A 136,731-nucleotide genomic window follows, 5' to 3' on the forward strand; every position below is an offset into this window, starting at 1 on the left:
TTTTAGTGTGGTGGTAGTATTTATTGTGGTGGCAATGATGCTATTTTTATTTGTCTGTTATTCTAATGTATCTTGACTTTAATTTTAAACTAATCTTTTTGTTTTCTAATGTATCCAAATATGTAATTATTATACTTACCGACCTATTATTATCTAAAGATATTTGCTAAAGTTTGTTTTTTTGTCTCTATGCATTAAATTATTCATTAATTAAATTTTTTTTAACAAACCATATTATTTTTTAAAAAAAAAACCTGTTTAACCCAACTAGGCAAACGTGTTTTGTACGTGCTCCTGACCTAGTGTGTGTGTGTGTATATATATATATATATATATATATATATATATATATATAAATATAAATGACTCCAAGAGCTTCAACGTCGTACGATCATTTTAAAAAAAATGAATAAATACGAGATTAACATAAAAAAAAAAAATTTAATAATAAACTCTATTCTTTTTTAAAATAATTATATAATACTTATGCATTCCACGATTGCATATAAAATTACTCATAGTAAATATATAAGGACTCAGTTGTGTTCAAGATAAAAGAAACACATTAACATTTTGTGACTACTGGGTGGAGACACCGACAGCTCAACATACCTCTTTGCAATGGGAGATAGCAAGGAATGAGCGCCTTTCATATCTTGATTATTATATTGTTTGCGTCTTTGAGAGAGAGAGAGAGAGAGAGGGTTTTAATGTGAATATGTATTTTCTTGTGGGCGTTTTAATAAGGAGATCAGAATATGATCGGTGGCGGTAGAAAAATGTCCCCGTCCCATGTACATGTATATACGTGCGCGCTTTGCGTATCCAAATAGGGTACATGTTTTTGTTGCAACACGTTACACTTCCGTGGAACGTGGAATTGTATTCTCACATGACTGGTCTCCACAATTGACTAGCGAAAGAGTTTGAATCCACTCTTTTTTTTTTTTTTTTTTAATTTCATCAATGTATAAATTATGCGAGGGTTTAAACAGAAAATATTTCATATTGGATGATTAGATTAGCGACAAGATCTGTGATTTACATTTATCCATTTTGGAACTGAGGAATCGTGAGGATGTTGGAAGAATAGAATTTTTAATCAGATCATCTCAGTTTGATTTCTGTTGACTCACTTGTTGAAATACAAATCTAGCTCATTTTCCTAGTTGAAAACTTGAACCTCCTAGTTGGAGAGAGAGAGAGAGAGAGAGTGCTGCCCTGATTCTCCAGACTCACTAGTTGAAAACTTCCCTCCTCCTGATTCTTTTGGCTGAATCATTGACTCAGTATAGAAGCCATTTTTCTTGACTGTCTTGGATCACCGTTGGAAAGGAAAAAAAAATAAAAAATAGTGCTCTTTTTCTTCCCTCACCAACCCCATGGGCCCCGCGGACCAACTCTCATTCCCCACTTTTTGAACTTTCTTCATGGTTTGTCGTTGTGTTAGAAATATGTATACCCCTATCGACAAATCTTGTATTGGATGCAGTTGTTCCGGTTCTGTTCGTCCGAAATCATTATTGTTGATAGTGGAGTATGCCACAAAATCAAGAAAACACTCTCAAATTTTACAATCTAAATGTCGGGATTAAAAAGACCCACATTTCTAGAAAGAGAGATTTTCATTCTATTCAAGAAGACCATACCCTAAGAGGGAAAGGACGGTATAAATAGCCTATATAATTGTAACCCCGGCTGGCCAGCCATCAAAATCCATGAAGTGCCACTTCATAACCCCTTATGAGAAAGAGGAGTGCACATCACTATTTTGAATTTCGTACCATACCGGTCAGTATAGTCAAAATTTTTCGTACTGGCCACTGAACCGGTATAGGTACCCTACATGTTTCGTACTGGCCCAAATACCGGCTGTACTAGCCTCAATTTTAGCCTGTATTGACCTATATTTTGGCCTTCAAGTTTTTTTTTTCAAACTATAAGTTTATTTTTTGATCCCTAATTCAGACTAAGCTATTTATAATTTATATATATATATATGTATTTATATATAATTTATTCATATATAGACTATTATTTTAAAATATAATTTTTATATATATTTATATATATAATTTATTCATATATCGACTATCTTAAAATGGTATACGAAACTGTACTGATATCAAAATATTTCATTTCAATATCTTCACCGTTACAACTTTCGATATATTATTCAAAACATTAGTGCACGCTATGAGTCATGATATTCACGCCCACTTTTTACAGGTTGTTGTTCAATTTCAGGAATCAGGATATTGATTAATAAAAAATATGAAAAGAAAGTAGGTAAATCTTCAATTATGAATATGAGTCATGACATTCACGGGCTGTTGTACACGCCGTTATACGGACATGCCAAAAAAATTGTACTGTCGAAACAGGAATAAACAGTACAAATTTTTTGGCCTGTCCGTGTAAAGGTCGTGCACAAAGCATGGGGTGTCCATCATTTTTGTTAATATTATTCCAAAGCCAAGAGTTCAGCTAATAACTCCAGGAAATATCAATCGATTTGGAACAACAATTAGTGGAACTTGCACAATCATTTTCCCGTGTTTCACATGTAAAAGAAAAATAACCAACACAAAGATGCAACTTGCACAATTATTTTCACAAAGGTCGGTGAAGAAATCAAAGATTAACATGTGAAATAGATGCATCAGTGGCTAATTGTATGGAGTTCTCTGGAGACCTAGTTTGATGGAACATGAATTTCACCAAGGCGGCCCAAGATTGGGCAGTTGGCAGCATTGAATAGTTTTTTGGTCTTCTATACACCATGATACCGAGAACACAAGGTGCTGACACGATGTGGTGGATACCCACTGCTAAAGGTATATTCGTTGTCCGTTCTTTTTATATAACTCACATAACCACAGAACACTGAGTTCTCATGGAGAATGATTTTGCAAAATAAGACATCTCCCAAAGCGGCATTTTTTGTATGGGCAGTAACATTGGATAAGAACTTGACATTAGATAACAGATGGAAACAAAGAGTGATCATAGTAGAGTAGTGTTACATGGGTGGAAGGAAAAGTGGTGAAACTGTGGATCACTTGCTCTTGCATTGTGAGGTCGCTAGAACATTATGGAATGAAGTGTTCAACAGGTTAGATCTTGCATGGGTGATGCCTGCCATAGTAATTGAGCTCATAGCCAGTTGGACCAATCTATGAGGTCTCCCACAAATCTCAATGGTGTGGAAAATAGTTCCAATATGTATTCTGTGGTGCCTATGGAAGGAGTGAAATGACCGGACGTTTGAAGACAATTAGCGTTCATTAGAAGAACTTAGATTATTTTTTGTCAGCACTCTTTTCCTATGAGCCACAGCTGTAGATTTTCGTAGCCTCAATTTTCATGAATTTCTAGTTTCTATTTCCTCTTCCTAAATAGGTGTTACCTTTTGTATATCATCTTGTATACTTAGGCTATGCCTATTCATATCAATATAATCGTTTACTTAACAAAAAAAAATCAAGGATTAAATCTCTCTAGAAAGATGTTGCAATCATTATTTTTTTAATAAGCAATACAAAGATGCTGCAATCATGATACCTTTAATATTTGCGGCGGAAAGCACTGGTCATCTGATGCGCTGTGAGTTGGCACAAAAAATTGAACATTTTTAGGCACAGTTTGAAGGCCTAGGATCAAATGCACAGGGTGCAGAAGGCACTTCGAGTCTTCCCGATAGTACCCCCAAATCTATTCAAGAGGCATGAACTCTACAGCGTCTTCTGAATAGAATCTTCAATTGTACCTAAAAGTATTTACAGATCTGCCGAATATGTGTGTCAAGCTTTCTAGAGCAATAACATTAGAAACGGGAAATATTATGACATTGAAAGAAAGATTTCAAATACAAATCCTAGATGATATTTATCTCCGATTATAGAAGCCAGCTAGAAGATGCATAACCAGATAGATCACTCGCTAGAATTTGCAAGCCCAACCATGTTGAGCATATGGCGATCTTCCTTAAACCTTTCTAATACAGTACCTTTGACAGCATCATGCCTTCTCTGTGCACCTTTTGGGACAACCCTCCAGCATTCTATCACTTCTGGGCATATTTGACTGGTCTTCGAAAGGCAAGGACTACCAAATGTGGTACAGTTAAATGTATGCCCCTGATCGAAGGTTGCAGAGAGAAAGAGACCGAAGTGATTCACTTGTCCCCCAAAACCAATGCCATTTGGGATGTCCTCTGAACTGAAATTCACAGCACACTGCAGATACGTGGACACTCAAGACCTTAAGAGTATTATTTGATTAGGGAAACAACTAAATCCAAAGCAACTTCTGAGATACATTTGCTTTCTGTGTCACATGTAATGCAACTCATGTCGTCACCCAATCATTTAACACATTAAAGCACTCCTCCAACAATAATCATTTTGAAAGAAAAAAAAGGCCCAAAGAAACTTACCCACTGTATATTATTGTTTGCTCCAGTAGGCCTGAATGTGGATGCCTTTGGATATAACTGAAAAAGAAAAGACTTCATGTCTCCATAGAAATCACCATGCCTCTCCCAACGCTTAGAAGCATAACCTCCATATATGTGGCCCTCTTTATCCATAATAATCAACACAGTCGGGCCATCATCATTTCTGCAGTTCAATTGAAGAATTACCCTTTCAACTCCCACTTAAAAAATAGAGCAGCAACCAAGAAACTGAAACAAAAAGGGAACATTTAGCATTTGGATTTCCAACACACAGTAGAACGACATCAATATCTTTATTAATAAAGAGCTCTTTACTTGATGGATAGGTGTTGGCACTAACTTTGAGAACATCTCATGGGATAACAGTTGCTTCATTTAAGCATGCTTGGTGTTGAGAATCAGCCTGAATGTGAGGAAAGGCATGATAGCCTCCTTGCTGTTGATATAAAGGTTGATGATGTTTTCTTGGTATTTATAAAGCCATCACAACATGTTCCCATGACTTCTCAAATGGTTAACATCAAAATCAAACCTGAGTGTTGGTGCAGAACCCATGAATTCCCCACCCTCATTGTTTTTCTTCATGTAGTTTATATATATTTTTTGCTTGCTCAGTATACAGCACATGAGAAAGACCATGTTTGGAGCATATTTCTTCAATTATTGCAATTGTAATCGGACCAAAATTAGCATCATCATGTACAAGAGAAGACGTGATGCCAACCCTAAAGATAAAAGCAGCAGCAGCAACTGATCCTCACAAGCTAAGCAAGCAAAATTAAGAGAAAAGCTTGGCAGAGAGATGGCCAGCTGGTGAAGAATTTATGCTACATAGTTTATCCTTCTGAAAGAAGTATATAATGCACCTCAGACACCAAATTTTGGACTCAAAACAAAACTGACCTCAAGGAGTGAAAAACAAACTCAGCTCACAAGATATAGGAATATAATTTGGTATCGGCTAATCCAATAAGATAAATTTAATAAGATCACATAGTTATTGTCTAATTGAATGAGAAAAATATGTCACTCACGATATGTTGCCCAGGAATGTGTTGAAACTTTGGCCATTGTAAGCACTATGGTATAAAAGTTTCCATTCCTCCAGCTCTGGCTGCGAAAGGGCGCCTCCTATATGCCAAGCATATTCCTTCCTCAATAGCATCGTGTTAGGATCAACACTCTCCTGATGCAGTAGACAAGGAACTTGAGACCCCAGTTTCCCTACACCACAAAAGGGTGGAAAATAAGCTTTTCTGAGATTTCAAAAGAAAGGAGTCACGAGAGTTTAGTATATATTCTCCTACACTAATCCAGGATCTGAAATATACAGAACTATATATTATTAGATCTAACAATTTTAGCGACATATGCATTTGATTAACAATTGACAAAAGTGTTTTTTTTTTTTTTTTTGGGGGGGGGGGGGGGAGAGGATTTCTGCAAACATGGTTTTAGCAATTTGTAACGTGTTTCTCCAAAACAACAAACAACTCATTATTTTTGCTAAATCAAATTTAAGAAGTTCCGGCCCACCACTTGAATATACGGACTGTGCTATATAATGAAACAGTAGAACTAGAAGAAATGGAAATAAAAAAGATTAATGTCTAAAGATAAGCAGAAAACCTGGATCAGGTGGCATCAACAAACTTCCAAGGAACTTCCTGACAGATGGGAGAAGAGTACACCAATTTCTGAAATCTTCAAAAGACATACTCTTTTCAGCACTTCCATCAACATGCTTTGAAAACGTTGCAGCGTTAAGAAATATATCTGCAATGTCCTTATGTGAACTCGATCCAAGTTCAGTATCTTTCTCTGAGAATATAGTCTCAAACATTGCACTTAAAACAGATTTCAGATCAGACCTGTCCCAAAATGATACACATCAACACAGACCCAAAAACTGAAGTGCACAAAGCTGCCATCTAAAAGTTTCATAGCATTACGCCCCCATTTATCTAGTGCTTATATAAATGTATGGGAAAATTACATTTTGCATCCCCTATTTACCCCCTTTTTTCTCAATCCGCGCCAAATTAACACCCTAAACTACTAAGTTTTGATAGTTTGGCCGTCAGCTATTATTTAACTGTCAAGTACAAAGCAAATTTAATCTGAGTAAAGAAACTGAACCTAGAAGTACCAAACATGTAGAAAACTCTACCTCCCCAAAATGTCATCGCCTGAAACGTCTACTAAAAGGTAAATGAACTCTTCAATCTCATCTTTCGATCCTTTCTCATAAGTCGCCTACAATACACATTAAGCCATACAAGCCTCAATACATCCACAAACACAATGCAATATCCAATCACCGACGTTTACATGCTGTTAATTTGAGAGTAATTGGAACGGCAAGGGGCTGTATTAGAAGGTTGATTGCTAATGGAATCAATTTCACTTTGGTCTTGAGGTGGTCATTTGCAATTTACTTTGGTATAGATAATTAGATGACTAAGTTTCCGCACTTGAAAGAGAATGGAAATTCACAATTGTCCTTCAAGACTTCAAAATGGAACTTACTTTCGCAATAACGAGATCATGAAAGGTGAGGCGTTGATCCTTGCGTTGCTGGGAGACTAAATCGAACATTCGGTCACCCAGAGGATCACGATGTCCGAAATACGTCTGAGAGAGAATGAGCAACAAATTCAATCAGGAATGCTCGAGAGAAGGGAATAATTTGGAATCGAATCGAGGAAAGCGAAGGAGCAAGTGTAGAAGGCGGACCTTGAAAACAGAGGGAGAGATGAAATGGCCATTGCTCTGTGATTGGGCAGCCAGAGACAGGAACAAGGATCTGAGGTCTTCGAGTTCATTTTTGGTGAAAGCTCTACAATTAATCAACGAAATCAGTTAAAACTAGATAAATATATATGTATAAAATTATAAATATGTGTGGGGAGAGAGAGAGAGAGAGAGAGAGAGAGACCTGGAGGCAGTAGCGAAGCGGGGATCCGCAGTAGGTGACTGAGCATTGCCCATTGCTTGCTTTGATGATTGATCTGTGAACCGGTTTCCTATCTGTTTCTGGGATATATATAGAACTTTGTTTGGTTTCTTGTAGAGCTCTCTGATTTTGTCCTTTGTGTTTTGCGTTATTTCAAATGGACCCCAAACTTTTTTATATGTAGGTAGGGAAACTTGCAAAGAGTGCGCCCCACTCTTACCGCTGGGCGGTACTTTTTTTTTTTTTTTTTTTTTTTTTTACATTTTTTAAATATTTTTAAATATTTTTAAAAAATAAAAATATATATATAAATATATTTAAAATCATTTTCTTAATCACTAAGTAAAAATATAAATAAATAAATTTTTTGACCAGCGGTCAAATGAAACGGTCAAAATGAAGAGGTAAAGTAGTTTTTTCCAACTTGCAAATTATTTGTTTATTTATGTAATACCCGGTCCAAACCCAAGAAGAGAGACTCGGCCCACTGTCGGTATTTTTTTAAAAAATAAAAAAGGGAAAGGGTGTGCAGCGCACCGTTTTTCGACCGAAAACGACTTTTCACTTTTCACTTTTCTCCTTGAACTTTTACCGAACTCGACACACTCCCTCTCTCTCTCCCATCTGCCTCCCCTCTACGTCCCTCTCCTAGTTTGTTGGCGCTAGTAAACCCTCCGCCAATCACTCTCGCGTTCTCTCTCTCTCTCTCTCTCTAACTCTCTGTCGATCTCTCTGTTTTCGATATTATTTCCTTGGGTGACCAACTAAGGCCGTCGGAGCCAGCATGCTGCCATGCCACCAAGGTATGTCTTGGATTTTCTCCCTCTTTCCGTCCGATTCTGGCTCACCCTATATGAATTGCTCTCTCTCTCCGTGTGGTCCCTTACCATCTCGAGCTTGGTTGTAACCTCGTTTTCAATGTTACAGGGCACCTCAAAGTTCCTAGACAGTTGGGGTGTAAATTTGAACCGAGTAATCATAAAACCGACCGGACCCGATTTCATGGTTTCCAATACCAGACCGAACCATCCTGGTGGAAAAAAAAATATAAAAATTAATATTATATATATATAAGTTTTATACAAAATTGATATTATACAAAATATTTTTTATATATAAGTTTTATATATAATATATAATTTTATATAAAATAATTTTATATTATAATTTATAAATTATAACATAAAATGTTAATCTTAAATATGAATATTTGTAATTTGTTTGATCATATGTTATTGATATAATTATATATAAGATAATGTTATTATAATTTATAAAATAAAATTTTAATCTTAAAGATGAAAATTTAATTTATCATATGCTTTAAACATAAAATATATATTTAAATTATTAATAGCATTTTATTTATAACTATACTAATTTATAACTAATACTAATATATTATATATAACTAAATAATCACGTATAAAATAATAATATAGTAATTGATATTTATAGTAATTGATATTTAATTAAATTGATATTTAATTACTATACTAGTAATTGATATTTAATTAAATTGATATTTAATTACTATACTAATACTATCACTAGAATACTATTAATAATATAGTTATAATAAATTAAACTTACTATAACAATTAACAAACTTACTATAGCTATAGTTATATTTATATTAATATAGTTATACTAAATCACTATAACTATATATAATATTAGTATTAGTATTAGTATTAATATAGTATATAGTATTATTATGATAGTATCACTATAATAGTACGATATATAGTTAGTATTATAATACACTATAGTATACTATATATTAATATCACTATATATATAATTTATATATATATATATAAAATATATACCATAATATATATTATGCACATAGAGCAAATTTTAGTCCCAAAGGCGAAACGTCGTCGTTTAATGGGACTATATATATTACGGTTACATCCCCCCGCGCTCGACCACCTCTGCTCTTACCTCTCGAGTCCCTGGGTCCCCGCAGCCGTCTCTCACGCCGTCAACAGCCCCTCGCCGTCGACACTGTTGGTCCGTTCTGTTCTCCTCCACTTCCAGTTGTTCCCGTGGTACAGAATCACAGATATCGTTTTCCCCTCTCTCGGCAAGCTAATCGGTATGCGAACATAGATATGCTTTCTAATTTTCAAAATCTTACATTTACATCATGAATCATTACAATGTTTCAATTCATTGCTAATTGATTCATTTCATTTAGGGTTTCTATCGAATTACAGATTTGAGATTTAGGGTTTTTTACAGATTTCGAAATCTGATTAGGGTTTATATTTTATAGTTTTTTTTTTTTTTTTTTTTTTTTTTTTTGTATAGCTCCCCATCAAGCTGAATCTGTATTTTATAATTGTGGAAGGTATAATTTTATATTTTATATTTTAGGATTTAGGGTTTATATATGTTGTATAGCTCCTCGTCGAGGATGAACATGTATAGTTCCCCATCCAGCTGAAAATAGCTTGATTTCTTTCCTTTTTGTTTTTGTGGGTAATTTTGTTTGTTTGTTCATATATATATATATATATATATATCTGTTAGTAGATTTGAACCTGATAAATTTTGTTGGGTTGCATGGATGTCACAGTGATTCTACTGGTTTGGTTTTCTTGTGTGTTCTTGAATCATTACAATATTTTGTTGCATTGTGTGTATTCTCTATTTGAATTGCTTTATGTGTGTATTCTGAGTGTATTCTTTTTGTGTGTATTCTTTATGATCTTTCTTGCATTGTGTGTATTATCTATTTGAATTTTCTGTTATTGCATTGTTGATTTTTCTTTCTCTATTAATCTTTATTCTGTGTATATTGATATAAGGAACCCAGAAGCGTTTTCTCTTGTGCTATGTAACGAGAGGCAGGGTACTTTGCCCTTTTGGCTTGTCGTTACAATTCATGTACTTGAGATTCCTTTATATCAATTTATTTGGTGTCCATTGAACACTAATAAAAAAAAGTCAGTTTTGGTTGATCCTTCTTTTTTTCGTGTATTTTTTGTGAACTGGTATCAATATGTGCATAACTGTATATTGTAAAAACTTTAATGAGCTTCTGATTTAGGATATATTTTGTTGTTACAGTTTTTTTTTTTTAAATCAGATTTTATATTTTTATAGCAGATTTTTCTATATCAGTTTTTTTGTTATAGCAGATTTTTTATGGCAGAATTTTTTTATGGTAGATGATTAAAACCGGAAAACCAGACCGGACCGGACCGGTTGCACCCCCACCTAGACGGTACCACCTCGCTCTCGAATTCGATGGATCCACCGCAATGAGTTTTGGGTAATGTAGCATCCAGCGTTAGCTGTGTAATCGCACTGTAATTTCGGTGAACTGTACGTTTGGTGCCTACTGGAAGTTGGGTTGTTTCTATTTGTATTCTGGAAATTTCTAGATTGAGTGATTTCATAGTTGGTTGGTGTTCGGAGGGTGCCCTATTTGTGAATCCGTGAGTGGATGGACGTAAATTGTGGGTTGGTGTCCCAATGTGGCGGGAGTAAGTTTGTAAATAGTAATATGCATTATGGTGAACTTTAAGCGAATCCAAGGAATTTGGGCTACTCTATTGGTGGAGTAGCGAGTTTTGGGCACTGGCCCGGGTCATTATAAACCCGAGGCACCATGTTGGATTACTTTGGTTGATGGGCTGTTTATGGGCTCATATTGAGCTATTGTCGGGTTTTAGAGTTTTATTACTTAGAATGGTGTTGTGTTGGTATGATATACTAATATATTGGTAGTATTTTCTGGATTAGGCTGGGACACTGCTACTGTTCAAGTTCAAATCTTAGATGGTATATTACAAAAGTTAGGTAAATAGTTGCTCCTATAGTAGATTTTGCCTTAAACTGAACGAGGTCGATTTTGTAAAAAACTTGCATATTTTGTTATGAAAACAGTCTCGATTATTTTCTACATTAGTCTCTGTATCTGAACATTTAAACATGACATTTTATCATTACTGGTGTAGACATGAGCAAATTTTTGTACCTTATTTCTCTACTGCATAAAATGTGAATATGAAGTTTGAAACTTTTATCTGATTATATGATATATACATATATATGCGCTCAGTAATCTGTTATGATATGATATTGCATGTGTCCTGAGGCATAGGATTATGTTCTGTGTTGGTTAGGAGCCTGCCACGGGTTATAATTGTAGACTCCTTATGTCTGACCTTGTCACGAGTGTAAAATTGTGGCCTCTAACCCAAGCCCATGGACTGTGGCCCGTGGTTACTGGGTACTAGGAAATGGTACGGTCTTTTGCGACTTTAGGGCTTGACTCTATGAAATTTGTGTTGACTGAACTCACACTGACATATTACCTCCGCTGTGGCCATCACAGGTCTGCTTCTTCTCTTTTGAGTTTCACATCTCTCTGTCTCTCTCTCGCCTTTTGTTTTGCTTAAGGTCGCATTTTCTTGAAGTGATTATTAATTGATTTGTAAAAATATATAGATTTGTAGGCAGCAGTAACTCGGATTCTAGGAAATGAAGCTGAAGGTTGTGGGCAAGAAACTTTATGATTACATTCGCTATGATCTCAAAGAAATCGCTTTCCCTTCATCGCTTCCAGATCCCCCCCATATTAAAAAACGGCGTAAACTCACCTGGCAGGAGCGATTCTTGGTATCTCGCTCTATGATTATTCTTCTTTGTTCCTCAAAAAAACAATTTGGTTCCCTTGTATTTGACCTTTTTCCAGGCAAGCGCATTGAAACAAATATCTGCATGTGTTTATGCCCCTATTTGGTTGTGCAGGTGTTGAAGGAAGCTTGTAGGCTTTATGCTGCGAGCTGGGTACGAGATATCGGTCCGGATCTTCGGCCAAATGATTATAAGAAGTACGAAGAGAGTGATGATAAGCCTGATGGAGCAAAAAGTAAGACAAAAGAAAAAGAACCATCAACGTTGGAAGATTTAGGTAATAATTTCATTAATTTCTTTCTCATGGTTTGATTTCAGAAAATTTTGAGGAAATTCTTGCAAACTTGTTATCTGTGGATGTAAAGTGGGCAGTTGTTCTTTGTGAACTCTGTATCGTTGTTCCCAAGGATTGAGGTTGTCTCCTTAGGACCTTATCCATGTCAAAAAAAAAAAAAAGCCCTGTAACTAAAAGCTTTTGGACTTTTAACCCTTAGAGATTGGCTTAAGTAGTAAAGGCCTTGATCTTGGTGGTATGCTCCCTCCAATTCTAATGTTCAAATCCTCTCGGGTGCAAATAATTTCCAAGAGCCATCAGACATCGGACCGGGGGAACTTTCCCTTGAATTACTTGAGGTTCATTTGCGGAAAACTCTTTGTTGAGGGTCTGTGACTCTGTGCACCCTTGGGGTTAGTTGGGACTTTGTTCTGAAACTCCTGGTGCCAATAAAAAAAAGATATAATGTCATTTCGATACTATTGGGACATTAGTTTGTTGTTCCTAAATACATGTATTCAAGTATACTTGCGAAGGAAATAAATTGATTGAAACCTAAAAAGCAAGCTTGCAACATCAGAACATATTCTTATCAGTTTTCATGATTAAATAGCAAAATGTTGGGTGGGACATGGTGAGCATATTTCTCTACTCTTGCTAATGGAGTAAGATTCTGTTCAGTTGTCTACCCAAACATTTGCTGCAAGTAGACACGGTATGGCAACATAACAATATATCTAATGCTGTTCTCTATAGTGTTCACAGACGACATTAAATATTGTGACATCCACATATTATGTACTTTTTTGCATCCTGTCTATGTTTCTTCTGGTCGCAGAAAATGTTGAAGGCATATGTAGGGGTACTGCCAAAAAAATGTTGGTTCAGTTTGTTCTGCTAGGATTAGCATAATCCAAGAAGAAACCCCTTTCCCCCTCTCTTTTTCTCTTCATCAAAGTTTCTGTTGTTCTTTAAATGGTTAGTTTTGGACACAGCTCTGGTAATAGATCTTCTTCAATCTGTAGTTATTGCGTTGAACCATGACTGTCGTTTATTGCTTGAAAAAATTAACAGCGGTGGCTGCCAGAGGGGGAATGGAGACATTAAGGCCTGCTTTGCAGCGTGTGTATATGACGAGAGCTTCTGCCTATAGAGATGCGCTCAAAAGTTTCATAGAAGGATATCAAGAAGGCATCCAACAGGTCATGGAGAAAAAAGAGGATTCTGAATCTCAACCAAAAAGCAATGCACCCAAAAATCCACCTTGACCTTTTGTAGGAGGGAATAAATCAGTTTTCTTCTATTCACACAACTGGTAGAGCTTTTTACTTCTCAGATTGTAGGAAACAACTAGCATGATCCACTCCATTCAGAGGTTTTATCTCATTGTAAAGCAAAACTTGGAAAAAAAAACTATCAATATACTGGAAAATTTTCTGTATAGTCGATTCCTTCATAAGAAACTACTTAATCGAGTGGCAGTGCTGAGACTTAGGCCTTGATTGTGTAAATTTATATTCAGCTATTTTTTTTTCAAATATCATTCAAATATAAAATATTTTTTTTTAATTTTCAATTTTCAATTTTTTCATCTAATAATTATCGTAAATTTTACTGCCTGATCTCGAAGGTGACTGGTTCCGTACTTTCTTTATGCATCATACCGTCAAGTATTTTTGCTCTTGTTTTTGCTAGCCAATGATATGGTTAGGCATGATCTTTATTGTACAAAAAACATATAGCATAAAAGACCCAAGTGAATGACTCTTTACACTTGTATAGGAAGAGTACAAGCCAATCAATGCCTACCAGCTAAAGTTCCTTGGGCCCTGGGGGCAGCTCGGGTGCAGAATGATCTCATCAAAACTCTCTACCGCTCAAAGAAGGAGACAGAAGGAAATCGACTTTATAAATTGAATAAATATAGTTATAAGTTATATTAAAAGTATTTATTTTAGATATGACATTATCTAGATTATACATCGTCTCAAGTGAGTGTTAAAAATAATCAATTAGAAGTAATTATTCAATAAGTGTAAAATGTGTATTGCCATCATGACTTCTCTATAACATTACGATATTTTTATCACAATGTAAATGATAATACAGATGCAATGGTCATTTTTTTTAGTGAGAACTAAATTTATTTATTTTTATTCATTCCTTCTTCCCTTTAGATTTATTGGTCAGTACTTGTGTGAAAAAATATATATTTTATAATATTTTATTCGGTTTGATGTGAAAGTACCCAAAAATTGAAAATAATTATTTAAAAAATACAAAATGGACGAGACTCTTTATCCATTTAATTTCCTTTTTCTGGAGGTTTTTTATTTATTTATTTATTTTTTATTTCTTCATACTCCATAGTGTCCGGGACCTTCGAAAAGAAGGAAGAAAGAGCGACGCGTAAATAAAGAGATCTCAGAAGACACACGAGTTTACAGGGGGAAAAAGCGACGCCGTGTTTTCACGAATCGAATTACGGACAGCTTCGTGGTCTCCGCTACATGCCGATTTTGCTGAGCCTTGAATCTGTGAGTTCCGTTTCCCGCATTTTTCCTTCAATTTCATGCATCTTCGTCACTAGGTTCTGTTTGGTTGGTGAGGAAATTTCGGAAATCAACCGTCGTACAAAGTCTTCGTGTATCAGATTAAAGCGAAAGCATTAGTATGTCTGTATTTGTTTATATTCCCGCCTCTTTTACTCTGGATTCTCTACAACGACGCAGGGCGAAAAGGTGAGGGTTGCTTGAGGAAGCTTTTTTTTACACCCAAAGCTTTACTTTTCTTTCATGGTCTTTATGGAAATTGATTTAAAAAAAAAAAAAAGCCTTACGTTTGAATATTATTGAATTTCTTACTGAAAAATCTGATAAGCTTCGAAATTTTATAGAGTTGGTTTTTGTGGCTTTTCTGCTTCTCGAAAATGGATAACGCTTTTAACTTTCGTCCGGTGATCTGTTATAAAATTGTTCCTCATTTTTTTTTTTTTTTTTTTTTTTTTGTGCTGCAGATTCCATAAAATGTGTAGCGAGATATCGACAAATGTGTAATGCAAGTTAATTGTGTGACAGGTTATGTGAGAGCTGACTGTAATGATGTCGCGGCCCTGGGTATTGGTTTGTCTGCTCCTGTTAATTGTATTTACATCACAGTTTGAGTGGAAGCAACAATACGGGAATGAACTGGAAGCAAGTCCAAACGCTTCCCAGAAACAGCGTTATATATCTGACAGGGAGGAATCAGTGAAAGAAAAAGTGAGTTTGAAATAAATGGGTTATTTTACTTTCGGTCCATTGCCTGAATGTTTGATTTGTTTGTCCACATAAATTTTCATTTTTTCTCTGGAAAAATGTATTTTAGACTTTGGTCTGTAATATTAACTTGTGCCAGTGGACTTTTTTGCTACTTTTGTGTAACCGTAAGATTTGGAAATGGACGAGAATTTTTCAACCCTAAAATGTTCTCTATATGGGGAATAGAGAAAAAAAACCTCCCCTCCCAGTTCTATGTTGTTGGGATTATTTTTTTTTTTTAAATGGTAAATAGAGCAACATGCTACACAAGTAACTGCCATTTTTCATGTAGCCGGTATTATTATGATTAATCTTATGTTTACTTAGCAAACAGACATTAAGTTTTTTGAATTGGTATTATCTTGGGCTTCGGTCATTAGTTGTAATGAGGACTGTTTTCATGATCTGTTTGTATCCCTCACTAGTGCTTAATGGTACTTAGGCAGGCATTTTTTGTGTATACTTCATCTGTACTTGGGCTATGCTTATTCCTATCACTAAAGTGTTACTTTTACTTGAGGATAACTTGAGAATTAGGGTTCAAAACCTTCTTGTAGTTGAACTTCTGTCTGGTTTGGACCTTTTACAAATTAGTTTCATTGTTGGTGATTTAGAAGTGAAGCGGGAACTTCAATTCACGAATCAGTCTTCATTAGATAGATATTTTACATGATAATATCAATTTTTAGATGCAACAGAAAGATAGCACAGAAGGCATCTACACGTTGTTGAGGCATCTAACGATAGGGAGGATTTAGTATGGATTCACTGTCCACAACACCATTGCTAGCTGAGGGAGCCTGAATTTATTCAAGGTGTACGTGAGTCCAAAACAATTAAGTCAGACTTGGGTGTGGCCTGGTCTAGACAAGGTTCAGCCTTGGTAGTATTTTCTTGGTAGAGGCAATTTGTTGGCTTTTTGCATGATTTCAAACGTTTCATCTGTCCTGCTAGGGAACTCTTGAAAAGTTCCTATGCAAACATTGACCTTAGTTATCGTATTATTTTATCATTCATCCCCTTTGCTGTAGTTGTTGACCCCACCACTAGCCAGTCAAAAGGAAAAGAATTTTGAAGATTTCTAATCACCTCTTTACCCTTGTCTTCTACCTTTGTTTTCTAAGGAGTCTTTCATTTATTTGGTGACAGCTTCATCCATTTCATTCATGCACTATGGCTTCTCGTTATCAACTGAAAGACATCTAGTCAGCATCATTTTTTTAGAAGTTCCAAATCAGAAAAGATATGTACAAGACCTTTCTTAGATTTATCTACATGCAGAGAATATGAATATGAAAGAAAGGAATTTCCATTTTGTACATGCCCGCAATGTCTAGTCAGCATCATGGCTTCCCTAAAAGTCTCAAACCCTCCAAATGATGCCCCCAAATGCTAATTCAGTCCCTTAGATCTTCTGGATCCACTTTGGATGTTAATTCTGTATTCTTTCCTGTCATCTACTATCAGTCCTGCTTTGAATTATCTAAATTACTTTGGATATAGTTGCCCGTTGTATCCAGTGCCATTTATTATCACTGCCAATTAAACTTGTCTACTTTACACAAGATCTGTATGCTTGTCCTCCTTTAGCTATTTAACCAAATATAGTACAGTGTATCTGGTGTGTGATATGGTATAGTTTGATTAAAATAATAGAATAAGCAAAAATGGCATATCATAAGAGGATGAGCCAGATTCGATCAGTGAAGTTTTCCGAACTCCTCATGCAATTTTAAATTTTTTTTTGTTATTTGGTAAAATGCCAAATGCTATTGTTATTCCACATTCTCTCTACTCAAATAATAGGGCCCCCTATTATATGTCATAACTTTTGCGAAAACTTTTCTAACTTGAAGTGTGCACACACAAAGGGCCTGCCTTAGTGAGGGTTCCAAGTCATCAAAAAAATGAATCGCAGTTCCTGTAATTGTCTCTTGGAAAGTTCTATCTCAAGATTTCTGATTGTATGAAATTTTCTTTTTCTACAATGCAACCATGTCCTATACTTTCACATTGCCTTGTTGTTTGTTTGCTTCACATCATATATTATCAGATGGTTACCTGCTTCATTTTTTAGATTTTCCATATGTTAATCTGGGTGTCTTCGGTATTTAGTTTAACTAAATTGCTAGGGTTGGAAGTTCAAGCTTGATTGTCCAGATGGCAAAATTTCATCTTAGATTACATATTAGGCGTCTTTTTTTTTTGGCTAACAATTTTACTGCAGATTATACTCTCTCAAGAGAAGAATATTCAGAAACTTAACGAGCTTGTGCGGAGTCTTCGAGAGCAATTGGTACAGTGCAAGGGTGAAAGTGAGGTGGTCAATGGCACAGTGACCCCTTTGACTGAACTTCTAACTGAGCTTGAGCGTCATCCAATCTTGGAGGATTAGTTATGGTTTTGGACATGTTGAATCAATATTCTAATATCCTGTAAGTAGGAAATCTAATTTCCTTCGTAAGCTATCTTGATCCTTACAAGGTTCTATCAACATTGTTACAGTTGACTTGCAATTCATAACATTAATTCCACCTTCTATGCTGTCAATGCTTCATGTATCACGAAAGTTTTTATGCTATATCCTTTACTCCATTTTTTTTATTGTATGTAGCAATGCCCAATCTTGAAGTAATGGCATGATGGGACATCTTGATGGCATAGATGAGTAGATACTTCAGTTTTGGAAGTGACTGAGAAGTTTTGGTGAGTTGGAGTGGTCATGTGAAGGCAACCAAGATGTTTCAATTGCAGCTCTTATTATTGAACAATTATCTTTAGAAGTTCTTCGAAGTCGTCTGTGAAGATGAAATTGTTTTATTGGGGTTAAATAAACAACTCGTATTTAGCAGATGAGAAATGCTATATCTACATAGAGATTTTACAAAAATAAATTCACAAATTGGCATAGTTTCATATGATACGTTAGATATGCTTTATAATAAAAGTATTTTTATAATCTAATATATCATATCAATCAAGTCAAGTCAATTTTTTAATTTATTTTTGTTTGATTTTTTTTGTGGTTAAAAGCATTTCTCGTAACAGATATAATTTGAAAAAATTTGAAAAATCAGTTGAGGCAAAATTTTCTTTTCCTAATCTGTTCATCTCCTTTCGGCCACCCTTCTTACCCAACTTCCCTTAATTATTCAAGATATATTAATAGGAAAAGTCTTCTTGCAAGTGAATTCATGCATGAAATTGCTCATTGATACTGACATGTAAGGCATCCGTTTAATAAAATGGTACGAATTAAAGATGAAAATAATTTTTATGAGACAAGATTTTTTTCTTCTTTCAAAATTTTTATTCTTTTATTTTTCTTTTCAATAAAAAAAATTATATCAACGTCACTACGCAGTTCAGTACATCAAACCGTTCGTAACTATCAAGGCTCCTTCCAACCGATCTCGTTTAGAGGCAATTTGGGGCACCGATCCAGAAAGGAATTAAGCAAAACGGAATTAATAAAATTGACCAGTACTTGGACTCACTTTTCAATGGGTCCCAAATGCTATGCCATGGGATTATTATAGAATATAGCTTGTTGAAAATATGGGCCGCGAGCCACTCTGTCGGCAGAAAATAACTTGTTTCGGCTGGACCCAAAAAACCATTAATTAAAATAAACAATATATCGACAATATAGAAAGAGGAGTCTGGGTTGGCTCTATATTCGGATTACAATAGTTATTGACCAAACTTTTAATAAAGATAAACATATAAAGTCCAACATATAAACAATATTTATAAATATCCCAATATAATTTTTACACAACATTAAATGTTCAATAAATTTTATGATGCTCACTTCATATGTCTCTCTCATTTTAGCTCCTAAATTTCTATTAAAAAAAACTTTAGAAAATCTCTATCTGCATATCTCTATGCGGCTTAAAAAACCTCCATTTGAGAGTTTCTAATGCCTTGCTTGTTTTCGTAGATGAGATGAGATGAGTTGAGTTGAGATTAAAATTAAAAGTTAAATAAAATATTGTTAGAATATATTTTTTTAATATTAATTTTGTTTTGATATTTAAAAAAGTTAAATAATTTATTTTATTTTATGTGAGAATTTAAAAAAATTATAATAATTAAATAAGATAAATTGAGATAAATTATAAAAACAGACGAGACGGTATCAATAAGAGAAAAAACTAAAAAATATAGGCATAAATATTTCAAAGGAAAATTTGTTAAAACATTGGAAATCTCAATGTTCTTGTAGGAAAGCATTTCAATTCCCTGAGAGGTTCTTGGTGGGGTTTGGTTGGCACATAAAATGAACGAGTTAATGAAGTTTGAATGCTTCTCTGCAATGAAATTAAAAGGAACAGAACTTTCACCTTCTCTCTTTCTCTGTCCAGATAATATATATATGGAGGCTAATCAATCTGTACTGTAGGTGTGTAAATGCTTCGCATCTCATTTCAATGTGGAGGAGGTTGAGAATTGAATTCAAGTTTCATGAATAGAGTATAAAAAAATAAAAAAAATTATAGCATACACCCGACTTGATTTACACACAAATAAATCTTTTAACCACAAAAATATCTCATAAAAATAAATTTATAAACTGATATGACTTGATATAGTACGTTAGATTGTAAAGTTATTTTTATTGTAAAATTTATCTAACATATTATATAAAATTATTTTAGTTTGTAAATTTAATTTTATGAGATCTCTTTGTACCTCTAATACTTCTATTACATGTTAAAAAAATACACTTATTTTACGCATATAACCCTTTTTTTTTCTTTTATATGTACATATAAATGCAAGAATTAAATACGATCATACATCTATGAGCTACTAGATTCCTTTTTACTTTGTTCTTGCTCAGATTAAATAAATTCAGTTTTAACAACCTGATGTTGGGTTCTGCTGCAATGCTGTGTTTGGTAGCTGTTTTGAGAGTAATTGTATCAACTTCCTTGCGGCGTCACACTTATTCTGTCTCTATAGTTTCCCTAATGCCTCGATCTACTTCTACAATCACTTTCACTTTCAAGTATTTGCTACACATTTTTGGTCAATTTAATGCCCAGAAATTAAGTTACAAAAAACGGTGACATTATCTCAATTCCATAAAGAGTAATGTTATACACTATACTCTTATCTTATTTTGATCACATTAATTGGTATGTGGTACAATTATCACTATTAGATGATAAAGAAGTATGTAATAAATGATCATTTAATGGTGATAAATATGTCACATCATACTTAGTAGGATGAAAGTGAGATAGTAATATAATGTATAAAATTTTCTTTTTTTTTTAATACGAGTTGAATTCTTGTTTATCATGAAATTAGGTTTTATGTCTGCAATCAAATTATTTATCATTTTCAGAGCTACGATATGTTTATTTATTCAAAGCTACGATAGATTTTATTCAAAACTATGATATGTTTATTTATTTTTACGAATACGGGTCATGATAATTATGAATTATGTCTACAATTGATTTGTTTATTACCTTCTTGTATTAAAAAAAAAAACTGAGATTCAATGCATTTTCATAAATTTTTGTTCACTGATCATCATTAGTTACTAGCTAATAAAAATTAAATTCACCTACTATATCTTCATACTAAATCATATCACATTTATATAAAATAAAGTTCGAGTCATTCACTATGAACAGATGGAAGTTAAAGAAAACGTTCAAAGATCGGACGGTTGGAAAAAAGTACCGATCGGTTTTGTCCCAAGTTGTTGGGATGTTGATCCAAACTTCATTCATCCTATTTAATTATGCATATATCTTTCGTACTAAAGGACTATGATTTTGTCAATCTGTCTGATGATATACTTCCCCATAATGATGAGTCCGATGCCCTGCCAATTTATAAGTAGGTTTTGTTAAAAAAAAAATGTGCCGAATTTTCGAATTTTGATAATTAATTATAAAGATCTCATCTGTTTTGTGGGTGAAATATTAAGGAGGGACACAAATTTTCTGCCACCTACCTACGTATCCGGTTTGCAGGCCGTAAAGAACGTTTGTGAACATGAGTGGGGTTACTATGCCGTCTCATTTATTGTTAGACGTAATGTTTAGTAGTTTTTTTTTCATATTTTTTAATATATTTAAATATTTTTAAAAAATAAAAAAATATACCAATATACTTAAAATCACTTACTTAATTTCTAAGTAAAAAAAAAAAATTTAACCAGTAGTCAAATGGAGCGATAAGAGTGGGGCAATATAGTAGTTTTATCCTTGTGAACATATATAATTCTCAAGCATTAAAGACTCTAACACGCCATTTATACATTTTATTATATATATATATATATATATATAATAAAATTGAATTTATATGTAATGATCACATCAACGGACTATAATTTAATTTTGAGATAAGGTCGAAAATCAAACTAAGAGATAAAGTCAAGAAGAGATATGACACTAGACAAGTGGACTCAGACTCCTAAAATGAAGTGGACTCAGACTCTTAAAAGGAAATAGACTCAGACTCCTAAAAGAAAAAGATTTCATAAGATAATTACTCTAAAGAAATAGACATCTATATCTATGAGGAGATCCCTCACAAAACAGACAAACTAGAGCTTCATACCCCCAAACTCTACCACACATAGCGATTTCAAATGATATTCTCTAAATTCTTCCATTGTATTGTGCGATATATGAGGCCATGAGAGATTGTAAAAACCACTCATTATAGTGGAATCGCCCCAAACAATCCGTAAACATAGACTTTATGTCAAATTACGTAAATCTTTGTCTCTCTTTATTTATTTATATTTACTTATTTGCTATTTATTTCATAGATGAATGCGAAGAACACCGCATCAACGTCCAAATCACTATTGTGGGTTGAGAATAATTCTTTCCTCCATTACAGCCTGTTATGCGAATTTAAGCATTAACATACATATATGTGTGTGTGTAAGTTAGAATTGAACGATGGTGCATAACATAAAGTTATGATAATTCTTCATATGTTTATTTTGATAATTTGGATTATAAAGTACACAATTCTTGATAATTTGAGAATATATATTAAAGTATAGTTTCTTGCAAAATTCTTGAATTTACCATCTTTGACCACGTCGATTCGTGTTATACATTTTAAAAATAAAAAGAAATATTTTGTCCATCCCATATAAAACCGTTCGAATAAAAAGAAAAATCATTTAATTGGATCACATTAATCGCCTTGTCAAGAATGCAAATCTTTTAATATTATTCATGTTTCGCCCATGATGCATTATTATTTAGTCGTATTTAAGTACTGATTGTTTGCACTATTATTTATAATATTTATTTTATATATATTTATATTGGATGGTGTCATTTTCATTGGCAACTAATTAATGAGTACGTAATATATTGCATGCATCCCAATCCAATGTACTGTGGTTATAAATTTATAGTATATTCACAATAGAGGCATTCAGCAGGCAGGCAGGCAGGCAGCGGCCATGAGGCTGGAACCCTTTTAAGCCAACAGACAGTACTATTGGCTTTTAAAAACATTGCAATACAAATGCATACATTAAATGCATTTTCTAATATAATAATAACATTACACCAATTTTTCAAATTATTATTAATAATCGTGCGGGGCATTACACACCTACTTTCATATGTAAACTGAATGAAAAAAAAGAAAAAGAAAAAAAAGAAGAGCTTTGTCACATTAATGATGTACTAAAAGGGAGTAACTTCAAAAGAGAATTGGGAGTTGGGATCGAAGACATGCATTCAGGGAAGGGAATTTATTTTCACTGCTTTTATGCATCAGGTGCATTTACACACGTCTTATCAGAGGATTCAATGGACAAATTGGAGGCGTTAAATTCAGAATTAATTGAGGCTTCGTAGCCTGCCATTTTATTGAATATATGTGTATGGTAATTAGTACGTGCTGATCATAATTCCTTTTTTTTTTTTTTTTTCGAACAAAACAAAAACAAAATAAAAGGATTTTATGCATTATAAATATTTGATAAATAATAGTTACAGTTACGAAAGTGTGTAAATATTGTATAATTATTTTAAAAAAATAAATATATATAATTCATATGAAAAGAAAATTAATTTTTTAATAATAAATCATACTTTTTTTTAAAACGATTGCATGACACTTACGTACTCTACAAAATATTACTCTAAATATTTATAACAAATCTACAATCTAACAGCATTTTTCTTTTTCTTTTTTTGCAAACTGGAAAAAAAATATTATTTTGCCCACTCATAATTAAAGCCTAACTGTTCATGTAATTCCCTAAATTAAAAGTTTTAGAAATTTTAACGAAGGAAATTGTAAAAACACTATATTTAACACAAGATTGTGAGGATTGTCAATGGGATTATTCATCGCATGGGAGGGTAGTAGTCGTGTGCGTGGTTTATGATGGTTCTAATGATTTCTAATCTTAATATTGAGAGATAATTTAATTTAAAACATGAGAAATGTTTTAATCACAAAAAGATCTCTCAAAAGTAAACTTATAAATTGACGTAGTTTGATGTAATATGTTAGATTGTAAAACTATTAGATCTAACGTAACATATGGAATCATGTGAATTTATAAATTTATTTTAATGAGACCTCTTTATAGCTATAATACTTGATCTCTTAAAATATAAGCTCGGCATAGGCATGTGATGCATCATTAATACACCAAGTTGTGCTTTAAATGTAGAACTAATTGGATCCCATGAGCGGAATAATAGAGGAGGATGGGAAATTTTAAAATCTCCAAGTCCAACATCGACTGTCTATTACAAATTACTTTTCTTTATAATTCAAGCTTTGTTTTGTTTTAACCCCGATTAAGACTTAAAATTATGATTCACGTAGATAGCGAGATTATTACATGCATGGTGTTGTACGTAACATGATTCAGGTTGAGCTCAAACTTGGCATGATTTGTAGGCAAATCAGCTTAGGCCAATGCAAGTTGTGGAACATGGAAGTACTTCGATTGCCTAGTCCTCCATGCCACAGATAAATCCACGAGTAAAGCATTTCCAGAGCTCATGAAAAGAATCGACCAGATCAGCCTAGAGTCATCGACGGCACTAGAAAAAGTGAAGACCTTATTTTCATTTGGATTTATAAATCATGACATGTGCAGAAGATCATTAGCAACTAATTATTGCTGTGAGTAATTGTATTATTCACCACTCGGAGTGTTGGTTTTAATTTACATTGGATCAAGGAAGTTTGAGAATTGCTAGCCACCTGAAAGATCCTGAAAATCTGGGTCAACGCCATCAAAATAAGGGGTTGAAGCTACCAAGAAGAAGAAGGAAAAAAAAAAAGAAAAAATGGAAAGGAAAGAGGTCCAAATTATTATTTTTCAACATCTTCTTTGTCAACCCAAGTTGGTAGATGTTATAAGATGGTGAATTTTACAGTATCGAATCTTGATGTTGGGTTATTAATATAAGATAATTTTTTTCATCAGTCACTATTCACACTCGCACTCCACATCTTATGAAGAAAAAAAAGAAAAAGAAAAGTTGTCGGGTGTGGAGGTGAATAGTGGCTGATATATAGCAAATCTCATTGATATATGTGTTATTCTATATCAAGCCTTTATATTGCACACTGTTTATATGACGTAATTTGAAATTCAAATGATAAGATTTGATTTGTAAAATCTAAATTTTAAAATTTATTTTTCAAATCAAATTATGTGGTGTAAACGGTAATTTGTGGTGTAGAGGCTTGATAATAGAATAACTCTGAAAATATTTGGAATTTTAAATAATAAAAAAAAGGCATTATAGTTATTGTTGTATTGTATAGATGGCTTATATTAATACGTACTTATCCAAGACTGACTTGAAATAAGATGCAGAATAATGAAGGAGCTCAACCTTTGGTGGCGCTCATAAAAGCCCCAACATTATCTATACCCACTAACCACTGAAGACAGCTTACTATTTATTAGCAATAACCAAACAACCAGTTGTTCATTAATTCATCAAATCTCGACAAAGACACTGCTTAGTTAGTGGGGAATTGATTCCCTTAGAAGGGTATTTTAATTCTACAACATTAAAAATGTCAATGTTGGTGTAAACCATAAACAAGAAAAAGAGCTAAATTTGACAGATAATTATTCTTATCATTATACGATATCAAAGGGGTGTAAGATAGGATCGGAGTAGTGTAAGACTAACTTATATGATATATATCAATCCGATCTGTATAATTTATTAAGCATTAATGATGTTCGGTAAATTTACTCAGATTGTTATATATATTGTGGAGTCTATTTCGCATATATCTTACTGCTTTCCTTTTTTATTTCCTTATTGTTAATTAAAAAAAAGAGTTCGTCTCTAAGACGTTTTTCTGTAGAGAATATTAGTAATAGTGAAGACCAAACTAGTTATAAAAGGAAATAATTTACTGGTAGAGTTCCAAATGCATTACTTTAGTTTATGATATCATATTTGATACGAGGATATCCCAGAATGTATCTAGTCATAGATATAAGTTTTTCTGATAAATGAATGATGATAATTTTTCTTAAAAAAAATATATTCACTCAGGTGACTATATATACTGTGGAGTCTATTTTCTCTCCCTTTTAAGCCTTAATATTTAGTCAAGAACTTTAGGAAATTCCTATCAAGCTAGACTATATTTATGTAATCTACAAACAAAAATGGAAAGGTGAATTTGCACCAGTTATTGAGTTACGTGGTACAAGCTGCTAAGATGACTGGAGGAAGTGAACTCAAATTGCTGCAGTTTGTAGTCTGAAAAGATGTTTGATTTTGTTTATAAAACTGAACTGGCAGCGTATAGTAAGCTGTAAACCATTATTAGAACATGGGTCCAATGATGCCAAGCAAATTAATATTTTTAGGCTTTGTGACAGAAACAATACCCGCGGATGTGAATGGGCGTTAATTTCTCGCCGCAGTATATTTATGCTAAATGAATATTGCGTATTTCACCCGGGATATAGCTTTTATCAGACGCAATTATTGTAAAATAAATGTTTTAGGTAATTATATAAAACTATATCTATAAATTGACATGATTTTATATTTTATAATGTGATAAATTAGATTGTAAAATTATTTTTATTGTAAAATAAATCTAACATATCATATAAAGTTATACCAATTTATAAATTTATTTTGGTGAAATTTCTTTATAATAGTATCACTTATTTCATATGAAATTTGATTATATTATGAGCAGTGTAAGAAATTTGTATTTTTTTAATAGATTTATAAGATAAGATGAGGTGAAAGTTGATAATTGAATAAAATATTTTTTAAATATAATTTTTATTTTAAATTTTTTTAAAAAAATTATTTATTATATATTATATAAAAATTTAAAATAATTATAATAATTAAATAAAATGAGATGAGATAACTGTACGAATAAACGAAGTCTTATGCCCAACTCTATTCTTGCTGAAATGCGGGAGAGGATCAACATCTGAGAGCATTGGCATTGACTTCATCAAAGTTATCTCTAAAATTTGATGAAAAGTACATAATTTCTATAAATCTAAAACTTCTCTAGTCATAACTCCACATTAAATTAACTATTGAATTCATCAAAATAATAATATAATATTATTTTTTTAATAAAATTATTTTTATTTTTTTTCATATTTTATAATTATACTAATCATATGTTGATTAATAATTTAATTTGATTCTTACATTATTATTATAAGACAGTTAGAGATTAAATGTGAATAAAAAAGACTTTTAGAAATTAAAAATGAATAAAAAATAAATTTAATAAATAAATAGTAAATTTTTAAATTTAAAGAAACTTATAAATTTATTATAACTTAAAATTTCATATTTATCTATTTGATTAATTTAATATAATTTTATTTTGATAAAATTCATCAAATTTTATATTTAATTAGATTTTTTGATAAAATCAATGCCCACTCTGAGCATTTCTGCTCCATCTGAACGTTTATCCATGAGGATTGGCAGGGCCCCAACCACCCTCTTTCATCTGGCGCATCTAGAAGTACATTTGGGTCAGGAAAAAGAAATGTTAGTGATGTTACATTTGATTTTGGGGGGTTTTCCTTTTTTATTTTATTTTAAATTGATTTCTGGTGTTTGCTATTAAATTTCTACGAACAGTAACATATAACCTGAGTTGATGTTCGATGTTCAACTTTATGTTTTGCGGTTACACTTTTTAATTTTGCATGGATATTCATTTAAATAGTTGTCCCCATTATTTTCTTAATATTTAATCTGTGTGTTTGGTAGCAACTTCAATTCAGTCTATTTAACATCTAAATATTTAATTATTAAATTATTAAATTTATCTTATTTCAAAACCTTCTTATACGTGTGACTCACAATTTTTTTTAATTTAATAAATTTTTATATACGAGACTCATAATCTTTTTCAACTTTTAAAAAATATACTAAATTTATTTTAACATCTAAATATACTTTAAACTCAATTTAAATAAATTCTACACAACTCTCTCAATTACTCAACTTATCACTATTCATAAATAATTAACTTCAGCTTAACCTCCTAACGCAGTTGAAGGTGGGGTTGGGTTTTAAAAGATGGGTTTAGGCTTTAAAAGCCGTTGGTTTTGCCTTCGCTGCATTCTCTGCTGCCTCACAACTCCTCGAAACACCGCCGACCCCAAAGCAATGAATGAAGGAAAGCCTCACTGCACTTTGTAATTGCAATATTTACTGCAATTTCCTTCTTCCTCCATTACTTCTTGTTGGGATTTTTCCTACAATTAATAAATTTCCTGGCCTCAATTACACCCTTCTTCTACCCAATACTTCAATTCAATTCAATTCAATTCAATTCAATTCCATCTCTCTCTCTCTCTCTCTCTCTCTAAAACCTCCGTCTCTCACCCACAATTAAATTAAGCTTTAAAGATAACCCTTCGCTCTCCCTTCACCTCCCTTATATATATTGGGTCTAGGAGTTCCATATTGACCAGCAGAAAAACCAGGTTGATTGGTGCCGGAGCTGGTCACGGTTCCTATCTAGCCTCCCTTCAGCCCTTCCTCTCTCTCCTATTCCTATCCCTATCACTCTATACTCAGCCTCAGCTGTAATTGGCCGAGCCCTTAGGATTGGCACAATAGTTCCATTAGTTCTTCAACCTTGAGGTATACCAAGTGACCACCTTCTTGTAACACCCCTGTTCTTTGAAATTCATTTTCAAGTTACGTGCTTTGTGTGTGCAATTATTTTCCATGAAACTGCTTCCTTTTTCGTTGTTGAATCAGCTTTGTTTCTTTTTGGTGCTTTTTTGTAGGCAGGGTGAGGAATATTTTCAGAAAGTAGACGCAGAAAGATGAGTCGCAGAAGTGGAAGCGGTCCAAAGCTGGAATTGAAGCTGAACCTGTCACCACCTAGACCCAACCCACGAGTGGAGTCGCCGAGCCGCTCGGCCACGGTGTCGCCGACATCCCCACCTAGCTCGTGCGTGTCATCGGAGCTCAACCAGGATGAGTCTCTCCGATACCCCAACAGCCCTGAGGCGACGTCCATGGTGCTAGTGGGTTGTCCACGATGCCTCATGTACGTGATGCTGTCGGAGGGCGATCCCAAATGCCCCAAGTGCAAGAGCACCGTTTTGCTGGACTTTCTTCAGGACACCAGCAGCTCCAACATGAAGACAGGAAAGAGTTAAAAGGGCTACGGCCTCACTAAATTCCCATAAAAGGGACTAGGACTTCTAGTTTAGCCTTCTCTAGTCCAAGGTCTTTTGTTTTCAACTCTCTTTTTGTCGTTGAGGAGGCAGCGCTATCTGCGCTCCATTTTTAGCTCCATCCCATACCAATATTTGAGGAAGATTATTCCTAATCCTGGTATTATAAAAAAGGTGGGATCTGGAGACTCTCCTTATAAAAGTGGAGCGCGAATATCACTACCTTTTTTTCATTATTTTCTTAGCTTAATTCTAGAGAATAGGAACATGGGCAATCAGGGGCCTATGTCCTAGTGCTACGAGTGAGTGTCTCCGTTTCAGCTTTCTTTTTGGGTTCAGCAGAAGACGATGTAAACGAGTTTAGCTTTAGCTGCCCAAATTTTTCTTTTTCAAAATATTAGGTAATATTTATCTTTCTCCTTTCATTCCCCATGTGTTTTTTTTTTCTTTGTCATTACTATCTTTTTAATTATTATTAGGGGTTTGATATTATAATAAACAGATATTTATTAAAAAATAAATACGATGAATATCATCCTTAAAAAAAAAAAAAATTCCACGTCCAAATTGTTAGGCGGTGAAAGTGAAAGATCAGTGAGTTGCCCTCGAGGGTAAACTCTTGAGGTGCAGTGGATTTTCTGGTACATCAAGGAGTTGAAAGCAGGTAGCAAAGTAGAACGATGTGTGTTTGGGGCCACCTTGACAATTGTCCCTAAATCCAGACAACCCTGTGTTGCTACTTGCATATCTTCAGAGCACTGGCCCCCGTGGGGTCATTTGCAGGGCCCCATTCAAATGAACCATCTCGTCCGTCCAAGAGAAGATCAGAAGGCTAGGATGCAAACATCAAGCCAATCGGTATATCAACGAGTTAGGTTCAGTACAAGTCAGTTGACCAACAATATCAGTCCCCAGTCCAGTGTTAGTTATCATTGTCTAGTAAATGATACGGCCAGAATGAGATCTAATACGGAATGGAGACGAATTTGAGATTTACCACTTGTCATCCTCCTCATAAGGATGAAAAACAGCTTAAAATCTCCACTCTTATTCTGAGGAGCATCGTGATAGTGAGAGATGCTTGCTGCGAAAGTGAAAGAAGAGGGAAGAAAGTAGGCAAAATTTCCCAATTAAGGCATCAAGTCAAGAGTTTCAGTTAAAAGCAATCTAGAAAGTGGCGACTAATCAACTTGTTTATATAACATTCTAACACCATTAAAATCGAAACGTGTGTGCTAAAAGAAGTGAATTTTACAGACAGGTGAAAGGAAATTAATAGGAAGGGAAGGTAATTAAGCAAATCAAGCAAGAAGAGTTGGGTTGGGGTAGTTCGAGCATTGAAAAAAGATAGATAGAGAGACCATTAAAACCAAATAAATGCACGAGTAATTGATACAGTTGAGAATTATGAGGATGTTACGTCAGATGATAAATACAAATTTAATTCCCCACTAAATGCTATTTTTCTGTTGGCCATCCACTATTTTTGGTAACCTCTTTAGCCTCTTCCCATGTTCGTTCTGCATATTCAATTGTCCTTCTCTGTTTTTTCCTTTTTCCCCCAACGCTTTCCTTAATTCAAACACATGCACCTCCCTCCTCCCTCTCTCTCTCATAGATAGTGTAAAACTTTACATTAAAATCTAAAATGCATGGGAACCTACATGCTGATGACCTTGGCCTACTCTATGTACATAAAATTTAAGACAAGATTTCTAAAAACAAAACAACAAAAATGTAATTTTTACTCGTATAATAATACGTGTTGACGTGTCAGTTATTAATATGTTGGAGATTGTAAAATTTCAAATTTAAATTTAAAAATAAAACTGATATGATATAATGGAAATTGTACGTAACATTATAAGTACGTATACCACTAGCCTACATGAGAGACTGGTGGATTGTTCCATTAATGCTTGCGTGGTACTGAAATATGCTTGACAAGTATCAAATGAAAAGAATTCGGCTATTTCCACATGAGAGAGACAGAGAGAGAGGTCCCACAATTGCATTAGTTGGATGTCAGACATGAGAATAGCTGAAGACAACTACTGGGTGGCTCTTAGCGATGGGGTTGAAAGAAGAATCATTAATGATAGAATTCAGTCATCGTCCGAAGTAACAAACTCAGGATCAACTTTCGAAAGGTCAGTTATCCAAGGAACTGTTCAATATAGGTTCTAACTTCTAACCAAAAATAATGGATATACAGATCAAAGGAAAGCATATGTTCATCGTGTGATGTTGATGTGCGAGACTTCTTATCAATTAGTTTTAGCACATGACGTTGGAATATGGGTTAAGGATCAAGATTGAGAACAGAAATTTCGTTCTTCTAAAGCAATGAACAAAAAACATACCTTATATGTAGCCTTAAACTGGACTTGAAATTGAATGCTTAACCGACCAACAGAAGCATTGGATCTCAAATAATAGTGCAATGGCAACGCTGATGAGAAAAGGACCTGTAACTAAGATCAATGACAGTTTTGGGTGGTTAAAAGGCATATTGGATGGTGGTTTAAATTCTTATTTGAAAATTAAGAAAAAACAACCACCGTACCTTCCTGCAACTGAAAAGAAGTCGCACCATATTCTCCTTAATTAAAATAACATCACTTGTTGCTTGAGGATGCTACATACAAGACTTTTCAATAAATGTGAAAAAAAAAAATCAGAACCTAAATTCAAAGACTAGCATAATTTAGGAGCACCTCCATTAATGGCATGGTTTAAATGACATAAATCCTGATATGATGACATTCAGTACATGACAACTCAGGTTGACTCGAAGTACCTATTCTAGAAAGAGTAGTGATAAACATACAACACTTTATACAACACTTTTTACAACACATTATAAAAATAAGAGTATTTTTGTAAAATGATGTTAGTTTTATAAGGTATTTTACAAAAATACCCCTCCTTTTAAACATTGTTGTATAAAGTGTTGTGTGTTTATCATTTTCCTTCTAGAAATTAATACTTCATTCATAGGAAAATTTGTTGCCAACAAAAACGGAGGAGGGATTGGAGGAGAGGAAGATTTTATGAGCAAATTACAGTCTAGCACTTCTACACCTACAATATTGTAGAATATCTGATACAGGCAGTAAAAATGATCAATTTTTGCAATCTTATAGCCGTAATATTTAAACAATAAAATTTTTATCCACTTTCTCATAAAAACAATAAAAGCCGTAATAAAATTTTTATCAACTTTCTCATAAAAACAGTTACTGTGAATGCAACAGTTTCTACTGAAAAGCTGTGAGTAAAACTTAAGGAATTATTTTCTAAATAATGGAGTTCTTAAGATAATTAGAAAAAAGTATGTTCTATAGTGTCGTTTCTTCCTTGTTTCTGAAGGGAGTGTGGTGGTGCTCATATTTATCAACATTTCTTAACAAAAGGATTTTATGAAATATGCCATACCTAGAGTTGCACAGCAATCCACATTACTGAAATCAATTCACTATCTCAACACAAGAACAACTTGAAAATTGATCCATACTCATCTATAGTTGTACATAATCAAGGCACACATACCCTGTGAAGCTGGAAATTCTCTCGAAACCAGGTGTGTGCATGTGTCACTAGAACATCACACATAGGCGATGCTCTTGTATATGTCCCGTGTACCTGAGCTCTTTACCTATTCTTTTGACTAATAAAAATCTTGTTAACCGATAAAAAAAAGGCACGTGTGCATGCATTAGTCAATTTTAACATTCAAACCATTAGACAAAGGCTTTGTATTTCCCTACTGTTTCTGCTACATATTTTCTTTCAGGTTTGCAGAAGATGTAGATGGAGATCTATAGATTGGGTCGAACAGATCCATGTGGAGCTCAGTTAATTTTGCTTTTAGAAAATAAAACTAACAATTTCAGGACAGGCTAAAACTGTTTCTGCTCAAGAATTTGGCCTCTGAGTCAAATCAAAGTTATTAGGTATGTGGAGCCCTTGACCACATGACAGCTCTCTTCTTTGAAGAAGGTGAGCAGAAATCTTAAGAAGGGGCCCTAGTGGAAACACACAGAGCAATGACTCCATGCCTTCTTTGTGGTGCATGCAATACACACCTCATTAAATAGATTCATATCAGAGAAATTATCATTTGTAGACACGTATCCTATTGAAATATTGGCATGTTGGACCGTTGAGGCAAAGGCATGTGTCCACCAAAGTAAGTCACTTTTGGTTAACTTTAAATGTGCCCAAATTTATGAGATGGGGTATGCATTTTTTTTTAATCAAAAAGCTCAATTCTCTCTTACAAGACTGTTCTATCGGTCATGATTATTTTGCATGCAGGCAAATAATCAAAATATATTATAAACATCATTAATCCAATAAGTTTCCAAGGCAAGCATTTATCTACATCCCAGAACTAGAGCCAAAAAGGACATCTATGATGAACTAGAATTATCTCTGACAAAACTTTGAGGTCTCAACATCCTACCCCTCTCTCTCTCTATCTCTCTCTCTCTCACACACACACACGCAGGCACATTAGAAAGACATCGATTTCAAAGTTCAAACCCAACATTTATAACTAGTAAACATCTTTGGCTGCATACAATTCCTTCCCCTAATCAGCTTCATGCATCAGTACGTTGTGCCAATCTCTCACTCCCACACGTGTACAAACACAAACATCTCAAATGGCACAGTAGACGTATACCATGCCAAACAGCAAACACATATGTGATGAGTTAACAGAATTAGGTTCCAGGTTAACTGTTCTTATCTATGATAATGTCAACAAAGGTTAAGGTACATGTTCTTGCAGCAAAATTATTTACAGCAACCATATATCATGCAACAACAACCAAACAATTTTTTTTTCCTTTAATTTTTTTTTTTTGGGGGGGGGGGGTGTTAGGAAGCAAACTCCAGGCACATCTCTTGGAACTTCTTCAGAACAAATTATCAAAGCAAAGTGCAAAATTGTCATTGACAAGACTGAACAATAAGGCTCAGACATACACATACTCGTCTATGTATGCAACAGAAAATTTGCATGAACAGTTATGAAGCTCTACTCATCTGATCTGCCACACTAAAAGAAGCCTCCGAAAATCAGGACCAAATGAAGCCTTCAAGGACCAAAAAAATTCCCAAGTGTTTGTCCTTCCAAAGTTTTGTATTGCTACTCAAATTCTAACATACAGCTAGCATTATATGCATCTTTTGAAAAAGAAAACTACATCAAAGTCATATGAGTTCCAACATGTCAGTACAGGACATTAGGACTATAATCATTTGGAACATATTCTGGAAATTTACCTGTTTAAACCCCTAATTGAAGGATCTGCTAGAAATATCGCGCGTGAACCCCAAAATTGTTATTAAATGCAGATAGATCTCAGGGTCTACAAGGACAAAAATTAACTCAGCATTATTAACTGATAAAACCATTCAAGAGTTGTCTTTATCCATTTCTCCCCATCCACTGCTGCTTCTGATATACTTGTCTACAATACCAAATTCTTTATTCTGAGCAACCCGCCTGGCATAGTTCTCAACGGAAATAGGGCCCTTTTTCATGCTCCTGTAGTAGATGATTCCCCAAGGCCATAAGCGAGCAGAACCAAAGTATGCCTCTATGGATGGATGCCTTTCATTTTCTTCTGGGACTTCAAGGCCATAATGCTTCAGAACCATGTGCAACTCTTCTGAGGATATGCTACAGCCCTTCTGGGAATTGGCAAACGTTTTTGAATCTGGTTTCTCGATTAGAGCCAGCATATGCTCCATTTCTGATGCACCAGAATTTTGAAATTCCACCATCTCTCCCAAACTCTCGGGAGCTGAACACCCAGCAGTAAGAGCACCTTTATCCGACAGCAATGCGCTAGGATTTGTTGCTTCATATGATGATCCAGACACAATATGGTTGCCATTGTCATCCCTCTCCAAGGGATGGTCCTTTTCCAAGTCATCTTCCACTTTAGAGGATGATGGTACATTTTCATTATCCATCATCATCATTTTCTTGTCAAGTTTAGAATTCTCCAAACAAGCAATACTGTCTATTGGTTTTCCCTGTTTAACTGAAATGTCCATGGATTCAGGAGTAGAATTACAAATAGAGCCTTTCAGATTCAACAGCATCTTATTTGGAGAGGATGGTGACAGAGCCAAGGATGTTGGAGAGCTTGAGCTCGACCTAGAATTGCTACTTCTAGAACCATAATTGTGTGATCTTGAACTGGACTTTGAATTAGAAGACAAGGAATTTTCTCTAGGAGATGCAGATCTACATCTAATTGACTTTGGCACAGAGTTCGATGGTTGGAAAGTTGAGTGTGATCTGGATGTGGTATATTCAGAATGGTGAGAAGATAAAATTGACCTCTGCGCATTCTTTGGATTGCTTTCTGTTGGACTTCCAATTTCCCTCCTTCTCTTCTTTCTTCCACGGTCCCTTCTATGCTCCCTATCACTTTCCTCTGTTACAGGGGAGCTTCCACTTTTTATCAACCTCCGATTGTATCTTGAACCAGATGCTCTCCTACTATTCGTGGGTTGCCTTGCTGACATATTATCCCTACTCGAGTGCAGCTTTCCCCTTGATTTGGATCCAAATCTATCCAGCTCTACTTTGCCTCTGCCACTTTTATTGACGTCATCATCCTGCCTACGATCTAACCTAGTGGACTTTCTTCCTGAGGCACGTTCTTTGGGACAATTACGCATTTTGTGACCAAAATCCCCACAATTATAGCAAGTCTGGCGAGGTTTAGAATCATTAGTATAGTTCAAAGCGGCAGCACCAATCTGCTCCTTCTCTAAATTATCACAACAACTCCTCAAGACAGGAGACCCACCTGCATATTCAATCTTTGGGTTCTCACTTTTGCCTTTTCTGTCACAGCCATAATAAGGTTCATACCAGTCAAGTCCTATTCCATTTTCAACCCCATCATCATTTGAGGGATCAAAAGCTTGCCCATCCCATCTATCGTTGTCCACTTGGTTGGCTATGACACTACCACCTTCATCGTGCAAAGATTTGCATTCTTCCTCAATATTTTTTGTGTTGTCTTGATGGTAGCCTGTCTCATCATCAAGCATGTCAGCAGAATTATGCCTTCTACCATCAGTAACTTGTTGTCCAATGCCCAGTTTTTTCTCTCTCCAAACATTTGGACCAATTTCTACACTAGCATAATCTCCTCTTGCAGCATTCCTTCTATGTTGTGACTCGTGTGATCTAGCACCTCTTCCAAATCTTTGAAATGGTCGAGGCTGTTTATTAGACCATGTAAGAGTCAATGGCTCACCACAGATGTTCCTGCCCTGTAGTGCTCTCAAAGCTTTCTCTGCATCCAAACGGAAGTCAAATACTACAAACCCAAATCCATCTTTCTTAAGCTGTACACTACAGCGCCCAAACCTTCGGAAAACATTTTCAAGTTCATCTCTCCGAGTATCAGCTGATAGATTACCAATATACAAAGACATCTGCAAAATAATATTTGTACCAAAGTTAATTCTCGACAGGAAATATAATCTTGTGTAATTCCAATGATCTATTTGGAAAAATATGCATTTGGCATGAGGATAGAACAAGTTCATGGCAAAGGGAATAAATTAGCCATTCATCTACATCAATTTCATACTATCCTTAAACTCGAAAATACAAAACACATCGCGCTCAACCAATCAATGGTATAACTTAGTCTCGTTTGGTTACATAGATGAGATGAGATGAAAGTTGAATAACATATTAATAGAATATTTTTTTTTAATATTTTTTTTGTTTTGGGATTTGAAGAAGTTGAATTTTTTATTGTATTTCGTATGTGAGCTTGATAAAGTTGTAATAATTAGATGAGATGAAATGAGATGATTTGTGTAACCAAACCATTAGTTGATTTTGTTTTCTGTCAATAAACACGAACCCATGACCATCAGTATAGATGTTCCAACAGTAAATGCGAAGATGAAAATGGATTGACAACCTTTTTTTTTTTTTTTGGGGGGGGGGGGGGGGCGGGGGGAATAGAAAAATAATGACGCGGTGTATATAATAACATATACACCCTAGGGAAAATGCTAAGCGTCCCGCTCTCCGCTCCCACTAGGAGCTACCGCTAGTATTTATTTTTTTTTATTTTTTTTATTTTTACTTTATGATTAAAGAATTATTCTTTAATGATGTTGTGAATTTTTTTTAAAATGTATATATTTAAAAGTGTTAAAAAAATACATGTAAAAATAAAAAAAAAAAATCAAAATAACTAGCAGGAAAATGATACTCTCACCACTGATTCTTACAGCTTGGTGTTACTGCTGAAATTTTTATAATTTTTTTTATTTAGTAATTAAGGAAGTATTTTTTAATAATATTAGGATTTTTTTATTTTTTTTAAAAAATATTTATAAGTATAAAAAAATACATTTAAAAAAAGATAACAAAAATAAGAAGAAAATTATACTAACGGTACCGCTGGGAGCGGTGGACTTAGCACGATCCATACACCCTAGTGCTAATTGTCAGAAACTGAAAAACCTGAGCAAAAGTATTAAAACCCATTTCCTATACTTATCGTTTCCTCGGATTTCTAAACAAACATGCGGAATTAAAATGTACCGTACAAACAGAAATCCCATCGAACACCTTATGTGCATAAAGTTCTGCTTATAAAAATGAAATGCACGAAGTAATACTTACATCGATTGCCGCAAGCACAAGCTGCGAATCGGTCTGACTTCGTCGCTCCGGTTGAAGAAAAAAACACACAATTGAAGATAAAACTATGGAATGTACATCTGGGTTCGTTAAGAAATAGAATAGTATAGACGCCTAGTTTGGGTTCTTAAGGTCTCTGCAAAAGACTGTTCTTGGGCTTTTGAGTTCTCAATCCGGTGCGTTCCTTTTCTTCGTACCCGCAAGTTTGCTTCGGTGACTCAAACCCCATCATTGGGTACGAGGATTTTAATTGAAAGACAGTTCTGCATTGCCATTGGTTGTGGACGCAACGTCCGTTTGACGGTTTGAGATCATTTTTTTTGCTGACGGCATGTCAGTTTAGCTTCGTAACCTTGGGGACGAAGTTATCAAATGGACGTGGCAGACGTTGAGCGGCGTACGCACTGGTTAGGTGGTGGAATGTACGGGGGATAATTTGAACCTTTACCCAATTGGTCAGCGTCGTCAGTGTGGGGGCTTTGACAATGGTAGGGTGAATCAAATATACACGTTACTGTGAATGATTTTTTTTTTTTTAAATGCAATTTTTAAATCTTTAATTATTAAAAAAATAAAAAATATATATAAATTTATTAATAATCACTTTCTTAATTATAAAAAAAATTTAAAATATATGAATCATACTAATATTTTTTCTTATAAATTGATAATATGTCCAATGTATTTGATCCACTTACGTCGGTTAAATACACCGATCTATATAACATGACTTTTTTTAATTTTAAGAGAAAAAACAATAGTAAATAGTAGATGGGCTTCCACTAGATTCTAAAGTGCCCTCAATTGTTTACAAATTTTAGCCATTTAACTGTTTCTTCGATTTAAAAACAAAAATAATATACGGAAAATTAACCAACAACGTGTATCTCTATTCTATTTTTGACAATAAAATTATAATTAAAAAAATATTAATAATACAGGTATAATTTTTTTCACAACTATATTTTAAATTAATAATATTTTTATAAAATAATTTATAAAAGTAATAATATTATTGTATTATAACTTTACATAAATATATCTAAATTGAAATATAATTATATAAAAGATTATACGTCTATCATTATTTTTGAGAAAAATTAGAAGACTACACTACAATCTGAAGTGTAATTATGGAAATTACCAAAAGAATATTCTGCAACCAAAATCGATATACACTAGACACCTTGACCCACTTCGCCCATTGAACATCAAGTTATGCCTTAATTGCAATATCTATCAAATACATATGGATTAAGAAAAAAATTTAGATTAACATCTTTCCTTAGATCTGATATCTTCGTTCATAAGAATTGATGTGATACGTTCTAAAACTTTTAAGTGAATTTTTATTAAAATGATGGATATAAAAAAAAAAAAAAAATCATTTACAATACATCACATCAAAAAAAAAATTTGTAATAAAATAGTAGCATTTTATACCCAAAAAGCTCTAATAATCATAGTTTTTTTTTTTTTTTTGGATAGAAAGATTGATACGTGAAAGTCGGTACTTTTTGTTTTTTTCATAATGGGCGGGCCATTTAACAGTGGAATGGGCTAATAAACAGTGGGCCGAAGTGGATAAGTTATAAAAGTTTGGAAAATTAAAGAGGGGTCCACTTTATTCTAAAGCCTTGTTTAATTTTATAATTCTTCGCAACTGATTTAATTCATTATAATTTTATTAAATTTACCAATCAATTAAAATAAATTAATTAATTTTTTTTTAATATAAAAAAATTATTTTTAATAATATTTTATTTAATTTTTAATCTTAATCACAACTCATTCCACCGTAAAAATAATCCTTACCATAACCCAATGTCTCCTTGACCTATCTATCCCCATTAAGCTCATGGTTTTCCTCTTTATTCCCACCTTTACCTTGGTCGCCCTTTCTTTCTTCAGATTCTCCTCCCCTCGCTAGACCCTCTTGACGACTCCCCCTCTCCCCTCGATAAAACCTCACCCCCTACTTTGATCAGATCCTAACAAACCGACCGGAGATTAACCATTCGCAAGTCATCCATGACGCTAGGCTCAGGAGGATCCAGTGTCGTGGGTGAGCCCTTGAACCGTCATCGTTTTCTTCCATAATTTTACCTGATCCAATTCTTTGGTTGAATATATTGAGATTTCAGCTACTGGGTTTGATATATTTTTTGTTGTTTATGGATTTTATGATGGAGAATTCTTGATGGGTGTTCGTATACGAGTCGTATGTCTCCGTACGTTGCTTTAATTTGTTGTATTTGTGTGTAATTTGTCACCATTGCATGATGAATATCTGCGAGGTATTTTGTATTTTTCTACCTCTTTTTCCGTTGTTTGGACCAATTATTGAATTTTGCATATATACGCTTTTGAGCTGGTTCGCTTCCGCTGAAGTTAGTCCAGATTTCCTGTTCCTTGTTTTTGTAGTTGTTCCTAATTCTATTTAGTTCTGAGTTTTTGTATGATTCTGGTGTCTGATTTTGACACGGGCTTTGTTTTTGGTTGATTTGATGTAGAATGTACTCTGTGAACAAACGATTCGTGTTTACTCTTTTTTTATGTCTGATATGAACAGAATAATAATGTTTGAGTGTCTATTGCCAACCATTCTAGGCTCTAGTGGGATTTTTTTGCAGTGTTTTTCTGCTTTATATGTTTCCAAAGAGTCCAATTAAAGACTATAAGCATAGGATTAAAGCTGTTTATGTGCGAGAAACTCGTCTTTACCATTTTGACCTCGCTTTATGATTGCGAGAGATGCTATAATATATAATTATATATATATATATATATATATATAGTAATGCTATATTATAGACTAATATATATATAGAGTAATTGCACCCAAAACATCCATATTGGGTGACCATGAAGGTCTCTGTCAGCCTTGGTTAAAAGTTTGCAGTTTGTCCATATATCTATGTATTTTTTGTAAGTTAGATTGGCGAGAAAATGTCAATTTTAGTGTCTTGCTGTAATACCCTATACGATAAGGATAAGAGTAGGTGGTGTATGAGATCCCACGTTGCTTGAGAATGAGAAGTTCTTGCTCTTTATAAGGTTTCAATGGAGCTCCAATTGTATCATTGACTAATCATTTTGGAGTATAGGCCATGTGGTTTGAGCCTTCAATTCGGGCGTTACGAATGGTATTAGAGCCTATTCCAACCAGAAATGTGGGACTTGAGCTATGCCTGCTATAACGAACAGGCCCGACTAGGACGTCGGGAGTTTAAGGGGAATAGAAGGCCCAAACCACATGGATTATACTCCAAAAGGACTAGTTAATGATACAATTGGAGTCCCATTAGAACTTTATAAAGAGCAAGAACTTCTTCTTCCCAAGTAATGTGGGATTCCATACACCATCTACTCTTATCCTTATCGTATAGGATATCACAATCTACTCCCCTTAAATTCTGAAGTCCTCGTCGGGCCTGTCCATTGTAGATGGCACGGCTCAAGTCTCACATTTCTGGTTGAGACTGGCTCTGATGCCATTTGTAACGCCCCAATGGAAGGCCCAAACCACATGGCCTATACTCCAAAAAGACTAGTCAATGTTACAATTGGAGCCTCATTGGAATCTTATAAAGAGCAAGAATTTCTCATTTTCAAGCAATGTGAGATTTCATACACCACCTACTCTTATCCTTATCGTATGGGGTATTACACTTGCTTAGCAGTGATAACAAATCAGGACCAATATCAAGTTTTGTGAGAACTTGTTGTGGATAAGGTAGTGCTAGAATCAGCTTTTTACCAATACAAGGCTTTAATATTTAACATTCCTTGGTCCTTGTATTAATAGTTCCTAACTAGGTGTAATCACATGTATACTTGTGTACTTGGGCTATGCCTATTTCAATATCAATAAAATATCTTCTTATTTATAAAAAAAATATTTAAAATTCCTTGGGCTGTTTTCTGGAGTCTTTTTTTTTTTATAAGTAAAAATATTATATATATCAAAAGGAGAAACCAAGTATACTGAATGTATACAAGAAAACACCCTGCCCAAAATGACCAAACAAATCCCTAATGACCCAAAAAGCCCATAAAAAAAAAATCCAAAATACACTAGACCCGACCCCAACCCTTGTTTCCCGTAGAACTAAAACTCTACCCGAACATCAACCCCAACACCTTGATTCTAGTCTTCACAATTCCCTTCCTTTAGACTTCCCTCCAGTTGAGCTACCACCTTTAGTGTCATAGTTGATTGTCGAAAAAAGAAGTAACTCCTTGCTTTTCTTGAAACTTGATTTGGTTTCAAGTGCACGGCTTGCCTTGATCGCAGTAATTAGTTCTTTAAATTGGTCTTCACATCATTCGTGTGAAATTCCCTACAAACTGCTGAATCTCGTTAACTTTAGGCAAAATCCAATCTGCGATTGGGGAAAAGAGACTAGGGGAGCCACAATATCCCCAAACACAGCATCCAACTGCACTCTTGACTCTAGACATTCCTCTACACAAGGCACTAACGCCAAACCCATTGGTTCTCCAGTAGCTCCATTGGTTCTCTCCAATGGTATCGAGGTTCCCATTGGAGATTCTGGGATGACAGCAACTGACGGGGGAGCCATAGTTTCTTCGGGGACCAAGGGTGTAATACCGACTATCGGTCTATCCTATGTTACACGAGGCGAATGACATTCCATTACTGATGTCTCTTCGCCAATACCCAATGTAGACCCAGCTTCAAATAACCCTGATTTCCTTTTGACCCGTCGTACTCTCCTGGATCTGGTTATAGGGACAAGGCCTAATCCGATCTTCCGTTTTCCTTTTTCTGAGTTTAAAGGATTCGGGCCTATCTTGTTTCTTACCACCCTGTTGCCTCCAACTGAAAGCCAATCTATTTTTGTAGACAAGAAAGTTATCGCTGCCTTCAACTCAACAAGTTGGGTTTCCATCTCCTTTAGAGAATTGTGCATCTCGACAAGTAGGTCCTGAGGTGTGATTTGCAGACCCCCCACATTCTAAACCCCCAAAGCATGACCCGTCTTTAGAGCTGCCGCCTAGGATTGCCTCGCCAACGAGGATGTACTTGGGTCTTTATGCACCTTCAAGTTCTCCCTCTCTGCCGCACCACCTACATGTCTGCTATGCGACTCCTTGACAGAGTCATGGGCTGCAGCACCTTGTCCTTCTAAGCCGTCACTCCCTTTCTTGTCGAAGGAAAAATGACACAGCACCTCCCCCATCCTTCTCCAACCACTGCCCCCTTTTCAGGAATGAAAATAAAATTCCTCCTCCCACCACCACCATACTCCTCCATTGCCATATAACGTCCTCGAACATTCGAGCAACGATGCGCCATGAAGCTGTGTCGACCTTCCCGGACAGTGGAGAAAAAATCTTGTTTCTTATCCTTAGTACACACTTCCATGGCCTTGGCCAGCCACTGTACTGTTGTTGAACCCAGAACCAACTTAGATATCACCCTTTGACTCCTTTCGGTAATGCCCAACAAGCTCCCCTCCTTCACTAGTGTAAAGGTTTTAGATTCTATGACCAACTCCATAGAAGAACCCATACTGACCCACTCCCCTTCTTCAACAACCATTTGTCATCTCAAAGAAACCCGATCAGAATTCCGTTGGGCTAACTTTGACAACTGCAAGCACTGCAGAGTCATCTTGGACTCTAGGTCGTGCTCATTGCAAGCACTGTAGAGTTGTTTTGGACTCCAGTTGCAGTACTGAGATCGTGCTCATAGGACTTGCCGGAGCCTTCTGAGTCAACGGCATGACCAACGGAACCTTCGGGAGGATCGCCGGAGTACTCTGAGAGACAATACAACAAGATCTAGGTCTCCGAAGGTTGGACCGACGCCGGACTGCCCTCAGCGAAGTTGCCAAGGTTCGTCGACTTTATTTGTGACAATGGTGTGGTGTCTCTCGCCGGTAAGGGTGGGTGGCGGCAGATCTGGTTCTTTAGGGTATTCATGCTTCATGGTGGTTTCTCTCTCCTCAAGACCGACATCGGACGACCCTCAGCAAAGTTGTCGGGGCCCGTCAGCTTTGTCTATGACATCTGTGAGAGGTCACTCACCGGCAAGGGTGACGACGGTTTCCTTAGGGTTCTCTCGGTTGTGTATTGCTTTAAAATCTATTTGAGATTGTTGTTTTCTGGGGGCTTAGTGGCATCAATAATGGAAAGTGTGATTAACTGAAATGGCCACTTTCTGAAGTACGTTGCTCTCTTTTCAAAAGACATGAATATGTGATTGTACCTTCTTGACACTATTTGCCCAAGATACCTGTGGTCATTGAAATCAATATCTTTATCAATTTAATTCTACTTGCAGGATGCTTTCTTGTAATGCTTGCCACTGATGACCAACTTCACTTTATCATAATATATATTTACACCTATGACTACTATCAGTACCTTTCTAAAGAATTGCAACTGTCTAAAGAATCAGATAGAATTTCTGAACAAAAGAATTGGTCACTAGGAAGACCTCAACTGACGATTTCTTTACAATGAAATACAAGCAATCTTGTGCTTTATTTTGATTCACGGGCTCTTGAGCACCACCCGTATTTCTGATTGCATGCTACCTTTGTGCTAGGACTTCAACTTTTGTACCATCTTTTTACCTATCAAAAAATGGTATAACAGTTGAATTCTTAGGTCTTGGCTGTCCAATATATGAGCAATACAAATTAATTTCTATATACAAAAACATGCCATGGATGGTCGCGCTGATGATTCAAATCGACTGATTTGCAATATGACAAGAACGTTGATGAAGGAGAAGATTTGAAGTTTGCCGATTTGTGTGGTTCAAGTCTACTGGACCTTGAGAAGCAATCTCAAATGCAACACTTGATAGTATATTTTTTTAGCAGTCAATAATGCCTAGGCGTTGCTTTTGTATATGTCCCGTGCACTTGGGCTATGCCTTCTCATCAATAAAATTCTTACTTACTGAAAAAAAAAAAAAAAATTTGAGAACATTGACAAAGGAGAATATTTGAAGTTTGCCCATATGTGTGGCTCAAATCTACAGAAGCTTGAGAAGCAATCTTATATGTAATGGTTGAAAGTATATGTTGAGAATGGTTATGGTTTTTGCTCGAACTGCAGCATATAAAAATCCCATACAAAACTCCTAGAGGCTAGAATTATCAAATATAAAAACTATAGATAAATAAATCATGTTCAAAGAAGCTGTAATTGGCTTGACATTGCAGTCTGAGTTTCTGAGACATTTTCATTGTCATAAGGGAAACCATTGAAGAGTTAATTACTCTGAAATCTGTACCTGAATCATTAATTCTCCAATGTTGAGTTTATAGGCCATTGGATATCTAAGGCCTATTCTAGTTTTCTATTTTACCAATGTTGACTATGCAACTTTTGGCTTTTTAATGTTCGAGTTTTCTATGCAGTCCCTCGGAACTTCAGATTGTTGGAGGAACTCGAACGTGGTGAAAAAGGTATTGGAGATGGCACTGTAAGCTATGGAATGGATGATGGAGATGACATCTACATGCGCTCTTGGACTGGAACCGTTATTGGTCCTCACAATGTAATGGCGTTTTATTTCCTACCCCTCTTCTTATTAATTAAAAAAAAAAAATCCTATCCCTCCACCCCCATGTTACACAGACACACGTGTGTGTGTCCTTGAACTTTATTAGAAGATGAAATTTGCATTTGTTTGCACATGCACACATGGACATAACTTGAAGTGATCAGCTGACAATCCTGTTGAACGTAGAAATTGGTCACTGGTTTTGGCTCATAGGAATTTGTTTGTTTAGTTGCTTAATGACTTGCAGGCCCAAATCATGTGGTACTGCATTGCAAAGGATAGGAGACCTTAACTAATCAGAGGTTACCCTTTTTTATTATTGCAACTTGAAATGCTGTTGAAGCAGTTGCCTTGGTCGTATCCTGCTGCGTTATGTTGGTGGAATCTAAATATTTGAGTTTCCAGTTCGATTGTAACCTCTAACTAGGTGCTTCTCATGTATACTCTCTGTGCACTTGGGTTTTGCCTATTTCTATGAATAAAATTTCTTGATTACCTATCAAAAAAAATATTTGAGTTTCCGAGATCCTTGGGTTCCTTAGATGCTGTTTTGGCCTTGCCATAGGGTTAGGTAGCGAGTGGGTAGCCCAAGTGGCAAGGGCGAACTTGTGTGCATGAGCCCCATGTCACAAGTTTGATTTCCCCTAGGATCAAACTGCGATTTAAGTGTGAAGTCATGGCAGTGAGTTGCTGTGCTAGTCTCCCCAGGGGTTTAGGTTCCATGGGTGAGTCCTAAGGGCTCTGCCGTGGGGTGGTTCCCCCATCATAAAAAAAATATTCATGAACATACACCACAGCATGTTTAGAGTGACTTGGATATCACAAATAGAAATGATTAAAAGGGAAAAAAGAAGAAGAGTGGAAGCTGCTCAGTAACGAGTATATGGTGATATCTTCAAAGAAGTTATCTTTCCCAATGGTGATGCAGTAGTAGTTTATCAAGTTTACATGCTAACACAAATTGCACGTCACTTTAGATGCTTAAGACAGTTGACTTCCACTGGTCAAATAGCTTATGTTTTCTGTTTGTACAAGCATTTTATGCTTCCTTCTTTTTAAGTGTTTCCTCTTCCTATTTTCCCTGATATGGGCTACTTGTCAGTGTAATGACCTTTCTTTCTATTTGTCAGACTGTGCATGAAGGTCGAATTTATCAGTTGAAGCTGTTTTGCGATAAGGATTACCCAGAGAAACCCCCGAGCGTCCGTTTTCATTCACGGATTAATATGACTTGTGTGAACCATGAAACTGGAGTGGTAAGTGAGAATTCCATCATATTCTTTAACTGATCTTTCATTATATTTTATTTCTGACTAGCCAAATGATCTTTCAGGCCTTGTTTGCATTCAAAATCCACCTCAACTCATCTCATCTCATCATTACAACTTTTCCAAATTTCCACACAAAATATAATAAATAATTCAACTTTTATTCTACTATTCACAAACCATCTCAATCCATCTCAACTCATCTCTGAATCCAAACCACTCCTCGATCTTGCGGTGGGTTTGATATTTATGCTGTAGTTAGTTCCTCTCTTTTTTAGGGGAGTAGGTAACACAGCTCACAAACCCGTGTGGGATCGAATCCATTACCTTTTAACCACCTTATTTATGGGCACAGAAAATGTTATTTGGTATAAACGCTATTGGCATCTTGCTGCACTGTTTGATTTTCAGCTTTTTCAGTTTCCACTTTTTATTGGTTTATTAAAACCGTCAGTTTGGCCCAGCGATTACCATGATCCCTTTCCAACTATTTGGCACCGGTTTTATCCTCAGCAGCCACATCCTTTGAATTTATTTACTTATAAAAAGGTTTTATTGGTTGGCTGGTGGAGAGAGATCCCTCATACGTATGCTGGTGGGAGACAATTTGGTAAATTTTTTAACCTGTAATAACTTGGTCCTTGGTAACCCAAACTGTCATCCATTTACCATTCCATTTATTTGAAGAAAATATAGTGTACATGCAGAGTAACAATGAGATAGTTGATCTGGGACAGGTGGAGCCAAAGAAGTTTGGACTTCTTGCGAATTGGCAGCGAGAGTACACCATGGAGGATATACTCACTCAGCTGAAAAAGGAGATGGCAGCACCACACAGCAGGAAGCTTGTCCAGCCGCCAGAAGGCACCTACTTCTAGCTTTCAAGATAGTATAGATATCACGGATCATATTTTGCATATGCAGTGTGCAAAAACATATAGTTTTTAATGCTGTGTCGTTCCTGTTGAAGTGAAGAACATACAGGGGAATGCCGTAGAAAGCTTCTCCTATAGTCTGCAGGGCTTCATTGTTGTTTCTGTCATCTTATTTTGTTTAACTATGTTGAAAGATGCTGTTTGATGAATGGTATTTTATATGTTTTTCAAACATTGAAATCTCTCGCGAGTTGTCTTCTCTTCTGTTTGACAGATTCTTTGAAACTCTTTCTAGTTCCAAACTCTCAGTAACCCCCAAGTTCCCTTTCATCTACGAAGAAATTTGTTTCAAGTGAAAATGCGTAATCTTGATTGCTTCCGTGCATCACGACATTTTTTCATGTTAGAATGTTGTTGCTGAAGTCCTACGTGCAACGCATAAATCCGAGGCGCGCGTTTACGCTCAATCTGCACGTTAGATGCTAAAGCATTCGAGTTTTCCTCGTTATCCAAATCAGGTTATCAGGTGGCATTAGACCATATTCGTACTTGTTCCGGTGGAGAGGGAAGAATGTCGATGAACATTTTTGTACAGAATGGTCGAGTTTACATCCAAAAATGAACTGAATGGTATGTTTAACAGCCGCCCCTTCCCTCATCTTGGGCCTTGAATGGAGGCTTGCCAAGACTGGGATTGGGGCCCTCTCAGCTTCTTTTAAATAACTGAAGGATATTGGGCTCCGTTTACTATGTGGGCTAGGCTTCAGCTTTCCTCTCTGCTCTCTCCGCAAATATCTTTGGCCCAACATCAGATCGTCTGGCTTAACATGAAATTTGGAACTTGCATTCCTCCACGTTCAACTGCTCTAAAAACCATTTATTAAAATAAAAGATGATGCTGTCTTTCTATATATCATACTCGTAAGAAGGCCGTTTTGATCACCACGTGTTAATTGCTTATTAGGCAATTAAACTATTTCTCTAAAGTTTTTCATTTCAAGTTCTCATTGTTAAACTTCATAAAATATAAGCTCATTTTCTTTAAAAGAAGTTGTTTATGTTATCTCAGCTCTATTCTCTTAAAAACAAGTTTTTATACCGTGACGTGACATAAAAATGTAGTCACCATCAGTTCATACAGTGAAAGCAGAGCACTCTAACCTAGAAAAGGGAAATGCATATGAATCCCTTTGGACCTTTAACAAGACAATGTACCATTTGCCAAAAAGAGGGATGCTGCAATGGAGGTACGGAAGATGCTTTTGGTAGTAATCATGGAGTGTCGATTGATTTTTGGAGACCCGAAGTCGATTTCAAATAATTGAAAGGTATGAGCTGCTAGCGAGCTAGCTAGAGTACTGATTTGAAGGTAACTGAATTGTCCTGCAGTAAAGCGTATGAAACAAGAGCTTAAACCTTAGTCCATGCAATTAATTATTCAACTCACTATTTCTACTTCAATATATATATGCATGATCAATCAAATACTTTTGTCAGAAAATTGCAGAGATTCATCTTCACTCCCTCACAGATGATATGTCTTGAAATTAACATGATCATTTGATTGGAGTGCTCATTCGATTTGGCAATAGGAACCAAATAATATTATTGGTATGGACAAGGCATATTTCATGCGAATGAGGTGGCCACATTATTTGCATTATGTCTGTAAATGTTTCTAATGGGCGCCAAATCCTCGCTCCTAGGGTTCATATATAATCGCGGCCAAGGAGAGGAGCATAAAGATCAGTCCCCCGGCTAGAAATGATATCCACATGACAACATTAATACCGCAAAATGTGGAAAAGGGAGTAGGGAAACAAAAACAGAAACCTAGTTGATCTGGTTCCAACTCTTTAGCTCATTATTTCTTCTATTTACACTACAAAAAAATTATTTATTTGTGACCAGTTATTTTCTATTAAAATGATTATTTCTTATAAAAAATAATCTGTTTTCGTCACAAAAGTCATTATCATCGTAAATAATCCAACGTGTCTGTTTTTCTTAGTGTCATGCTGATTAATTCTGTGTCTGATCTTGAACATGAGATGTTGGTGGAGAATTACTAGTCGATCGCAAAATACGGTATGTGATCGATGGTGGGGCAAGTTACCAGCTTTGTTGTTTTTCCCTATGCATGGTTGCTAATGGAACTGAATCTTATTCCTCAAGAAAATTTGTGTGGATATTCATGCAAGTAAGGACCACCTATATATATATATATATATATATGGTCCCCTAGACCGGAAATGCGCCTGTTTTTGTAGAATCTCAAGAAAACCACACGAACAATATGATCCTATATATGCATAAAATTATCTGTCTCTCTACCCCACGATCACGATCATTAGATTACAGCCCTAGGATTGACCGAAAGTTGCGTTCAAGCATAGTATTCAAAGACAAGCTTGAACTGATGGATGTGACCTATTTTTTGGAGGTTTTGGTACATGGGAACGTGCTATTAATTAGTATTACAAGGATCGTGATTGCAAGAAACGGATGTCATGGCAGCAAACGGCCTCTAGCTTGTAGCTCATGAGTTCTCTGATCTTTCTCTTGCTACAGAAAATTATATATCAATGCACGAATTGAGGAGGAAATAGATGTGCCTTTAACTCAAGGGTCTCAATCTTCACACTGGCATGCATGAGGACGCACGTGAAAGAGAGTTACGTCTTGGATACTTCCGCACGATTTTCATTCCCATGTGGCCCAAATGTTTATTTCTCTTTCCTAGATTATATATATCTCCTCCCGGCCTCTAGCTACTTTATCTACTCCAACTGAGTTCTGCTTTCCTAATTAGTACCCAAGGAGTCCTTTCTTGATAACTACCAGAATTAAACTTAGTCAGCGACTGATCAGCCATGCAGTGTCCCAGTCCGAATAGAGCTGGGGATCACCAGCCATTTGGACACCTATAATATATATATATATATATATATATAAACTTACAAATTGATGTGACTTTATGTAATATGTTAAATTTATTTTATAATAAAAATAACTTTATAATCAGCTAACGTAACAAATCAAAACGTATTAATTTATAAATTTATTTTTGTATAATTTATTATTTTTCATATATGCAACCTGGGCCATGATATTGATATCAGTCTCTGAGCTACTAAACTAATTAAGAGAAGAGATCCTATTGCGAATAAACCCGTTTAATGTGGTTTCTGCACGTACGAGCGATTTAGACCACGTGCATGCAGGTGTTCTTAAAGAAACCAAAATAGATCTTTTGGCCGTAGCTATATATCTTCCCTGAAAGAATTAAAAAATGAAAAGATCTTTTCAGGATTAGTATTGGTTTAATTAGAGAGTATTAATATTTGATCATTCTGGTAAACAGAGAGCTATTTGCCACTAATTTCTAATACCTAAACGAGACGTACGTACATATATTAATGACGCTAGTTAACAAGAACTCTACATTCTTGGGTTTAGTTATAGATTTTTGGGTTGGTAATGCTTGGGATGAGAATGCTCTTGTTGAACTGATTGGAGAAATCAAAGCCCTTGAGGTGGTGCACTCGGTTAAGGCTGGTAAAGAGGGTTCTGATGTAAGTATTATAACTTGGCGGTTGTGGTTGCGCATACGCAAAGCGAGAATGGAGTCAACGTCTGAATTGGATGAGGCCATCTGGCTTGCGGTGAAGTTTTGGCTTTACCATATATCTGAGAATATGGCTAAGTGTAGCAGTCTTTCATCAAGTGATCAAGCTATTCTGTCAGCTATAAATGTGCCCATTAGGCAGGTTGTTACTCGTCCAAACCGAGTCCGGGTTGGATGAAATTAAATGTTGATGGGAGCTGTAGGGGAAAACCGGGGACTTGTGGTGGTGGTGGAGTGATTAGAGATCATTTAGGGAATGTTAGAGCCGCATTTTCGAATTATTTTGGGTCTGGTACTAATAATACTGCTGAACTAAGAGCCTTGTCGAGGGGTGTTGAGGTCTGTAAAGAGCATGGTTTTTATCAGGTGGAAATTGAATGTGATTCTGCTATATTAGTGCACTGGTTGACGACAAGCGCATGTAACGTGTGGTATTGAGGGACTACTGGGAGCAATTACTAGAAGGTCTCGACGAATGAGTTTCACAGTTTCTCATATTTTTCTTGAATGCAACCAAGTTGCTGATTCACTTGCTCGGGATGGTGAGGCTGGTACCAAGAAAGTATATGCAGAAGGTGACAGATTACCGCAGGCTGTAAGAGGAATGGTTAGACTTGAGAAAATAGGCCTCCCTTCTTTACGGCTTTAAATTCTGTGTTTTGTTTGAGGGTCGTGGTTTTCGTTTTTTTTGCCTGGTGTGGTTTGTATGAGGGTCTTTAGTTTTTTTAGTCTGGTTTTTTTAGATACTGGGATGCTTTTTATTGCTTTATGTGTAAATTTCATGTGAAGTTTATTATACAAGTATTCTTTAAAATTTTTAATAAAATTATGAGGAGCCACTTTTAAACATGTGAGCCAGTCTCTTCTAAAATAAATAAAAAAAACTCTACATTCTAATTAATTAGCATGCATGCATGCTATTTTGTCGGCTAGTTCTGATGACGCTTGTAGTTGTTTTTTTTTTTTTTTCTTTTCTTTTCTTTTTTGTGGCATTCGTAGGGTTTATAGAATGACATGATTTACAGTCACGGGTTTGATAATAATATTGTTGGTCTTATATACAGCTCGATCGTTAGTCATTATCCCGATGATGATGAAGCATCTCGGTATTAATTAAAGAAGTTGGACATATGTTAGGGATACGTTCAGCAAAGATGTCAAACTCCAATTACTTGTTTTTGATTTTGCTTTCAAATTGAAGGGAACTCAACCCAAAAAAAAAAAAAAAAAGGATCAAAGAGAGCTTGAAATTCTGAAATTAGTATTATATGTACCCGGACAAGTACCACATCATCATGATGTCAATCCTTCAATTCTTTATAAGCAACTTGTTAATAATTAATTGAGCTACGTACATGAACCCCTCAAAAGAAAGGGTAAGATTGTACTTTTCTTTTAAAGGAAAATATTGTACTTGAAACGACTGCTCCATCTTTCCTTTTCTTTTCTTTTTTTTTTAATTTTTTTATTTGCCAAGCAAAAGAAATGCTCCATTATTGAATTGGCTGAGCTGAAAGGCCATTTTCTTCTATGGACGATAATTTAATGCACAAGAAAAGACCCCACCAACCTTCTATTTCATATGTCCAACTCCCCCCCACTTGTTTTGTCATTCCCCCCAAATCTCTCGCCCACCCTACCATTAATGCCACAAACACAACTCACATTTCACGGCTCCATAAAGCCCATTTGAACCCACATTCCTCACCAAGCATCTAAGAAAAACCAGAGATCGATGGGAAAGAAAATGAAGCTCCCCTTTCTTTACAAAAACACTCATGAGACAAGATCGACATGGCCTTGGCCTTCTTGTAACCAACCTAGAACCCTTTCTTTCCGAACCAGCAATGTCGACGTTTACAATACCATGAACTCAATCTACCTAGATACCCGCATTGATGTGTTAGAGACAACTGAGTCATCCGAGTCCGCTAGCTTCTCAACGATGGGGGAAGACGGCGCCGGAATAGACCCGATAGAGACAATGATTCGAGGGCTGCGGTCGGAGAGGCTGTTTTTCAAGCCCGGAGAGACGAGTTCGATCTTGGAAGAGGCAAACAAAGGGTTGTTTCCATTCAAGGATAGCGTGATAGTGTCAATGGAGTCCCGGCACCCTTACGTGGATTTTCGGAAGTCCATGGAAGAGATGGTGGAGGCTCAGGGGGTGAAAGAATGGGAAGGTTTTGAAGAGCTCTTGTGCTGGTATTTGAGGGCAAATGGGAAGAACAATCATGGGTACATTGTTGGAGCTTTTGTTGATTTGTTGGTTGGTCTTGCATTTGCTTCGTCGTCTTCTTGTTCTTGTTCTCATTCTCCTCCTTCTCCTTTTTCTTCTTTATCTTCCTCTTCCACTCATTGCATATCCTCAACAGAAGCTGAGGAATATAGTGATACTGCTCCTTGTTTATCTTCATCATTAGAAGGTCAGAAGGGGATAATAAAAAAGTGGTAGTTCATCTTTAACTATCTAATCTAATGGAAAAATATGCTTACCAGTACGTTTGACAAATGATAGTGAAACGTTCTTCTGATACAGTGAAAACTCTCTCTCTCTCTCTCTCTCTCTCTCTCTCACTTTCAAAGTATACACTACGTGTGGAGAGAATGATATTGCAGGCCAGCCGTGTGTGAAGGTAACAGTACTCGTCCTTCTATTGCGCAGGAGAGAGAGCTCATGAGACACAAATTCCTACTAAATTTTCTAAGCGTGGCTATGCTAGCTATTTTCTAATAATCTTATTTTATTTTAACGTATATAATTAAAAAAATGATAGTTGCAATCGTGAATTGGTAAATACTGTATAATCATTTTAAAATAAATAAATAAATACAACATCTACATCTACATGAAAAATAATAATTTTTTAATAATAAATCCCACTCTTTTTCAAAACGATTATACGGTATTTATGAACTTAAGACTGTAGCATTACTCATATAATTAGGAGCTTTCTTAAATGTCATTCTTCCTGCTATAAGTTATAAGAATAATAAGAAACTATAACGGGTTCACGTAATCACGTCGACATTTTGATAAATAGTTGCTTAATTAGGTTATTGAATATTCAAAAAGTATCATCTGCAGGGCCATTGACTTGAGGGACAAACATTAACCATTGGATATGTTCCAGAAGTGATCAGTTCCTGATCAACCTGGATTGAGAAATTATAAATGAACACAATCATGCACGACCGTTCATTTTTAACTAGTTCATAGTCATTGTCATATGATAGGTACAATTCCAGCGCATAATTTGGCGTGGTGCAACACTCTGCATATATCCTCATGCACCCAGCTGCAACATTATCGTGGCTGTGCCAGAAAAAGAAAAACAAAAAATATTTAGCATTTGCGTACATCGAAGAACATGATCGTCTCCATCATCTGACAAGCTTCAATATTCAATATTGAACATGCATGCAAAAAATCCATTGTTTTGACTGTCAAATAACTACAAGTTGTCATATAATTATCTGGAACACAAAGAACTGCCATTCAGCTTTCTGGTGGCAGTAGATATTTTTTCTAGCTAGATTTTTTTGGGTAACTTAAATTTTATCGAGGAAGTTCAGGAACAAAGCATATAGTATATAGTGGATCGTGGTCATGCATGTGAAGGCGTTGTTCAAAAGGTAAGAATATATATAGGATCGTTCGATCCTCCAGATCATGACTGCCATATAAAAGATAAAATATCTTACGCAAAGTATATTAATATATCATATTAATCACACCGATTTATAAGATTTGTTTTTATTATATTTTTTTAATTAACCTGGAACAACTCTATCCGTGTAATGATCAAGCATGCACGTACGTGATCACACATGCACACGTCTATTCCGAATCCAGTACTCACTCAGATGACAAGAATTATTGAAGCGTCCTGGTATATATGATCAGATTCATGTTGCACGGAAATGAAATACGGGGCAGATTTTTTACAGTACTAGTGTACTACTACTGTTCAATTGTTCATACACTATTCGAACCCGGCCGCACCCATTAATGATGAATATGAATCCCCGTGCGTGAACAGTGTTCTAAAAAGAAAAATACTAGAAAAACGGACAATTTACAGGCCAAAAAAGGACTCCTCATGACATTCTCGATCGTTACTATTCATTAGATGACTGTGCAATGCAGTACTATTCGACGTAATAAACAGTCATGTATATGTATTAAACAGTAACAAAAATATATATACGTGAGTACCGTCCATGCATATAGAGCCCCACTCTTTCGAAAAGTAATTGAGTTGTCTGTAATCAAGGTCCTGTTGATCCGCTGGTCCTGTCTGGCTTGATCGATATATATATATATATATATATATATATAAAAGGGTATCGTGCAACTTTAAGAAGTCAACCAAAAGGTCAATAGTGCCCAGGAAAATAAAAACAAAACTAGGTTAGTAGCTAGCTAGCTAAGCTCCATATTATGAAAGGAAAAACAATCCACGGTTGCGTCAGACTGCAGTCTGCATGCACTAATTGCCATATAACATATGATAAAATAACAAAGTAATTGTCAAAGCTAGCTCCACCTTCGAGACTTTGCTTCGGCTTAACCTAGATGCTGGCCTCTTCAATCTCTGAGCCCAGATTCTTGTCGTAGCGGCGATCGAAGCTTCTAAACCTTGTGCCATATGCACTTTAGTTTTTTTAATCAAACCCTACCTTAATTACTGTAAACGATGCAGAGATATATTTGCTTAGTGATTCATTTTTAGTGCGAGTTTAAATACATTTCAACTCCATTTTTGGCCTCCAAAAGTAACTGTAGAATTAGAAATGCATTTCACTTATCCCTTGGGCCGGAGGGACGTTAAGTGGAAGTCAATACAAATAACGGTCATGATATTTGAGGATATATAGTAATTATCAGTAGTGTTCTGCGATCCATCATTTTTAGCTCCTTCGTTTATATACAATGGAATGAGCAACATTTGATCTTTTCTTTTTTGTTTTCCGGACAAACAAACAAACACTCTGCAGGCTTTAACTTGACAAAATTAAAGTTTGTACGAAATCGATGCCAGAAAATATTTCCTTATCCCAAAATAATAATAGATAGTAGTGATAAGAGTACATACTACATATTGTGTTGGTGACATTTAATGTTAGCGTGGTAATTAGTGAGATAATGACCCAACAATGAGATACGCATCTTCCTAGAAATTAATATAGATTTCCCACAAGAAAATGAAAATGACCAAACGGTATAGAAGTTGGTGTCTTAGCTTTTTTTTGTGGCCCTGCATGCACTAAATGTCCTTTGCATAGGTCAATACGCCCATCCCACGATTCCCTCTTGTTTTTGGGACCAATGGGCACTCCCTCAATTAATAGCCTTTTGTCTCCCCGAAAAAAGAGTTACATTTAACAAGAACAAGATAATATATATATATATATGAATAATATTATATACCATACTCTCATCTTATTTTGATCATACTAAGTAATATATGGTACATTCATCACTATTAAATGATAAAGAAGCATGCAATAAATGATCATTTAATAGTGATAAATGTGACACATCATACTTAGTGGGATGGTAGTATAGTATATAGAATTTTCTTTATAATATATATATACAGTAATGCTATATACAGTCGTAAAATGTGCAAGCGTCGTGCCGTCGTTTTGAAAATAGTGGAGTTTACTATTAAAAAATTAATTTTTTTTATGTAGGTCCTGTATATATTCATTTTTTCAAAATGATTGTGCAGTACTTACTCACTTACTACAACTATCATCTCATATATATATATTTAGTTTTTTTTTTTTTTTTGATAAAAAAAAAATATATATATATATATATATATATATATATATTTAGTTGAAAGAGAAACATTTACCATAGTTTTTGATGGGAAGCTGAACCAGACCGGAGATTGTAGTCCATGAAGTTCAAAAAGCCCATGAGAATGTAGCCCATGCTTCCAACTCTGAGCGCTGAACAAAAAAGAGAGGCCCATTTGCTCACGGTTGCTTCGGCGTACGGTGACCTTTTTACTAAACGCTTTTAGAAATGTATATTCAAGATTCTGTCTAGCAAAACTCTCTTCAAGAGAACATGAATACAAGTGCAGAGCAGGATATTCTTTGTTTAGCAGTGAGCCAGACGAAGACGAACACAATTTTGCTGGGTCCTTGCGTTGCAAATATTATTGGGTTATTGGAACCCAGCCTTCCTTAAAGTAGCTTAACACCTATTAATGTCACAAAAAGCAAACATCTTTAAGGTCATGGGGGATACTGAAGAGTGAGGAGGCATCCTATTGAGGGATAAGATTGAGGGATGGTGTTTCTTGCTCTCTTTGTGGAGAGATCATGACTTGTCTGATTTACTTTGCATTTTGCTTCCCTCCAGCTTCTAATGCCATGCATGTGTTTGTTGCTGCCTCCTAATCGTTTCCTTTTAAGTCTTACATCTGCTACTTCAAATCAAAATGTATGCCTGCTCTAGAAAGAGAACCTGGGTCCTCATGTCTGAACATTTCCATCCACTAAATTTAACTACTTTCAAAGTTTGGCATTTGACACTATCGTTTTCTGATCCTTTTCAGACCAGAAAGTACTCTCCAAAATTGATACAACATTATCAGAACTTGTAAAACTGAAAGCTGCCAGCAAACAAACAATGCTAGTAGTACTGGTGACCATTGTCTTCTAAAAGATAAACCCTACTTTTTTGTTTCTCTGATTTCCTCTTTTGTTTGCCTTCTTTTTTCTTTAAAAACTAATGAGTTTGGCCCCAAAGGAAGCTGGAATTACTAGGACGTTCTAATCAGTGACATCTACTTCATGAGGTTTGGCACCCAATTGATTATATTTTACTTGACTCTGACTTTGTTGTTCCTTCTTATAATTCCTTTGTTCTTTTTTCTGGTTAGCCTGAGTACCAACATAAGCTCTCATCTAAGACAACAAGCTGATCATGTTAGTTATCTATTTGGCTGGCCTACACAACACCAAAGTTGTCCCCCACAATGAGAGAATAGGCAACAAGGGATTAGATAAGATATCGCGTGATCATTGTGTTTTACTTCTGAAACTGAGATGTCGATTTGATACATTGACAACAGTACTATTGGCAGCTGATATCGTCAAGCTGTTTGCAAGTAAAATGATTATCAAGGGCATCTCTGCACCTGCTACTCTGCAAAGTTAGAAGCATTAATTTCTTTTTCAATTTTTCTTTTAAAGTTAGAAGCATTAATTTGCTGGTAGAAGTTGGAAGTATGAAAAACAAATTTTGCATCTCAATGCAAGGGATTTATGGAGGTCAAGTTGGTCGACGTACTTGCTGCCTTGATTGCATTTTTCCGCAATCTTTATCACATCAGAGTTGTGGTTGCGTATTGTTTTAAATGAAAGGGCCCTCTGTTTCCACAAGCATGGAGTTTCCCAGTTCTATATATGACTAACGTCCTTGGAGACCACATGATTCAGAATTCTTAGGAATCAGACAACTTTCCTGAAAAAAAAAAAAAAAACAAGAGAAAAAGACAACTACATTTATGAAATAGTTAATAAGGGAGGGAGGGAGGGAGGGAGGGAGGGAGAGATTTACAAATGAATTATGATGGTCAGTCAAAGGCAGTCTCCAATTGGGTTTACTTATTCAATTTCTATGTTAGCTGGCCAGCTTTAATCACAACCGATCAATGATCATTCATTGTTTTGATTCTATCCATGTAAATGAAGTAAACTTTGTACGTGTTATTTGAAATATCTCAAGTTCTCTTTAAGTTCTCAATGCACTACAAATATGTAGTAACTCGCAAGCACAAAACAGTATATATAGCATCTAAAAAGCACCTTAACCATATATATATATACATGAATTTCAAGTGGCCCATGTAGAATTGCATCGGTACTTAGCAAACAACATCGTAAAATTTGGATGACTTGTTAGCCCCAACTCGTGATCGTGACTATGAAAATGACATTACTTTAATTCAGTTCTCGAAAAGTGATTTCTCCAGAAAGAAAGAGAGACGTTAAAATCCATGTACTGGTGGAATACAGCTGCAACTTCCAAGTAACAATGTAAGGCTTCAGGGGAAAAAATAACAACGAAAGGAGCCCTTAAGGGGTTTTAATGCTGTCAAGTCTTGGAAAATGGACAAGCAGACACAAAAATTTCTGTTCTCTCAAGGGGAAAAAGAGAGAACAAAAAAGGCATTAAATTAAGACAACTGTCCCACACCACTTACGCCAAAAAGAAATACTACTATGCCTATCCTTTCGATACCTTCATTTGATCGTTGATTAATTTTTTTATTTATTTTTAATTTAATGATTAATTAAAAAATAATTTTAAATGTATTGATATATATTTTTTTATTTTTTAAATATATTTAAATATGTTAAAAAAATATAAAAAAAAATTTACGATGCCAGCGGTCAAGATGGGCGGCATTGTAGCCGCACCATTACACCAATGTGATTATTACAGTACTTCAAATCCCAATGTCTATCTTCTCGAACCACCTCTTGAATCCAAAGCTGGTGAAGATTTTGACCAACCCCATTTCAATGACCACATTGAATTAGCCTCCAGTACAGTGCATGCTTAGTCCAACATATGATCCAAAAAAATAATAATATTGCAATGTGGCATTAAGAGCACAAACAAAATAAGATCTACAAACAGATTACCCATATCAGAAGATCATAAACGTAACATAAACGCCCACAAAAGACACGAAGATTAAAAAATAAATTTAAAAAAAAAAAGTGCTACAATTCTGCCATTAATTATAATTTGTTTCCCACTTCCCATCCTGGTTTTTGTCAGCACATGATACATCCACATTACAAGCTTGGATCATTCGTAGGACTGAAGTTGACCCAGAGCCACAAGCACGAGCCATTATTAACGCACTTGCATCATCTAGAACTCATGCGATTTGTACCCAAAATATTGCGGCTTAGGAGAGCTAGACGTCACAGAAAACACCCCGTTCCATATATCAGTGAATGCTTGAACAATGAGTCCATGGTTGTATGGAGAATTAAGCTGCAGAAAACAATTTAGAAGCTCCCGGAGATCGTCCTTGCAGTATATTTCATTCTCCAGTATCATCTGAAGCATTGAGTGCCGAAAATCCATGTACGGGTCGTCGGAATCTTTCTCCACTGCAACACTCTCACCGTCTATCCTGCCAAAGCCTCTGACACTTCGCGAGCTCTTTATCTCGGTCTCGGTATCTGAATGTTGCGAATAGTCTATGTAGGGAGAGAATGTACTGTTGATGGTGGTTGTGGTGGTGTTCTCTTTTTCCCTTGAGCTTGAAGAAGAAGATGAATAGTGATTGTGTCTTTGGTATGTGGGCTTTTTGGGTCTTGGTTTTGGATGGAATATGTGGAACAGCTTTAGTTTTCTGCAGCTGCAGGTTATGTCGACTGAAACTGTGTTCAGGAGGAGCTTTCTTCTGGTAGTGGGCATTGCTCAGAGAGAGAGAGAGAGAGAGAGGGAGGTGAGAAGTCTTCTACAAAGGGTGTTCGAAGAGGCGAGTGTGAGGGGATGAGGCATTTGATGGACTATAAATCCTGCATGTGAGGGAGCTCCTGGGGTGCCCTACATGATACTATGACTAGTCTGTTAGTTTTAGTTAAACGACAACTCAATCATAACCGCACATTTTTGTGAGAAACGGAAATAAAAGAGATTGTACTTATATCTTAGATTGGCTGTCACATACTAGCGTCGGATTCAGAGTCACGAGGGTCTATATCTTAATTAAATCGAGACATGATATATAGTTATAGAACGATAAAAGTACGTCATATGCATGTGATGAGTTAAAGAGACGTAAGAATCTGTATAGTTCATCTAATTAGGATACTGCAAGAGTACAGTTATTAGAATGATTTAGGGATTGAAAAAAGTTAAATATTATGCCCGTTTTCCCAAATGTTCAGAACTTCAGGTCTTTTTTTAATGGACCAAGCATGCAGCATGTATGAACAAAACTAGCTAGCTAGATTACAAAATTATTATGTGCATGTCCTCTAAAAAGTCCATTATATAGAGACAAATCTAACTTGCATCTTCAATAATTTAGTGTTTTTTTGGAACATGTGAAACCAATTTAAATCGGTGAGAAGATATAAATTTAATTATTTGTATTATATTTTAATATTTTATCACCACAATGAATGGATTTAATATGTAAAATATTTAATTAAATGAGGTAGAGTATATAATCATAGTTTCATCTCAAGGTCTCTACTCTCATATTATGTAAAATCATCACTTATCTCAAAAATTTAAACTAATGAAAAAAAATAAATTTAATTATCTGTATTATATTCTTAACACGATAAATGAGGTTTAGCTTTTAATTAAGCAGTCATCAAAAGCCTGCACAAGACTTGGTAATAGAAAATATAATATAATAAAAAAGAAAATGGAGAAAATTAGAGAATAGGGAGGGAGACTTTGAGGGCAGTTACTATTATAATTTGTGATTGATCAATACAACAAAGATGAGATATATAATAAATGTAAAATCTAATAACTTCAATTTGATAATTATGACAAACTTCTTGTTTGGTTATACAGATGAGATGAGATAAAAGTTGAAAGTTGAATAAAATATTATTAAAATATAATTTTTTAATATAATTTTTATTTTGAGATTTGAAAAAATTGAATTGTTTATTATATTTTATGTGAAAATTTAGAAAAGTTATAATGATTATATGAGATGAGATGAGATGAAATAGTTTGAAATGTGGTTTGGATATTAAGGCCTGGTTTAGGTAATGAAAGCCTCCACCTATTTTATTTCATTTTATCTCATCTCAATATCCAAACATTATAAATACAAAGACTTTTCAATTTCAAATATTCAACTTTTTCATTTAATCATTACAATTTTCTCAATTTTTCAAACAAAATATAAAAAATAATTCAACTTTTTCAATTTCTGAAATAAAAATAATATTAAAAAAATAATATTTTAACTTTATAATATTTTTATTCAACTTTTTTCTCTCTCATTTCTCAAAATCTCATAAAATATTTTAACTCAAATAATTTCTAACTCATCTCATCTCAACTTAAATATCTCACTATTATTCACAAATCATCTCAATTCATCTCATTTCAATTCATTATCCAAACCAGCCAAATTTAGAGCACTAGCATTGGCTTAGCCAAATGCTAGTGAAAGTCATATTTTGAAGAATATCCACTAAATTTCTCCTACATTGGATTAGCTAAACACAATTCATCAGGAAGATGAGTTACAGTAACTTCATCCTTAGAATCATATATGAATGGGACTGTAGCATCTTCATTCCAATATTTTATTATTTCCTGTTTCCCTTTTTCTTCCCACTTTTGTGTCTCACGGCATGGTGGTTCCTTCCCACAACAGAAATTCTAGGTTCTTCCCTCCCTATCTCTCGCACGACAATTGAATCCAAAATGCACGACTATGTTCCTTCTTCTGCGCACAACTGTGTTCCTTCTCCTTTCCTTCCCTATCTCCCGCACGGCTCTTTTCCTTTTCCTTCCCGCAAAAAATCCCACAACTCATTTCCAACAGCTCCTTAGAACTTCTCTCTAGATCATATACCGGCAACAAGGTAACATTCGAAACTCTAAATTTAATTTTTCTCTATTCATTTTGCTTGGTTTGTTTGGGTTTGATCCCATTGATTTTGTATACTCCAAGTTTAATGGTTGCAAAAGTAGCAGATTGTGTGTAGAAGAAATCGATTCTAATTGATCTGGCATTTCGAGTGAAATCTCCGTTGATCTTAGCAACAGAGCACAATGGCGAAGTTGAAGAATTGAAGATCCAAACTCTCAAAGTCGCAAACTCCTGCTGATCTTGCTACTTGAATCCTGGAGGTAAGGCTAATCTTATGAGATTTTTTGGAATTATCCTTTTTAAGGACTGAAAATAATTGTTAACATTCTCGTCGCTAAACTCGTGATGTATAAAGGTGTTGTTTTCCATTGTCTAAATATGGAAAACATGGTTTCGTTAGTTAAACACTTGAATCATTCTGGGTGTCTTTCTCGATATCTTCGGGCAATGCTGTGATTTTGTCTGTTCCCTTTCTCTCTAGTTGGTTGCACCTTTTATCCTTATTATGCGCAACAAAGAATATCTATTATTTTGGTTAGAATTATTATTTGGATCAGCCATTGTTTGGCAGCAGCCGGAGCACACCTTACATGTCGGCATAAATTTTTTTTTTCCCTCCTCTCTCATTTCTGCAGACAACCTATTTCAAATTCTTTTTTTTATTCTCTTGCATTTAACAAAACTTGAGGAGAGAGAAGTTGGAGAGAGAGGCTGAGGAGAGCTTGAGGGGAGAGAGAGAGAGAGAGAGAGAGAGGTTGAATGTGGTGGTGATGTTGATGGCATGACATAAAGTCGAAAAAGACAAAAAGTGTAGGGTGTGTGATAAAACAGTGGCTGATCTATAGCAGAACTCTTTTGGTTAATCCACTATGTTGACAAGTAAGATGCAAGGTTATTTGTAGGAGGTTGTGAACTTGGTAAAATCTAAGGTTTTAGAAGCATCTATTTTCTTAATAATTTCCCAGCAAAAGGAATGGATGGAAACATTTTAAGACTCTTAGGTATTGAAGGAACTGATACAAAGTTACAAAGGTTGCAATGTTCATGATGTTTGACATTAAATAATTTTCATGGTAATCACATTCAGATGAGCAACCCTGTTACTTCTTTCCATCATGGGAAATAGATTAGTTTGGTCAGTGAGATGATCTGAGTTTATTGTATATTGTTTTCTATATATCACAGCCAAGCATTTATGAGAAATAAATAACCAATTATAGGAACTAACAAATCTTTACTGTAAACTTCATTAATAAGAGTGAAAGTGAAAAAGGAGAGGCCGGGTGCAGTGAAGGGAGAGAGGGGTAAAGCATTAGATGCTTGAGAAAAAATTGCAGTACTTATTTTACGTGTAGCTTTTGTCTTTCATGCTCGACATGAGAAACGTGAATGAGATAATAAAGTCATATGATAGTTGTACTTATTATTGCTTATTTATAAAGTCATTTACTATTGCTAGTGCTTGATCTTTTCATTTCCAGAAATTAGTGTTGGTCCTGTTCCTATTCCAGAAAATCCTTTACTGTTGCTACTGATTATTGCTCAAATTAGTGGTCCTGAAATTAGTGCTTCTTGGTTGCGATAAAACAGATGCTAGTGCTTCTTTTCATTTTCAAACTTTTAAGTGGAGCCATTTAAAAATATATTTCCATCGAGAGCATTGACACGTTTTTTCAGATCACATGTATTTTCAAGCAAGTGATCATATATTTTCAAGCAAGGAGGTAATTATAAAGAGCATTGATATAATTTTTTTTGTTATCGTACATCTACGAAAACTGTCAACTAGAGATGCTAATTTTATAGATTGTTGGATTCAATAGATGAAAATGAATATGATCGTTGGAGCTAGCTATCGGAGATTATGAAAATAAAAATAAAAAATATTTAAAAAAAATAATAATTAAATAATAAAAAATAATAATATTTTATTATTATAGAGAATGTGATGACTAATACAATGTAAAATTTAAGTTTTGAGTGATTAGTTAAAAGCAAAAAAGTTAAATTATGTTTTTAATTGATCCGACAAATTAATTATTCGAACAATGATTCCACAAAATTTTTTTAAAGAGTTAATGCAGCTTGAACTCATGTCTATCTAAGTTTCAATGGTCAATGGTCGAGCATATTTAACAAAGCTGCAGCAGCAAAGGTTCAAGGGAACAAATTAAACTGTTGCATAGGTTCAATTGTCACGTTCGCAACTGATCAATCATATATTATATACATATAAAATTCTGTATAAGCAACATAAATAGGAATTTCACCATCGTTAGATATTATGTAAAATAGATCTCATTCTTTGGTTAGATCGCAAGTCTTTTTTATTATTATTAATATTAACGACACAAGTCGGAATAGAATTTAAAGAAAAGAATTTAATTGTAATTATCACCACACAAAATAAAAATAAATTTATTTTTATCACAAATAATCATTTTCGTGAATAAACTCGTTCTAACTGAGCACTCCCCCACCCAATTCCACAAAGACACATAGAATGACGGAAACGACCCTCTGCAACGTAACTGCTAACCGTCACTAGTGAAATCCGTTTTGAAGAATCTGGAGAAATCCCTCCCAACACAATTGCGTGCGTGTAAAACAACAAAGAAGCGTACGCGTCCGAGGCAAGAAATCATACCCCAATAATTTTTTTTTTTTTTTTTTTAATCTTTTGGGTTTAATCCAATCACCATTTTCCTGCGACCTTTTAATAACTGCATAGCTATATATATATGCATGAGTTTGGGATCTTCTTTTTCCTCTAAATCAAGCTTTCTCGCCAGTTTCTCTCGTTTTCGCTCTCCATCCACAAGACACGTCCCTTTCAAAGAATCACAGATCCTTCTTCCAAAGGTACATATAAAGTTCCATTTTTTCGAAAGAATGTCTACATCCTGCGCATGCAATTGGTACCTTCTTATTGATCATGGGTTTTGTTTGAATGTTTCAAACTGTTTCCGATAGTTTTCCATTGGAACTGATCAGCGTTTAGATCCCGTCAAATGGACATTAGCCACAGATAACAGCTCCTGTTGTGTGCTTTTCCTTGTTCTCGACAACTTTGTTTTGGTTGAAAACATTGATATCTGCGTATTCGTCTTGCTTTTTGTTCTTTAAGGATTTTTCGTTTTCAATTGCATCTGTTTTTCATGATAAAGTTGCTAAATAAAGAAACTTGGATTCCATGTGTTGCAGGAACTTTTGGCGGCGGGTGTTTTGACGTACGTGTAGGGAATAAAAATGTTGGGGGGTTTCATAACCAGATTTCTTCTGTATGTTCCATCAATATTTATTGATTTTTGGTCGTAGCCAACTTGCTTTGATTGATTTCTTTTCATTGGTTTTTAGAATTAGAACGGGTTTTTGTCCTTCTTAATTTTGTTTTGACTTTGATTGCTGGGACGTGACAGGTTGCTTCTTGGGTATGCATATCCTGCATTTGAGTGTTACAAAACCGTGGAGAAGAACAGAGTGGAGATCGCAGAACTCCGTTTTTGGTGTCAATATTGGTAACATGCATTTTCTTTTATTCAATTTTTGCGGTCTTTTCGCATCATGTTAATTAAGTTACAGGGCTTTAATAGTATAGATATCATATATCACCAGGAATCCCAATGGTGTTTGAGTGGGTCCTTGTAAAGGGGCTTTATAATTATATGGGGAAAGAATTCATGAGAAACGAGGCCATTTTCATAATTTATAGGCGAGAAATGAGTTTTTAGTTGGACATCAAGATGATCGCATTATCAATTTCAATTTATGGGCTAGCTATCATTCAGGCTTTTGAAGAGTGATGTTGAGTTCTTCCATCACGACTGTTTTATGAAATTGTGTAATGTCACAGCTCATCGATTCTCATTTACTATGCTTAAATTAATGTTATTGTAGCACATGAATGAAATCTAACTTGGTCAAAATTTATTTGGCAGGATTCTTGTGGCAATGCTTACTGTTCTTGAGAGGATCATGGACATATTCATGAGATGGTATGACTAGACTAGGTGATCTCATGCTCGGTCTTTATTCAACTTTGTAAATGAACTCATATGCCAAACTTATGTGAAGGTTTCCATTGTATGGTGAGATGAAGGTGGCACTTGTTATCTATCTATGGCATCCAAAGACAAAGGTAAAATTAACTAGATGAGAAGGAATTTTTCATAGGACTTTGGGGGAAGGCGGGGTTGGATTTTGCATAAAGTCAAAGGAATTCATACTGCCATATTCACCTTACCATGTTGGTTCTTTTGCATATTGAAGGGAACTGGTTATGTGTATGAGACCCTGTTCCGGCCGTATATAGCAAAGCACGAAACAGACATCGACAGGAAATTGCTGGAGTGGAGAGCAAGAGCGTGGGATTTGGCCATTTTCCACTGGCAAAACTGCTCGCAATTAGGGCAGTCGGTATTCTTCCAAGTGCTGCAGTACTTGACTGCTCAGTCCGGAAGGTTCAACAACACTAGAAATGAGGTAGATCTTCTCTCATTAGATCCCGTGGATTGGTATCGAATGCATTACACAATCTCCGTCAAAGCCTCAATTTTAAACATATTCTGAATTTTGAACAATTTGAGGCAGAGGAATTAAGGAAAATGATTGGTTATTAACCTTGCTAGAGATTAAAGCAGGAGCTAACTCATCACGACATGGTTTGTCTTATCAGCCACGTCCAATCAAAATGTAGTACTAGGACATTTCGGGAGGTTTTAAGATTATGGAAAATGATTGGTTATTTAGCACTGGTGATATCAGGAACAGTGAGGTTTTGCTTTCAATTACGGAAAATTGTAAACATTGGGCCACATAACGTGTTCCTTTGATAATTAAAGTTTAAACTAGCATTTCTATGAAAGAAAGTACTTCGACTTTGAAGCTCTTGACCAATCTTTGCAGAGGGCCGAGAGTCACGGTACGGGAACGTCCCAAACTACCCCAAATGGTGCACCCAACACGCAAGCCAGTCGGTCAGGCAAGATCAAGAAGTGGCCTCCGAGTCCGACTGCATCGACACAGCCCGGTGGCACATTCAACCGGGTCATTGTCGAGCGAACCAAATCCAATGTCGTAGAAGTTCATCCCGACAACCAAGCAGAGCACTTGCACGCTGAAGACGCGTCCGACCCGGAAAACCACTCGAGCCCAAAGCCACACCAAGCTTTCCTAAAGTTTAGGCGCTCCAAAAAACACAATTGAGAATTGTACAGATACCTTGATTTGGTCGGTGAAGCTCAGGTTCCTGAATGATATAATACCTTAATTCTTTTCGGAGAAGTTGAATATTCATTTCATTCTTCTTCTCCAGTGATATATATACGTATCCCCGTTCTTGTGGGGTTCTCGTTGAAAATTGTGTAAAAATGATACCAAATTCACAGGAAATTAAAGAGAAGAAACTATTCTGTCAAATCAACATTCACACACATACAAGTCATTGGTATCGGTGGGTCGCCGTGAAGACGCGCGATTGCCGTTAACGTGGCCTCTGCTATCTGCTGTTCCGGAGGCCAAAGGCGCGGAGTATCTGATCGAGAAGTCGGGTTGCGGCGGGAACGAGATGGCTCTTGATGAAGTCGAGGCAGTCGGTGAGGCAGGAGGAGAGTCTAAGGCAGAGGCGGCTTAGGAAGTGTGAGCCGGAGGAGCCCGGGGAGGAGGACATGGGCTGGAGGTAGGCCCAGGCGGCCTGCTTCACGAGGCGGTTGCGGATTGAGACCTCGTAGCTGGAGTTGGCGGCAGAAGCCACGGTAGGAGACCCGACGGCGGCGCTGGAGGATGGAAGCAGATCTTTCAAGGAGGTGTAGGCTTGAGAAGACTTGAGGGAGGACAAAAGCTCGAAGTTCAGCACCGGCGCGATGCCGTTTTGGTACGGGAAGCTGTTGGAGCAGTGAAGCGGCTTCGCGGTGCTGTTGGGGAGAGAGAGCTTTACGGGAAGCTGCACTGGCGTGGCGATCGAGTTCCCGAGCCGTAGAGCCGACGATCGCAGAGGCAGCGGCACTGGTTTCAGCGCGGTGGAGTCGTCCATAGAGGGTGAGAGGGGGAGAGATTTTAAGGTTCAGTTTTCAGTAGAAAGGCAGAGGCTGACGGTGGTTGTGGCTGATACCTCTTCGCTAGTCCCTACTGTTGAGCATGGACTTACGTTGTCTGTGTTTTTCTTTAAACTATCTGCGTGTTTGAACGTGCGTCTCCGTGTTTTCTTAAATTCCGTATAATGCCCATAACACTTTCCGATATTATTGTTCTATCCCCCAAATTTTTTTCCTTTCCTTATGTATTAGCACACTGTTCTGAATTTTGTTTAAAAAAAGAGAACTGGTAGATAAAAAGAGATTAGAGATTAGATAAAATTAATTTATAAACTGATCTAGTTTTATGGAATTTATTATATCTATTTTTTTGTAATAAAAATAATTTTATAATCTAATCTACTATATTAAATTACATCAATATATTAATTTATTTGTATGGAATCAGTTTGTATTTAAAATATTTTCTTAAAAAAAAAGACATACAAAGGAAACCCATATAATGTCGAAAAATGCAACACGCAACTGCTCAAAAGAAAATAAAAAATTGTGGCTGCGTGGATAAGCTTTCCAAGTCTTGCAGCTGACTACGACAACAAAAGAAGAAATAGTACGTTGCCTGCATTTTCTATATTCATTGCTTGTTGACTTCATGCCAACTTAATAAAAATGGCGCCCAAGTCACTGTTGTTGCTTTTTCTGTTTATTTTCTCCTCCTCAATGGCGTTTCACTAATAGCCATATGCTTAATGTAAAACCTCCCCTGTTTGGTCAAGATTGTACTCTCCAGAACAATTTTGGAAAAAAAAAAAAAGGAATATTGAACTTTTATCGAGTCAGTGTGAAATGCTCGACTTTCATACTGATTTTTAAATATAAATTTTTGAGTAAATAATGTATATTTTCTTCATGACTTTTTTAATTATTTTATCCCCTCATTGGTGGTGACAACGTTTATTTTAGTATTGTATTACAATTGTGATGGAAAGAGTCGTTTAAACTTTAAAGGCAACATGACAGGTATTTGGATCCTATCATCTTTATCCGAAATGTCCGCTAACCAAACAATTTCCTTCTACTTCTCTACCACTTGAATGGATGTGTCCCGGCTACTAATATGGTGCAAGTCTCAAAATTGTCCATCTGAAAATGACATGCGAGTCCAACTGCTAAATTAACACGGCAAATTAACGTGGTCCTGGACCATGTACTGTCCCCCTCTGTGGCCCACTTTAGAGTTGAGACAAGGCCTCCTAGACAGCCGAGCTCCACTTCCCACACGTACACACACCCACCCTCCAGTATGCGTAAACGACTATGGCAAACTGCCAAAATAACGGACACAATACAACCAACATCAAATCATGCAACCCTTTCATATATTTAATTTGCCTGAATGTTTCAAAACACTTACGACCCGTAATCTTTTGAGTTATATTCAATGTTCACATTCGCAATCAAATCTAAATTACAGTATGCATATGATTATTAGTAAATATGACTGAAATACATAGGAAATAAAATTTTTGAGTTTCTATCGCCATAGTGGAATGTCAAATATTACAACCTTAGTCTATACCAAAGATTAGGATCATACAAGTAGATCAAACTGGGGCAGGAGATACAGCAGCCTGCTGCCTTACAATATCCAGTGCACAAAATCTTCCTGCATGTATACCTTTGCAACAGCCCAAATTTCCCCTTTTTTCTAAACAACAGACACCAAGCTGCTGCAAACAACTGGAAATGTACATATTTGCTTCTTTCTACCGTGTGCCATAACCTTATCCAATGTACCCATACTAAAGTAACCACTATACCTTCCAGGCTAAACATCCTCCATCTTAATTCCAAGAAAACTAATGTATTCTACCATGGCCCCCTAACTGTACAGTATAAGAATCAACCCCATCTACCAACCATTAGCTTCATTCCAAAAGCTTCTCCAATTCATTCACCTGGCAACCCTTTGGCATCTTTAAACCATTAGCTAAAAGACATAAAGGTTGCGGCTGGGATACAGACATGAGTTTCTTGATTCAATGCATTACCCAAATCAATATTCATTCATCTCTGAGTAGAATTAACAGCCATAGGGCACTTCAGTGATCCCAGATAGTGGAGTTTCTGGTATTGGAGTACAGACATCAGCTATTCCAAAGTCAGCATGAAGCACATCCATCCCAGTCGATTCAACAGCTGCCATAGTTGGAGTCAAGGAGTTGAGCATCCAGAGAGTAAGGTATAAAACCACGTGGGGAAAAAACTGAGAAAAAGTGCTTCTAAGTGGAATACCATCTGTTTTCCACATATCTGTTATGCTGACTTCAGCATCTGACAGAAGCCAGTAATCTGCGTCATTCTGCAAAAACAAATAGATACATTGAGTCAAATCATACATATGTTGGCTCTCAGTGTCCATAAACCCATGATATTATGGCAATAATTAGTTATAGAAATAAATCAACAAGACTAACGACACATACATCGACATCTGAGGGAACAATCTTCATCATGCCCCCAACAAAATCCTGTGAAGCATTTATATCATAGCACATATGATGGTTGGGTTGTGCCTGAAGTGTAAGTGTGCTCTCAGCGTTGACTACTGAACATGAGGCCACTGGGAAGCTCACAGGTGGCTCAGCACCATTCATCTCCACAAACTTCTCCTCAAATTGGCTAAAAAACAATCAAATAGAGTTCAAGGGGGAGGGGAGTAACTTGTAAGATAGGAATTGAAAAAAAAAAAAAAGAGTGATACCACAAGACGCAAGGATCTAAGTGTTATACAAAGGGAATATAAGACATAACCTTACAAGGTATTTCAGCCTCAAAAAGAAGACAATAATACCTGACAAGGTAGACATCAATAGGAGCCACAGTGCTTCTAAGAATAATCCTATATCTCCTCTGTGCATAGTCAACAGCCTGACGTGTTTACAAGTAGCATCATGCATCAAATCAATGTTAAAACTTTTTTTTAATAAGTAAATCAATGTTAAACTTAACATGTATCTTCCTTCAATTTGTAGGATCTGGAGTCCTGGACTTACTTCATCTGGATCTGGGGCTTCCAGTGTCGTTCCATGTGGAGCTTTAATTGCTAACAGGGTTTCGTTCTGCCAAAGAAAGCCTAACAAGCTAAAACACTATTGATCATAGGTAGAAGGTGAAGTCTAACAGTATAACATACAATGAACTGACCTGCAAGCAGGGTATGCCCTTAATATCTTCTTTGGTTACAAAAAGCCACCTAATATGATGAATATAACAGTCACCAGGGTGCAGAGCTTACAAAGCATGTGAGGTTTTTTTCCTCTGAAAAAAAATGCAGGAAAAAATTTTACTTTTGGTTGTTTTCATCTTCACTTAAATCCCTCAATCTTTCCTGCATTACCCTGCAACAGCTTGAAACCATCAGCTTAAATTAACAATTTTGAGATACCAACATTTAATGTTTGATGAGGTAAATCAACCATATAACCTTATCTGATCATCTAAGCTTTGCTCTTGCATGAACAGGTTTTCAAGTTCTGCCTGCAGGAAAAAAACAAGAAGAACTTTCATGTTCAGTGAAAAACTAATAAATTGCTTTCTTTCTTTTTATTTTTTGGTAACTGTAAATTGCATTTTTATTTTGCTTCCTCTTTGTCCTTCTTTGTTCCATGTCATGCTTATCATTCCATATTTACTGGCTGTCACTGACAGGACATCAGAGTTTGTGGATCCAATTACCGAATACCATATGGACATATACAATTCATAACAAAAGAACAGGGAAATATTCTGACCTGTGATAGGAAAAACAATTACCTGTAATTCAGAGGCGTCATCTTCCACCACCCCTGGCCTTGATGCATCAAGTCCCCTAATCAGTCATTCAACCAATTTTTCAAATGCTAACTTGCTAGGTAGAAAATCAAATCAAAGCTAATAAAAAACAAAGCAACATATGATATTTCAATAACACAAGTATCAAGCATTACTTCCAATGTATTCTGTTCTTGAGCTTCTTTTCAATGATACCAATGCCTTCCAATACATTTGTGATGTCATATATCCGCCTCTTCTGCACCTGTATCATTAGAAGTTCTCATATTGGTCTTTAGTATAAATAAATACATATAATTAGATGGCTAATTAGATGGCTAAATAATAACCTCCAAAGTTCCAGCTGCTTTGTTTAAGTCAAGAATACCATCTTCTGCTTGCTTGAGCAAATTGATGAACCTTTTTGTTAACAATCCTGTAAAGTTTTCGTGCTTCGTCACTCTTAGTGCATATGGCAGCTTTTTATATAACACAATCCTTATTGCATATGAAAACTCATTTAGATGCCAACACTTCAGCATTACCTAGGGAACTGTTGTAACGACAGCTGCCTGGAGTAAGAGGAGAAGAACCTGCATGAACGTACAAACTCTCTTGTTAAAGATTTTTTTTCCTGACAATGCTGGGGAGAGTACAGACTCTATGTATAAATCCATTTAGGAAGGGAGAAGCAAATTTAACCTATACAATAATACAACCGACATAGTTTGTAGTTAACAGTACTCACCAGCATTTGACACAGGCGTTTGAAGCCCAGACCTGTTGCCCTTTGACGACTTCGGCCTGTTGTATATCCTCCCTTCTTTTATGGAAACAGGTGTGTTGAGAATACTGTTAACTACACAAGTATATCCAGGACCGGTAGCCCATTCGGCAGACTGAACCTCGTTCTCATCTGTTCCACTATTCCGCTTTAATTGCTGAAAAGTTACCGGCAGGTTTGCGAAATTATATCATTCCTAAAGGACTAGTCAACCACAACACCAATTGTATGTATCTTTTAGTAGATGATACTACTTAATATCTATAGGGCTGGTGGCTTGATGTTACGAGGACATAAATAATAGAGATACATATTGCAGTTGAATTCCAATAAGGAGGCTCAATAATGCAACTACAATGAAGAAACTGCAAGTCCTTCCGATCATGTGAATTTCTATTAAATCCTGAAAGCATAGAATCAACTAAAATAACAAATTCAGCAATTCTTTATGTCACAAAAGGCAAAAAGCAATTGCGAGCAATAAAAGTTTAGCACTAAAAAAGTTATCATTCCAATTATCAGTATTCCATCAAAGAAAACATAATACAAAGAATGAAAGAATGTCACCATCAATCTCGTTAAGATTATCTAAAAATCACCGACTAGTTACGTTACAGGCCAAGCGAAGCGCGTGCCTGAACCCAAAATGAGATAAAAATAGAAACAACGATCATGAACTTACGGGCGATCTAACGACTATAGCTTCGGCTTCATGATCGGCGGCTCTATGAGAATCGACGGACGAGGAGAAGCAGTGGTAGTCATCGGGAAGGAAGAAAGGAGGCTTCGTCGATGCGAGTGCCGCAAGGTTCCGCTTCGGAGGCGGGGTTGGGAACTGGATCGAGCCGGTAAGTGGCGGTTCCGGGCGGTTGGGAGGTCGAGCGCCACCGGACATGGATGACCAAGTTATCGAACACCAAATTCCACTAGCGTGGAGGATCGGCGATAGGTATATGGTAATTGGAAGAAGAACTCGTGGGGAATCGGAGAGGAAGTGAGCGAAAGAGCAAAAGACGAGGGAAGGAGGGAATTTAGTTTCGCATAGACGAGGAGGGAACCGCAGCGGAAAAATGTAAATATTTGTACTTCTGCCCTTTAAGTTTAACGGTATTGTGTATTTGACCCCATCAAATCTGGGTACTATTTTTTTGAAGCCCTCTCTAGGCTGTAAGAAAAATGGAAAATTCAAAAGATTATATTCCAATTTTATTTTTGTCTTAAAACTCTACATCTAGATAGAAAAAATCTATTATTCATCCCAACTCTTATCATCTTTTCATCATTCTATGATGTAATATTAGATGATAGGTTTACAAGTAAAATATAATAAATAATTTCTAACCACATAATGTCATATCATAGAATGATGAAAGTTAGGATGATGAGTAGTATTACTCAAAGTAATGCTAGTTTTGCTAATGAGTAATGATACATATAGTTGTAGAATGCGCAAATATCACGCAATCATTTTAAAAAATAATTTTTTTCACGTGAATCTCATATTTATTTATTTATTTTCAAGATGAGTGCGTAAAATTACAAATATTATTTCTCTTTGCTTATAAAGAGAAAGGCATGGCGTCGGCTCAGTTGTAAGGAACAAACCACCTTCCAAATCTCCAAAACAATGTGTTTCTAATTCTGTGGATTGACTTTAACATTACTTTATAATTAGCTTAATGCTGGTTTATATGCCATGCCTTCTCAATGCTTTAATATCTACCAGCAATATACTTTTCTCCTATAAAAGAAGGCCATATAATTAACAAACATGAGTGCGGTTTTGACCCGTGGTGGATTATGGGGGCATGATTTGTGGCCATAAATACGTTGGTGTAAATACAATACGGAATGAGAAATATTCTAATCACAAAATGATTATATAAAAATAATTTTACAAATTACTATATTTTGATATGATCTGTCAGACTATAAAATTACTTTTATTGTAATGCAAATCTAACAGCTCACATGAGTCATGTCAATTTATGAAATTACTTTCGTGTAATTTATTTATGGGTGTAGCACTCTTCATACGGAATTTGGTTCCTCCCTTCAAAAAAAATTTAAAAAAAAAAAATGTCATCGCATTAGAAAATATTGGATCACTTTTATATCACAAAATCAATTGATACGTTTATCTTGAATAGGTGGTGTATATATAGGAGAAGGAGAAAATGACCGTCGTTCCTACTATACTATAAAAAGAACAATTCACTTCTTGTCGTTACTCAACAAAATGCTGAAAAATAGGCTTTTCCTGATCATTACAAGCTTCTCAAGAGGGAAACAAGTTCTAGAATCAACCCTGTCACAGATTAAAAAGCACAAATAGGGAGTGAAAATAAATGGTTTTAGAGCTTTAAAAAAAAAAGAAAAACTCTAAACGCAGTCGCATAGTGTAAGCACCAAGTAAGCACCGCTGATGTGTCAAAATAAAATAAAAACGCACCATTTTGAACAATTTACATTTCCTCTCTACGTTTCCATTTCGAATCCTCCCTCAAACCTGTAGTCCCCTCCCTCCCTCCCTCTCTAAGTTTCCATTTCCTTCCATCGAAGCCTCCCTCCCTCGAAGCATCCCTCGAAGCCTCTGTAGTTGGAAGCCACCGCCCTCCCTCCCTCAATGTCAAGATGAAAGTCTGAGACAACCCACATGGAGCCGGCATCGAAACCTCATTCTCTCAGTTTCGTCTCCCTCATAGCCTCCCTCCCTTCGTCATTCTCACTTTGTCTTCATCTTCTTCTTCCCACGAAGTCTCCCTTCGTCGTCGCCGTTAACCCTTCTTCAAGTATAGATCCCAAACCCTAACCCTGGAATAGGAATGGTTTCTAGTCAAGCCAACATACTTTCTGGGTTGCACTGCTACAATAAGGCAACAATGTGAGAGGGATGAACATAAAGTCCACAGTTGCAAGGGGGTTTGTGAATGGGAAAGGAAACTCGTGGGTTGTCGACTTATTTCCTAATCTTACAACATAAGAGCAACACCCACATTCATCACTAAACAATTGTGAGAAACCGAAACCCATTTTTAGGGAATTTCTTTAACCATTGAAAAAAAAAAGCCTCACTTTCAATTGAAAAAAAAAAAGCTTCAAAACAGAGCTTCAGACAATAGATTCAAAACAGAGCAAATTTATCCAATACATTCAAAGCACAACCCAAACTATGATTTCTTACCACATGGTGAAGAAACAAACGAAGACCCACACGGTAGAGCACTGTGAAGAAGAAGACGAAGACCCACCGTGATTTCTTACCGGTTTGTTTACAGCCGACGACGCCGAAGACCAAACGTAGATGACGCTTACCCCCCACGCGACTACTCAACCTTTTTCCCAATTTTTTTTTCCACTTTCTTTCAACAATCCAAGCAACAACAACAAAGTTTTTTCCAACATAACCCAGAGCTTCTCGAAAGAATGGAAGAAAAGGAAACTTGAAGAAAAAGCCAGTAGCATTTTCCTGCATTTCTTGTTCTGGTTTTTTTTTTTTTCTTTTAATTGACGTGGCATTGCCACGTCGGGCCGACTGCACACCGCTTGCAGGGGCCGACTGCCCCTAGCAGAATTGTAAAAAAAAATGATCTTGAAAGCATATAATACAGTAGTTTTACTGTTTTAGAGCCTTATCACTTGGATAAGGTGCTTGACCAAATATTCAAGCAATTATCACTTACTATAGGGAATGCTCACTAATTTTGGTGAACCACCTTTCTCATACACCGGTTTGCGATTGAATCTATGCTTATGGTAAACTCCATCTGTTTCTCACAAACATTAAATGCAAAGCAGAAAATATTATCATGTAAACCACCTTTCTCATACACCGGTTTGCGATTGAATCTTATGCTTATAGTAAACTCCATCTGTTTCTCACAAACATTAAATGCAAAGCAGAAAATATTATCATGTAAATTCACAAAAACTTCATTCAGCTCACAACATAAAACCGCCCTCCACCTGGTGGAGAGGAGATGTACTTAATCGTGAAGACAGGCAGAACAACATTTTTGCATGAAAAATGAAGGCCCTCGGCATCAGCCTTCTAGTATAACTAATGAATGACAGGAAGCAGAGAGAACAACACTGATAAGCGCTCCACTAAAATGGTACCAACTACTGTTCTTCAAGGGTTGAATCAGAAATTCCTCCAAATTAACCTATTGATGAGAAAAGAACCTACAAATAACATTAAGTGAAATGGAGAGAGTAAATAAACCTATTATGCACCAAACCTGTAACTCAAAAGGGTGTTTATTCCTGTCTTGGTAAACTTGAAAAATGACCAAAGCCAGATATAGAAAACTTGAGAGAAGCAAATTCTAATTCCATATCCATATTTTCTATATAATCTCTAACTTTCAGACTTTAATGTCACCATACAGAGGTACTCCATCAATACAAATAAGCTAAATTCCTGAATTGTTCCAATTCTATCGGATGACCTCAAACCAAAAAACTTTCATCACCAATTTAATCAGCCTAACTCAAACTTATTCATTAAAGAGTTAGGCTATGAATCTTAGTTTCATTACAGATAGTAGTGCCAGCGCTGTTCATATGTGCACGAGAAATGAGAATAAAATATGCCCAAATAACAGATTTTATGACTTCAAAATCAACATATAGTTTTTTTTATAGGTTCTTCAGAATCAACATATATGCAAAGAAACAACTCAGATCAGTGTCTCATTCAAATAACCTATAGTATGGATGAAAATTCTTATACATGGATAACAAATGCTGATGATAATTTATATTGCATGGATAGCAATATTTTCTACCTTGTTAAAACATAATTATCAGCATCATATTATAAAATTTTTTAACCAGGTAAAAAGTCAGAAATATTATAATGTAATATGATGTTTTCAACAACATAAAAGCTATGTACGTCTCCAACACCCACAAATTAACTCCGTCAGATTGATGTAACATACAGTTACCTTAACCTCCAAAACAACAGGCAATCCATAAGGTCCACCGGATAATTCGATTAAATTTGGACTTTAGAGTCTTTTTTTTTTTTGAATAAGAGAAACACCTCGGCCAAATTCACAGTTAATTTTTCAAAAACTTGAGAAACATGCACACACCCCAAGTTTCCACGCTAACTCATACGAGTCTCGCGAAGTAACAGCAGTGTTTCCAACAATTTCAGTCCTGATTAATTCAAGGGCCCTAAACCTTTGAACGTTCACATGGGATAAAATATCAAGATCAATCAAGTACAAATAACAAACTTATATAATTGGCATACAATAATCTGCTCAAACTTCTAAGATCGAGATTTTAGATTAAAGTGGTGTTCCAACATGTTATATCAAGGTGTTTATAACCCCACGACTCGTATCAAAGGCCATGGTTCGACACAAGGACTATCGGATGCAAGGGCTATTCCCGCGGTAGTGTGTGAGTAAGAGCATATAAATTGTATGAGAGAATACACATTTCGCAAACAACAGCGCCAATGGAAACATGTCAAAGACAGATTAAATCCAATTTTATTCTATACCTTTAAAATGAATATCACAATTTGTACACCACAAAGGAGAAGTTCTCAACGGTATGGAAGAATAATGACATACCTCCACTCGATCACGGAATTGCGCCTCACTCATCTTTAACAATACAGGGAGAGGAAAGCACACACCTTTATCTACACAACACTGGTGCCTAGGCTTGATCCTATTCTCTAAGCTAAACGAAAAGTAATGCGGAAACTCTTTCAGCTCCTTCAAATCCCTCCCCATTTCCACAACAAAGTAATTGAATTTCGGCTCGAAATTCCCTTCAACACTGTAATTAAACAGCTGTGGGAATCTCCGAAACATCGATACCGCGTCTCGATGCGAAAACCCGATATTTTCGAAGTACTCGATTCTGGGTATAAGCTTTTCTTCGACACTAGTGGAAAGCAAATACGTGTGCTTGTTTACCTCGGAGATGCCGATACTTTGGAGAAAGTATAGGGTGGGGCGGAGACGTTGCTTGACGCTGCAGGCTAGCAACCTGGGCCGTCGGTGGATGACACGCTTGAGGTCGGAACCGTTGACGCAGACCTCGCGTAGGAGGAAGGTGAAGACGGGGACGATGTCGGAGACTCGGGAGGTAATGATTTCGGGGCACATGCCGGCGATTCTGCGGAACTCGATGGCTGTGAAGCCCAAGGAGGTCATGTAATCAACGGTGGATTTGATGTCGGAGAGGGAGGCGGAGACGATCGGAGGGTTGTGGTTGATGAGGGAGAGAAAATCGAGGCCAATGGACTCGAGGTAGAGCATTTTCTCTCTGAACTGGGAACGGCGAAGGTTGGGTTGATGGGGAACTGGGCGAATGGGGGGCGATATGGTCGGAACTTCCGAAGTACGAGGGAGTATAAGCGGAAGAGAGAGAGTTGCATTGAGAGAAAAAATTGGGAAGTGGGCGTTTCTTGGGCTAGAAAGTGAAGCAAAGTCATAGTGGGGAGAATGGAAACGGGATTTCGGATGGAAAGAAGAGGAAGTGAAGGAGGAATTGGAGGTGGTGAAGAGGAAATGGATAGTTTGTTGGTGCATTGTCTGGGCGCTACATGGCTGACGGTGTGAGCAGAGGATAAGGGCATTTAAGGATTCTGAGTACCACGATTTTAGAAGATTATCACGTGTAAAGTGAGGCTAGAGACTCCCAAGTCCAGAGTGTGCAATCTGAAATCCAATAGAGAGAGAGACGGAAATTTCAAATAAGGGAAAGACAAGGGCCCAAAAGACCACGGATCGGACCCTGTTAATTATTAGGACGGGCTTGGCTATTGGTCACGCGGCCCCTTAACGCTACATATTACAAAATTGTCCATATCTTTACTCATGTTCTGCTGTAAACTTAAATTACGTAAGGGTTTAGGATCGAGGTCGACTCGTTACTTGTACTTGTATCCGTATATGTAGCTAGCGTTCTTTTGAAAAATCTAATACATCTACTAATAAATGTTTGGTGTTTTATTTTATGTCTTTACTATTTCTTGACTTTCAAATTTAGACAAAAACATCTCTTTTTTTCATGTGTCGCGTCATCGATTTCTTAATTGTATAGGATTACCTCTCCTTTAAAAAAAATATTACCTCTTAAATAAGTATCACAAACTAAAAAAGAAATTCATAAAGAGTGGTATTATTTGAAAGTATTTATACTACCTATTATTTATATGATATAATTTGATTTATAAAATTTAAATTTTAAAATTTATAAAATAATTATATTTATACAATATATTAAATTTATTTTAACGTAAAAATAATTTTAGTATCATATTTAAGTAGGTTAGTTTAAAACTTGCTTTTATAAAAAAAAAAATATATATTACAGCTAAATCATTTATCAACTTCTAATTTGCAAGCTCAAAGAGTTGAAATTTACTTTTCATATTTTTTTAACATATTTAAATATATTTAAATAAAAAAAAAATATATCAATATATTTAAAATTATTTTTATAATAATTAAATAAAAAAAAAATTAACCAGCGGTCAAATATTGGTGTAAAAAAAAGTGGGTGGTGTTTTCCAAGGAAAATACGACATGATCCTTCCCACCAAACCTACACCCGTCTCCGTTATCCTCTCACGCACTTTTTTCCTCCACCAAAGATTCACCCAAGCCAGAGCCAGATAGAGAGTGAGCGAGTGAGCTTCTCTACTCTTGCCCCTGTCCCTGAAAATGGCCTGCTCTGCTGCCTCCACCACTCTCTTCTCCTCAAACCCTCGGGCTTTCTCCATCAATTCCGCCTCTCCCATCTCCAACCCCTTCTCTCAATCCCTAACCATCCCCAAGTCCTTCATCGGCCTCCGTAAACCCCTCCAATCCCATGCCCCTCGCTCCGTTTCGCTCACTCGCGGCTCCCGTTCTCGACGGAGCTTCGTCGTCAGGGCTTCCGTAAGTGTTTCTATCCTATTATATGCTCCCGGTTCTTGTATATTCGGTTCTCGCGGGGATGCTTAACGCTGAGTTTTTTTTTTTTTTCTCCGTCGGCATTGTTGCTTTTCATCGTCGTATTGTCAGCTCCAATGGAAATATTCTAGGGGAGATCAATTTTATTTTATCTTTATCTGTTTTCAATTCTTATATATGTCTTACACTATTTCTTTTTGCACAGACCGACCTTCCATTGGTTGGAAATATAGCACCAGATTTCGAGGCGGAGGCTGTTTTTGATCAAGAATTCATCAAGGTAGCTTATAAAGCATGATGTTGATAATCGCAGCAGTGCTTGTGGTTTTTTCTTGCAATTATATTGGGTCCTTATGTATTTGGATAATTATCCAAAGTACTTGGGTAGATTCTTATGTTATGATATATTAGACGGTGATTAGTGATGGTTTATTTTTTGCTTTTGATTTTTGGCACCTGAGTTTTACAATTGTTAGAACTCTTCGGTGGCCTTTGAGATTGTTCCCACGGTATTTCTCCGCTGAGGATTTTTTGAATAAATTTGGGACGGCAGAGGACCTTCGTCTATTTAAAAAAAAGAAAAAATCCAATTCTCATGCACTTTCTAAGTTGGAGATTTGTGCACGTTTCCGTATAATTAAATCATCTTCCTTTCAGGTTAAACTCTCCGAATATATTGGAAAGAAATATGTCATTCTATTTTTCTACCCATTGGACTTCACATTTGTTTGTCCTACAGGTGCGTTTGATACTGAAATAATCTTAATTGAACGTTTATGTACTAGTGGATGCTAAAGTTTCCCCTTATTCTCTATTCTCTTCTTCCTCATTTGCAGAAATCACTGCTTTCAGTGACCGCCATGCAGAATTTGAGAAGCTAAACACGGAAATATTGGGTGTCTCAATTGACAGTGTGGTAAGCCATTCCCTCCATTTAATTGAAGGCTTTAAAGCCCAGGGTCGGCTACCCTCATTTTTCCAGTTTAAAAATTTGTTTAAATTCAATAAAATGGGTCTATAGTATATTTTTAGCTCAGAAGCTTATTTATATGGAGTTTTCTGCTGGATCAGCACCTTTAATTTATGTATTGTAGTTACCATAGTCGTGTATTGGCTGATCATTCTAAACTTTGAGAGAACTGATGTGTGCTATTTCATTGTCTTTTGTGTTGGGACGAAGTGTGCTCGTTGTCAGTAGAAGTACATTACTGCTATGCCCTGAATTGGAAATTGTTTAATGGTATTTATGTTATCCTTGGTGTAGTTCTCTCACCTTGCATGGGTCCAAACAGACAGAAAGTCAGGTGGGCTTGGTGATCTGAAATATCCCCTGATTTCTGATGTCACCAAATCAATCTCCAAGTCCTATGGTGTGCTAATCCCAGATCAGGTAGGAGATAATTTTTTATGGCTAGAATCTCATTTTAAAGAACAATGTTTTTTATTTTTTTTCCTTGTATAAATCAAACCTCAATGTTTGAGTTGGTAAGAACACAGATAGGTTCTCTACTGTGCATGTGATACCAGTCAGATTATGCTATTGCCTTATTTAGCATGTTGAATAATAACATGCAATGGTCTGCTGCATGTTGTGAATGTGAAGCCCAAACTGGTTTTTCACGGTGTTTCAAAAACTAATCTTGAAAATTGTGAAGTGGTATGATCTACTTAGAAATGTCGGATCGTGTGGCAGTCTTGGCCAACTCCTTGCAGTAAGTTGGAGTTATCTAGGTATGCTAAAAATTGATGACATTGGGACTTTTATCAGGAAACGTGGCACAAGGCAAATATTACAGACTTGATCTTTGGAATGGCTTCTAATATGTTACTACATATTACCATGCTGTTGTCTCTTTTGTGGTTTTATTATTCTTTGACTCACGTATGTATACACACATCTCAGAGTAGAAGTTTCCAACTATTTCTGGTAGACGTTGCATATATTATATGTTTTTGTTTCAAAAGCTTGTGTTTCATTGTGTGTATATTGTATGCATTTGGTCTGATGTCATGAGTGGAGATTTGATCTTTAATTGAGTAGTACAAGATTGGATGATAAGGTGTCAGGTCTAAACTGCGGGTGGGTCTGTATTTTAACTTTTCTCTTTTGTTCCCATTCCTTAGTGCTTTTAGTATTTTTTAAATTCTTTTTAAAATATACATTTACTTGTTTTGCGAAGCAAATGGTGAAAGCATGTTGACTTTTCAGTTAAGTTGGAATTTTTTTTTAATATTGTGCTCTCTAAATAGAATGGAGAATAAGCAATGCAGAATGGATGGCATAATTTAAATGCTTCTAAAATGCCGGGATAGATGTTTTTCTTACTTTTTCTAGTTTTTCTCCATTAGCTACAGCTTTGTTTCCACTATAATTTGCACATATTTTCTGTCTTAGAAGTTTTCTTTCAATCTTTTAGGGGATAGCATTGAGGGGACTTTTCATCATTGACAAGGAAGGAGTCATACAACACTCCACCATTAACAATCTTGCCATAGGCCGGAGTGTTGACGAGACAAAGAGAACACTCCAGGTAATTATATCCTCAAGGGCAAGACAACGACTGAGTGATAAATTCTTTACGACGTTTCATGTTTCTATTATTAGAACAGAGTTACGTTCTTATTTTTTATTTGTTGACTTCTGAATTGGTCGTTGTTGTTTTATGTCCCGCAGGCTTTGCAGTATGTGCAGGAGAACCCCGATGAAGTGTGCCCAGCTGGATGGAAGCCAGGAGAGAAGTCCATGAAGCCAGACCCCAAGCTCAGCAAGGAGTACTTCTCAGCAATATAGAGTCGAGCTACCATTTATGACCCCAGTTGCGTGTTTATTTAAATTCGAGAGGTGTAAAGGAGTTTTGTATTTGTGTAATATCTTATTATAAGTTCTCGTGAATTTTGAGCGGTGGATTGTGCGAATAAATTTGGGACTTAAACCTGTTTTCCGGAATGTATTTTGATGTAGCAAAGTACTCTATTATCATGTGTTCGAATCGTGATTCAGATTCAGTTGGATCGGAGTTGCTACAAGCAACGAAACATGGGTGCCAGTTTAAGCCAGCAGGCCGGGATTACAGCTGAGAGAAGCAAACCTGATTTTGCTGTATATTGGCAAGTCTTGTGCAGTTGGTTCAATCTAGGTGATTATGCTAATAGAACAATTTGAGGGGTTTTAGGAGTGGGAGATTGATATGTAAACCTCAGCCTATGATGTTGTCGTCATTTCAACTTGGTGCTTGTTACATTCTCGTAAATTGAATCATACGACAATGGATTGGTCTAGAGTAGAAGAAAAGGTGAACAATTGTGTGGTTTTACCTAAAGTGCATGAGGTGCGTAAAATTTACTTTATAATAGAAAGAACTTTCTAATCTAATATATCACATCTAATAAAAAAAATAGTAATTTAATACGTTACCTCAAGTCAGTCACTATCTTTATGATTATATATATATATATATATGGAAAATCTCTACTTGCTTAGTTAGAAACTTAGATGGACCTTTTCGTGAAGACTAGTTTCAAAGGTCGATTTTGGCACTAATTGGATTTTGTATAAAGCTAAATGACGTGTCCTACTCTTTTTGGTAAGGACAATGTTAGTTGCCTACCAAATGTACTAATGAGTTTTTTTACTTTTCTTTTATTTTTTTTTAAGTATTTTTTAAACATTCTTAATTATTAAAATATATATATATAAATTTACTAATAGTTATTTAACCATTCAAAAAAGTAAAAAATAAATAAAAATATATAAGTGAGCACATCTCATAATGACCATATATGATAATCATAGCATGCGGCTCTGCTTTCTCTCGGAAAATCAAGGAGGTGGATATAGAGGATGAGAAACAGTTGGACGACAGTCCTCGAAACTTTTGAGGTACACCTGCGGCTAAGATTGTACCTTCCCTTTTCCAACTGTCCTCTTCGAAAATTGTTTAAAGCATTTTTAATGGGTGAGAACGAAAAATCATCGAATGGTAGAGCTGCTACATGAGCATAGCTTATGTAGATAAAATAATTGCCAGCATAGGTTCGAGTAATGCATAAGCCCTAGTTAAAATAAATGAAATGTGACAACATAGGAAGAATCACTGAATCAGGGACCCTCCCCTCCCAGCAGCATTGTCGTAGAAAGCTGCATCGAGAATCAATGAAAAGAAATAACTTTTTTTTTTCAACATCTCTCGCATACTCTAAACAGAAATTTAACACTTATCCTATAATTCCTGCAAAAATTTGTCTATGCCAGAGGTCTGTCTGTATGATCTGTGAAGTTGCAACTTGCCACACATGAACCCGCATTTGCATAGGTATGACATGGAAAGCTAGCTGTTTGCTTTAATTGTATTAATTGTTTATTATTTTTATAAAATAATAATAATAATAATAAATTGGATAATTAAATTCAATCAGACAATTGAAAAGGATCTCAATTGTTAGTCAAAGATTAAAGGGAGGTCCTCAATTTCTTTAAGGTTCTTTTGGAAGAAAATCTTTATATTAAATGGTAAAAATTAATGCATATCACGAGATCCCATATTTCCAAATAAATTATCTTGTAGGTTATAGCAGCATACATGATATATGATTCGGTTATTGGAATGTTCCTTTTTTTTTTTTTTTTTTTTTGTATTTTTTTCACTAATAAAAACCAAGACCCTAAGATTTCTTGACATTTTGGTTGACTGCTGCGGATGATCTTTAATGGATTGCATCATATCAGATCGATCTACGTAACCAAATGCAATTGGATATTAACAAATGCTTAGAAAATCAATAAGAAAAATGTACATTTAAACATTATCATGTGCATGCCCTCACATATGTTCCCCTCCCCACCTTTATGCCATTGACTTGTAAGGAAGCAATCAATTCCAATCCCCAAAATGTTGGGTGTTAAAACACATTTAATATATAATTATTATAACGATAATCGTATAGTTATTAAATAAATCTTACAAAAATAAATTCACAAATTTTTATGACTTAATTAATGTAATACATTAAATTTACTTTGTAATGAGAATTTTTTATAAGATCTCTTTTTATAAGATCAATATGAATTTATTACCAGACAAAAGTTTCAGAAGCTTTCCACAATGATGTTTCATGTGGACATCTTAAATTCTTCAGAGAAATTTTCGATATATAATTTTATGTGGCAGAATCGGAATTGTGGTGGTGTCCAGGACGGTCCAGACATGTTCCTGTTCTTCCCTCTTTCTCTCTGAATTAATGACAGAGAATTAAGCCTAAATGGTTAACACTTAACAGGAAGCCCCAGTATACATGTCTGCTGGAAACCTCGACCCCCAACCCTAGGCCCCATATAATATCGTTTGTCATGATCAGATCTAGAAGTTCACCAAATTAAAATATAGAACCAGAACACATTGATTTTCATTCAATTGCCCCCAGATATGAGAGGATTGATGTGGATATATTCCGATTACATTTGGAACAAGTTTCCGATCGATGCAAATGCTGACTTTACATGGGTGTGAACACTTGCTCAACATAATATCCTCATATAATAATTAATTAGAGCCTGTCTTGAAAATAAACATATATAGGGCCATCCATGCAAAGCTTTTTTGACAGATGCACAAATAATCATTAATAAATGGTAGATGAACGACATTTAAATATCATATATTTTTTCTAATAAATAAAAGTTACTAATTAATCTCCATAAAATATTTCTAATTAGGTGACAGATTCGAGCAGATCAAATTAATGAATCACATTTAGAGCCAGTTTGGATTGAGAAATAATCATTTCATTACTATTTACAAATTTTATTACTAATTACAAATTTTATTACTATTTACAAATCATCTCAACTCATTTTTAACACCCATCCCAATCTGTAAATTTTTACCTTGTACAGTTGTGAGATGGGATAAAATATTACACAACCACGCACCAGAACATCCAATAATTGTGTCGAATTTTTTTTTTTTAAATCACTTTATGATTCTCATGAATATAGGAGAAATAATAAATTTTTAATTTCTTATAATTATTTTTTTAATAAGAGTACGTAATTATGTAATATTAATAAAATTATAAATTAATCGCACCCTGCCTGCACGTACGTATGCCCGCCATTAATTGATGGAATATTCTTGGCCAGAGATCAATATAAATTATAAATTATAATAAACTAGAGTGAAGAAAATTGACGAAAAAAAGAACATGAGCACGGATTAATAATACACGAGATATATAGGAAGCAAAAAGGCTAGCTTTGATTCTTCCAGCAGGTATCGCAAAGGATTAGGTACGAAACTTTTCTTTTTCCCTTCAGACACGTATACATGATCAGAAACTATGCTGGTCCAGCTCCAAAATGAAAGAAAAAACCTAAAAGATCAAGCTGTTTGCTTTAGAATTACGGTACTGGAAAACCGTATAAAACTACTATATACTAATTAGCTTGCAGACCCAAAAACGAAGCCTTGTAAGTTGTATGCATGCATGCATGATTCATGCAAACAGATCACGTAGCAACCCGACCGCCTGATTCGGACGCATAATTTAGTCTGTCCACCTCTTCTTCCCAATCCAGCTTCGATGTTATTTCATCGTACTCCGGAACATATTCCTAATACAACAGCCAAAACGAGGTTAATTACCAAGAAAACATTCATGAATATCAACTAGTAATATTTGAAACATTTGAATTATAATATAAACGAGAAGATCAGATCGAAGCTATGCATATAATATTAACCTCGAGCTGTCTGAACAATTGGTTAGCTGTTGGTGCAGAGACGATAATGCGACGGGCAATTGGTGAAATAAAGCCTTCATCAACGGCCTTATCAATGAAAGACAATAAGGAATTATAGTACCCATCAACATTCAAGAGCCCCACCTGCAAAAATTTTGACCGAATTAATTAATATATTACAGTAATATCCAAGGTCGAAATATCTACTTAATATATGTTTTTGGCAAACAACTTTTGATTAACAACGCTATTAATCTTTAATTATTTAGTATATATTTTATCCTTCTCATTGCGTATTAGATGAGATGGAACTCATGAGAACCTTTCTCCCAGTCAAACGGAGATATTCTCCCCAATCAAACCAATAAATTATGTGGCATGATTACTATTTTTAAAATGAATAATCTTATGCTATCTTTTCTTGTGAATCAGAATTAATTACCACAATATGGCACATGCATTTATTCTTCTTTCTTATTTTCAAAGCTGTTTTTTTGTTTTGCCAATTGTTTCTGAAGAATTTCATCAATTAATATGGCAAAAGAAAAGGAGAAGATTTCTATCTTACGGGTTTGCGGTGAATTCCAAGTTGAGCCCACGTAATGACTTCGAGCAGTTCTTCTAGAGTGCCATATCCACCTGATATTGTGATCAATAAGCAAAGACGATCATGAATATTTTAAAATCAGAAAATCCATGCTGCATGCATGCCAACTAAAATTCAATCAAATCTTCTGCTGAAACTTTGATTAAAAGACCGACTCGTACCGGGGAGGGCAATGAAGGCATCGGCTTGACGAGCCATTTCAGCTTTCCTCTGGTGCATATCAGATACAGCTCTCACTTCACCAACAGTTTCTCCAGTTATCTGCAACAATACCTTCTTGTGTTATTATGTTATTAACTCAAAATGCTGAATTCCAATAAATGTATCTGAAGTCTGAACAAACACAAGAATTTAAAGAAATATCAGAAAACAAACGGCTTGCCAATTGCCATTATATCTACTTATCACAATATAATTTACTAACAACTTTAAAAATCGTTTTTGCGTGAAATAATTTATGCTGAAAATGTGTAATTACACATCATTAATGCTGTCTTACAAGGACTATTTTTTTCCCTCAACGTCTTCCCAAAGATTGGTTAGTGAGAACTTAGAAAAAGTTTGAAGCACAGTAATTGATACGTTTCCAAACACGCGCTATTTGCAATTCAATTTTGTTGCCAGAACAATGATAAAGAATTTTCATTTTCTGTCAAAAGACGAAAGAAACTGCGCATGAACGAAGAGATCAGGTGGAGTTCCTGAAAGTACCTCTCTAGGCATTAGACTCCTTGGAATGACTCTGCCAAAAACCCAATAACAAGGATCAGTTCCAAACAAACATGAATTTCTTATAAGCAGTAGAAGATTCTGGTGGACCACATAGTACTTCTTAGAATTTTGTTTAAACAAACGTCGCCCTAATAATATCTAGTGTTGAGAGGAAAAATAAACTAAAAAGCTGGCACTACTGAAAAGCTGGAAAAAATAATCTTCATGGGCTCCCTTTATGAAGAAAGGAGCAAGTCATGACTAATCGCCTTGAAAGTTTCACCGATATGGGCACCACGATCTGTCGAAAAACAAGTTGCTAGTTGCACCTTGTATCATTGAAAAGACGGAAAACAAAAAAAAGGAAATCGGATAAAGCAATGTTCAAAAGTTCACATACTTTCTAGTCATCATGCTTTTTCATCTCTTTCTAAGTAAAGACAAGGACCGAAAGAGACAACTTTACCCTAATGATAGCTCACAAAGAATATTAGTTGAAAAAACATGCACTTTTACATTATACTCCACGCCATATAATTAGCAAGCAAGTTGTAAATTAGTAGGAGCATAGTTTTATTAGACACTATTTATTATAGCCACGTTCACGGTCCAGAAAATATGACCTTTCTGTTCAGAGGACAAAACGTAAAAATTCATGTCCCTTTTATCCGGTACCCAGCATTTGATCCCATGATGTCTGCCTTTGAGTGGGTTGAGTACCCAATTCATAGAAATTTTGGACAACTTGACTAGTTTTAAGAAATGAAGGAAGAAAGCAGACCATTTCATATAAAACCAAGAAAAGCAATTATGGGGAGACAAGAGATGCCGGTTTTTTTAACCCATCCCTAGTTCTTGCACTTGATATATATTCGAACATCAAGACCAACGAGAGAGAGAGAGAGACGAACCCTACAACATGACGCCCACCATCATGAACAGCCTGAGAAACAAGTCCCATCAATCCCACGCTCCCACCTCCATAGACCAAATCAATCCTTCTCTCCACCTGCAAAACACATCGAAAACCAAACCCATTAACACGCGTCAAAAACCCATCATTAAAATTAACATTAATTTACTAACCATGAGATGATGACGACGATGATAACAATAATACAAAGAGAATGAAAACCCCTAAACAGCCTACTTGAGTGATATATATAAATATATTTCGTGGTACCCCATGAACAAGAATCATGGAGGTTTGGTCATGGAAGCCCATGGAGGTGCCCAATGTTGGAACGCGCTTAAAAGAGTCATGATACCAAGGAGCACGTTTGGTTCCCCCCGAAAAAAGCAGGAGAATTAATATTATTTTAACAAGATCAGTTGAAAAACTATATTCTTTGCAGAGAGAGATCATGCAAGAAGGCTGCTCAACTGACGGGCAGGTTACAGCTAGCACTCTCTCCTTGATCTCCTCTCTCTCTCTCTCTCTCTCTCATGCCAAACATAAACCCTAAACCTTCCCCTTATTTCTCAACAATCATAAGCCCACGTTGGTAGCTTGTTTGTTGCAGAGCACCACCACACCAACTTCAGAAGAGAGAAAGAATGCAGAGAAAAGACTGAATATATAGCCAGAGAAATACATTTAAAATAAAATTAATGGGATGATAATTCACATGAAATTGACCTTCTGTCGAGGAAGAAAGGTGACAAATTCATGAAAGAATGCACATAGAAGGGAGACATCTCATTGAATCTAATTTTTGCGAAAAAACAAGTAGGTAAGATCAGGTCAGAGAAAAACCCGATTTGGCATTTCGAATCGATGTTTGAATGTCTTCTTAAACACAACGGACCATAAAAGGATATACATTCAAAATATGTTGAAGACGCATATAGTCATAGACTCCCCCGACATATGATGTATCATAGAAGAGAGAATGAAAATGGTAAGATGAGAAGGACAAAAGCGTTAGGGGGAGAGGATGGGTTGGGGTAGCTAGCGGACTTTAACGTTACCAGTTCCTTCCCAAGTTCAACAGCAGCTTCTTGGTAACTAGCTTTCTTCCCTGAACTGCTCCCACAGAACACACAAATCCTCTTGAATCTCGACTTTGTCTCTTCCATCTCTCTCTCTCTCTCTCTCTCTCTCTCTCTCTATTTTGGGATAATGACTGTCAAGAGAGAAGAGGGTTGAGAACGAGAAGGAAGTGAATATATATATATACACACACATATAAACACTTTTAAATACATAAAATAAAATAAAAAATAAAAAATAAAAACCTTCAAGCCGGCCACGTTCAATACTAAACTCCTTGGCCAAGTTAATTTATATAATACACTTGGCGTGTATTTATTTCTTTATATTATATATAGAAGTTAGAATTATAAGACATGATGCTCTATGTTTAGAGGTGTAAAGGTCTTTTTTTTTAGTTTTATAAATTCATTTTCCTACTTTATTATAAAATTAATTATAATTGATGGGGTAGAGATATATTTGGCAGGACAGGTTCGATCCATGTGTATAGGTGGATCATGATTTACATAGGATGTGTTAGAGTATTAGTATTGGTTTCATCAAATTTATTTCTAAAATTTGATGAAGAGTATATTTTTCATAAATTCAAAATCTTTCTAACCAAAACTATACATTGGATTAATCAAAATAATAATATATTATTTTTTTTAATAATATTATTTATTTATTTATTTATTTCATATTTTACAATTACACTAACTATATATTAATTAATAATTTTATTTGATACTTAAATTATTATTTCTCAACTTAAATATATTGTGGCTCAAAATTGGCCTGAAAAAAATAATTTAAATAAATAAAATAATATTTATAGAGTGTGAATAGTTAATCTTCAAATTTAAAATGAACTTAAATTTAATACAGTGATTTTAAACACAAATTTATCAAATTTTAAATATAACACTCGTTTGATGAATCAAATATCAATGCTCTTAGACGGCCCGTTGCTATTTTAACTTCACGGTAGCATGAGCACGGCCAACAATATATGTATAAATCATAAATGCCGCCATAATATATCTCAGATTTATAAGCCTCATGTGTTTTTTAATGTGGCTTTAAGGTTTCGTTTGGAATATAACTCATCTCAATTTATCATTATAATTTTTTTAAATTTTAATATAAAATGTAATAAACAATTCAATTTTTTTAAATTTAAAAATAATATTAATATTAAAAAATAATATTCTAATAATATTTTATCATCTCAACTCAGATCAATATCCAAACGCGAGCTAAATCGTTGATGGATGATTATGATCGTTGCTTCACTATTTTTAAGATTCTAGATTTTAAATTTAACAGCGCACCTTCTTTGAATTTATTAATAAAGTTAAAGTACCATATTATTTTAAAAGAATTAAAAGCGCACCTTCTTTATATTTATTCATTATTACATATAGGATGCATGCATATTGAAAACTAAGATTTGTAGAATTTAATTATTTATTTCATGCATGACACATATTGAATTTTTCTAACTAGATGTATATATATTGAAAATTAAATCATAATTTTAAAAAAAAAATACTCCCCTTTTTCATTAACATTAGCATTTACAGATTTCAAGCACTCTCTCCTGTCTTTGCAAATAAAAATAAATAAAATCTCGAAGTATTCTCATCTTTTTGTTACGATATCTATGATCTGTTTGGTCATATTTTGACTTGAAAAATCTTTTAGTCAAAAAAGAGATTTTACAAATTGGCATCATAGTTTAATGTGGTATTTTAAATTATAAATCTATTTTTATTATAAAATATATATAAAATATTATATTAAATTATATCGATTTGTAGATTTATTTTTGTAAAATCTCTTAATGACTGTAGCACTTCAGTTTTGATTTAAGGCTCGTTTGTTTTCACATATGAGATAAGTTGAGATTAAAAAGTTAAATAAAATATTATTAGAATATATTTTTTAATATTATTTTTATTTTAAAATTTGAAAAAAATGAGTTGTTTATTTTATTTTGTGTAAAAATTTAAAAAAATTATAATGATTAAATAAAATGAGATGAATTGAATTGAGATGAATTATGAAAACAAACAAAGCAACAGTAGACAGGATAACCGCGATTAGAAAATAGACAATCTTTAAACAATTATATGTGGTTGAATCACATTAATGTCTGGCCAAAAGAATGTAGATCGAATCCAACGTATTCAGAAAACGTATCACTACTGTAATCTGTGGCTGTCAAAGTGAAAATGAAAATATAGGTCATGAGACGTAAGCAGGATAAAGAAATTGAGTTTCGTATAAGATTTCAAACACGCTAGTGTTGGTTAGGCGTTTCCAAATGGCCATGTGTTGTAATATAAGTACATGATGCAGCTCATGAACAACAACTTAACAAGGCCGTTTACAAGATCAGGATCGTCCCGCGCGCATTGATCAAACGGTGTACAATCATTTAGTTAGTTACAAGAGGAATCTTCTAGAGTGGGACAGATGGCACGGTTTTAATTTTGCTTTTGACAGCTGTGCTGGAGTTTGTTAGGTGGATTCGTGGACTCCTTGTGCTCATGGGTGCCTTCTGTTGGACTGATGGCAGCAGGTTGATCTAGTGCTTCAATAGCCCCCCGCGATTCAAGCGACACCGGAGAGATGGTGAGGCTTGATCGTAGTAAATTAAAGCGCGCAGTAGAAAGAGGCTTTGTAAAGATGTCCGCAATTTAGTCTTTGTTGGAAACAAAAGAGACTTTGAGTGTTTTTGCAGCAACTCTTTCCCGAACAAAGTGGTAGTCAAGTTCAACGTGTTCGGTTCGAGAATGAAGAACCGGATTCATGGAGAGATAGGTGGCACCAAGGTTGTCACACCAAAGTGTTGGCGGATTAGACAAAAAGATGCCAAGCTCACCAAGTAAAGATTGCAGCCATAGAAGTTCGCAGGTAGTGTTGGCAACTGACTTGTACTCAGCTTCAATGGACGATCTGGCAATCGTTGGTTGTTTCTTAGAATCCCAAGATACCAAGTGAGAACCAAAATAGACACAAAAGCCACCCATGGATTTGCAATCGTCAGGACACTCGACCCAGTCAGCATCAGAAAAGGCAGTAAGAGTAAAGGCAGAAAAGGTAGAAAAATATAAACCAAAGTGAGATGTGAGACGTAAGTAACGGAGAATCTGTTTTACTGCTTGCCAATGTGGGATCCTGGGACAATGCATGTACTGACAGACTTTGTTAACAGCAAACGAAAGATCTGGACCGGTGAAAGAAAGGTACTGCAAGCTACCTACAATGCTACGGTAAAGTTGAGGATCCTTAAATGAAGATCCTTCTAAAGCCGTGAGCTTTGCAGAGGTGCACATGGGTGTGGATACTGACTTTGAGTGATGCATATTTGTGCGTTTGAGTATATCAATAATATATTTCGTTTGAGACAAAAAAAGACCATCAGATGTTCTAGAAACTTCGATTCCTAAGAAATAGTGCAAAGGCCCTAATTCTTTGACTGGAAAGGCACCACGCAGAGATGCAATTATTTGAGAAATAAGAGCTTGACTAGAATCGGTGACAATGATGTCATCAACGTAAATTAACATGTAAATGGTATCAGTGGAATTTTTAAAAATAAACAAAGAAGAGTTAGATATGGAGGCAACGAAACCAATAGACAGCAATTTAGAACTCAACTTGGAAAACCAAGCCCTAGGGGCTTGTTTAAGGCCATAGATGGACTTACGAAGCTTGCAGACATGTAATGGATGATCTGGATTTGTGAACCCCGGCAGCTGATGCATGTAGACATCCTCCTCCAGATCTCCATGGAGGAAAGCATAATGAACATCCAATTGGTGTAATGGCCAAGATGATGACACAGCAAGGGACAAGAGAAGCCGAATAGTGACAGGCTTAATCACCGGGCTGTAAGTTTCCGAGAAGTCTATCCCGGCTTGCTGATAAAATCCCTTCGCAACTAGGCGCCTTACGGCATTCAAGAGTCCCATCAGCATGTCGTTTAGTCTTCAGAACCCATTTACACCCGAGGACATTGAGAGAGGGGGAAGGAGGAACCAAATCCCATGTTTGGGTCGAAAGAAGCGCATCAATCTCAGATGCCATGGCAGCACGCCACTCTGGGTATTTTGATGCTTCAGTGAAGCATGAAGGTTCTTCTGGGATGGCCAACGAAGTCGAGACAGTGAGATGAAGTGAGGGATTGAAAGTTGATTTGGGCGTGGGCCAAGGTAGAGTTCCATCTTTGCGAAGAAGAGGGCGATGTATGTGATTTCAGGACCTGGTAATCATTGGATGACAGGGCTGTATGGAAGAAGGCGTGTGAGACGGAGCTGAGGAAGAATTGGAAGGGGATAATTGAAGAGGAGATGATGCCCTAATGAGAGAGGAAGGAGATGGGCTTGGAGAGGTCGGACAAGTGGAATGGACCGAGGAAGTAGAGTTTGGGGAAGTAGATTCGGAGTGGGTAATGTGTTCGGAAGAGTGAGTAGCAGTGGGCCTAGAGATATCTGAGGACATAGAGCTCGGGAAAGGAAAAGACAGAGGACTCATACACTGTGGGCCTGAAGAAGTAGAGGGAGAAGGTGGGTCCATGAGTGTATTGTTAGCAAATGGAAATACAGTCTCGTGAAACTGCACATCTCGAAATATATAGACCCGGCCCGTGGGTGGATAGAGACACAAATATCCTTTGTGATCTGGGCTGTAGCCTAGAAAAACACAAGGTTTAGATCTGAAGTCCATTTTGTGACGGTTAAAGGGATGCAAGTTAGGCCAACATTGACACCCAAAGACACGCAAAAATTTATAATCTGTATCTCAAAGAAAAAGAAGTTGATAAGGCGATTTATTTTGAAGAACAGGAGTGGGCATACGGTTAATCAAGAAAACCGTTGTGGAAAAGGCATCGGCCTAATATTTGTGTGGGATTGACGGATGAGCCATAAGAGCAAGTCCAGTTTCCACAATGTGACGATGTCGGCGTTCTATAGTGCCATTTTGGGTATGAGAATACGGACATGTCACACGATGCAAAATTCCATTTGATTGAAATTTTTTTTGTAACGGTCTAAACTCACCGCCCCAATCAGTTTGTACAGAAGCAATATTGGAAGAAAAGAAATTGCATACAAATTGAAGAAATGCAACAAATATTTGAGAGACAGTAGACTTAGATTGCAAAGGGAATAACCAAATATATTTTGAATAATCATCAACTACAGAGCGATAGAATCGAGAGCCATTAGTTGACAATTCAGGAGCTGGTCCCCAGATATCTAAAAACAAAAGATAAAAAGGCCTAGATGATCGAGTAGGAATGGGCGGATGAGGAAGAGAATGTGACTTAGCTAAGGGACAGGCCGAACATAGAGTTGATGAGCTAGAGCTACTGACTGGAAGATTAAAATGCTTAATAGTAAAATTGGTGATGCGTGGGCTTGGATGGCCCAAACGATCATGCCAGTTGAGTGAAGTAGTTCTTTCGCCGAGCATGGCCTGTGGAGAAACAGAGAGTGATGAAGTGGAGACACCAGTTGCAGTTCATTCAAGTTTAGGTTAGCAAAATCTGATGTAAAGTGATTCGTCGCTGCTGTATCAGGGTACCAAATATTGGAGGATGAGGCCGTGGATGGTGCTGAGCTGAAATTAGCAGCAATGGATTATGGAGGAGGGGCCTGAAAAGAGTGATTGAACCGGTGGTAGTAGTTTAGCACTGAGTGTCCAGGCCGTTGACAGACTTGACACACAGATCCATTAGGGGCTCTATTCATGAATTGAGGAGGACATCCACCACGATAACCACGTCCACGTCCCCTGCCTCAAAAGAAATTACCCCTGCCACGACCTCCAGAGGAACTGGAATTTGTGTTCCGAACAGTGGAGTTAGCTGCAATGGAGGTGCCTGAAAGAAGAGAATTAGTTTGATGTGTGATGCGAGACTCATGATTCAACAGATAGCTAAACACTTGAGGGGTAGATAAAGGTTCTGGATGCGTGGTGAGAGAAGTGACTAAGGATTCAAAGTCAATGCCAAGACCAGCTAGCAAGTAACAAAGTCAGAGCTAGAGAGAGGGTGACCCGCAGCACCCAAGGTGGAAGCAAGAGTCGTTGCTTTGTTAAAATAAGTTGTAATGGAATCAGACCCCTTCTTAAGTGTAGCTAATTGAAATTTTGTCTGCATAATGTGAGCAGACGACTGTGCAGAGAAATATAGTCTCAAGAGTGTGCCAGACCTCGCGTGAGGTACTACAGTTTAAGGCCTGTGTAAGAATAGTATCTGAGAGAGAAGCATTGATGGTGGAAATTATCAATTGATCTTGAAAGACCCAGGCATGATGATCCGGATTTGATAGATTGTTGACCACAGAGGGAGGTGCAGAGTGAGAACCATCAACGAAACCGAATAGATGATGACCTTTGAGGAACGACACTATTTGTGCCTTCCAGAGTAAGTAGTTTTCATACGTGAGTTTTATATTGATGCAATGAGTGGAGGAATGAATGATGGTGGGACCGATAGAGGGTGACGGGGAGGAGGAGGGAATAACAGAGGTGTTTTCTGAAGTGGATATTGTTGTAAAACTAAAAGGACGTTAGTCCGTGGATGGCTCTAGATACCATACTAAATCAAGGAAGAAGATAGAGAAATGGCACATAAGCCATTCGATAAAATGCCTTTAGAAAAACAAAGTATTGTATTCTGAAAAACTTTCTTAATTGCAGCCACAGTCCATATTTATACCCTTATAACAAGACAAATGATCTGATCATAAATTGATCAGACGGTGTACAATCATTTAGTTAGTTACAAGAGGAATCTTCTAGAGTGGGACAGATGGCACGGTTTTTATTTTGCTCTTGGCAGCTGTGCTGGAGTTTGTTAGGCGGTTCCGTGGACTCCTTGTGCTCATGGGTGCCTTCTGTTGGACTGATGGCAGCAGGTTGATCTAGTGCTTCAATAGAGAGTATTTATATAAAGTAATGTTATTTTATAAAAATGTTCATTTAAAATATAATTATATATATATATATATATATATATATATATATACATATAAAGTTGTATCCACCCCGTCCACAATGTAACGTTAACTCTCCGACACACAACTGCTAGATCTATATCTCTCGTTGGTTAGGTTCTTTTCTTATATATATTCTTATATGGGCGATATATAATGTGAGATTTACGTCCTCATTTTATACTGAGAGACTACTCTTTACACTGTTAATATACCATTCATTGGGTAATATACATATATAATAAACGACGATAAGTTTCAATGTGTTTAATTACCATAAATTTGACAAAATTGCTTAAATGACTCTCAAGGTCAAATAATGATCATTGAACATTTTGCATCCTATAAACCTAGCTCACCATCAAATTATCAATAATACTGTTTAAGGTAGTCTAGGACATAGCAAGATTTTAAAAAAAAAATAATAATAATAAATAAGGGAGGTGGGGGCAACCAGTGTAGCTATTCTCCCAAAGCGTGATCATAAGAGTCCCTCTTCACTGTGAAATGTTCGATTTGAGTCATAACTATTGCCTAATAGGCGAGCCCGTCACCACAGTACCACCAAGCTATCAGTCGGTCCAAAGCTCATACCATAGATCCTTAGTTGAGCACTACTCTCGCAAACGATTTCAACTTATATTAGACTCAAACTTCTAACCTCGTGACTATGAAATATCGATTCGTACTAACTGAACTACTACTTGGGTGGCGGACATAGCAGGACTTCATGTAATATAACAGTACTTTTTTGCGAAAACTAAAAAAACACGTCATAAAAATATTCTTAAATATATATTTTTTCAAACATTTTTTGGCATACGTAACAAAACAAAACAACATCAACAGACTTTTGAACGTTATATAGATTTTTGACCAAAATAAGAAATTTCAAAATCTGACAATCCAAATAAGGAGTTCACGTTTTCGTACCACAAGTACTGATTTCTAAAATTAAAAATATCCAATAATAGTAAAAGAGCATTATTACATCTATAAAAAAATTATATCAAATAATCTTATATAAAATAACGTGATTTTATCTCATTTATTATATCTATTTTATATAAAAAAATTACAATATAAAGAATCACATCAATCTACATCAGTTTATCAGATTATTTTTAAGATACTGATAGGTTTACTATTCTCCTATCACTATTTTACTATTCTATAGTATATTTGAAATTTGTATTTTTTTATTATTTTCTTTTACGTATTTTTTTAACATCCTTATTCATTAAGAAAAAATTAAAAAAATATACAACTTCACTAATAATCACTTTCTTAACCATTAAGTAAAAAAAGTTAATAAAAATAAAATAAAAAAGTAGTAAATTGGTTGTATGAAATAGTAAACCTATCATTATCCTTATTTTTATGTAATCACTTAGTGACTAAAATATTTTCACTAGGGCTCATTTGATTTCTTGACTGCACTCAGCTCAAATTCAAGGTCTCGTTTGTTTTCTCAAATACTTTCAACACATATCATCTTATCTCATATAATCATTATAAATTTTTCAAATTCTCACACAAAATAAAATAAATAATTCATATTTTTTAAATCTCAAAACAAAAATAATATTAAAAAAATATATTCTAATAATATTTTATTTAACTTTTAATTTTAATCTCAACTCATCTTATATGCGAAAACAAACGAGGCTTAAACCTCTTCTAATATCTAAATATCCAACTTTCAAATTACTAAACTTATCTAAACTAAAAATTTCTTTACATATAAGGCTCACAATCTTTTTTAATTTTTCATAAATATATCTAAACTTATTTTAATATCTAAACAAATTTAAATTCATTTTAGGTGAACCTTATAAATTCATTTCATCATTTCAATTCACTATTATTGAAAACTTAACTCAGCTCAATATAATCCAGAGGGAATTTATATAAAAAAATGATTCGTTTGTTTTTTTAAATGAGATTAAATAAGTTGAGATAAAAGTTAAATAAAATATTATTATAATATATATTTTTAATATTATTTTATTTTATTATTTGAAAAAATTAAATTATTTATTTTATTTTATGTATGAATGTATAAAAATTATAATAATTAAACGAAGTTGAAAAAAAAAAATGTGAAAGTAAACAAACCCTAAAATTCTACCTCGCCCAAACTCCAAACGCCACGGTAAAGCTTTTTTGGCCTTGGGAAATGGAAATAATGCCCTTTTGGGGGTTGATCCGGTATTTGAAGTTGGACTGACAGACTGAGAGAGTAATCACTACATTTTTGCTTGAGTTATGCGCCTTTGACTGGTTCACTGGCCCACCAAACATTATTTTCCTATATTTATTTTTCTAACGTGATTGCATCAGCATCACCTGTCGCAAGCAATACGGACCGGTGGTAGCTCCGAAGCATGGGCCAGCACCTCGGTTTCAAATTTAAAAGCATGCTAATTTGATTAAAAGAAACTTAGCTAGCTTTAGCCTTTTGCCGACGGTAGAGGTGGGATCCACAGGTGAGCTGAGCTGAGCTTCTTTCCTTTCACTCACGTTGATTTGTGAAGACAACCTAAATTCTAATTTGTAGATGTCTGGCACGAAAAAGTGTAAGTGGAAAGGACCAGACCGATACATGTGCTCTTGTCAATTGTCATTTCTTCCCAGCGATAGAGTTATTTCGGTTCCTGCATTCGTCTGAACATTGAATATTTTTCATTTCTGTCAACGTCATATCATCTACATCTCGCCATGCTACTGTTAAACAGTAATGGAATGAAGGTAAAAAATAGACAGAATATCAAAAGGTTGTCAGTTGCGATGGAATGCAATCTTCATAGTTACTTGTTTCCGGTTAGATATTACCCGTTCCTTTATAAGGATCGACAGAGGGTGATGAGATCTTGCATCATTTAAAAAAGGAAAATGATTTACGGATAATATTTTATACAATATATTCTATAATAATATTTTAAATAAAAAATATTTTTATAAAACATCTTATATTATAAGTGATATAATTTTATAAAAATATTCTTATTTTATAATATTATTGTATAATATGTTGTATATATATCATTACTTTTAAAAAAGAGTAATTTTTATTTTTTATAATATTTTAGTACAAATTTAATTATACTATATATTAATCTTTTCAAAATATGGAGAAATCATTTATAATAAGAAAAAATAATGCAAATCCATTAAAGATTATACGTGTTTAGTAGACCATTCAGATCAGATCCCATTAAAGGATAATAATATCCTTACAATCTGTTCACTACTCTTTTACTGTTTATATTATATTTAAAGTTTTTTATTTTTTATTATTTTATTTTAAGTATTTCTTTAACATTTTTAATCATTAATAAAAAATTAAAAATATATATAATTTTATTAATAATTACTTCTTTAACTATTAACTAAAATAAATAATAATAATAAATAAATAATAATCCCATCACATTCCTTCGTTAAATTAATGAGTGGCGTATCAACTCGTCACTTACAGTTGAATTAAAAATTAAAATCATTGGGATGTACGTGACACGTGTTCCCATCTTATGCCATTTATTTAAATGGTCCTTGTAGAAGCTATATCTTATTATTTGATTATTTATGCATTTCTAATCAGATTTACAAATAATAATAAAATAATTTATAAATAACAGTAAAACATTTAAATTATAAAATTTTATAAAATGAGAAAAAAAAATTAAATAAAGTTGAATTATTTGGAAAATTAGTTCTGATGAGATGTGTTATTATTTAAAATTTAAAAAATTTGAATTATTTTTATATTTTATTTAAAAATTTAAAAACATTACAATGATTAGATAATTATTAAATAAAAAATTCAAAAAAATTAAATTAAAAAAGGTTTATATTTATAATGTTTAAATATTAAAATAAGATTGAATGAGACTAGTTAGAGCATCAAGTCCAAAATTTAGCTAGAATCTTAAGTTTTGACTATAGTATTAATTTTTGACAAAATGAGTCTACATTGGACTAGCTATCTTAAAGTTAAAATTATAATATAATTTTATTTTTTTATTTTTTTATTTATAAATACAATTCATATATTACCTAGATCTTCATGCTTTGTAGAAATAATGTATCTACTCTATTAATATTCACATTAAGTAGAATAAATAAAAAAATTTACTAGTACATGCCATGCATGTTTTACTATTCAAATAGAGAAGGAAGTGGTGAAATAATAAAATATTGATTTCCATTATGAATAGTAATTAATCATATTTAGAGAGGACTTAAGATTTACTGTAACTAAAGTCTTAAATTTTAGACTATTGACTAGTCTAATGTGAAGATTTTTTCCCACATCTAACTAAAATTTAGATTTCTGTTAGTTATAGCTGGTCCTGCACATGACTCGTAACACGTAATTCAAAGAAGTCGAACCGTTTCAATGAAGTATAGCACTGACTACTGGTCATTGATTCTTCTGAATTATAATTTTGACTCTTTTTAAATGTTGTACAAATATTGATTTTTTTTTTTATATAAAAGTACAAAAATCATCCCTCGATTTTGTTTAAGAGATAAAATTGACATTAATATTTAAATGATGCGTGGATTGCGAAAAATAATTGCAAGATTTTTTGAAGGAGTTTTACTATTTATAAGCTGTACATTACAATTTTTTTTTATTCTTTTTAAAATAATTGAATTATTCTATTCATTATCTCTATATAACATATATTTTATAAGAGAAAAAAATTAAAAAAAATAATAAAAAATGTTGTATGTGGAATGTGGTATGTGAAACTTATGAATAAAATTTTTTTTTTGAAGAAAAAAATATTTATAATCAAATATAATTGATAGAAAATGTTATTTAAAATATAACAAAATGTAATTTAAGTAAATTATGAAAAAAATATTTTCTCTAAATTATGTAACATAACTATTTTATTCAATATGTTATACGCATCACTTATAAATAAATAGAATTGTTCAATTTAAGGTTTTATGTTTACTTCATGACAGACGGCCCTCTTTTGTCGACAGCGTTTAACCGTTATCGTCGATGGGAAAGTGGAATGTGTATTTCGACGGCAGGACGACGCGGAGAGAGATGGAATTATAATTGATAATATATTATTCGATCAGTTAATTCAATATAAACATAATATAATAAAAATAAATTAAGATTTAATCTTAACGAATTCAGATCAAAATATATTAATTTGTTAAAATTCAATTACTTAATGAATTGTTAATGGATCAATCAATTATAATTCATTAAAAAATTTAAAATTATACTCATATTTAAATAAATAAAATTGTTAAAATTTATGTTAATATTTTTATTATTTTGACGGTAACAGTCGGGAGTTTATCCACATGCGTGGGTGCATTTACGCATGTGTGCATTTAAGAGAAACGGCGGAAAAGCGATGGTGTAGCAGATGGACACACGTGCGACAAGCCGCCGGCAAGGAACGGATTGAGACCACAGTGCAGGCCGCAGGGAGACAGGGACAGGGACGTTGTGTTTGGTGTTTCTGCTCGGCACGGGCGGGGACGGATTTCAATGAACAACTGTGGCCATATGTGTCCAATTATATATTGGTCCCGTGTCAGTGTCAAAGTCCTCAGGCCCTGCCTCGATATTTATATTCAATAGATTTCGACAGTGAATTAAGATGTAATAAATTGAAATAAAAATTAAAAATTAAATAAACTATTTTTTAAATATTAATATTATTTAAATTTTTTTCAAATTATATTATTTATTATATTTTATATAAATTTAAAAAATTACAATAAAAAGATAAAATAGGATCAAATCAGATGAATTAAAATATATATATCCTTATACTTAAAAGTAGCTATAAACGTGAATAGTAATGAACAGTGACATGAACAGTAATACGTGTTTTACGCTTTTCTTCTTCCACCTTACGTCTCTCTCTGCATCTGCGTCCCTCTCTACATCATCACAATAAAATCATGACAAAATCACAGTAAAATCATCACAAAAATTCCGCAAAATCAAAAAATCACCGCACAAATTACCAAATCAACACACAAGTTTCTACACAAATCACAAATCAAGGTTGTCGACTGGAGGAAGTAGAGGAGTCGTCGGCGAAGGACGAGACTGCTGGTGGTAGTGCGATGCCGTAGGGGTGGCTAACGACGACGCTACTGGGAGAAACCCGTGCGTGTAGAGGAAGAGAGGGCTACGGGCTTCGGCCTGTTGCGAGGGGATAGAGAAAGGTCTGTGGGGACGAGATCGGTGTGGGGAAGGTCGCCGGTGATTGGGCTTGATGATAGCATGGTAGCGGCGGCCGATTTTGATGATAGCATGGTAGCGGCGGCCGATTTTTTGATGATAACATGGTAGCGGCGGCCGATTGCGCTGGGCAAAGTCGAGGAGAAGAGATCGAGAGGGAGATGGGTGTGCGGCTGGAGGGAGGGAGGAGAGTGAGGGGAGAGGGAAAAATGAAATAAAAAGTTAGGGTTTGAGATTTTCAATCTTAACTCTTCATATTGAATATTTAGAATTGATCAAACAGTAGAGATTAAAACATTAAAAATAAATTAACTTAAAATAGATAATTAAAATATAAATTCAACTATAATTTATAAAATACTAATATTTCATCATTAAATAAATGATTGAGTTTTGTTAAATATTTTTAAAAAGAGTAAAATCATATAAATAATTAGAATTTTTAATATAATTTAAATCTCATAATATTCTTAATTAACTAAAATCATTTAAATAAAATGATTTTCTACTATTATAATATTTTTGAAGTTTCCAAAATTAAAGAGACTTACTTTAATGATGAAAAAATGTGAGAACAATATAGAAATAAAAGACTTTATATTTTTTTAATACTCCCTGAGCTATTGAGTAGTATGGTATTAACCGTGTATATATATATATATATATATATATATATATATATATATATATAGCTTTATTAAACGAGACCGTTTGGCCTTTGGGACTAAAATTTAGTCTATATGTATAATATAAAATATAAAGTATAGTATATATTTTTTATATATTGTGATATTAATATATAGTATACTATAGTATATATTATAATACTAACTATACATTATACTATTATAGTGATACTATCATAATAAGACTATATGCTATACTAATACTAATACTATAACTATATATAGTTATATATATTTTGTTACAATGATTTAACCTATTAAAAGAAATTTATATTGATTTATATCTAATACTATAATATAGTATTAGTTATAGTGATTTAGTATAACTACAGTCTATATTAGACTATTAATATTAGTATATATATTAGTATTAGTTATAATTATATAATATATTAGACTATATAAGAGTATTAATATCAGACTATTAGTATAGCTATATATTAATATTGGCTATATATTAGTATTAGTTATAGTGATTTAGTATAACTATATTAGTATAACTATAACTATGATCTATATTAGACTATTGGTATTAGTTAGACTATATAATAATATTAATATTACATTATTAGTATAGTTATATATTAGTATAGATATATAATATAAGTATAACTATAGTCTATATTAGACTATAAGTATAACTATAGCCATAGTGAGTTTGTTAATTGTTATATTAGTATTTGTTAATTGTTATAGTGAGTTTAATTTATTATAACTATATTATTGATAGTATTATAGTGATAGTATTAGTATAGTAATTTAGTATTAGTAATTAGTATTACTATATCATTATTTTATATGTGATTATTTAGTATAGTGATTATTTAGCTATATATAATATATCAGTATTAGTTATACATCAGTATAGCTATAAATAAAATGTTATTAATAATTTAAATATATATTTTATGTTTAAAGCATATGATAAATTAAATTTGTATCTTTCCGATAAAACTTTTATTTGTAAATTACGACCATATTATTGAAAACTTAAAAGTTGTAATTATCTAAATGTTGTATGTGTATTTTCCATCAATTGTCAATCTTTTTAAGATTGGAATCATGTTTTGTATTAGAGAAAGTCTACTTTGCCTCCCCAATTTGACACCTCTATTTGACTCCTAGTCAAAATTTATTTTTTTATTTTATTTTTTTTTACTTAGTGGTTAAGAAAGTGATTTTAAGTGTATTTATGTATTTTTTTTATTTTTTAAATATATTTAAATATGTCAAAAAATGTGAAAAGAAAAAAAAAATTTACGCTGGGCGGTATGCCCAACGGTCAAAATGGGGCGGCATAGTAGCCGCCCCCTTTGTATTATCCGGAAAAACATGTTTCAAACGTATTTTTTAACTTATTTGAAATTAAAAATACTTTAATATGTATTATGTAACATCAAAATAATATAATTTTTCTATTAAATAGCTTTTGATGCTATTTAAGCATTTTTTTCAGACTCTTACCATAATCCCAAATAGCCCTTAAGCCTGCAGAACATAAAGGAAAAAGCTTGGTTATACAAATCATTCTATTTCATCTAATCATTATAACTTTTTTCAAACTCCCACATAAAATATAATAAATAATTCAACTTTTAAATCTCAAAACAAAAATAATATTATTAAAAAATTAAATTCTAATAATATTTTATTCAACTTTTAATTTTTATCTCATCTTATTTCATTTCATCTATGTAACCAATCAAGGCATAAGGGTTTGATACAACTATTTGTTAGATATTTTATTCTCAAACATCACTTAAATTTATAATACTTTTAAATTTTAAATTTTAAATTTTTCATCTAATCATTACTTAATTATTATCACTTTCTTAAACTTTCTAACAAAATATAAAAAATAATATTACTTTTTTAAATTTCAAGATAAAAATAATATTCAAATAATTTATTAATTTTATAATATTTTTATTCAAAATTTTCTGTCTCATTTCTTAAAATATAATAAAATATCTTAAATCATATTGTTTAACAACTATTTATAAATATACCAAAATATTCTAAATATCCAAATAGTTCTAAACCTATGCTAGATACATGTGATCTACCGATCAAGCTGTACTTTTCACATAATTCCAATGCCTATTCTCGTCGAATTATTTAAAATTATAGACCATAATCTTTTTATTTTTCCTGGCCATAATTTAAAGTCTATAGTCACAGTCCAAGAAGATTAGATGGCCAATTATATCAACTCAATTGAAAATTTTAAGCTAACCATTAGGTGTGGGCAAAAACTCTGGCGATTCTTAACTCCAACATAGTTGGAAAATTCGAAATTCAGAATTCAAAGTTGAACAAGACTTTGGACTACCAACTTTGATTCTGATAAATATACTACATATATTATATTACAACTAAAACAATAGAAGTTGAGTAGTCTAACGACGTATCTAAGTAAGAAATTTCTTAATCCTTATTTGGATTTGTTTGGACATGTTTTTAGATGCTGGATAAGTGTATGTGTTTGGGCAGTTTGGATGTAGCCCATGGCCCGATTGGATTGACCTAACTCCGAGTTGGGTTGCGACTTTGAAAACTTTGATCGGAGTTTGAATCCGTTTTAATTGGGAGTTGAAGTCAAAGTTCAACTTTGATCAGAGTCGGAAGTTAGAGTTGGAGCTCAACCCTATGAACCATGGAAACAATATTAACGATGAATGTAAAAGATCTTTTAAGTGCAAGTGTCTTGAATATTGTCAGTAGTTTTTGTCTCTCTCACCAGTGATTTTCTGGATAAAACTTAATTTCATTTTATCTTATCCCATCTTATTCTTAAACATAATTCATATACAAAATTTTTAAGCTAATTAGTACAACTTTTTCAAATTAATCATTACAATTTTTTCAAATTTTTAAATGAAAAACAATTCAAACATTTTCAAATCCTAATAAAAAATAATATTATAAAACTATATTCTTATAATATTTTAACTTTATAATATTTTTTATTCAACTTTTTCTCTATCTTTTCCTAAAATCAAAAAATACTAAACTCAAACTATCTCACTACTATTCAAAAACTATATTACTATTATTTACAAAATTTTTATTTTATCTCTCTCCAAACCTATCCTAAATGTTTATCTCTCTATCCCCTTAAAGAAAAAACGTAAGCGTTTATATGGACTGAATGATGGGGGGACGAAAGGTAGCATTTAAGTCCGTGGTTCACCGTTTATATTATTTTCCAAAGGCTTCGTACGCGCTTAGGTTAAATTAGCCCATTTGCAGCGACGATGACTGTCTGATCAATGGAGCCCATCTTCCTCACCATAACCTTCCCAACCCATCTTCTGTTTAGTTTTACTTTTACTATCTTGAAGCCATATTAATATTGTAAAGCCCTAAGCCCATGTCTCACGAGCATGAAAATGGACAATCCAATCTTATACAGAAATTTAAAAAAATTGTAATAATAAGATGAGATAAGATAAAAAAATTGTAATCTAAATTTTATAATGTTAAATAGAATAAAGATTCATCCTGTAATATTTATTATTATTTTTCTAATCTCATATTTTGATAAATTAGTTTTTTTAATTTTTTTTTCAATTAAAGCAATATTATAATTTGTAGAAAAATTAAAAGATTAGATTTTGAGTTTTTATCAAAGATTACTTTTTAGCTTTTACAATTAATAACACAGGCAGTGTTACTAGTAGAAGTTTGATATTCTCAGTTTTACTCTTTGTAAAACATAAAACATTTGGTCAAAATTTTCACTTGTTCTGGCTTGATTAGTCTTGAGACTATTTATAAAAGAAAATATTATAAGATCTGTTTTATTTTTCTTTATCTCTTTTATTTAAAATAATTAAATCCAGACAACTTAAAAAAAAAAAAAACCCTTTGTCTTGAGTTTGACTCCAAGCGATTCATTATAAAATAAAAAAGCAATATTATGTACAAGTCTCAAATATACAAATTTTTTATAAAAATATGGAAACCATTAAGAAAAAATGATTTTTTCACATATTTCTATGATAGGATCTATTTTTTTTATAAAGAATTTGCACAATATTTATGCATTTAGGACTAAGATTATTCATCAAGGTTTCGACCCGGAAATCTGGATATACCCAGACCAGAACCCTAGTTTCAAACCAGGGTTGGAACCTGTACTTGGGGGTTTTTATTTTTATTTATTTTTTACTAAAGTTTTTTTATTATTAATTGGACTTCAAAGATTTTATCTCAATTTAGAATTTCAAATCATATTCTCAATAGAAAACCAATATACATATTTTTTTATTCTTACTTCTTAATATAACATAAGCCTATAAACAATTAATTAACTTTTTAACTAAATGCGTGTAAAAAAAAAAAAAAAATCAATATTGATCATGTAAAATGCATGCGACATATACGATGCAATCTATTATATATTACATTGTTTGAACTAATTTGCTAAGAATATTACAAAATACATACATACATTGTTTTAATCAAACTCTAATACACAACAAATTGTATGCAAAAAATAAGAAAATTTTTTATCAATTAGCTTTTCTTCCAATAATCACATGATAGTGATTTTGACAAGCTTTCTTGGCTGAATCAGAAATTGTGGTATGTTAACTTTCTCTCTGAAAATTCCAACATTTCCAATTAGATCGATTTCTCTGTTTCACAATTGTGGCAATTTACAAGCCTAAAGAATATTTTCACACACAAAAAAATGAGATAAGAATCATAAACAGTTCAGGCACTTGAACAAAAGACAATTCATCAGCTGCAAAGTCTTGCTTGGCCAACAGTATTTTGAATACGAGGAGAAAGACACCACAAAAAACAAAAATGCAAGTTTTAATTTATTCCATATTGAAATAGAAAAATAAAAATAAAAATAAAAATAAAAATAAAAATAAATAACAAGAATCATCCCACTTTTGTAGAGTCCAGAAAAAAACAAGTATTAAAAGCTAATCAAATAAACGACAACAGTAATACAGTATGAACAGAATTCCATTAGAATGGAGCAAAATGTAGGCCAAGTACTCACGTGTATACACCTGCATGGACCTTGATGACAACTCTCACAACTCACAAGCTTGATAAATGGCAAAGAATCAATGGCATCTATATATATGTAGCTAGTGATCTAGAGTATTAAACGAGATGGAGGTAGAGAAATTAAACTTACATATAATGCTAGAGTATTTAACTTAAAATTCCTATGAATTAAGAGTGATGGAAGATGGAAATAAGACCATCACCATTTCAAGTAAAACTCTAATTCCCGCTACTTCAAAAATCTTAGAACTCTTAATTTTTCTTATATGTTGATCATATAAATAAAAGAGTTGGCTGATTATGTAAGAATAAAATACTTATTCTTAAGTTTTTTCATCGTGAATGGGAAGAGAGACTGATAGCAGCCTTTGTTGAAGATGAATACTGATGACCATATAAAAAAAATTAAAAATTGAATTAGCTAGATATTAAAACAGAAAAATGATAGTTGCAGTCGTGAATACGTAAGTGCCGTAAAATCGTTTTGAAAAAATGAATAAATAAGGGATCCATATGAAAAAATAATAATTTTCAATAATAGACTCCACTTTTTTTTAAAGCGACTGCACGATATTTGTACATTCTATTACTGCATGTGACATTACTCTTTAAAAAAACATTTCAAGTTTCAACTTACCTTTAACATCTATTGACTGTATGTATTCTTCTAACTCTAAGATATCAACATGTTCATACTTGCTTTTTATATTTATGACTAATATATATTTTTCCTAAAAAAAGAAATTGTACAATTATTGGTGGGCTTAGAAGCTGCTTAATTGTTGTCCATCTAGAGCCGCAGCGCGCACTAATTTAGTCATCCGGTGGCTGGAGCTGAGGACGCCGTCTCCACCCGACCATCACTCACATGCTTCTTCCATGGGCCAACGTGCTATATCCAACTAATCACATGATTGAGATACAACCTTTTTTGAGAAACCACCGACTATAAACTAATAAAGACCAACGTGGAAATTGCTCTTGATTCCATTTTTCATTTTAACTTCCTAAAAATTATAAACTTGACTTGACATTCTCTTCTTCCATATAAAAATTTAAATCGTATATAAAACTATCAATATAAAGATAGCACATAATAGTAAATAAACATTTAGGCCGGTTTGGTTTCAATTCATCTCACTCATATTCAGAAATTTTATTACTATTTACAAACTAGCTCAACTCATTTCAATTTATCTAGTTACTTTCTTTTTCAAATTATCTTAGTGAAAATGATTAATTCAGGAAAGAAAGACTCTTAAAAACAAGTAATGATATAAGTAATCTTCTTACGTGCAAAATGGCATGTTTTCAGTTAGGAAAATGCTAGGTTTTTCCCAAGTTGCCCCTCAAGTTTTCTTCTAGTGTATTTTGGTTATTTTTTTATATTTTAAAAATTAATAAATTTGTGTGTAATTTTTCTGATAAAAAAAAAAAAATCAAAATATACCAAAATGCACTAAAAGCAACTTAGAGGACAACGTATCATCATCACCCTTTCAGTTAACTACACCCAGTACACCCACGTCAATGGCTGTGAACTCTATTCTCATGCTAAGTGTCGACGCAAAATGGCATGTTTTTGGTAATTACACCCACTTGGAGAAATGATAGTTTTCGGCCTAAAAGATGTACAATCATTTAAAAAAATAATAATAAATAGAAAATTCACATGATAGAATTAATTTTTTAATCTTAAATTTTATTTTTTTTTAAAATAATTATAAAATACTTACACAATTCACGACTATAAATAATAGAGACAAAAATATCAAATTTATGGTAATGATGATATACACAGAACAAAAATAATATTTAATTTTAAAATATGATAATATAAATTATTATAACAAATTATGTGTTTATCATTTTTTTAGAACTGAAACTGTTTATATTTATTTTTAAAAAATAATATTCTAGTTATAAAAAAATTAGATAAAAATAAATTTATAAATTGATATGATTTGACATGATATATCAATTTATAAAATTATTTTTATTATAAAATAAATATAATGGATAGTATAAAATCAGAGCTAATTTTATATAATTTCTTTATATATACGTACAAGTTATCGAATAACCGAAACTGCTTATAAGCCTTAAAAAAGCTCACAATTCACGGCCACGCTACTACAAGCAAACAGAGAAACCAAAAAAATGAGAACCCATTCGCCCATAGCGGCCTCATCGCTTCTTTCTCTCTTCTCTGTCTTCTCTCTTTACTTCTTTGCTTCATCTTCATCATCTATAACTCCCAAAACCCCCACTATCACCATCCCTCTCTCTCCATTGTTCACCAAACACCCATCCTCAGATCCTATCAAGACCCTCAATTATCTTACCTCTGCTTCTCTAACCAGGGCTCGCCATCTCAAGAGGCCGAAATCCCCTTCTCCGCTCCCCAAAATACAAGTCTTCCCACACGGCTATGGAGGCTATTCCATATCCCTCAGCTTTGGTACACCCCCGCAAACCCTACCTTTTATTTTGGACACAGGCAGTAGCCTCACCTGGTTCCCCTGCACCTCACGCTATCTCTGCGCCAATTGCGCCACCCCCAGCGTCCACCCGGCCAAAATCCTCAAATTCATTCCAAAACTATCATCCTCTTCGAAGATTCTGGGTTGCAAAAACCCCAAATGCGCCTCATTTTTTGGCCCAGATGTCCAGTCTCGGTGCCAAGACTGCAGTCCAGCTTCACAAAACTGTTCACAGAGTTGCCCTCCGTACGTAATTCAATACGGTTTAGGGTCAACCGCCGGACTACTTCTTTCGGAGGCACTGGATTTTCCAGAGAAGACCTTCCCCAATTTTCTTGTCGGGTGCTCAATTTTCTCAACCGGCGTACCCGTCGGCAATGCCGGTTTTGGTCGTAGCTCCGAATCGTTGCCCTCACAATTGGGTCTCAGTAGATTCTCCTACTGTCTGCTGTCCCGCCGCTTCGACGACACCATGGAGAGCAGCGACCTTGTTTTGTATGGTGGGTCCGGTTCGACCAAGACCCCGGGCCTTAGCTACACGCCGTTCCGCAAAAACCCAGTTTCCAACAACACTGCATTCCGGGAATTCTACTACGTAACCCTTCGTAAAGTCATCGTGGGCGACAGGACCGCGAAGATCCCGTACAAATTTCTGGTGCCCGGGGCTGACGGTCACGGCGGGACTATAATGGACTCTGGAACGACCTTCACCTTCATGGAAAAGCCGGTCTTCGACGCTGTGGCGAAGGAGTTTGAAACTCAGATGGCTAACTATACTAGAGCTGTTGACATCGAAGCCCAGTCCGGTTTAGGGCCGTGTTTCAATATTGGGGTAAGAAAAAGCTGATTATTCCGGATTTAACCTTTCAATTTAAGGGTGGTGCGAAGTTGACCTTGCCCCTTGGGAATTATTTTTCGTTTGTTCGTAATTCGAGCGTCGTCTGCCTGATCATTATCACCGACGACGTGCTCGGTTCGGGCCTCAGTGGCGGGCCGGCCATTATATTGGGTAGTTTTCAGCAGCAGAATTTGTACGTGGAATACGATCTGGAAAATGAGAGGCTTGGCTTCCGGAAACAAAGTTGCAAGAAGTGAGCCGGCGCAGTAATAGGACAAATACAATAATAGTAGTAGAGCTCCAAAAATAATAACTTCCAAAAAAGAAAGCAGTGGAGTTGCATTATTGGATGGGCCTGATCAGTATGTGCACGATGCTCTGCGAATTTTAAACAGATGTTGGGGTGACGGCGGCGGCGGAATATATATATATATATATATCTTATATATATACGGTATAATTAGTAGAAGGAAGTGTAACGACCAATATGTGTGTGTATATATATATATATGGAAGTGTAATAATACTAGATGCTATCCTCATAATGTCCAAATAATAATTATTTTTTTATCAAACAATTATTGAGTTTTAGAAAGATTGATGTTGGATGCTTTCGACGTTGGAGATACTGTGATTTCTCGTGCATTTGCGTGGATGTCTTTAACAACAACTTTTTGGCTACAGTGTATTTTGTTTTCTTAATCTTTGGTCCATTCAAGTTCGATTACGCTTTGCCCATGATGACTCGAAAAGTCACGAACATAACAAGGAGACATGGTGTTTATTGCCATTTAACTAATCGTGTTGACAGTTACAATTTGGTAGAAATAATGGCAAAGTTCTTTCATCATAATGAACATACAGTTTTTTTGAGCCCGTGTCTCCGGCCGATTATTCTCGATCGAGTTCCTATGGATGACAAAGCTTTAAGAAACAACACAATGTGCTAGCTTTAACTATATGCAGTAGAGAGGCTACAGTGTTGGACTTGACCATCTATCTACACGCTTTAGTGCATGAGAGACATGTATAATTAGACAGCTCATGGGTCTAACTATTTACACGTGCGTTCCACAAATAATGCATTCATTAGCTAGTGTTTCTTGGAAGTGTCCGAACTCCATATATGGTTTCAAATAATACACCTTTGAATGTATTTGTGGAACTTTAATATAATCACTCTCTGATAATCTCATAATTGTGTTTATTTTTTATTAGATATAGTACTCTCTCTCATGCTTAAGACAATGAAACTTATTCCATCTGTTTTGTCTTCTTACAACAAGCTACCACATATAGAATCATCATGCGATGAGCACATGTTAATCTTGGTCGCACCAACGACGAAGCTTGAAGGAACCTTATCCCATTGGCTTCTTTTATAGGAACCAACCAATGATATTACTGATCAGGGCCATCTTCAATACTCCAAAGTGAAAAGGGGAACAAATAGGACCAATTAATCTTTGGTGTCTTGTACGAGGGAGGGAGGGAGGGAGGGGCTTAATTTACAGCAATCCTTTCTTCATCCGCCAACTGTCGAAGCCACTTTGACATTAATTAATTAGTCCGTGAGAATAACGTGGAATCTTTAGACTTTCCAACAGCATTTGGTCTCACAAGTTAGAAAAAGGAAACCACCTTGATAGAGAAGGGATGACTTGATAAAGTCTTCTGTAAAAGTAATCTCAAATATGTAGAGTACCATACTGGGGCGTCGGGTGCATTCGCTGGTGGCCTTGTTTCGGATCTAATTCCTTGATAGTGCTCATTACGTTTGTTTGTTTGTTAAAATGCCCATCATTGACACGAGAAATTAGAAGTTTTAAACGAATTATGATCAGAAGTTTTAATTTTTAAAGCTTCCGAATTAATAATTTTCATATTTTATATTAAATGGATCGACGTTAAAAAATTCATTTGAAATGATCAATTAGAGATCTTGTCAAAATTAGAACTATATATGACGGCAAAGGATAATATCTAGATATTAAATTACCCTACGGCCTAGCTAGCTATTGATCAAAAGCGTGTGGTGCTGTTGTAGTAATAATAACAACAACGATATTAAGCAATGTTAAGTTCAAATCGCAAATCATCTCCATTTAGTTAATTAATTAAGCTGGTGTTATGTTGTACGTATATACGTTGCCTAGCTTTGGAAAGAGAGAATATTCCGTGAATTAAATCTCTTCATGTACACGTACAACAAAGATCGACGTTCAATCTTTAGATCATGTACGTGCGAATTTTTTTGCTACACATGCATTTATTCTTAAAATCGATCGAAAAGAATCATGTGCATGAAACTCCAATAACTTTACTTCAACTTGAAGGAAGAATTTAAGCATGGAGCTGTACCGATCAGCTTGATCCAAGTACTGATCATCAATATGCAATTCATTATACATATGCAAGTTATTATTATTTTGGAAATTTCCCTTCTGTACTCGATTGCGAACTATAATCTCCTACGTACGATAATATTCGGTTTATTTTCACCCTCCCCACATATTATTATTATTATTATTAATTATTATTATTTCTTTCTTTCTTTCCGAATTAAACGTTGAAAATACCCTACATTTTGGGTTATGTTTTTTTGCTACAAATTAAAAGATAGCAGTAACTTCTAAAAAAAAAAAAAAATCAGTAATTTAAGATGTAAAATAAATTATTCTTATTTTATATATGATTATTGACTTCGAAACGAATCCACTATCCAATATTGTTAATGATACAAATAGTCATGACCTATAGCCTTTTTTTCTTCTTTCTTTTCAAAATGTCAGTACTCCTTCCCTCCCCCTTTACCGACATAACAAGAAGTAGTTGGACGTCCTCCTCTCTCTTTTCTTTTCTTTCCAGTTTGTTCAACTGTCTTTAGCTGGCAACTGACAAGCCTAAGCTCACCATATTTATTCAACTCAGCTGGGGGCTTTTCCCTTAGATGCCATGTTTTTATAATAAGTAACGTTAGATACAATACTAGTGTGTGTAAGCATTGTGCTTTATTTGTAAAAAATAAAGTCTATTATAAAAAAAAAATAATTTTTTTGTATGAATTTTAAATTTACTCATTTTTTTTAAATAGAGTATGCGAAGCTCGCATAACTTAAAATTACAAATATCATTTATCTTTTATTAATTATTTATCAGTAACTCACCCAGCAAGAAACTTATAGTCAAGTTTATATATGGCTATCAAAATAGAGACGCATCAATTTTATTACAGCTAACGCTAATTTGGCCAAAGAAATTGAGTCCCTTAACTGATCAAACAAAACAGTTTGAACTTTGAATAAACAATAATCTGAATTTTGAAATGGTAGAATGAGTAAGTGTCTAGGTCGCTTGAATCCTTGATGCCGAATCATTCTCCGAAGATGTACGAGTTATTCCCATCCAATCAAGAAAATTGAGTCCGCATTGAAATCTCGCTAGTAAATGGCCTTCGCAAACCCAATCTGCTTTAAAAGCTTGTCCAAGGCTGGGCTCAGTTCTAAACTGGCACACAGATCTGCCCAATAGTTCGGGCTCAGATGGGCTGATTTCAGGTCAGTCTTCCTCCTCAATTCACTCGGCCTCAGCCCACTGCACACACTAATATGACGCCGTGAAGTTGGTGCGTTGCCTTGGAAACACGTCGCCTTTTTCCCAGAACCGTTGCCGACTTCGTAAACAAATACCTTCCATTTTGAAAACGTTGAAAGTTAGTTGCCACATTCAACCCGCAGAGCCACCACCAAACGGCCAAACCAAAGAAAGTCCCTGCGCGCGGTCCCGTCTTACAAAGCCAAAACACACACACAAACACACGCGCGCCTCATACACTCTCAAACTGCATGATCGTTCCCGCATTATTACCTCGTCTTCAATTTCCTTTCATCTAGGGCTTTTGGTCCCCCGTGTGCGTGTAGATCTTGCTATCGGACCCCTGGATCGGTCACCATGTGGCGCTCTTTCTGGCGGTCCATCGACCGTTTTTCTCTACAGCACTTCAAGTAAGTTTCCTATGACCCGTCGTTACCAGCTGGATAGGAGTTTCCACAAACATTTGTGCAGCGGTTCGTATGACTCGTGAATTTGTTTTGAGAAATCCTCAAGCAATTGGAAATGCTTGAAACCTCGCTCGTAATCTTGTTATCGAGCTGTCCCTGGGCGGTTTAATTGAATATTAAACCTCTATTTAGTTTAACAACTTATTTATCATCTCGTCATCGTTTTTAGTACTTTTTACCATGAACTTGTCTGATCTTGTTGTGGATATAGATATGTAATCAATGAACTGCGGGCGATCAAAGTTGTGGATCTGCGTAACAGGGTATCTCAATTGACATTTGGATGATAATCTTAGGTGACTCTTTTTGTTCTATTAAATGATCCTCTCTTTGATCTGTTCCCTCCAGGAGTTGGTCATAGATCTACTGCAGTCTATAGTGGAGATAGTTACCTATGGTGATAGACAGGATCCTATGATATTTGAGTACGAACTGCTTTTTCAAGATACAGATTGTCTGTGAGGTTATGGTTCCCTTCTCGGTATTTTGATGACATTGTAACAGCTACTTTTTTAATTAAATTGCAGATGTTTCATGGAATACCAAGTTTTAGCGGAATTTGTTCGCTTGCTAAAGATCAGCAAGAATTCGAGGATTGAGGCACCGTTGCTACAGTATCTAAGCATAATGATTCAAAATATGGACAGCGAACATGCAATTTGTAAGATTTGAGTGCCATTTGTGTGTACCCCGAACTTCTTGAGTTTTTAGGTCCTTTCCTTCTCTCTGCTTATTTGCTTGTCTAAAGAGGTGCATTTGACTTTGGACTGAGAATATGGAAGCCGTGATTATGTTGAACCTGCTATTATTTCTTTCCTGCTTTTATCAAGTGTCTCCATTTGCAAGTCCTGTGACCATTGCTTATACAATTTTGTGATGCATTTGATGGTTGCATGATGCAGATTATTGTTTTAGCAATGATTATGTTAACAACATAATAGCACATAAGTACGAATTTGATGGTGGAGATCTGGCTCCATATTATGTATCATTTTTAAGGTTTGGATCCCTCTGTCATTTTCTGTAACTTTATTTTAGTGAAATAATTGAGCTATTTGATAATTTTCCTGTTTCTTGCCATGTTCTTTTTGCTTATCATTAGAAAGCGAGGAAGACTTTTCTGACTATTTCCTGGCTTTTTTGTTACTTAAAAAACAAAAATAGGGCAGTGAGCAGCAAGATAAACAAAGACACACTTTGCCTTCTTGTGAAGGTTCAAGAGGTAAGTTAATGCTCATGCTTTGTAGGCTTTGATGTCATTTTATGTGCTTGGCTGTGGTGTATACTTTTTAGCATGAATGGTTGTCTTAGCACATGGCCTGTTATGGATGAATAAAACAGAACTACAGAGATCAAGGCATCTGATGGTTATACTTTGTTAGCAGCTTAGGGTCCGGTGTCTGGGCCTAGCTGAGGGGCTCATGTTATGTACTTTTTTTAGTATTTTACCTTGTGTTCATAGATTGGCCAGGAGTGTGTCATTGGGCCGTAGCGTTATAGTGCTTTTGTTAGTTGGCCCATGGCCCTTTACGCTTTGGCTAGTTTCTATTTTCATGGAGTATACAGACGGCAGGTGGTAGTCTGTGGGGGATCTTCTTGTACCTGGAAACCTCTTAGACTTGTTTGGTACTTTCATTTGGAGGAATTGGGGACCTCGAATACCCCAATGCGTATGAATCCAGTAGCATTTCTATCATCTCCTTCTCTGTTCATAGTTTTCTCTATTTTCCATTGCCATTCGGTCTATACAATCTGTGAGGTTCATAACATACTTTAATGTCTAGAAGAAAGGAAGTCTGGTTTGAGACTGTTTTGTTTTGGATTATTAAGTAGAACTGTGAGATTTTGTCCATTGTTTGTTGTGGTTGCTTCAACTATTTCTTGTACTGACACGCGCGATCTTTTATAACGAAGATGCCTGCAATGTAATTCATTGGTTACAATGACGGATTAGTATGTTCAGGATGTATCAGCCTCTATGTTGGTTTAACTCATGAGAACTGGAGTGTATAGTAGTCTCAATTATGTGTTCATGAGCCTCAATCATCTCTGCATGCGTTTACAACTGTTCTTGCATACATGCCTCTGGTACCTTTTCTTTCATTATACTAGTTTGGTTGAGTTTCATTGATGGCCTCTCAATCTTTATTTATTTTTTTCCTGATTCTTTGGTTATCTTTAAAGTATAAGCATCTTATAGTTATACTTTAAAGTCTAAAAGAAAGGAAGTCTTTGGTTTGAAACTGTTTTGGATTAGTTTATTAAGTAGAACTGATATACTATGACGGATTAGTATATTCATGGTGTATCAGCCTCTATGTTGGATTAACTCATGAGAACTGAAGTGTGTAGTAGTCTCAATTTTGTATTTATGAGCCTCAATCAGCTCTGTATGTGTTTGCCACGGTTCTTGCATGCATGTCTCAAGTACCTTTTCTTTCATTATACTAGTTTGATTGAGTTTTGTCGATGGCCTCTCAATCTTTATGTATTCTTTTCCTCATTCTTTGGAATCTTGTCTCCCTTCAATTTCAGGATGCTGTAGTTTCGTTTCCCCTGTATAGTGAGGCTCTTAAATTTGCTCATTACGAGGAAAAGATGATTCAGACAGCTGTACGTGCATTAACCCTCAACATATACAATGGTACTGTGCCATTATCAATTTTTAATCTTTTCCAAGTAGAAAATACTGATTAAGTATAATATGTAAAATACATTTTTGGTATCCTGCAATATTATCTTTTTGGTTATGCAGTGAGCGATGATATTGTCTTTAAATTTATAACTACTCCTCCAGTCTCAAAGTACTTCTCAGATGTGGTTTGTAGATTAAGAAAGCAGTGCTTGCATCTAGACACCTTTCTCCAAGCTAAAGAGTATGGTTTTGAATTCTCAAGAGAAATTTATGTTGTTTTGATTTTTTATACTTTGGTACATGTAATAAATAGTATTCATCTTAGGCAAAAATTTGCTTCAAATTTGTGCAGGGAAATGTGCACTCATGGAAGGAGAAATGAGCTAATTCTAGAAACTGATAAAATTGTAGATGATCTTTACTACTTGAAAGACATACTCAGTGTCAGTGAGAATCGTTTGGGTAGATTTATCACCCAAAATCTTTTCAGCTTACTTGTCTTTCCAATATTGCTTCCGCTACTGCAGTTAAGGCAGCAGATTGACGTGAGAAATTCTCGCCTTTAGTTTTTTCTCAATTCACCATTTTTCTGCATGATTCGTTCAATGAACCCTATTATTTCTTGTATGTTTTCCAGGGCTCGAATATATCAGAAGTCACTTCTTTGTATATCATTTCTCGTCTTATCCAAGTTATAGGTGGAAAAAGAGTGATAAATGCCGTGGCTGGTGTTATTCTATATCCTTATATGACCTCAAGTGTAGGTGGTGCTACTGAAGGGGACACAGTTGATGTGAACGGTAATTCTTTTCTTAATCATCTGAATGATGTGGAAAAATTGGTGTGTTCTGGTCCAGAGATGGAGGGATCAGAAAATACTAGCAACTATATGTTTGGGCATTTGGCAGAGCATGTGTCATCTGATTCTCAATTCGTTGGTGGTGCTCGGAATGATATCTGTATAGAAAGGTGCGTTTGAGACAAATCGACCTTTAAATCCAAGTAGACAGTTTCATATTCTAATGAAGTCCAAAAATAACGGCCTCCTTTCACTATTTTTTTCTCTTTTTCCATTTCCTTCTTTTTTTTTCTTCCTTGCTTGTGATACACCTGGAATAATCAAGTTTCATTAATATTATAGTAGTAAGAATAAATTAAATTAAGTAATTTTCAAAGTGGGATGAATGTCTCTGAGGTATGGGGGTTGCTGCTTGAACCTGAATGTTACCATGGCCTTATAAGCTCATTTCATGGAAGAAAATCCATTGGAAGTGCTTTTTTTTTTTTTTCCCAAAGTTAGAATAATATTTTTTTTTGAGAAATATCCCAATTTTTTTATTGACTAAATCCCCTTTCCCTTTCTTTATCGTAAGAGTGTGAGAGTTACAATGTATTTTTATAGTGATTATGAAAGTTTCAACTGTTGCAGGGGTGGAATATTTAAATATGTTTTTGCGGACAATAGTCCCAGTCTGCTGCTAGCATCTCTATTTTTATTACTTATCTTAGCAGAAAGTAAAGGTATGACTTTGTAACTTCAGATTGCATCAGTATTTTCAACCGTTCCTTTGCTTATCTTACAATGTGTCATTTGTTTATTTGCTTTTGTGTGTGTGTGCAGATCTTGATTATTTCCTATTTCCAATGATTGGCAGAATACAGGATATGACTGTAAGTGTCAATACCATAATATTGTTCATCTGGGTTGATCAGTTTTATTTTCATCTAAACATATACCTCCAGTCAAGGTTTCTTTACAATCAACATCGATGGAATTTACTTCCATTCTCATTTTCTACTTCGCTGTTCTTGTTACCACTCCCTTGGTCATGAGGAAGTAAATGATACCTGTACTCATGAAAAATATATATTTTTAAACTAACCATGCTCTGTTTCTTTATGTCCATACATTAACTGGTTATAGAATTAGCCAATGATCTTTTATTGACAATCAAGTGCTTATGGTATGATTTAGAGCCATTGTCCTCTGTTTCCTTTGATGTTTTGCAGACCAATTTGCATGTAGTGAGGATGCTTTTTTGTAAGAACATTACTAAGATTGTTTACCTCCTCATCCACCTCTATTGTATATGCATATGGAAATAAAAATTATATACTTTATTTTATTTATTTTTAACTGAAGATATGATTACTTTTTTATACTTCTAAATTTCTAATATATGTCTTTGGTACATTCAGACGCAGGCTCGTGAGTTATCAGCTTCACAGAGAGTGGATGAAAGTATCTTTGTAAAATTCATGCCCCAGGTATATATTGGGTGCAAGAATGTTGTGCCACTGTTTAAATTTTTGTTTCCACTCTCTTTTATTACTTCTAAGGTTTGTCAATTAGAAGCTATTAATCAGAATCTTAAACTGTCACCCTGAGTTTCCTGGTTCAGTATAGCTTCAAATGTCCTGATGAATTTATATATTAATTTATTTATTTTATACAGATTTTAAATGCATTGTTGAAGATTTTAGCAAGCCAACCACCATTGTCTGTACTAATACAATGGCACACAGGGTGGTTCTTCCGGAAGCTACTGATTTCTCAAGGGAACAGCCTCAGTGATCTTAATTTCCAACTATTCAATGTAAGAATTCACCTGTGCTGTTATACATTTTGTTAATACATGTACTCCTGGTTCTGATATAAGAAGTACTTTTTTCGATAGAAAGTTTCATATAGAGGGAGATATTTGTTTTTGCTTTGCATGTTTGAGTCGTCAGGATTTTCTGAAACTCATCCTTTATTCAATAATTTTTTTGAAGTTTCCTGCTTAGTATGATTGCCATGTTCCTTTAGCAGTTGTATTCTTAAACACTAAAAAAGTAATTCACATTAAAACATCGTGGGATTTAGCAATGAAAGATATGACTGATCCCCGTCTTCTGCTGTCAAATTGTGGGAGTTAAGTGTTAAGTCATGTGTTGAAAGAAACTGAGAACTCTGCCACATTCCTTTATAATGATACACGTCATTTAATCACACCAGTTATTTATCTTAAACTTTCTAAAGTTATATATTTTCTAGTTGCCATTGACAGACTTCATATGAGCAGTCTCGTGAACGCCTTCGGAAAGAACTTGATGGATGCTGGTTTGATCGTATTCCGGATACGTTCCAAAGTGAATGGTCAAACTGTAGAACTGGTACGTGTGAATTTATTTCTGTTTTATGGTCAGGGTTGAAAATCCCCTTACAAAGTTGTGGTGCATGAACTCTTGAGAGGGAGAACAAGTGTGGCCCCTTTATGAAATTGTGGTAGCAAACCCTTTTGCTTGGTATAGCCAGAATTCACCATAGTGAGAAAGAAGTCGAAATGTTTTTATTGGATAAGCAATTTCTATGGAACTGAGTTCCTCTATATTAATGTTCCATACAGCTCTTGAGGAATCATCCCAATTTAAAGATCCCTTCTTTGCATTAGAGCTTGCTGTATGCCGAGAAAAGACTGACGGTATATACTTTTTCATCTTGATGAAAAAACTAATTTTTTCTAATTGGATGGAATTATTCCGTCTTACAACACTTTGCTCTTTCTTGGAGAATAAATAAATACTGTTTACATATTACAGGGGATGCTGCTACTCTTTCTGCTTTGCAAAGGATGGTAGAAGCTGTGAAGGTCTTTATAATTAACTCTAATTAAAATTCCATTTTGCGGAACTTTATTTGTTGTAATATCTTGTATTAAATCTGGCTAGCTACATCCTCTGCTGTCTTGAGAGTTCCTTTCTAGTTTTCCTGTCAACCCAAGTTTATATTTTTCAAGAGTCCATTTTCTGTTGTTATACTCTATGAAACCGTTAATTCCTCGTTTCAGTTAGGTGGGGCGTAGAGATCTCATAATAATTATATTTCAGGTATTCATTCTCCATCTTCAGCTCAAGGCTTTTATTTTCAAAGGAGATTTGCCTGAAAAACCTACACTGAATACAACAACTGGTCCAACTGCCGATTCTGGAAGAAGTCACACTTCCGATATTTCATCTGCAAGCTTTGGTTCCGATGTTTCTCTAGGTACATTATCAGATGTTTCTCTAGGTACATTATCATTCAAATTAATTTAGAAGATTATATTTCTTTATTCTCTAACTTTTATATGACTTTTGCAGGATCTGGAATCCCTTGCAGTATAGCATTTTCCAATGCAGGAATCAGGGATGTATACCTGGTACCAGCAGCAAGGGGAATAACTGGAAAATTGCTTCTCACAGAGAAACATCCCTTCCGTAGTCAAAGAGGAGTTGTCATTGCTATTGCTCCATTGGCTGGTTTGAGTGTAAGTACACTGTACTGATACTGGCATAAGTGGGTCAACATACAATAATAGGTTGACGATTGTCTGATCACTTGATTAAATTTAAGAAAAACTCTATTCATAAGCTAGTGTGTAGGACATAAATTTCATACTGCTGATGTGGTAGGATTTGATTTGTAAGAAAAATTTAGATATTTAAATTTTGCAAGTCAAATCGTGCCACATCAATAATATGGATGGTATATTCTCACACCGGTTTGTGAATAGAATAATTCCTCAAGGCTAGTGAGAAGTGAAAATGTAGTAATGGCAAAGATGTAAACAATTTATAACTTTTTGCTGCATGTTTTCTACTAATTTAATCAATTATTTATTGAGAAAAAAGTTCAAATGATTGGAATTCATCCAAAGATCTCGGGTTGCTCCAAACTCATTACTACTATAATGTTTTATATGATAAGACTCCTGTTTGTAATACAGCCAAAGATAGACAAGGACCATCCCTCCTGGTTGCATCTCCAGATAAGAGAGTTCGACCCAAGATTTGATACAAGTAAGGCCAGAGGCAACCGCTTGAAGATGTCCAATCATGTTGCAGATGGGAGATGGACCCTTGGTTTCCCAAACGCAAAAGCTTGTGAGACGGCACGGTTGTTGATACTTGAGGAAACTGGTAAACAGAGATCCTTTGTTGAAAGAATGCTTGCTCCACTTCTCCAGGATGATTTTCTTGGAAATTTATCAGATAATCAAGATGAGTGAAGCTCTAATGCGAGATGTTTGAGGTTAGACATACTAATTTTGTTTTTGTTTTTGAATTGTTGTATTTTTAGTGTATTAGAGCATAGTCAGGGTGGATTTCACAATGGTGGTGTTCATAATTAATAGATCATAAAATGCACTGGTGGTGCAATAGGGACACTTCATTATTTAGTATATCATTTTGAAGCACGCGGCAGTCAATGTCAGTTTTGTATATATGTACTTATTTTGGAAACGTATGCAACTATTTTCCCAGCAAAAAGATAAAAGAACGTGTAAATAATCCTTTCCTTTTTGAGGGAGGCTAAAATTAGTGGTGCCCATCTCTTACTTGGAGGCGAGTTTTTGGCTATTGTTTGTTAATCTCTTCAATTAGTGTGTTTCTTGCCCTGATGACAGTGGACACGAAGTGAAATGGCTTGGCAACCAGACGTAAGTTGAGTCTTTCATCTCCCATGGCATCAGAACATTCTTTAGCTTAGTTTGTTTATATTATTCATACCCTGTGCTGGTATAGGGGTCATATTGGGATCATCTCATAAATCAAAGTTCCAACCTTGATATTTATCCCAAGGGTACTGCGAAGGTTTCATAAACAGACCTCTTTGGATAGGAAGCCATTTTTTATGTTTCGATGAATGGAAGAAAATCGTATATGAAATATAATAAATCTTATTATTTATGTACAGTGCTCTACCATGGAGGGTACTAACAACGAGCCTAGCTCTGATTGTGGCTTCTTTTCACCATTCTAGTAAAAATAGATAGCTGAAGCCAAAGCAACTTTGACTGTTAAGAAAGCCGATCCTGTGGTTTTTGATGGCACGGAGTGTTTTACTTTTACACCCGTTGCAATTTACCGTTGAGAACCGAGCTACGAAACTAGAAGCATAAAAATAATGAACACTTTTTAGGAAAAGGAGTGTGGTACTGGTACGTAGTTGCATCACCTTTACATTAACAAGGCTATCATGTCAAAATTGGAGCTACTTTTTCCTCTATTATAACCTTTAAAAGCTCTCAAGTCTGGCCGGCTTCCACACTACTATTATACTATTAACTACTCTCTCTCTCTCTCTCTCTGAGAGATTTGGTCCATCTCTTGAATATTGCCTTGAGCCACATGGCCACGAACAGGCCAAAGATGCTTATTTGAAGCTTAAAAGCATAAAATGAGCGACGCTTTTGAGTAGATAATGCCATATTTTACTTTTAATGTCGCTTTATGAGATAGTGCTAGCTTAACTTTAAGCAAAAGGGATAGAGATATAATAATAGTATAATGTTACTATTATATTTCGTTTACATTTAATCTGTAACAATATTAATATCGCGTCTACGTAATTAGAATGACAAGTATCCCCTTTTTTTTTTTTTTAATTAAATGTCTTGAATGTCCATACATTTAATTCCTATTAGATAATCTGATAACCTAATTAGCATTTAAGTATCAAAAAAAGTTTTTAGATAATTTCGAAATACGGCCTATCTTATCATAAGATGCCATTTCATTAAAAAAATAGTGTTTATGCAGAAAATATTAGTAAGATAACATTTATAATCAGATGAGAGTGCCGCGTATTTCATATTATAGGTTAAAACATCTAATAAATTTATGTACAAGAAAGTGTACTGTAGATAACGCCTTCTATTGGGGTTAAGGGTAGTGATAGAGTTACTATCCTTTTACTATTTTTAGTGTATTTATTTTTTTATTATTTTATTTTAAGTATTTTTTTAACATCCTTAATTATTAAGAAAAAATTAAAAAAAATATATAATTTTATTAATAGTCACTTAATTCCTTAACTATTAAGTAAAATAAAAAAATTAAAAAAAAATCAAATATAAAAAAAGTAGCAAATAGATAATAGGAATGTATTAACCCTCTCATTTTCTTGGGGTTAAGGGTGGTTAATATAGTACTGTGTTCACGTGAAAACAAAGTAAAGGACCTGGTGGTGATTTTGACACAAATCTCATAATCTTGAGATTACGCGGACTTAGCAATTAACAATGAGATCGAGATGGCTTTTGCCATTAGATATCCTTTATATAATAGCCAAAGTTAAAAGCTATCGGTGAAGTAGTAACTAGCTAGGTACATTGTACATATCTATTCCTGATCCCTTTCATTCAGAGGCTCCTCCTCCTCCTCCTAGCATTGGTGAGTGCTTTTGTGTTCAAATTATCTGGTGCCCTTTAATCTATATGTCTTTTTAGGACAACAAAGATAGAAGAAGCTTTTTGACTGGCGGGGAGGGACTCACCTAGAATTGCTTACCCAGTAATTAGAATTAACAATTGCGACGAGTTTTGGATTATTTTAGTTTCTGTACGAGGAACTGTTTGGGACCTACTATTATAGAACTTGCAAATATATATATATATATATATATATATATATATATATATATATATACACACACACACACACACACACACATAATCTGCTTGGTTTCATGACAATGGAAATTAATTGCAACATGATTTACATGCAGCGCGCGCGCCATGCATGATCCTGTCATAATTTGTTAACTAATGCGGGATGCTAATTTCTTGCAATATTCTTGGAATTAAGCTCCGAAAAATGTCTTCTTGTTTGAGTGCTGGCTTATATATAGTTTATAGGGCCTCTATTATTCCTAGATCATTCTCTTTTCTCTTTTTCATTATTTATCAATCAATTCTTTTTCGATCTTTTGGTTGAACAACTATAGTTAATTGAAGACAGTGGGACTGAAAGTATATTAGCTATTGAACATGGGTTTTTCTTTTTTCTTTTTTCTTTTTTTGAAGTTATGGGTCGTTGTATCAACATGTTAAAGTCGATGATGATTCGAGGAACGAAAGGATCTCTCGTTTGTAGTGTTCGGAAAAAAATGTTCCGATTTGTTTATATTAGGTTATTTTATAGTTTTTATCATTTCATTTCAATTTTGTTTGGAGACCAAGATGTGGGGTAGGTCCCGATCGAGCGGTGGCATCTAGCTCTCCTTTCCATGCAAAGGCACGCTCAGCTAGAATATTAGGATCTGCACTAACCTAAAATGGGCCACAAAATTAAAACACCCAAAAAAATACCCGTGTGACAGAGCTAGATAGAAGAAGAAATTAGAAGAATAAAATGATCATGAAAACATAAAATTTACGAAAATTTATTATGGTGGATAATGTGATTTGATTATTTTATAAACTGCTATATGGGAAACAAAACAAATTTCATAAGGATTATTGAGTGATATCTACCTATCAAAATTGTCCATTTGTCGGCATTTTGTTAATTCATTAATGAAAATTATTACGTACATGACATTCATTATCATAACATATATATAACCAATTATGAATAGACACATGTCTCACAAATGCAGTTAAGTTTTTTTTCGAAAAAATACTTAATTAGCTAGCTTGCCTCGTGAGAAAATAATACTAATCTAACTAACTAAAAAGTATAATAATTAATGAGGTAACACAAGAAATTAATTTAATTAGGGTATTTTTAAATATTAATTAGGAAGTTTATATATCTTCGATCGTGCAGTTTAAATATCTTGCAGCTAGCATATAAATGAGAACTTTGTGATACATTAATTTCCAAATCAAATTATGGAATATTTAAGGAGCGGAAGTCTTTATATATATGTAGTACTGCATGCACAACTGCTGCAATGTCGGTTATATATGAAATTGCAGCCCTCTACACATATTCATGTCCTTGACATCATTATTGACTGAGAGGCTGATCAGGGTTACGGCCACCAAAGTTTTAAATGATACTACTATGTCTGGATTTGTGGTTCTTCATATTTTTTGTTCTTCATTATATATATATATATATATGTATATGTATATATACCCATTTAAACGATAAAATGACACCTAATTAATACTCTACATTAACGTCTTTCCATTAATCTTAACCAGTACTACTCAAATCTTAAATATTACCTTTACTTTTGGAAGGAAAAAGCGATCGCCCATCCGGTCCAAAGGGCAGCTAGCTAGCGCTATTTGTCATGCATGTACCCTAATATTCGTAGATCATTATATAATAATTGAGTTTAGTATGATCTCTAATCATATGTATCTTCATTAGTTGGGCTTGGAGATATGGTTTTATGTTCTTTGGGTTGTTTTCGGTGTTTCTCTAGTACCGTTTCATATATATTTTTTTAAAAAAATAGTGAACAAATGATTAATGATTTGTTATTATAATCCTTAATCCTGATCTTGTAAAGAGTTTTTATTATAATCCTAATTATTACCAAATGATTAATGATAGGAATCATGATGAAACGGCGAAATTATCAAATTACCACTAATGTTTTGGTATAATCATGAACTCGATGATCGATCAGTACTCCTTCATGCTTTGACACTGCACGCGTTAATTGATATTATATATTGGAGACAATGTATATATTTTTGAAGAGGATGCCTAAGAAAAAGATCGTGCACATCTCAAAGTGTCCCTTAGTTTGTTTTAGGCTGCGTTTGGATGTTGCTGAACTTAGTTCTTTATAAATAATAGTGAGTTGAGTAGTGTATGGAGTTATGTAGAACACATCTGAAAAAGCAGTAGTTCTATCCAATACAACACCTAGAGGGGGTGAATAGGTGCAGTCGATTTTTCTGGTCTAATAAAATATATTGACAAGTAAGCAATCAAAAGATGAAACAAATCATACAAATAATCAACACAAAGATTTAGTCACGAAGTGGAAACTCATTTGAAGAACGTCTTCAAATTCTAAAACCACTCCGAGTGTAAGGCACCATCTAAAATCTACTATAGAAAAAGTTTGTTATAACCAATATAGAGACACTCACAAAACCTTTGTAGTTCCTAAACTAGGCTTGCAACACCACGAGTGACTCACTCAATCTGTACACGCATGCAGTGTCAGAACTCCGACCTTTCTATAGCATCCCACGAGAACCTCTTGATCTCTGTAGCAACAGCAGCTCTGGAAACCTTCCAGCCAATGAACACGTCCACTCCAATGGACTCAACGGTGTTTTATCTTGAGTGTGATATGGCGGAGGAATAATCTCCAAGAGATATTCAACTTTCAGTGTGGGGAGAAAACTCTCTCAAGTGTTCTTGGAAAGAGGTTATGTTTTTGCTCTGATTTTTCCACCCAAAGGAAAGACCAAAAGGTTTCCTTTAATACAAACAAGGAAAGAGACGCTCAAACCTAAGAGAATTAGGTTTTCAGAACATTGGCTTGAGTAAAGTTTCAAGCGAATCTAATTTCGTTCGAGCGAAGTGTCGAGCTGAGTTAAGCGAACTCTCTAACTTGAATGTAGCTCGAGCGAAGTGTTGAACTATGTCGAGCGAACTCTCTGACTTTAATTTCGCTCGAGCGAAGTGTCGAGCCATGTCAAGAGAACTCTCTGACTTGAATGTAGCTCGAGCGAAGTGTTGAACCATGTCGAGCGAACTCTCTGACTTGAAGTTCGCTCGAGCGAACTCTCTGACATGAGTTGGCCCTCCCTTTTTCACTTCGACACACTTCACACTTATTACAATACAATTTACACAGGTTTTCACAAGAATATGTCAATCAACTAATTTTTCCCTCAACAACATTTAAACTGAGTTTAAAGTGTATTTGAATGTTAAGATGAGTTTAATACTTTTTTATGGCAAGTTAAAAAAGGTTGTGAGTCTCATGTATAAGGAGGTTTTGAGTTGAGATGAACTTAGTAATTTGAAAATTGAGTGTTTGGATGTTAGACTGAGCTCAACTGAGTCTTGCAACCAAACACAACCTTAATAATTTTATTTTTCACTTTGGTTTGCTTGTTAGTTCTTTTTTTGTGGGAGAATTAACGAGCTAGCTAGCGAGGGTGCCAAATTAAGCTCCGGCTGGCTTTATGAATAGTGAGAGAGAGATGTCATATACCTACCAAAAAGAGAGGAAGAGATGCCATATATAGGAGCTAGCTAGGGAACTATATATATATATATATATATATGTTAGTCTTAATCCACATGCAATACATATGTGCATCCAATGCGTCAAGTTGGATTTGTAACTTTATTATTATCCATAAAGGATCCATGAATGAATGCGAACGCTTTATTCCTTTGGTTTGAGTCCTGAATAAAATCGTAAGCAATTCCAGATTCCTTCAGACAGATAGTCCCGGTCATTCTCTTTTCAGGTCCTCGGTTTGGGCGGACGATGAACACCAACACAACCCCCCCCCCCCCCCCCCCCCAAACACCTCTCTCTCTCTCGTACGGATGGAGGAGCTTCCGGTGTGCTTTTGGCTGCTGAAAATTCCAGATTACACTTTATTTAAGTAAGGTAAGATCAGATTGTAAAGACTAAAGAAGGGTGAGATTGACTCCTTTCACTATATATATATGATACGTCGCTCATCCACCATTGACGAAGATCAGTAGGTAATATAGTACTATTATTATTATTATTATTATTATCCGGCCTACGTGTCAACTGATAAATTGAATTAATTGATTATGTTCTTGACAAAACCTGTAGGCCAGACTGACTGGATAGGCCATTTCATTTATTAAACCAAGATTTGATGTATATACGTCGAACCGAGTGGGGGATGCTAGCTATTTCTCTTTTTGCCAGTCTTAATATATTATATATGGTTTACTTAACATAGAGCGAGCCACACAGTACTTGGTAAATACCGTATCTTAAATTTATGAAATTTGATGGGGAGAGAGAGAGAGAGAGAGAGATGAGAGATAGAGAGAGGGCAAAGCTAGGTTTCCTTTGATACTGGTGCATTCGTCCTGCGTTGTCACCACGTGCATTCCACTTTCCGCTACAAACTCGACTTTAGACCCCAAATTTTACCACATCTACAAGAAAAGCATAGCCCACCTCCCATAAATTTCAAACTCACTCACTCACTCTCGCTCTCTCTCTCTCTCTCTCTCCAGCCAAAATCAAAATCTTGACAAGCTACATAACAAACAAGCTTCCATGGAACTCCTGATCCGTATAATATAGACAAGCTAGCTATAGCTAGGTGGATCGAAACCTACCAATAACCGATCCATAACACAACCTCCACAGTCCCTCACCATAAAGTTCCCCAAACCTATCTATTTTCCTTGTTTTCCCAACCATAAACAATCACCGTTTCCGTGTATCTTTCCCTCTAATCGAGATAAACCCTTTCAATCTGCAGAAGTTCTTCCGTGATAACTTTTTAATTTTCTTGTCGCTGCTATCGTAGTTTAAAGTGTTTGAGAGAGTTGAAGATGAGAACAGGAGGTTACACTCTGCCACAAGCTTTAACTGCAGACGCAGCGAGAGTGGTGAACCAAGCCGTAACCCTTGCCAGGTGCCGCGGCCATGCCCAAGTGACTCCCCTCCATGTGGCAAACACCATGCTTGCAGCTTCCGCTGGCCTGTTTCGAACGGCTTGTCTTCAATCCCACTCTCACCCCCTCCAGTGCAAAGCCCTGGAGCTCTGCTTCAACGTTGCGCTTAACCGCCTTCCAGCATCCAGTGCTAGCCCCATGTTGGGTACCAATTCCCAACATCCTTCCATCTCCAACGCCTTGGTTGCCGCATTCAAACGCGCTCAGGCTCATCAACGACGAGGGTCCATTGAGAATCAGCAGCAACCCCTCTTAGCAGTAAAAATAGAATTAGAGCAACTCATAATATCCATCTTAGATGATCCTAGTGTTAGTAGAGTCATGAGAGAGGCCGGGTTCTCTAGTACCCAGGTGAAAAGTAATGTTGAACAAGCTGTGTCGTTAGAAATATGTTCTCAGCCTCCTTCTCCAAGTAGCAAGTCTAAGGGAAGTAATCAATTATCCCTCCTCCAGTCTCAACCAGTCGGTCAAAGTGGAACAAAAATAGACAAACCAGTGGCATCAGATCTAATTAAGAATGAAGACGTTAGAAGTGTCATAGATCATTTGATGAACAAAAGAAGGAAAAGTACTGTGATTGTAGGAGAGTGTCTTGATAATCTTGAGAACACGGTTAGAGGAGTGATGAACAAGGTAGACAAGGGAGATGTTCCTGAAACCTTGAGAAAGGTAAATTTTATTCAAGTTACTCTCTCCTCTTTTGGACATCGCTCAAGAGTAGATGTCGAACAGACACTTGGAGAGCTCAAGAGTGTTGTGAAGAGTTGTTTGAACAAAGAGGTTGTTTTATATTTGGGAGACCTTAATTGGGTTACTGACTATAGGGCTAGTTCGACTGAACAAGAGAGGGGTCGTTATTATTGTCCTGTGGAACACATGATCGTGGAACTTGGAAAATTGATTTCTGGGATTGGAGAGCCTGGCAGTTTTTGGCTCATGGGAATTGCCACTTTCCAAACTTACATGAGATGTAAATCATCAGGTCATCCATCACTGGAGGCTGTTTGGGGTCTTCACCCTCTTACAATCCCTGCAGCCAGCTTGGGCTTGAGTCTGATCACCGCTGGCAGGTAAAACATGAGTTGGTAAATTCGGACATAATTGTGAGCTTTATTTCATATATACTCGATATATACGTTTTCTAAAATAATTTGGTTTTTTAGTTAATTTTGGTGAAGAACATATAGTTATTTTCTTTTGGGAAAAAAGTATATACTGAATGAATGAGAGGAAGTGGTAAAATATAGAAAAGATCGAAGGTTCCCTTTTACATCCGGTCCCCTTGTTTTTGAGTTAACATATGTATCTTTGAGAAGATATGCAAAACAAAATTGGTAAATCTCATAATTTCAAGCTTTTCTTTTTAATGTTTCTTTCCTTCAAATTATAGTTGTGCAAATTGGCGGAGTTGTAAGTGCTGAAATGTTCAATCGCCTAGCCACTGAATGTCATTTATTATCAACTTTTTGTCTCCAGTACTGACCTACAAAGTCAGTCCACAAGCAAGAAAACTGAAAATGGAAATAGCTCGTTACTGCTTGAAGGTGGGCAGGAGCAGCAGCAGCACCTTGCCTGCTGCACCGAGTGCTCAGCAAAGTTTGATATGGAAGCTCAAAGCTTGCAAAGCAGTACTTGTAACAGTGTCTCCACTACTTCAAGCCAGCTGCTTCCTGCATGGCTCCGACAGTATAAACATGAGAGCAAAGGATTTATCTCTAATGACAAGGTTTTAATCGCTTCTCAACCTCCTAAACTTCGTAAATACATATAGTTCACTATTAATGCATTATAAAAGTTGAAAACTAACTTTTGCTTTTGCCATTATCGCGTTATCTTTCTACCAGAACTATGTCCCAGTCAGAGATCACCTTTGCAAAAAGTGGAACTCAATTTGCAGTTCAATCCATAAACAGCCCCATTCTTCTGAAAAGACGGCCCGCACATTCTCCTCTTTATCACCTTCTTCATCCACTTCATGTTTTTCACATGACCGTCCGTACCCTAATTTGCACCAGATTATCCACCATGAGTGGCCGGTGGCTGAACCCAAAAATTCGTGGAGGCACCACCGTATATGGATTTCTGAAGATTCAAACGTGACCGTTGAACCAAGATTAATAATGGGCATTCCAGAGAACGGGGATTCCAAACAACCGTTTTCATCAAATCCTAATTCAACCCCTAATTCACCTTCTTCCAGTGAGGTCATGATGGAGACGGAGTACAGCCACAGGTTTAAGGAGCTCAGTGCGGAAAACATGAAGACCCTATGCAGCGCATTGGAGAAGAAAGTTCCCTGGCAGAAAGATATAATCCCTGAACTTGCTAACACGATCTTACAATGCAGGTCTGGCATGGCAAGAAGAAAAGGGATGGCGAGAAACAATGAGCTCAAAGAGGAAACCTGGTTGTTCTTTCAAGGTGCTGATACGGAAGCCAAAGAAAAGATTGCTAGGGAATTGGCTAAGCTTATTTTTGGCTCTCAGAGATGCCTCATTTCGATTGCCATGAGCACCTTTTCATCCACGCGAGCAGATTCAAGCGAGGATTGCAAGAACAAAAGATCCAGAGAGGAAAAAAGTTGCAGTTATATTGAGAGGTTCGCCGAGGCAGTTTCCACCAATCCTCATATGGTCTTCTTAGTCGAAGACGTGGAACAAGCAGATTATTTCTCTCAAATGGGTTTCAAGAGAGCTATCGAAAGAGGAAGAATTGCCAATTGCGATGGTGAGGAAGTTGACCTTAGCGATGCTATCATCATTTTAAGCTGTGAAAGCTTCAGCTCAAGATCCAGAGCCTGCTCTCCTCCTATCAAGCAAAAATCAGAAGGGTCTGAAGATCAGAAGGGCGCTGCACTGGAGGAGACAAGCCCTTGCATGTCTCTGGATTTGAATATTTCCATTGATGACGATTGCGCTGCTGATCAGTCAATCGACGAAATTGGGCTTCTCGAGACCGTTGATAAACGATTTTATTTCAAAATCCAGGAATTATGAAAAAAAAATTTGAAAAGGAAAAAATCTGGAGGAGCATTTCATATCAGGTAGTCTGGTTTCTTCTTCTATTTTCATTTTTTTTCTTAGTTTTACCTGTTTAGATTCCCAGAGAAAATTTCCATGTGTTGGAAACTATGTAAAATTACTACATGTATATTAATTAATACAATATCTATAAACTTTGTCTGAATACCGGTGGTGTATTTCCATTATCATTTTGTTCCCCTTTGTGATCATGAGGTTTTTGACTTGGGAGACTGAATAGCATTTCAATGTACTTTCTTCACGTGCACTTCCTTTCCTATATAATTTTCCTTCTCCCAAGATTATGATCATCTCTAGCTAGTTTGTGGAAAAGTTTATCCCCCATTTTTCACATTTATTTATAACAGATCGAAGCTTTTTCCTTTTTGATTGATTCTTTTATGTTCATATATAGTTATAAGAGCGTGAAATATTTCCTCCGGCCAGTTCATGCATGCAGGAATCAACTCCAGCAGTGTTAGTGCATCCAGTACCAATTAGCTAGCCAGCCAGTAGTTGATTCCACGGGCGAATACTCGGTAATTCATGCATGGAATCATGACGACGTCCCTAATTAACTCTCTATTTATAAATTACTAGCTTTTAATTTGTTTAATTTGCATTAATGAATCAATATCGCACAATTCGAGCAGCAAAACCTCCACTAAGCTACGGCCTTTTAATCGCTATATTTTTTTACTTGTTTAGATTCTGATATTGGGGCGCGCGGCTAAACCTAGC

The 136,731-nt window shown here is 35.1% G+C and overlaps 17 protein-coding genes, 1 long non-coding RNA gene and 1 pseudogene across 29 annotated transcripts in view; 10 read left to right on the top strand and 9 right to left on the bottom strand.

Moving 5' to 3' along the window:
- LOC121267918 (secoisolariciresinol dehydrogenase-like) overlaps positions 1-653 on the bottom strand; it is an 8,798-nt gene extending 8,145 nt beyond the window's left edge. Inside the window, exon 1 of the mRNA XM_041172020.1 lies at positions 613-653. Coding sequence (XP_041027954.1) covers positions 613-653 — 41 coding nt within the window. The remainder of the gene's footprint in view (positions 1-612) is intronic.
- Positions 654-3,673: 3,020 nt separating this feature from the next.
- Positions 3,674-8,094, bottom strand: LOC121267745 (MTOR-associated protein MEAK7-like). Of its 3 annotated transcripts, XM_041171774.1 has the most exons (9): positions 7,953-8,094; positions 7,398-7,485; positions 7,196-7,298; positions 6,989-7,093; positions 6,630-6,715; positions 6,089-6,330; positions 5,494-5,683; positions 4,439-4,622; positions 3,674-4,238 (listed from the first exon to the last, which is right to left on the bottom strand). In XM_041171774.1, exons 2-9 carry the CDS (start codon positions 7,448-7,450, stop codon positions 3,936-3,938), a joined length of 1,266 nt encoding a protein of 421 aa, XP_041027708.1. In that variant the 5' UTR covers positions 7,451-7,485; positions 7,953-8,094; the 3' UTR covers positions 3,674-3,935. The 3 variants fall into 3 exon arrangements, with proteins under 3 accessions (XP_041027708.1, XP_041027710.1, XP_041027709.1); XM_041171775.1 differs by lacking the exon at positions 7,953-8,094 and having other exon boundaries at positions 4,208-4,329; positions 7,398-7,563; XM_041171776.1 differs by lacking the exons at positions 6,630-6,715; positions 7,398-7,485; positions 7,953-8,094.
- A 16-nt stretch (positions 8,095-8,110) lies between these two features.
- Positions 8,111-13,908, top strand: LOC121267748. Of its 2 annotated transcripts, XM_041171781.1 has the most exons (6): positions 8,111-8,218; positions 8,343-8,364; positions 10,651-10,701; positions 11,883-12,053; positions 12,186-12,348; positions 13,420-13,908. In XM_041171781.1, exons 4-6 carry the CDS (start codon positions 11,916-11,918, stop codon positions 13,611-13,613), a joined length of 495 nt encoding a protein of 164 aa, XP_041027715.1. In that variant the 5' UTR covers positions 8,111-8,218; positions 8,343-8,364; positions 10,651-10,701; positions 11,883-11,915; the 3' UTR covers positions 13,614-13,908. The 2 variants fall into 2 exon arrangements, with proteins under 2 accessions (XP_041027715.1, XP_041027714.1); XM_041171780.1 differs by lacking the exons at positions 8,111-8,218; positions 8,343-8,364; positions 10,651-10,701 and having other exon boundaries at positions 11,149-12,053.
- A 779-nt stretch (positions 13,909-14,687) lies between these two features.
- On the top strand, positions 14,688-18,183 carry LOC121267751. 4 transcript variants are annotated; one of them, XM_041171784.1, is made up of 3 exons: positions 14,688-14,882; positions 15,362-15,605; positions 17,872-18,183. In XM_041171784.1, exons 2-3 carry the CDS (start codon positions 15,444-15,446, stop codon positions 18,037-18,039), a joined length of 330 nt encoding a protein of 109 aa, XP_041027718.1. In that variant the 5' UTR covers positions 14,688-14,882; positions 15,362-15,443; the 3' UTR covers positions 18,040-18,183. The 4 variants fall into 4 exon arrangements, with proteins under 4 accessions (XP_041027718.1, XP_041027719.1, XP_041027721.1 ...); XM_041171785.1 differs by having other exon boundaries at positions 15,423-15,605; XM_041171787.1 differs by lacking the exon at positions 14,688-14,882 and adding an exon at positions 14,889-15,086 and having other exon boundaries at positions 15,423-15,605.
- Positions 18,184-28,277: 10,094 nt separating this feature from the next.
- On the top strand, positions 28,278-29,755 carry LOC121267750 (protein GL2-INTERACTING REPRESSOR 1). The gene is made up of 2 exons (XM_041171783.1): positions 28,278-28,792; positions 28,942-29,755. The coding sequence occupies exon 2, from the start codon at positions 28,981-28,983 to the stop codon at positions 29,317-29,319; it is 339 nt and encodes a 112-aa protein (XP_041027717.1). The 5' UTR covers positions 28,278-28,792; positions 28,942-28,980; the 3' UTR covers positions 29,320-29,755.
- A 2,793-nt stretch (positions 29,756-32,548) lies between these two features.
- Positions 32,549-54,116, bottom strand: LOC121267752. Its single transcript, XR_005941073.1, has 3 exons — positions 53,908-54,116; positions 43,337-43,339; positions 32,549-33,831 (listed from the first exon to the last, which is right to left on the bottom strand). It is a non-coding gene; the product is annotated as an uncharacterized LOC121267752 (long non-coding RNA).
- On the bottom strand, positions 34,469-38,414 carry LOC121267744 (serine/arginine-rich splicing factor 4-like). The gene is made up of 2 exons (XM_041171773.1): positions 38,027-38,414; positions 34,469-36,813 (listed from the first exon to the last, which is right to left on the bottom strand). Exon 2 carries the CDS (start codon positions 36,811-36,813, stop codon positions 34,765-34,767), a length of 2,049 nt encoding a protein of 682 aa, XP_041027707.1. The 5' UTR covers positions 38,027-38,414; the 3' UTR covers positions 34,469-34,764.
- Positions 39,856-47,970, top strand: LOC121267749 (ubiquitin-conjugating enzyme E2 variant 1D-like). Its single transcript, XM_041171782.1, has 4 exons — positions 39,856-40,109; positions 45,448-45,587; positions 46,724-46,849; positions 47,599-47,970. Exons 1-4 carry the CDS (start codon positions 40,076-40,078, stop codon positions 47,737-47,739), a joined length of 441 nt encoding a protein of 146 aa, XP_041027716.1. The 5' UTR covers positions 39,856-40,075; the 3' UTR covers positions 47,740-47,970.
- LOC121267746 (transcription repressor OFP13-like) lies at positions 52,902-53,827 on the top strand. The gene has a single exon (XM_041171777.1). The coding sequence runs from the start codon at positions 53,100-53,102 to the stop codon at positions 53,814-53,816; it is 717 nt and encodes a 238-aa protein (XP_041027711.1). The 5' UTR covers positions 52,902-53,099; the 3' UTR covers positions 53,817-53,827.
- Positions 54,117-59,964: 5,848 nt separating the features above from the next.
- Positions 59,965-60,893, bottom strand: LOC121267747 (transcription repressor OFP6-like). The gene has a single exon (XM_041171778.1). The coding sequence runs from the start codon at positions 60,825-60,827 to the stop codon at positions 60,273-60,275; it is 555 nt and encodes a 184-aa protein (XP_041027712.1). The 5' UTR covers positions 60,828-60,893; the 3' UTR covers positions 59,965-60,272.
- A 4,846-nt stretch (positions 60,894-65,739) lies between these two features.
- Positions 65,740-68,499, top strand: LOC121267753 (putative HVA22-like protein g). 4 transcript variants are annotated; one of them, XM_041171792.1, is made up of 8 exons: positions 65,740-65,847; positions 66,190-66,266; positions 66,405-66,503; positions 66,924-66,980; positions 67,060-67,123; positions 67,255-67,467; positions 67,891-68,229; positions 68,373-68,499. In XM_041171792.1, exons 2-7 carry the CDS (start codon positions 66,235-66,237, stop codon positions 68,188-68,190), a joined length of 765 nt encoding a protein of 254 aa, XP_041027726.1. In that variant the 5' UTR covers positions 65,740-65,847; positions 66,190-66,234; the 3' UTR covers positions 68,191-68,229; positions 68,373-68,499. The 4 variants fall into 4 exon arrangements, with proteins under 4 accessions (XP_041027726.1, XP_041027724.1, XP_041027723.1 ...); XM_041171790.1 differs by lacking the exons at positions 65,740-65,847; positions 68,373-68,499 and adding an exon at positions 65,886-66,025 and having other exon boundaries at positions 67,891-68,190; XM_041171789.1 differs by lacking the exons at positions 65,740-65,847; positions 68,373-68,499 and adding an exon at positions 65,902-66,084 and having other exon boundaries at positions 67,891-68,190.
- On the bottom strand, positions 68,251-69,160 carry LOC121267756. The gene has a single exon (XM_041171793.1). The coding sequence runs from the start codon at positions 69,014-69,016 to the stop codon at positions 68,483-68,485; it is 534 nt and encodes a 177-aa protein (XP_041027727.1). The 5' UTR covers positions 69,017-69,160; the 3' UTR covers positions 68,251-68,482.
- A 1,290-nt stretch (positions 69,161-70,450) lies between these two features.
- On the bottom strand, positions 70,451-74,666 carry LOC121267757 (transcription factor E2FA-like). 2 transcript variants are annotated; one of them, XM_041171795.1, is made up of 14 exons: positions 74,297-74,666; positions 73,579-73,771; positions 73,376-73,423; positions 73,181-73,266; positions 73,007-73,095; positions 72,834-72,888; positions 72,505-72,557; positions 72,368-72,418; positions 72,225-72,273; positions 72,074-72,139; positions 71,872-71,948; positions 71,504-71,699; positions 71,313-71,379; positions 70,451-71,216 (listed from the first exon to the last, which is right to left on the bottom strand). In XM_041171795.1, exons 1-14 carry the CDS (start codon positions 74,507-74,509, stop codon positions 71,101-71,103), a joined length of 1,359 nt encoding a protein of 452 aa, XP_041027729.1. In that variant the 5' UTR covers positions 74,510-74,666; the 3' UTR covers positions 70,451-71,100. The 2 variants fall into 2 exon arrangements, with proteins under 2 accessions (XP_041027729.1, XP_041027728.1); XM_041171794.1 differs by having other exon boundaries at positions 70,451-71,379.
- Positions 74,667-77,450: 2,784 nt separating this feature from the next.
- Positions 77,451-80,281, bottom strand: LOC121268168 (transcription termination factor MTEF1, chloroplastic-like). The gene is made up of 2 exons (XM_041172305.1): positions 79,209-80,281; positions 77,451-77,799 (listed from the first exon to the last, which is right to left on the bottom strand). The coding sequence occupies exons 1-2, from the start codon at positions 80,175-80,177 to the stop codon at positions 77,776-77,778; spliced, it is 993 nt and encodes a 330-aa protein (XP_041028239.1). The 5' UTR covers positions 80,178-80,281; the 3' UTR covers positions 77,451-77,775.
- Positions 80,282-81,170: 889 nt separating this feature from the next.
- LOC121267852 (2-Cys peroxiredoxin BAS1, chloroplastic) lies at positions 81,171-84,486 on the top strand. The gene is made up of 7 exons (XM_041171942.1): positions 81,171-81,530; positions 81,751-81,825; positions 82,203-82,284; positions 82,382-82,461; positions 82,810-82,935; positions 83,963-84,076; positions 84,220-84,486. Exons 1-7 carry the CDS (start codon positions 81,315-81,317, stop codon positions 84,334-84,336), a joined length of 810 nt encoding a protein of 269 aa, XP_041027876.1. The 5' UTR covers positions 81,171-81,314; the 3' UTR covers positions 84,337-84,486.
- Positions 84,487-87,780: 3,294 nt separating this feature from the next.
- On the bottom strand, positions 87,781-91,762 carry LOC121267020 (cytokinin riboside 5'-monophosphate phosphoribohydrolase LOG7-like). Its single transcript, XM_041170903.1, has 7 exons — positions 91,574-91,762; positions 90,514-90,611; positions 89,603-89,633; positions 89,053-89,152; positions 88,853-88,923; positions 88,285-88,428; positions 87,781-88,155 (listed from the first exon to the last, which is right to left on the bottom strand). Exons 1-7 carry the CDS (start codon positions 91,679-91,681, stop codon positions 88,051-88,053), a joined length of 657 nt encoding a protein of 218 aa, XP_041026837.1. The 5' UTR covers positions 91,682-91,762; the 3' UTR covers positions 87,781-88,050.
- Positions 91,763-112,656: 20,894 nt separating this feature from the next.
- LOC121268302 lies at positions 112,657-114,533 on the top strand (annotated as a pseudogene).
- A 2,997-nt stretch (positions 114,534-117,530) lies between these two features.
- Positions 117,531-125,902, top strand: LOC121267893 (protein TRANSPARENT TESTA 9-like). Of its 2 annotated transcripts, none has more exons than XM_041171998.1 (20): positions 117,531-117,870; positions 118,139-118,190; positions 118,276-118,352; positions 118,455-118,588; positions 118,830-118,926; positions 119,092-119,149; positions 120,463-120,571; positions 120,683-120,803; positions 120,915-121,107; positions 121,200-121,531; positions 121,992-122,083; positions 122,184-122,233; positions 122,762-122,830; positions 123,019-123,159; positions 123,613-123,718; positions 123,952-124,026; positions 124,145-124,194; positions 124,433-124,589; positions 124,685-124,851; positions 125,311-125,902. In XM_041171998.1, the coding sequence occupies exons 1-20, from the start codon at positions 117,818-117,820 to the stop codon at positions 125,590-125,592; spliced, it is 2,415 nt and encodes an 804-aa protein (XP_041027932.1). In that variant the 5' UTR covers positions 117,531-117,817; the 3' UTR covers positions 125,593-125,902. The 2 variants fall into 2 exon arrangements, with proteins under 2 accessions (XP_041027932.1, XP_041027933.1); XM_041171999.1 differs by having other exon boundaries at positions 123,628-123,718.
- Positions 125,903-132,341: 6,439 nt separating this feature from the next.
- Positions 132,342-136,156, top strand: LOC121268463 (protein SMAX1-LIKE 3-like). Its single transcript, XM_041172753.1, has 3 exons — positions 132,342-134,040; positions 134,447-134,696; positions 134,815-136,156. The coding sequence occupies exons 1-3, from the start codon at positions 132,848-132,850 to the stop codon at positions 135,964-135,966; spliced, it is 2,595 nt and encodes an 864-aa protein (XP_041028687.1). The 5' UTR covers positions 132,342-132,847; the 3' UTR covers positions 135,967-136,156.
- Positions 136,157-136,731: the final 575 nt, after the last annotated feature.

The sequence above is a fragment of the Juglans microcarpa x Juglans regia genome, chromosome 5S (assembly GCF_004785595.1).
Source record: "Juglans microcarpa x Juglans regia isolate MS1-56 chromosome 5S, Jm3101_v1.0, whole genome shotgun sequence".
Classification (NCBI taxonomy): Eukaryota; Viridiplantae; Streptophyta; class Magnoliopsida; order Fagales; family Juglandaceae; genus Juglans; species Juglans microcarpa x Juglans regia.

Bases quoted from the DNA above. Each gene is read 5' to 3' on its own strand.
- LOC121267750 (XM_041171783.1), top strand. From the start codon at position 28,981: ATGAGTCGCAGAAGTGGAAGCGGTCCAAAGCTGGAATTGAAGCTGAAC.
- LOC121267753 (XM_041171792.1), top strand. From the start codon at position 66,235: ATGTTGGGGGGTTTCATAACCAGATTTCTTCT. The intron at 66,981-67,059 runs GTATGACTAGAC...ACTTATGTGAAG, and splicing joins ATGGACATATTCATGAGATG to GTTTCCATTGTATGGTGAGA. The intron at 67,468-67,890 runs GTAGATCTTCTC...CAATCTTTGCAG, and splicing joins TCAACAACACTAGAAATGAG to AGGGCCGAGAGTCACGGTAC.
- LOC121267746 (XM_041171777.1), top strand. From the start codon at position 53,100: ATGGGAAAGAAAATGAAGCTCCCCTTTCTTTACAAAAACACTCATGAG.
- LOC121267748 (XM_041171781.1), top strand. From the start codon at position 11,916: ATGAAGCTGAAGGTTGTGGGCAAGAAACTTTATGATTACATTCGCTAT. The intron at 12,054-12,185 runs GTATCTCGCTCT...TTGGTTGTGCAG, and splicing joins CCTGGCAGGAGCGATTCTTG to GTGTTGAAGGAAGCTTGTAG. The intron at 12,349-13,419 runs GTAATAATTTCA...AAAAATTAACAG, and splicing joins ATCAACGTTGGAAGATTTAG to CGGTGGCTGCCAGAGGGGGA.
- LOC121267852 (XM_041171942.1), top strand. From the start codon at position 81,315: ATGGCCTGCTCTGCTGCCTCCACCACTCTCTTCTCCTCAAACCCTCGG. The intron at 82,936-83,962 runs GTAGGAGATAAT...TCAATCTTTTAG, and splicing joins GTGTGCTAATCCCAGATCAG to GGGATAGCATTGAGGGGACT. The intron at 84,077-84,219 runs GTAATTATATCC...TATGTCCCGCAG, and splicing joins AGACAAAGAGAACACTCCAG to GCTTTGCAGTATGTGCAGGA.
- LOC121267756 (XM_041171793.1), bottom strand. From the start codon at position 69,016: ATGGACGACTCCACCGCGCTGAAACCAGTGCCGCTGCCTCTGCGATCG.
- LOC121268463 (XM_041172753.1), top strand. From the start codon at position 132,848: ATGAGAACAGGAGGTTACACTCTGCCACAAGCTTTAACTGCAGACGCA. The intron at 134,041-134,446 runs GTAAAACATGAG...TTTTGTCTCCAG, and splicing joins AGTCTGATCACCGCTGGCAG to TACTGACCTACAAAGTCAGT. The intron at 134,697-134,814 runs GTTTTAATCGCT...TCTTTCTACCAG, and splicing joins GATTTATCTCTAATGACAAG to AACTATGTCCCAGTCAGAGA.
- LOC121267757 (XM_041171794.1), bottom strand. From the start codon at position 74,509: ATGTCCGGTGGCGCTCGACCTCCCAACCGCCCGGAACCGCCACTTACC. The intron at 72,419-72,504 runs GTTATATGGTTG...AAGCTGTTGCAG, and splicing joins AGCTTAGATGATCAGATAAG to GGTAATGCAGGAAAGATTGA. The intron at 71,380-71,503 runs GTATGTGTCGTT...TTGTTTTTGCAG, and splicing joins TTGTTCCCTCAGATGTCGAT to AATGACGCAGATTACTGGCT.
- LOC121267747 (XM_041171778.1), bottom strand. From the start codon at position 60,827: ATGCCCACTACCAGAAGAAAGCTCCTCCTGAACACAGTTTCAGTCGAC.
- LOC121268168 (XM_041172305.1), bottom strand. From the start codon at position 80,177: ATGCACCAACAAACTATCCATTTCCTCTTCACCACCTCCAATTCCTCC. The intron at 77,800-79,208 runs GTATGTCATTAT...TGTTATTTGTAG, and splicing joins AATTCCGTGATCGAGTGGAG to GTTCTTTTCTCATCAATAGG.
- LOC121267020 (XM_041170903.1), bottom strand. From the start codon at position 91,681: ATGGAAGAGACAAAGTCGAGATTCAAGAGGATTTGTGTGTTCTGTGGG. The intron at 90,612-91,573 runs GTAACGTTAAAG...TGTGTTTTGCAG, and splicing joins TTGAACTTGGGAAGGAACTG to GTGGAGAGAAGGATTGATTT. The intron at 88,924-89,052 runs GTACGAGTCGGT...TCACAATATCAG, and splicing joins TGCCTTCATTGCCCTCCCCG to GTGGATATGGCACTCTAGAA.
- LOC121267893 (XM_041171998.1), top strand. From the start codon at position 117,818: ATGTGGCGCTCTTTCTGGCGGTCCATCGACCGTTTTTCTCTACAGCAC. The intron at 118,589-118,829 runs GTAAGATTTGAG...TGCATGATGCAG, and splicing joins GGACAGCGAACATGCAATTT to ATTATTGTTTTAGCAATGAT. The intron at 124,590-124,684 runs GTACATTATCAG...TGACTTTTGCAG, and splicing joins TGGTTCCGATGTTTCTCTAG to GATCTGGAATCCCTTGCAGT.
- LOC121267744 (XM_041171773.1), bottom strand. From the start codon at position 36,813: ATGTCTTTGTATATTGGTAATCTATCAGCTGATACTCGGAGAGATGAA.
- LOC121267749 (XM_041171782.1), top strand. From the start codon at position 40,076: ATGACGCTAGGCTCAGGAGGATCCAGTGTCGTGG. The intron at 40,110-45,447 runs GTGAGCCCTTGA...TTTTCTATGCAG, and splicing joins AGGAGGATCCAGTGTCGTGG to TCCCTCGGAACTTCAGATTG. The intron at 46,850-47,598 runs GTAAGTGAGAAT...GATCTGGGACAG, and splicing joins TGAACCATGAAACTGGAGTG to GTGGAGCCAAAGAAGTTTGG.
- LOC121267745 (XM_041171774.1), bottom strand. From the start codon at position 7,450: ATGGGCAATGCTCAGTCACCTACTGCGGATCCCCGCTTCGCTACTGCC. The intron at 5,684-6,088 runs GTTTTCTGCTTA...TTTGTGGTGTAG, and splicing joins GTTGATGCCACCTGATCCAG to GGAAACTGGGGTCTCAAGTT. The intron at 4,239-4,438 runs GTAAGTTTCTTT...ACGTATCTGCAG, and splicing joins CAAACAATAATATACAGTGG to TGTGCTGTGAATTTCAGTTC.
- LOC121267751 (XM_041171784.1), top strand. From the start codon at position 15,444: ATGATGTCGCGGCCCTGGGTATTGGTTTGTCTGCTCCTGTTAATTGTA. The intron at 15,606-17,871 runs GTGAGTTTGAAA...ATTTTACTGCAG, and splicing joins AGGAATCAGTGAAAGAAAAA to ATTATACTCTCTCAAGAGAA.